The following is a 144,179-nucleotide window of genomic DNA, read 5'->3' on the forward strand; positions in this document are numbered from 1 at the left end:
AACCAAAGTGTTATTTGGCTAGGTGACATAAGATGGGAGAGAAGGATTACAATCTTTGGAGGGAGATCCAGAAGAAGCTAATGGGGAAAAACCATCAGGACGCGGGGAGCCATCACAGATGTCGAATGGTGGTTGAGGTGAAACATACCTATGCTTCCTAGGTTTTTTAGAACCAAAAAAGAAATGAAAATGCTTAAAAGGAGTCTTTGGGTGATCAACAGGATGAGGACCCAGAATGCCCTGAAATATTAATGCCTTGGGAACAGAATATTTATAATAAGAATGTGAAAGTTTTGGAACAGAATTACCTGTAAATTTGCAAAAATATGACGAAACCGGTAGGAATTTGTCATAAGCCAAGTCACGCCAGCAACCATCCTTGACAACCTATTGAGGAGAATGATCAGAAGTTTGTAGTCGAGCCAAATCATGATCGTCAAATGGCACATCTGCCCATCGCATCTACCTGTTCACCATTCCTTTAATGTCTTGTCAGCTATCAGCTGGCAAATGCTAGTTATGATTGAAACTAAAAGTAGCCAAAATTGTAAGGTTTGAATGGAATGATAGGGAGAGCTGAAGCAACGACGTGGTGTTGATTATTGCTATACTTGCTGTTGAACATGCTCTGAATCCTCCGCAGACATCACATTGCATAATAAAAGTGAATAGTATAGTATGATGCTACTGCTCATGTCGATTATTGCTTGCAGAAACCGTTACAGTTCATCCTGCAAAACCCTCGATTTATTTGTGTTACTTGTGCTCAACGTTATGTTTTCCCTCGTTGTCTCTGCTTGATCAATCCTCAATGAGAAAGTGAATACAAATGCAGGAAGTCTCTAAAGCTTTTTCAATAAATCTATTTTGTTAATATTCTGTACTCAGGACATTCCACGAGACAATATTTCTTTGAGGCATTCTGCCAAACAGTTCACCTGCCTAATTCGGTCAAACAATTTTTGGAGGCATTTTGTCAAGCAGTTCGTGTGCCTTGTCTATGCGTACACTTTCTGCATACACATCTAGCAGATCAATTGTAGCTACATCTGACTAAATCCATCTATCATTTATCCTTGGATGTCCATGCCTTATTCCAAACCTCTCATTTGCGCACAGGCTAATTCGGTCAAACAATTTTTGGAGGCATTTTGTCAAGCAGATCGCGTGCCTTGTCTATGTGTACACGTTAACATTCCTCCGTAGATGATTGGCACTACGGATGGGTCTTATAATTATTAAATAAATATTAAATATTTATTTAATCACTCATAGCCGATTTTATGTGTACATTTTGCTCCTCTTTGAAATGATGTCGAGACAACATTGTTTCAAAGATTAAATCAAGTCTCGATAATGCACCTGATGGAGACTGAAAATCCTGATTGTGTGCCCCCTCAGGAGATTGATCGTGAAATTGTTGAAAAATCTGATTTGAATGATTAATCTCATGATATTTCATAAAATTTTAGTCAATTAAATTCATTTGTAAAAAACAAATTAAATTGCCCCATTGAATAGCATTAATTACACTTCCAAAGAGTAAATATAAAATTAACCAAGGTTAATTTTTATTTCATTGTTATCCTTGTCAGCTTGTGAAGAAAATATTCTTGCTGAAGTGGCGAAATGGTGATTCATGTGGAGAGCCATCGATTTGAGCGTGTTTGACGATATCAACGACCTACCGAGTATGGGTATCAGGTATGTATCTTATCCCAAGCTTTGTTTTCAACTTTTCATTTCACTTTTCATGTTTTGAGGTGCGTTTTTGAATTTTTAAATTTTTTTTGCAATTTTCGGCATTTAGGTTAGCGCATTTGTATTTTGTTTTAGCACATATGTAATTAGGTTTAGTGCATTTGCATAGATTAGCACAAATGATCTTTTTGTTAGCGCATATGTTAAGGATGTTAGCGCATATGCGTAGGATAACACAAATGTTTCGTTTGTTAGTGCTTTTGCAGCTCAAATTAGTGCTTTTGCTTGGTTTTGCGCATATGCTTTTAGAGTTAGTGCATTTTCTCAAAAAGATAGCGCAAATGTATTAGTTTAGCGCATTTGCATTTAGATTTAGCGCATATGCTCAATACGATAGCGCAAATGCTCAATAGGATAGCGCAAATGCTCAAAATTGATATTTTTGATAAGTGCAAAGGCTAAAAATCACTTTGATGATTAGATTTAACATGTGTAATACGCATTGATGATGAAATAGGGACTTGATTGAGTGATTGCATGATTGATTGATTGATTGCTTGATTGAGTGATTACTTGATTGATTGATTGAGTGATTGAGTGATTGCTTGATTGATTGATTGATTGTGTTGATTTGAAGAAACCAATTTAGTTTCTGATGCAATAGCTTATCAAAGTTTTGATTGAGCTCAGTGATTGATAGAAAACCATGATTGATAGGTTTTAAAATGATTTGATAGTGTAAATTGCTTCAATTTGATGTGATAGATAGATAGCATAGATTGCTTCAGTTTGATTTGATAGGTAGATAGCGTAGGTTGCTTTATTTTGATTTGATAGATAGATGATGATTTGATGATTGATTGATTTCTCTTGATAAATAGGAGAAACTTGATGTTCTCCAGTGTCAGGAAAAATTATCGGCAGTACGTCATTTAGTGAGGTTAGACATATAGATGCCTGTGGTTTACACCATTTGTTGTATATGCTGGAGATTGTGTATAATAGAGGGTTATTGATGGTGTTAGCCGAGAGATGGCACAGTGACCATAACAATTTCCTCTTGCCCACTGGTGAGATTCGTGTGATGCTCGAGGATGTCTATAAGATTCTGCACATCCCAGTGACTGGCGAGTTAGTGCAATATGATTTTTTAGGATCATGTTGGGACAAAGGCTTGCAGAGCCGTGTTTGTTGATGATAGCATTGCTTGAGGAGAGATCCGTTGGGAGGATATGGTGATGTATTACGAGACTCTTCATGTGATTCTTGCTGGTTTGATTGGAGGATTTATTTGTCCTGATAGGCGATCGTAAGGTTTTTCTGTTGGATGGGGTGAGATTCTCCTGAGTATGATGCAGCATCATACTCGATATGCTTGGGGTGTTCATATGTTGGCTCATTTATATCATGATCTTCATTAGGTAGTGTATGATGAGAGTACGAGTTTGTCTATAGGATGCACTTTATTGAAAATCTGGTGTTGGGAGAACATTGTTGTTACTCGGCCTATCCATCACAGAGTTCGTGGAGAGAGATAGCCATATGTATATTTTTATGCAGGTATCCTTACTTAGCATAAGCTGGGTAAGATTGAGTATTGGCGTTGGGTGCTTGATTCATTGGATAGCATTACTTGGAGACCATATGTTGATTGTGAGCCATGGATGGAAGATGCACAGACCTTACCATTTATCATGCAGAGTAGATATCTCATTGGTCGGACTCCTTACATTGTTGAGCGATAGTTGATTAGTCGCATTCTGAGATAGTTTGGTATCATTCAGCCTATGCCTACTGGTGTGATGATATATGCTCGGCGGTATAGAGATAGACAAGATTGGGGACCTTCATTATCATTTGAGATTGCTTGTGTAGAGTTTCTTGCTACTCCAAGAGTGGCTAATGATATGAGATTTCACATTCTTGATCCTGGGGTTACTACAGATTATGCTTAGTACATATTAGCTCATCCATTTCCTTGCATTACTGATCTACCAGATCCTCCTCCCAGCTCAGGAGATGAGGATGATGATTCAAATGATCCAGTTTTTAGGAGATGTAGACGGAGATGAGAGCTTAGAGATGCTCAGGAGGCTGGGGGAGGTGGAGATGAGGGTGGGGATGGAGGTGGTGGTGGTAGGAGACCTGTACGGAGAGGAGGTCGAGTGAGAGTCCATGGAGGACCGTTTGGACTGATTGGCAGGATTGGGAGACCACATCCTATGGGTGGGAGGGATGTTGGACAGACTGGAAGGGAGCATGGTAGGGCAGGTATGAGATCATCGAGAGGGTTGCCATTGACAGGAGGAGGCAGGGTGATTAACTGGATGGGGGTTGTGGGAGAGGCATTGATTTTGGACAGATTCAACCAGACCCTAGGGTTATTGCAGCGCATGGTGGAGATGATTAGGATCCTGACGATCATGTTCCCCTCATTAGACAATGGGTTTAGAGAGTTACTTGGATGGGGATTCCAGCAGTTGGACAAGTTGGTGGTGAGGAGGGGATTGGGATTCATGCACCATAGCAGGATTTGCCAGAGCAGGATGCACCAATGCATGATATGCCAGAGCAGGATGCACTAGTGCATGATATGCCAGAGCAGGATGCACCAAAGCATGATGTGCCAGAGAAGGAGACCACTAACAGTCTTAGAGCATAGATTGATTAGCTTCAAGCACAGGTGCAGACTCTAATGGCTGAGAGAGATAGAGCTATTAGGAGATAGCAGGATACTCAGGGCCTTCTTGATCACATTCAGCAGGTTGGATCAGGTACTCTCTCTGCTGACACTGTTAGAACACTATTTTGGGTCGGGAAGGAGACTTCCCACTAGCAACAATGATATGAGGAGGTAGTTGCAGAGAGCCAGAGAGCAGGTAATTATCATACCACTGTGTTGATGGATACTAGCAGTGGTGGGGTCATGGGACCTCCTCAGAGGAGTGGTGAGCATGGGAGATAGAAATCTGGAGGATCTTCTCACCCATAGCCACAAAGACGGACAGATTTAGGTGGTAGTTATATTGTTTATTTGATATCATTATATACTTGGACTTTTATTGGTTTTATGATTATCTATATGCAGACATGGACTCTATATGATGATGATCTTTATTATGCATGTTCTATTTGATGATGATCTATATGCTTTGTTTATATGGATGCAATGATTATACGCTTTGATTATATGGATGCAATGATTATATGGATGATGATATTTATGCGTGTTACTTTATGTGATGATGCAATGATAAATTATAGAGCCCCTCCCCGATCAAGCTCTGGTTAACCTAGTTGACCAAGGTTCTGATTAATTAAAAAATAGGTTTTCAGGACCCGAAACCTTTACATCATAGATAGAGAAAAAGCACCGAGAAGAACAGAACAAAAGAGTCCACAGACAAAAAGACTGGCCAAAAGACCAGCGAACAGAAAGAACAGCTTAACAAAAAAAAAATAGCAAAGAAATAGGGAATGCGCTACACAGTGATTTTCTTTAGCAGATCCTCCACCTTTGTCACCAGCTTGTCATAGGTGGCCCTAACAGCTTTCAGGTCTTCCAGATCCTTGTTTGGTTTCTTTTCCTTCCTCTTGCCTCTAGTGTGGGTTCTGGGACCTTGAGCTTCCCCTGTTCCTTCAGCTTCCAGTTCTGAGTCCTGGATTTCCTTTTCGTCATCCATCTTGCTGATGAGGGTGTGGGTGTTGTTGGCCGAGATCTTCAAAATACTTAGGCTCTGTTCAGTGATGTTCTTCAGGCACTCCTCAATTTTATCAACTTTGGTGACAGTATCCGAGAGGGTTTTTTTGCTAGTGTCTGCAAGGCATTTTCTGTCCAGCATCTCCTTTTCAATCTTCTCAAACTTGGGGTTGAAAGCATCTCTGATATCTTCATCTTTGGCGATGGTGTTTTTCAGGTCCTCAATATAGTTGACCAAGGTTGATTGTATTAATAAATGCAATAATTCAGTAGGATGAGCTATGTTAGATGGATAAATTAGCGAGAAAAGTAATTCGACCAGGTTATGGAAGCATTTTACCTTGCGGTGCATATTTCGATGTGTTATGGATTTAGATCCTATAGGATCCACCGATTTGATAATCTTGTTATGATGTATGTCAGCTATATCTAAATTTGTAGGACTTTATTATGATGTTAGAAATTAGGATGCATGCCTTATGAATGGTTGAAATTTAAGTGGATTGTGATAATTGCTTCATATGGATTGCATTGTTTTATGGTAAATTAATTTATATGATGTCCATTGTATGCAAAGTGATTGATTTGTATTCTTATTTATGTGTTTAATATTATATGAGGCTATCTGGGAATTACTAATGTGTAATTGAGATGCGCAGGAAAGTTATCCATGTGACCATGGAAACATTATAGAGAAGCAAACCTAGACCTATGTACGTTCGTAAAACTAGGGGTTGTCTATTTGGAGAGACAACACCTCGTATGTATCATATTTTATTCGTAAATGGAAATGTTTGCATGTGTGTAAATTGTATTTATTAATTGGTTTAAATCATACAAGATACAATTGCCATGTGTGTATTAGTGATGTGGAATTCTTTTGTAGTGTCACTTGACACATATGTTGTATGTTGTGTTGGCATTTTCATGTCACCTTTTTTAGAGATTTAATATTTGTTTTATTGTTATATTTCCAAATTATCCTTGAAGGTTCCAAGAAATCTAGGATAGTGAGCCATTAGGAGGGTCAACTCAGAGTTGACCCGTAGGTAAAGTTTAGGTGGACTTTCAAAGGGTTAAACCAACTCTTAGAGTCAGTTTTGGAGCATTTTTATTGGGCCTCATGGGGTACCTATGGATGAAGGCCAAATTTGGCCATGTGTCCTTCCCGTAGGACTTGTTTAACCTCCCAAAAAAGTGGGTTTTCCTAGATGGCCGAATTTCATCTTTAGGAGTGCCATCCTTGGGTAGATAACCCTCTTGGTATGTGTCATTCCTCTTCCCCATTACATTCCTCTTCTTGAGGTGCCTTGGTTAGGGAGTGTGTAAGACCTAGGGAAGACCAACCAATGGGATCCTCTCACTCTATCCAAGAGGTTGGAAAGAGTGGGAGAAGCCTTCTTAGGCAAGAGATTCAGACTTAGTGAGTTAATCACCCATTCTCCATCTTTGGAGATGAGATCTTGTAGTTTTGAAACCAGTTAGAATAGAATTTTGGCTAAGTGTTGCAGAAAAGAATGGAGGAATTGGGTTGCTCTTCTCCAAGCTATCCCTAGTGAACCCTTGGGTAGATTCAAGGTTGGTTCATTTCTTACTTCACATGTTAAAAATTTGTTTTTAAAAGATTGCTTGAATGTAGATGTTCTTTCCCTTGTATTTTATTTGTGAAAATTTTTATGTGATTCCTCTCCCATTTTATTATGCATTTTCTGTGTTTTGGGAGTATCCAAGGCCATCTTACTCTTGGGAGGTAAAAATGGTCTTGGGGGTGGAAGGTGTTTGATAGCCTTGAGTGAGAGGCTCTCTTCAAGAGAGTGATCTCAAGGGTTTGTTTATGTGAGCCTTGCTGCATAGTTTTGTTTATGCATTTGGGGGTCATAAGGGGAGAAAGTATGGCATGTATGCCTTGGAGGTCATAAGGATGTTGGGTTAAGATGGACTTATGTTGTGTTCTTGGTTGCCATGAGTTGGTTGTGATCTACTATCTTGCAGTTCTCCTCAAAGTACTTGGTCCACTTACACCGATGTAAACATCACATTTTGTGATGAAGTTCATCCTTGGGATGGGAATGTGTTTGTTGAGTTTTTCTCATGCTTGTTTGTGTTGGCTTGAATGTAACCCATCTAGGACTTGGTTCTCCAAGCTCGAGGGTGGCTTCTAGTAAGCCTAGGTTGGGAGGTGAGCACTCCATGGTCACAGCCTTAAGATTTTGTATGCAGGTGTGCTTGGAAAATAAGAAAAAGGAAACCTAGGAGTTGTTGATTCTATTTTAGTTGCAGAAAAAGAATAGGGATTAAAATATTGTACTTCAGTTGCAGAAATGAAAGAGGAGAGCTTTATTTTGTAATTACTTTAAAAAGGAAATGTACTATTCAAGAAGGCTTACCATGTAATGTAGTGTATTTACTAAAGATGTTGATTTTTTTTTCAGTAAGGAGAAAGCATTTGAATAAATTCTACAAAGTTAATGCTATTGTCTTTTATCTGAAATCTGTCATTTATTCAAAATCTGTTAATTATCTGAAATCTGTCATTTATTTGAAATCTGTCATATATTGAAATTTGTCATCTATTTATCTCTGTAATTTATACAAAAAAAGTGCAGAAAGTAAAATGGAAATATTAGGAAATAGAAAAGTAGAAATGTTAGGAAGATAAAAATAAACTATTAGTCCTATTTATTTAGTTCCAAATGCAAATATAAATAAACAAATTTTAGTATGAACATTAAATGTTGCATTCAGCTTGATGATATAGTTTTAAATGAAGTTTAGGCTATTATGTTGCTGTTGTAATTTATTTAATTCTATCATTTTTCTTTTCTTTATTATTGTAGAAAATAAATCTAGATTTAATAGTCTATCTCTAAAGTTAACTATTAGAAATTTAATATGGAAAGGAATACATTTATTTAAAACTGTTAGTTTTAAATAATCTGCTTTTATATGATTTGAAAATTTAGATTTACTATAGGGGAGAGATCTAAGTATTTTTTTTTAGATTTAACAAAGGAAAATGTAGATGGTTTTAGATGCTTGTATTTAAAAAACTAATGTAAACACCTATTTGTCTTAATGCCTTATACTCAAGAAAAGAAATATATATCAACTTTAGGTTGCTGTTGTATTTCCATAACAGTCAATATTATAGTATTATATTCTGCATATTAGAAAAGAAAAGAAAAAGACTAAATAAGATAAATCCAATATTTGCTAAATAGATTGATGTTCATTTGTATTGAAGAAATAAGCTATTTGGAATATGTAACATGCTGTTTTATTTACTATCATTATTTTAATGTTGCATATTAAAATGAAAAAAAAAGAGAATACAGTCCTTTTATCATAAATATATATATAAATGTTTATATATATATATACATGTCAAAATGTACATTTATATATATATAAATATATATATAATATGTTTAAGATGTTGCATAAAAAAATAAATAAAAAATAAAAAATGTTACCCATAGCAGACTCGGCCCCACCGTGGATAGCCACAGTGGGTGGTGCCGAGTCTGCCAATGTGGGTATCCATAGTGGACGACGCAACGTTCGCCACTGTGGGTATCCACAGTGGTCGGCGCGACGTCTGCCACTGTGGGTATCCATAGTGGGCGGTGCGGCGTCTGCCACTCTGGGTATCCATAGTGGGCGGTGCGGCGTCTGCCACTCTGGGTATCCACAGTGGTGCACGTCGGCCTCCACTGTGCTGCAGCAAGCCAACTTCACCATGCCACCCCCCTTTCCATGGCTACCTCCATCGGCCTCCTCCGCTGCCATATACCCTGCATACACACTCATAAAAAATAAAAAAAACCCTAACCCAATTTCGGGTTAGGGTAAAGGCAATGGATAGAAAGGAGATTTTGATGAGAGTTTATAGTTTTAACAATAAAAGAATAAAGCAAACCCTAGTTAGGGTTTTAAAAATGTATTATTATAAAATAATGTGAGGAGAGGAGGGAAAATGTTCCTCAAAAATTTGAAATGGAAATATCCATTTAGTTTAAGTTATTATTTAGTTTAATAGGTTAGTTTGGAGATTTAATGGAAGATGTAATGAATTATTTTATAGCATTATTATTATCATATTTGGGTAAATATATTTTAAAAATTTGTTATTGAAAAGTCTAAATAAGTATGGTGATTAGAATTTAGTTTAAGATGTATTTTTAATTATCCTTCATTGAATATTAATAACTATTTAAATTTGGGAAATTGTTTAGTTATATAGAAGTAATATACTCTTTTCGAGTAATTTTATTAAAAGGGTTTATTGATGGACCTGTTATAAAGTTTATTGATTTAATTTTAAACCTAGAGGTAACGCATATGTTGAATATTAAATATTAATATTTGTAGGATTAACATATTACGACTTGATTTAAGTTGTATAGATATTTTTTAGAAATTCTACTGATTTTTATAATTAAACAGAATAATTTAATATAGTTTATTAAATATTTAATTTAAGAGGATATTGTAGTGGCGTAATATATTTTCTCTAAAATAAATTAATGGACTAAATCCTGCGAACCTCGTTAACCCAAGTGGAGTCTTTTATCAGATAATTTAATTATCATAATAATGCTCGGCACTTTAATTTTTATTCAATTAGATAATATTAATACATTGAATTTGTATTAATGATTGAATTAATAAAAGCAAGGTTTAATTAAGTTTTAAGTGAAGAATATAATATCAATGATGGAGGGAACTTGATATTAGATAAATAAATGACATTGATTTAAGTAATTGTATTAATGTCAATTTAGTAGGAGTTGGGCTATTTTAAGTATTATAAGACACATCTAAAATGAAAGGGACATTTGAGTGGATTTATTATTGTCCTTATAAAATTAATTTGTCTCGCTTGATGATAGGAGTTGTCGTAATTGTTAAATAAGTAATATTCTAATTCTATCATCAAGGAGTTTTATTCAAACCTAAGGCCTCTAGTTAAATTATCATTCATTGCTCACTTTAGAAACCCATTTTAATATCACTTAAGATTACGTTTGGAACAACTTGTTTAGTTGTCACAACCATTTAAGCATGGTTTGCATGTAATTAAGTATTCAACAAATTTGTAGTTGTGTTTTTTGCCCAAAAGTTTGCGCACGACATAAATTCTTTTGTTAATTTTCAATTTTGATGATTCTTGGATGCAAATGAAAATGATTACTAAGTTAACTGATATGTAAATGATGCAAATGCAATGATCTATATGGAAATGCAAATGAATGATTGCTTTAATGCTTATGATGATGTAAATACAAATGATCTATATGAAATGTTTTTTATTGTATATGTAATGTTCATGAATTTAAGTGTAAAGATGCAACCAAATGATCATTAATGAACTTTTAATGATAATGCAAAATACTAATGATGACACACTACATGATGAATGAAATGCACTTAATTTGAATGCAAACTAATGCAATGATAAAATGCAACTAAATGAAATGGATAATGACTAAAATGATTCTAAAATGAATGCACCTATAATGATTAAATGCAAATTGTTTTTGTTTGTCCAAGTATACTCAATCTTTATTCATGTTCATTGATCTGTTAATGAAATGATATGCTTGCGATGCAACTGACAAATGAATGCTTATAATGCAGACAAATAATGAGCTAACTAAAAATTGTACTACCATTCTTCATATGCTATCTTTGTAACAGTGTTTGATTTCATCATTGAGCTTTAAAATGTTGTAAGAAAATACAAGCAACTTGACATAATGATTCAAGATGACATGAGTATTTCTTACATTGGTTTTGATATAGCAAGTTAATACAAGCAACTTGATATAATGGATCAAGTTAACCTAAGTATTGCTTGCAGAATAGACAAGGATTATCTCCTTTCATGCATGCCTTGGAACATCCTCCTTGATCTTTTGTCGATCATATCCTGAGACAAGTACATACCGTAGTAAAAGATAAACCACAAACAACAATCAAAGAAAATAATCATGCCTCATCATAGCTTCTCTAGTCATGGACATCCTTGAGTTGCATAGAGTACATGATTAGCAATAAAATCAAGATAGAAACACTGAATCTTGCATGTCATTCACATGTTCTAATGGTCATTAACTGATATAATCATCTTAATGAATTATCTTTGATAATCCCGTATTACTTGCTGATTGATTCTTCATTTCCTAAGTTTCACGATTCAGTTGTTATGAAATGCCTTGATTTTCATTGCTTTGTTGCTTGTTATCTATTTCAAAATCTTAGGTGTTTTTGGTTTTTCTAAGTTTTCTGAATGTTTTGGGATTTTCAAAGATTAAAAAGATCACCTTAGCAAAAGGAATTAGGATTTTACCCCCAGTGGAAACAAAAATTTATTATGAATATATGAATTGATCAAGATCCAAACCATGGCAGAATGCAAATGCAGATATGATTGCTTTTGATAAAATCTAAGACAGTGACTACGACAAGTATGTCAAAGACTGATAACTATTGGTAAGCTGTATATTTCTATTGATGGTTCAGAGCAATGGATGTGAAGGATGGAGTGGATAAGCTAAGATAGATGGAAGTGATAGATGCAGTAGGATGGAGTAGATAAGTGCGCAAAGTGATCTCATAGATGGAGGAACTTACTTCTTAGATAGCGCCCGTTTACTAGGTCTTTACCATCTAAATTTATTGCATTTTTTTGGATTTTATATGCTTTTTATTTATTTTTTCAAGACTTTATATCTCAAGCATAGAATTTCTTGAGATGGATAGAATTGATAGGTTCATCAAACCAATCACCTTCAGGGGTAGATAACTTGTATGCTCCTGATCCATATGTTGCTACTATAACAAAAGGTCCTAGCCAATTTGGTTCAAATTTTCCCTTCTTTTCCCAGTCTTGCTGATTTCTTGGATTTTCCCTTAGAAATATATCTCCAATCTGGAAAATACGTGGCTTGACTTTGTGGTTATATCTTTTTTCCATTCTTTGTTGGTATACTTTCAAATGTTCTATTGCATTTTGGTGACGTTCCTGAATTAGTTCTAATTCTTGGAGTCGAGAGACTCGTTGTTCTTCTTCCGGTATAAGACCTTGCAAGGATACTCGTAGAGAAGGTATCTCTACTTCTATAGGTAATATGGCTTCTGATCTATAGACCAAACAATATGGAGTTGCCCCCGTTGGAGTGCGGATGCTAGTTTGGTATGCCCAAAGAGCAAGATTTAACTGAATGTGCCAATCTTTTCCAGCTTCATTGATTGTTTTCTTCTATATTTTCAAGATAGTTTTGTTTGATGCCTCAGCTTGACCATTACCTTGTGGATAATATCGAGTAGAGAACCTATGTTGGATACGAAACTGTTCACATAGCTCTTTCACATCTTGATTTTTGAATGGTCTTCCATTATCAATGATAATGGTCATAGGAACTCCATAGCGACAAATTATATAATTCAAAATGAATCATGATATTTGTTTTCATGTCACTCTTGTTAAAGGCACTACTTCAATCCAATTAGTAAAATATTCAGTAGCAATCAGAATAAGCTTATGCCCATTAGAAGATGAGGGATTGAACTTTCCTACCAAATCAAGGCCCCATTGTGAAAATGGCCATGATCCTGTCATAGGATATAACTCTTGTGCTGGTGCATGAATGAGATTTCCATGGATTTTACATTGTTTACATTTTCTAGCATATGTGAATGAATCTCTTTCCATAGTAGGCCAAAAGTAACCCATACAAAGAAGTTTCTTAGCCAATGTTAAACCACTTGAGTGTGTCCCACAAATACTTGCATGAATGTCATTAAGAACTCTCTCAGATTCATCTTTTTCAAGACATCTCAACAAAGTACCATCTAGACCGCGCCTATATAAGATATTAGCAATAATAGTATAGCGAGAGGACTGACGGATAAAATTTCTTCTCTAATTACAAGATAATTCAAGAGGAAGGATATGATCTTTTAAATACTGATAAGTTTGACCGTATAAGGATTGACTGGTTCCTGATATATGGCAAATTTGATAGGTATGCTGGGATTGAATGGTAGGGGTTAAGATATCTTCCACGAGAAATTCATAATGTTGTTGATTCTACTTATTTTGCAAGAGAGATGCTATTGTATCCATTGCATCTGCTGCTTTATTCTCATTTATTGGAATCTGGGTGAATGTGATTACTTTAAAGTGTTCTTTAAATTTCTCTACCAGCTGTTTGTATGGCATAAGCTTATCATCCTTTGTTTGATATTCGTCATTTACTTGATTGATGATAAGTTGTGAATCACCATAGACATGTAGTTTTTTGACATTCCATTCAATAGCCATTTTAAACCCAATAGCCAATGCTTCTTACTTTGCAGTATTATTAGTGCATGGAAACCGCAGTCTATATGATTTCGGAATTGTGTGTCCTTGAGGTGTGATGAAAAATATTCCTATGCCTGATCCATATTGTGTATAAGAACCATCAAAGTACAATTCCCAAAAGTTTGTACTTACTTTCAAGATATCTGCATCAGGAAATTTGATGTTCAAAGGCATGTTATTTTGTAAAGGTGCATCAGCCAATTGATCGGCGATAACTTGTCCCTTGATAGCTTTCTGGTCAACGTAATCTATATCAAATTCACTCACTATCATAACCCATTTGGCTAGTCTCCTTGTTAATGTTGACTTTCTCAACAAATATTTCAGAGGATCTATCTTTGCTATTAGTTTTATAGAATGAATCAACATATAATGTCACAGTTTCTGAGTTGGAAATACAACTGCTAGACATGTCTTTTCTATTGAGGAATAATTTAATTCATAGCCAGCAAGTGTTCTACTAATATAGTAAACTGCTATTTATTTTACTTCATCATCATGTTGGGCTAGGAGGGCTCCTAATGATACATTTGTTTCTGAGATATAGAGCAATAATGGTTTCCCTTTGGTTGTTGATATCAGTATTGGAGGACTCATAAGATATTCTTTTATTTGCAAAAAAGTTTCTTCACATTTTGGATCCCATTTGAATGGAACATTTTTATGTAGAAGATGGGTAAATGGAAGACATCTATCAGCTAACTGAGAAACAAATCTCCTGATTGATTGCAATCTTCCTTGTAAAGATCGCAATTGACTTATGTTCCTAGGTGACTCCATCTCCATGATAGCTTTGACTTTTTTAGGATCTACTTCAATGCCACAAGCTGATATAATGTACCAAAGTAGCTTTCTAGAGGTTACCCCAAATGCACATTTCTTTGGATTTAATCTCAATTGATATCTTTCCAGCCTATCAAAAATCTTGCTTAAAATGTTCAAATGTTCTTGTCTTGTATGAGATTTTGCAAGTATGTCATCAACATAATCTTCCATAAATGTATGCATCATATCATGGAAAATTATCGTCATAGGCCTTTGATAAGTCGCTCCTGCATTCTTAAGCCCAAATGGCATAACATTCCAGCAATATGTTCCCCATGCACAAGTGAAAGTTGTCTTCTCTTGATCTTCAGGTGCGATTCTTATTTGATTATATCCTGAGAAGCCATCCATTAATGAAAACATCTCATGTCTTGCTAATAAGTCCACTATGATATCAATGTTTGGTAGCGGGAAATCATCTTTTGGACATGCTTTATTTAGATCTCTGAAAACTGTACAGACCCTTATACTTTTATCTGGTTTTGATACTGGTAAAATACTTGAAACCCATTCTAGATAAGCAACTGGACTTATGAAACCCACTTCTAATAGTTTCTTCAGCTTAGTTTTTACAAGAAGAGCAATGTGCGGATGCATCTTTCTTAGCTTCTTCTTAATTGGTTTTTCTTTTAAATCCACATTAAGATGATGCATGATAAGATTTGGATTAAGTCCTAGCATATCTACATAGGACCAAGAAAAATTTATTTGCCTTTGCTTAAAGAACTCCATGTATTCATTCCTCTCTTTTTCTGATAATGAGGCAGCAAAATGAAGTATTTTAGGACCCTTCGATGTACCAATGTTTACTGCTTCTGTTGGTTCTATCAGGCTAGCAGATCTCTCCTAAAAATATGCAGGAAGAATGTAAAACTTTCCATCTTCTGGCACCTCAAAGAGGTTTTCACCATCAGATACGTCCTTTGTTTTCCCTTTTGATTTATCTAGTGTTGCCATAAAATGTTTTTCAACAATAGGTATCTTTCCTTGTTTTATTTCGCTTTTGCAACTAGAAATTTTGGCATTCTCCTGACTATGAGAAACATCACTTGATTTTGCAATGGAAGATATCTTAGATGGGATGGGTTCAACATCGTTAAGGTACATGGCTAAGTCATAATCATTGGAAAAGACATTCAATTCGAGGTTGTCTAAATTATCCCAATCAATTAGTTCAGGATGAAGAAGGGGTAAATCATAATCACTGTCATCACTGGGTGTTTCAACGTTCATGACATAATGATCATAACTTGGCATGGAATAGGTACTGTCATAAATTAAATGTTTTTGAGAATTGTCTTTCTCAAGCATCTCCGAATTAGTTCTAACAAAATCAATATTAGCATTTTGTAGTTCACACTCAAGTGGTTCTTCAATTGACGTTTGTCCCTTAAATGAATGGATTATATCAACACACACATCTTAAATACTACAAATTCCTTCTTGATTGACCTCATTTGCATTTTGGAGTTGACATCCTTGTGTACATGATAACAAGGATTATTTTGCTAGATTTTGTCTCCTTTCATACTCAACTTCTTTTGGACTAATAGTCAATCCAACTTGACTATCTCTTAATTCTTCTATGGTTCTGCCATATCTGGATATATCTTGTTCCTCTTTTGATGAAAATCTTGTATTTTCAGATGCTTGATCTATCTTTGTTTGTATTTCTTGTGGCATTACTTCTTTGTCTTTGTCAATTCCTTTCCTTTTTGCATATGCCTCTTTTCTCTGAATTCTGAGTTTTTCTTGTCTTGTTTCTAACTCTATATTTTGTTTTGCAATAGACAAGTCTTGTTTTGTAATTGCTTCTTGGTCTTCATTGTGTTCTTTACTTGATGTAGTAGATAAGACATCTGGACCCCACTCATACTCATTTGAATTTGTCCCTAAATCATGATCTAGGACTACTCCACTATACCATATAGGAATGTTGACTGGTGCAAAAAGTTCCCTGATTTCTGCCATCTCTATTTTTACTACTTCTCGAATATCTTGTTTAGATTTTGCATTTGTTTGTATTTTCTGTTGACAAGATTTTTCTTCACCCTTGAAGGTAATCTCCTTGTCTTTCTTTTCATGTTCTTCGTGCTCCTTTTGTGTATTTGTTACTATTTATGTCGCCTGATGTAGCTTTTCTTGCCAATTTTCTTCTTTAGAAACTGATTTCTTCTTCCATTTGTGTTGTTCATGATTATGTCGCCTTTGATTGGATTTTAGATATCCCAGCCCAGATTTATCTTCTGTGGGTTGTGAGTGTGGACAAATAGGTTCTAAAATACCTTGATGTCACTTACCAATTGGTCCTTTTCCTTCATATCCCATTTTTTGCATGATTTCATAACCTTTGACATATTGTTTTATGGGAATATTGACTTATGTTTCTATTGCTATAGTTTTATCTTCATCCTTGTACAACCAACCAAGAATGTCTTTGTCTTCATTTTCTTCTTCAATATTTCCAGCACTAACAAATGTCCCTTTAAACATATGTTTTGATTTTTCTGATGTCTTTGATTGAATATCTGTAGGCTTTCCATATGACTTAGGGGAAAGTGGAAAATTATGCAAAGAATATTTTCCCATTCCTTCATCATTTAATTTGAGCTTTTCCTCAAAAGTTTCCCATAACTTTGCTTGAATTTCTTTGATAGGATATACTAATTCTCTGTTATGTGGAACTCTTGTATATTGTGTTGGCTTCAAAGTATTGCAATATTGACTAGAATTTGCAATTATAGTGATCTCTTTTCCTTCATGAGGAAATTTCACACATTGATGATATGTAGAAGGAACTGCTTGCATCTTGTGAATCCATGGTCGTCCTAGAAGAATGTTGTAAGAGAGGTTCAAATCTAAAACCTGACACAATGTATCCCTTTCCACAGGTCCTATTCTTATTGGTAGTACAATAGTTCCTTTAGAAGAATGTTTTGCTTCATCATAAGCCTTGATGGTTATTTTCTTTTTCGGGTCCACTGCATTTTCTGAATATCCAAATGCTTTTATCAAACTTAATGCACAAATATTTAAGCCAGCTCCTCCATCTATGAGTACATGTTTGACATGAGTTTTATTAATGGAGACTTCAACATGTAATGGAGCATTGTGAGGATGTTTCAAGGATGCGTCATCATTTTCAGAAAATGATAAGCAATGAGGAGCTACAAGGTGTCCTACCATGTTTTGGAACTGATCTACATCCAAGTCTTTTGAAACTGTTGTTTCCGCTAAAGCTTTCTCCAAAATTTCCTTGTGCATAGGTGAAACCTTGAGAAGTTCCAGAATTGATATTTGAGTGGGTATTCTTTGTAATTGCTCTACTAAATTGTATTGTTGTGAAGTGGATGTTGGGTCTTTTGCTATACCTGGAAAGGTAACCTTTGCTTTGCTTCTAGTAATAACATTGATTGGTTCTGAAGGTGGATTATCTTTAACAATGATCACATTTACCACATCATCATATGTATGTCTAATTCACTTTGTTTTTTCCTTTGTCATCTTTTAATTGGGACGTTTCACCTTTGTCATAATTCGGAAGTGGAGTTTTGAAAGCCAAGTGTGATTCGTTTGTCTTATGGTTATCCACTGTGATGGTTCTATTATCGATTAGATCTTGGATAAGGTGTTTCAATCTTTGACAATCATTCGTTAGGTGTCCTTTATTCCGATGGTAATTGCAAAAATGATTGTCATTCCACCAATTTGGCTTGACTGGTGGTTCATAATTTCTTGCTTCTGGTAAAACAATCAATTTGTTGGCAAGCAGAGTTTTTAGAACTAATTCTAAAGGTTCTCTAATGTTTGTGAATTTCCTTTGAGGATTGGAGAAAAAGGTCTTGGCTTTATTATTTTCTGGATTGTTATTGCTTGGAATTTGACTTGATAGATTAAAAATTGGTTGTTGTTGTTTTGTAGTACTATTATCGTCATTCCCTTCATTGCTGACATTGCTATTCTTTGACTAGAACTTGGGTTTGTCATTGTTGTTGTTGTTGTTATTGTATAAATTATTGTAAAGTTTTAGTTCTCCTTTCTTTACCATTGCATTCTCTATTTTCAGACCATTCTCGATCATTTTGGCAAAAGAGAGAGGACATTGCATCCTTAGTCGATAACTCATCACTGATAAGATTATCAATGAATATGTCCATTTTTTTTATCAGGTACATCTCAGGGATACCTTTTAAACATGCATTTCCATCGTTGCAAGAAAATCATAAAGGATTCACCATTCTTTTGTTTAACATTGTAGAGATCCAACATTGTTATTTCATTCCTTATATTGTAGGAGTATTGTGAAATAAATCTATTCACAAGTTCTTCAAAAGATTTGATTCCGGATGGTAATCTTGAAAACCACTCCATTGATTGTCCATTTAGACTCCTCGGAAAAAGACGCATAAGGTAAGTTTCATCATGAGAAAATTCCATGCTCATAGTACAAAACTCCCTAATGTGATCTTGAGGATCAGGTTTTCCATCATATTTGTCATATTTAGGAATCTCGCAATGTTGCGGAAATGGTATCATATTCAGATTTTTATCAAAAGGATATGGGTATATATCTTCTAATGAATACTTCTTGGACCTTGTCCCATTTTTCATGTCTTGCATCTGTTGTTGTAGAGTTTGCATTTGTTGAGTAAGTTTTGACAATGGATTATCCACATAGTTTCTCCTTGTTTCTTCATGAGTTCTCTTATCACTGTGCTCTTTTCTTTTGTCATCCCTTTCTTTCCTTATTTCTTCATTGCTTTCTTTATTAACATGTTCATTATTTGGCTCATCTATTTTTGGGTGTTACTTGCCTCCGCATCTTGTTTCAAGCTTTCTATGTTAAAGTCTTGTGGTAGTTTAGCTCTAGATTTTGCCAACATCAAGAGATATTTCTCTTTTTGCTTTGCCAACAATTTTTTCATTAGCCTATCAAATTTGAAATCTTGCTCAAGGTCTCTAATGGTGCTATTGACTGCTTCTTCGTCAACAGCGATAAATCCAAAAGTTTTGAATACAGGATTATATTCTTCCTCTATTTGTTGTTGTTTTCTAAGTTGTTCATGTTGGGCTCTAGTCCAAACTAGCATATGATTATTTCCAAGTTTTTGAAATTTCCAAAGGACAAAGTCAATAGGTGATTATTGGTTTAGGAAGATATGCCTTGTTGATTTTACCACTATTGTTTGTTCCTTGGGATAAAGCATCTCTTTGTTGAAAATCATGTCTTTGCAAAATTTCACCATCAAATTTTGTACCACAGCCACGTAAGCAGTGACGAAAACGGTGTAGGAATGTCCTATGTTTCAATAAGATCTTGCGATTGATATACAGGAATCTTATCCTTTTCTGAGTAGCTTTATAACTGGGTTTTCTTTTCTTAAGGTGATACTTAAAAGTCATATAAGCATTTGATAATTTACAAGTTTGTTTGATTCCAATTTTGGTGCAATTTTGATTTTGATATAACCTACGTTCAAAATAGGAAAGATATATCCAAGATTATGAACCTAGTATAGATTGATCAAGCTTCTGATAGAGGATTTGATTATCCTGATGAGAGACTTGACAATGGATGTTGATTTTTTTTTGCACTTAAGATGTTTGAATCAATAGCTTTTTGAATGTTGATGTTTATGGAACTTCTTGGGAATAACCTGTGGGATTAGTGCCCTAGTTTGTTGAGCTAGTTTAAAAAATACATGATGGTTTAGAGACAAACCTACTTCGAGAATTATTTTGATACTGATGTTTTGACACTCTGGTTTTGATCTAGTGCTTCAAGTATTGGAAAGCTTTTGTATTACTCTTTTGATCAAACTTTTTCAGCAATTTGTTGGATTTTCGCTCACATGTAGATGATAATTTTCTTCAATTTTTTGACCATTTGGAACATGTTACAGACATAGAAGACACAATGTTTAATAAACAAAATGCACAAGCAAGTACAAATTCTATGGTAGGCTGAGACAATAGTTGTTGAATCTCACGTGGGGTTTCCCTCGAGGCTATGCTATTCAAAGTGGATATTTAGATGCTTGACCCCAATTTCCACTCACTTCTTTGGGGCAGCCAAGAACCAATTTCCATGAAAATTCCCCATGGAAAACTTTACATCTCTACTAGGAACCGTATGTATGTGAGCTCCTTTAGAGGTCCGAGCTCCTACGCCAACAACTAGAAATATTTTGGCAACTAGTACAAGTGGTTTTTAGTAAAGGCTTCTGAGTATGTGGCCATACATGCAAAACTTTCAGCTCTATAAATACAGAAGGTTTCTAGCCTATAGAGGTTATGCTCCATAGGGTTTATGGGGAAACATAGTGTCGGTATGAACTTATCAGCACATGTTATTTGGGACTTTCATCATAAACACAATTTATTTATAGTGGATTGGAAGGACTCAGTATTAGCCCATTTCCACTTTAGGTCATTCCCCTCTCACTAGCCCCCTCAAGGAATCTCGAGAAGGCAGGCCCTCTAAAGGATTTAATTGCTTGAAAGTAAAGAAAGCATAAAAGAGTGGGTTTGGCTTTTTGGTCACCCAGTTAAGGGGAGAGCATATACCTACCACTTTCGAGACACAGAATATAAGTGTTCTTTTTAATCCTTTCAAAGCAATTGTTGGCTAAGTCCTATTTGGAGATGTTGCTCCAACAAGCATGGTGTTTATTTTAGCCTTTTTTTTTTTTTAAAGTCTATGTGCAACTATTTTAGAGAAGTTACTAAAAATGCAAGTTGCATGCTGTCAATTCATCCTTTTAGTTAAACTAAATGAATAAGATATTATATGTTACTTCCCAAAATAAGGCTTTTAATTAACTAGATGATGAAATGCATAAAATTTGCCTTAAATACCATCCTGCACATGCTTGTTAGTAGTCTGAAAATTTTGATTTCTTGGACATTCGAACCTGCAAGAAATTTTTGTTAGTTTGTAAATAGAAGCGCTAATCTAACATATGTGCTATCTTCTTGCTCAAAAGTGCTAACCTGTAGGTCAAAAGCGCTAACCTAGACTACAAAAGTGCTGCTCTATGGATACAAAAGCATGATTTCTTTCACAAATGTGCTAACCTAGGACATAAATGTGCGAACCTATGATGCAAATGCGCAGAATTTAAGACAAAAGAACTAACCTAAAATGCTTATGCGCTAACCTATGGTGCAAATGCGCTAACCTAGAATGAAAATGCACTAACCTACAGAACAAAAGCGCTATCAGAATTCACACATGCATGAATCTGCATTACAAATGTGTTAATTGAGATTTTTAAAGGTATATGCGAGGTCCATGAGCCCCACGGTGGGCGCCCAAATTTGTCAACTTGAATTTCATCCTCAGAATGTTACCTGCAATAAGTTAGTTTCACAAAATACAAATGGAAATACTACAAGAAATCCAAACTCAACCAATGAAACTACATGAAATACATATGAAATAAAATACTAATATTACCTTCATGGTTTATGTCTCATTGTGTCCTAACTCCACTATTCCTGGTTGCAGATGGTGTGCTCTCAGACAATGCACTAATGGCTTCCAAGATGGCATATGAAAAATGGACTGATAACTTGTAGTTAACTGATACTATGATATGCAATACTACATAATTATGCTAAAATGATTATGTTATTACTATTTGCTTGTGCTATTACTATTCGCTATTTGCTTCAAGATTGAAACTCACGGATGCATATGATTAGCTTGAAAATGCACTTGAAGTCTCTTGAAGTCTCTTGAAGTCTCTTGATTTCTTGAAGTCTAACTCTCTCTCAACTGAAGCTCTTGATTTTATAGACTTTGAGAGGATTAGATGATGTGTCTTAGATCAACAGTCCTGATCAGATCTACAGATTTGGATGGTTGTGAGAAAAAGTGAAGGTTGAGAGAAAGGGCGAAGGAGAAGACAAGTATCACTCATCTCACCTTGACTGGGTTGCTGATTGACAGAACCTAGGGATGGTTGGAGAAGATTTAGGCATGATAGGACAAGTGGACTCAAGTCCTTTCTAAGATGTAGGGGGTGTTGGAGAGAATATAGGAGATGGTTATGAAATATGTGTACGTACACAATATTCATTAAATTTGGAGGTTGAAGATAAATGATGAGTTAATATTTAACAAATATTAATTTCCTTAGCCACATGTTTGATGAGTTGGAAAAGGGAAGATGAAGTGGAGATGGAGGGTGAGCTAGAAAAGGGATTTAAATAATTTAGAAATTATTTAATATTTGAGACTATAGGATAGGAGAATAATTATTAAATATTAGATATTTCATTGATTGAAGGAGATAATTAAATATTAGATATTTAATTAATTAGAAGAATAGAATAGATGAATTAATTAATAAAATATTAATTAATAGAAAGACACAAAAATGAATTAAATAAATTAATCTTTTCAAATTAACTATTTAATAGAAGAATAATTATTAAATAAATATAATATATTTATTTAATCACTCATAGCCAATTTTATATGTATACAATATGCTAAATTGCTAAATTGCTTCAAGATAAAAACTCACGGATGCATAAGTTTTCTCAAATTTTTAACTTGAAGACTAACTCTTTCTCAACTCAAACTCCTACTTTTATAGACTTTTGAGAGGATAAGATGATGTGTCCTGGATCAATAGTCATGATCAAATCTGCAAATTTGGATGAATGTGAGAAAAGGTTAAGGTTAAGAGAAAGGGGGAAGGAGAAGACAAGTGTCACTCATCTCACCTTGACTAGGTTGCTAGAGAGGGAATCTAGGGATGGTTGGAGAAGATTAAGGCATGAGAGGACAAGTGGATTCAAGTGATAGGATTGACCTAGCCTGCTCAGCACTTCACTAAGTTGATGTTGCTCAATTCCACCAACTCACCAGGCCTAGTTTCTTTCTAGACCTCCAAGTCCCTCTCACTCTCTTATAGGGCTTGATTCTTGTCCTTACTAGGGTGTTTTCTTTAGGTGTTTTGGTTAGGAACCCTATCAATTCACTGTGCTGCTCAAGTGCTCAATTCTGGCCTCTTAGCCTCAACTTGTCATAATGACCTCCAATTGTTGTGAGATGTTGCAGAGGTGTAGTGAGGTATTCTAACATGTTTTTAGTGCATATTGATTCCATTGGTGGGTTCAAACCTTTAGATTTCACCATCCTGCCCGGGAAAGGGCTGCAAGGAATTAGGCTTAATTAGGCCTCCAAGATTGGTTTTCTAGGGATTGGAGGAAAATGACTCAAAGAACCCCCAAACAAGTTTATCTTTTCTTCAATGATACACCCATGTCTAATAGATTTTTATGTTTTTAGGCCCTGGTCTGACCGTACAAGGTATGAACCCCAAATTGAGAGTTTGTAGGGTTTTAAAGGCCTTTAACCGACAGTGAGTAGGCAAATTGGGGTTTCGTTATCAAATGGATTTTTCAAGGCTCCTCCTTGTACATACAAGTCTTTCCCAACCCCATGGACCCCTCCAAACTTAGAAATGGTGATCTTGCATTCACCCATGCACTCTTCACCACTTTTTCACCTCTTCTTCTCTAGTAGGATTGCTCCTGGACTTGCCTAGAATGAGGTCACCGTCATATCCAAACACTTCTCCAGCACTTGAACCTACATATTTACAATGTATAGGAGGTTTCCAACCATACCCCAACTAGTTGTGATGGCAGCACGTGTGGGACTCATGGGGCAACCATATTTACAAGCAAATTGCTATTTACAAGCCAAAACTGGCTACTTGTGAATCAAATCACTTAAACAGTAGTAAATGCTAAATAAAAACCTGGAAAATGAAAATCCTACCCTTAAAAACACTACTAAACCTCAATCCATCATTGGATTCATGTATTCAATCCATTAAACCCTCAAAGAATGCAAAAAAAGGTGACAAAAACAACGAAAAATGCAGTCCAAAATATTGTATTTTGATTATTTCTTCCAAAATCCAAGTACAACAACTTTGATAAATGTGCAAGAGGGGTTTTATATAACTTTACCACATGTGGAATCCTTCCATAGCATTGGTAAATCCCTAAATCCACCACTAACCAATTTCAGGAAAAAAATTGTCATGACAACTTTTTGCAATTTTATATTTTTTGCACTTTTGATCTCTCCAACCTGACAGACCTATGTCCAGTCATCACATATGACATTTAAAACATTTCTAAGACCTATTTAACCATCTCTAATGCTTTTTCCAACTTTTAGCACTTTCGACCAACAAAAAGGCCAAATACCTACTCAAACTCACTATTTACACAAAAATGCAAACCTAGGTAAAATGAACTCCACCTAGGCCTACATTGACAAAATACTCACTCTTGGACCCTCCTAGAGTCCTTATTCACTACTAACTTGGCTAGGGTGAGTACAAGCCAAAATTTGTAAAAACAAGAAAACTAGGACCTAGGTGCTCTTGCACCATTCTCCCTAACAAAAAGAGATCATGTCACCTCTTGAGGAATCAGTGTTGGATCAATTCCAAGCTTCTGGAACTCTGACTCCATCGCCCATGTAGCCTCAACATCATCCATTCCCTTCCATTTAATGAGGTGCTGCCAATTGGCTTGATGCCTAGTCTTCTTGGCAATTCTTGAACTTAATACCTTCTCGACCTTAGGATTAGGCTTGGTTGGTAACTAAAGGTTATGCACATCATCTGAAACCTCTGAGTGACTACATTATGCACCTTGGACTAGCCCCTTTTATGCAACCAAGTCTACTATGTTAAAAACCGGTAACAAGCCTATGTCACTAGGAAGATCCACTTTGAATGCATTTTCACCATACTTAGGTAGAATGGCTCATGGACCTATCCTCCTCATCTGCAACTTTTTTGGCACTCCTTGTTGTAGCCTTGCTTTGTTCAAGTGCACCATAACAAGATCCCCCACTTGAAATTGTAGATTTCTCCTCTTTTCATCAACTTTGTGTTTGATTTTTCTTGTGTTCTCCTTCAAAGCTTGCCTAACTGATTCATGGACCTCCTTCATGGACTGAGAAAAGTCCTCTGCATATCCACTTCTGATTGTTGCAATTCCTACATCCCTCAACTCAAAAATTCCTCTTGGGTGCACACCATAGACTACTTCAAAAGGACTTTTACCGGTAGTCCTATTTATGGTGTCATTGTATGCATATTCAAATTGAATAAGTACTTGATCCCACATCTTCCCATACTCCTTAGCAAGGCACCTCAATAAGTTTCCCAAAATTCTATTCACCACCTCAGTCTGCCCATTTGTTTGAGGATGGTAGGATGATCCAAAAGCGAGGTTTGTGCCAAGCTTTTGCCATAATGTTTTCCAAAAATGACTCATAAATTTGGAGTCCCTATCTGAAACTATGCTCAATGGTAAACCATGTAACCTTACTATTTCCTTAAAGAACAACTGAGCTACGTGGCATCCATCATGAGTGGTCTTGTTGTTCTCAAATTTTGATTCCCTCCTATTCCTCCCTGTAAAAAAATTTAATAACTCTGTTTCCATATGAATTGGACACCAAGAAAATAGAATTCCAGACTAACATATAACAAGGTTTCAAAAAAACCTTCTACACTTCAAACTTATCCAAAGCTCAGGTGGGTATACCTTTTGTGAATACTTTCACACTTTTAAATTGAGATCCATAGTAAACCAATGCTAAAAAACTATAGACTTCATCACCTCAATAAAACTGAAACATTAAAGAAAACTTATGCTCATTTTCAGTATTTGATCCCAAGAAAGATAGAAAGAATTCCATAACTGATATCAGTGCCTTATCCAGGCTACAGAGTCACCTAAATCAAGCAAGAGTTTCAAAAATTGAACATTCTCATATATTTCATCATTTCGGCTTTCATGAAACCCATACATGCCTAACATATATATAGGTTCTTTCCCTTTAAACTAAAATTGTTTATCAAATTCAAAGCAACAAACAATTGATCTACTGACAAAAATATTTCACACATATTTAATCCTTCTCCTAAAGAGAAAAGCCAAAAATATATCTATAAGATTGCCTCACAATCCATGCTCAATCGAATAACCCTAAATTATCCAAATGAAACCAGAAAACTAATGAATGCACACCAAAAGACAAAGAAGATTTAGGCCTGAAACTTTGATCTGTATATTTATATTCATTTTGAAAATTTTACATGACTCAAGGTAATTCCTAAGAGAACCAGAAAAACCCTAGATATAATTCAGCAGAGTTTCTTTACAAATTCTTGTGATGATTTTTTCTAAGTCCTGGTATCCATTTATAACAATATGGATGCAAACAAGCTTCGAACTTTTCTAGGAAAAGTTTGTTACAACCATGATTCCCGCTGAAAAGGAAAGAAAAATACAATTATTTCATTTTCTACCAGCCTTTCAAGTTTGTTGTTCTATTGCAGCACCTTCTAACTATTTTGGGACTTCCTCTTCTTGTACTGCATATTTTGTTTTCCACTCTTGGAACACGTCATCACTTGGCCAGGAGAAGATAACAATCTTCTTTTTCATCTTATTTAGCCTCTTCCATGTGATTCTCAATTGCCCAACCTATGTCTCCAGAAAACCATTATGTGACTTTACTTTCTCAATCTCCTCAATTGTCTTAATAAATAAAGACATGTCATCTGTATTAATGACCTCATTTACCCTTTGAGACAAGCTATACCCCAACTCATCAAGCCATGCCTTTTCTTCTTTTAGCTGACTTGGACCAACAAAACCCCCGAGAAACAACTCATATTTATGATCAGAATATTCTTTTCTATATAAGTGGGCTTTTCTCTTCACACCTTCCCTTTCTTCTGCTAATCCAGTCATCCCTTTTACTAACTCAAAAGTAAATTTGATATTGGCATCAGCCTCTGCCTCTACATGAGATGAACACATAAGTTCCAACTCCACTTCCCTAGGCATCCACTTATTCAGAATTGGCTCCAAAGTGGCCTTATCTTCTTTCAGATCAGTCAAAATATTCAAAATTATTTTCATGTAAATGTATACAATAGAGGCTCTAACTGAGAAGGAAAATTTCAAAATTGTATCTCTGACCTTTTCTTCATATTTTCTTGCAAATAATGCCTGAGCCTGTTTAAACTTTTCCATCTCATCTTGTATGGTTTTAGTTGCTTGGAAACCAAAGGTCATAGGAGAAGGGGGAAACTCAATGATAGGACTGGTGGGTGGGGGTCTTGATGGAGAAGATGCAATCATTAGAGTGGAGGACTCACCCTTCTGGTGTTGCCCTACCAATTGACTTTGTAATCTAGCAATGATACTATCCATGTTGGCTATCTCTCCTTTGGCTTCATTATAAGCCCTTAGAACTTTTTCTAATCTCACCTAGATATCAACCCTCTCCTTCGCTTCCTTCTCAGCCACTGCAACACTGAATTTTGTAGTTTATAGAACTATGCTGGAAGCTTCTACCACCCCTGTGTCCTAGACTCTCTTCAGTTTCATACCTCCTAGGTAACTGGATTCAGAGGTGTCCTTCCTCCTTCTGCTTTCATCCCTCTTTAGGGACCACACAACCAAAGCAAAATTATCCTTACTAAATGTCACTCCTTCTAGGGGCTTGGTTTCTTTCCTTACTGCTTCAAGCACTAAGGCATCTGCTATGTCCCATTCAGGAAGGATTAAAATACCAGTCATGGACACCATTTCTCTCCCCTTTTCAGGAGTAATGGCTTTGAATTCTACCATCATTTCTTGCTTCACCTCTTCCTCCACTGTATTTACATCTTTGTGGGGTTTCTCATTCATTTTCTTCTCACATCTTGCCTTAAATTGCTCAATGTTTTGTTTCCAAACAAATTGCATAAAGGACCCTGTTGTAACAAAATTACTATCAGCCAGGAACTCCTCACTGGCTTGTTTGATAGTAGGGTCTAGCTCTTTTCCTTTGAACTCATCTGCAGTCAAGTTCATCTCAGCACTTGGTGGCTCTTTTAAGAATTCCCTCTTGTGTTTCCTCATAAGTGTAGGCAATCTCCCTGAGACTTCCTAACTGCAACAATTGCTCTGTCCTTGCCTTTTCATCTCCCACATGGATAGGGGATTGGGATGGAGAGTACAGAGGTTCACCTCTTTGCACTTCGTTGCCTACCCTTTTCCTTTTAGGGGAGTTTTGGATGTCAATGAAATCTTCTATTGGTCTCTTTCCTTTTGAAGTAGAGGGCTCACTAGTTACCGGCACTAGCACGCTATACCTTGGCTTCTTATGCATCACATAATCACCTGGAGGGATGGCCTTTGCAAAGGCAGGCTTGGCTAAAACCAAGTTAGCCCTTTCAGGATCATTCCTCATTATAACCTCCCTCTTCTCCTTCAATGTCTGCATTATGTCTTCAAAATAAAGAATTAAGAATTGAATTTTCTCCTCAAAGGGAGTAAAACTAGACAGAGGATCATAACCACCATCAAATTGGTGAATAAAACCAAGAGCCTTCATTTATGCTACCCATTTTTCTTTTCTCAATTCTTGCTCATCTAGATTGAATTCATTTCTAATTAGATCCTTAGGAAAATGTAACTAATGTGGTCTACCTTTACATACTGCTCTGTTTCTTAACATGCCATTGAAGAAATCTTCAGGGTCAGCAAATCTTGATACTACAGTAGACAACCTATATGGTTGAAAGAAATCACCAAAGTGTTTCTAGCCACCCTTGGTGATTACAAATTGATGAGCCATGGTGATGGTTGGGAAAAAGGTCCCTTTTCCCCTATTTGTTAACTCTGCCTCTTGCACACCCCTGATTTGCCTTAGGATCTCTACAATTCATATCTTCAATGGGACTTGATAGGGAAGCAAATATGGAGTTCCTCTGAATCCATAAACTCTAAACACGGTAGTGACAGGGTATAAATATACATCACCCTAGTTGTGCACAATCTTGATACCTTCAACAAATTCTTTAGGTCTAAGGAATTCTAAAAGAGCCTTAGGGATCCTAGGGTTTTGTTGGCACAAGAGAATCCTAAGTCTAGATGCAAAGCATCTGTCAAACTTCAAGTAACTGGCATCCTCTTTATCACAAGACAAAATTGTGCTCCATAACTGCACAGGCATCTCTTCACCATCTTTCTCCTTAACCAGATCCATTTAATTAGTGAATTAATCAGCACCTTTAAACAAAAACATATGCATGAGAAGAGAGTACCACCCAAAAGGTCTATCTACCTTACCATTTTTAATCCCTATCAGCCTTGCATAAATTGCATGAGTGAGATAAAGTGCATAATCAAAAGTTACTGCCAGAGAGGGCTTTAGAATCTGTGCTATCATTAACATGTAGTGAGTTGGCATGGTTGTTTCGGCATCTTCTCCAAAAATCTGACAAAGTGACCAATACATCCCTTTAGCCCTCAAAGTAAAAAGATTCAGAGAGAAAGGCTCCATGGTACTAGGGCCTACAACAGTTCACCCTCCTATTTTGACAAAAAATTATTTCAAAGGGCTGCTCCCGAGGTGATCTCTCTGCACATTATAGACCTATGCAAGTGTTTCAAAATTGATAGGCTCCAAGTAATTTGATACCTCACTAAGATTAAACACCTTCCTAAACTCATCATCATTTATCTCAATTAAAGATCCCCCATTTACATTTCTAACACATTTAGCAACAGGGTCATAGTTATTTGCAATCTGGGTTAATAAATCTACATCCATAAAAACCCCAGGGACTATGAGCTTTCCCACATCTAACTCCAATATACTGTTCATTGGAGCAAAGGAATTTCTTTGGCCAAATCCTTCTTTAAAGAGTCCCAAACCTAGTATCCATATCTATGGATCCCTCAACCAGTTCCCTTTGTCATACAGGTCGTCACTAATTCTCAAACGGGGAGCCTTGGGCACTAATTCTTTAATCTTAGCAGTGATATTTGTAGACATGGTTAATTGTTCTAAGAAATCATCACATATAGCTCTATCCTAATAATTTACCTTCCCTGTGAAATCTCTTCGAGGTTCCATCTTTGAATTACACCTATTTCAACTTAAACTTCAAACAGACCTTTGAGAATTTAAGCACCCAATGATACTAATTCGAACTGTAACTTTTAAATAGTGTGTGGAACTTACTTGTTGCCTGAAGAAACTCGCTTTGCACAATGGTTCCTCTGAAAAACTCTTTGAAATGGCATTACAATTTAGTTGATTTGAGGCTTAATATGGTAATAGAGTAATGAATTGAAGCATTAATCTGCATGCTTCGGCAATCAATTCGCAATTGAATTTGAAAAAAACAAGGCTCCAATGGACCAGAAAGAAATTCTCATTGTCCCGGCTTTTCATTGTTTCACAAAGATTAAAAACCTCGCATCTTAGTCATGTGAAACAATGACATCCATCATATCCTTTAGAACTTGCACGTCTCTTACCTTACCTAGGTCATCCTGCTTAAAAATGGGCCCCACCTTCCTTTTGCTACTTCATGAAGGATAAACCTCGCACATCTTTTTCATGCAAAATAGAATTGGCCATTGGATTTTGTACCATTCGCTCAATCCCTACTCTCTATGATGACCGCTAATCCTTTTCACTAACCGCATGAAGTCCTCACCGCTATTGGTTTTCACTTTTTGCAAAGTTTAAAAAACCTTGCATCTTCGGGCTGCGAAACAGTGCTCATCATTGGATCTCTTTCGAGATGTGCAACCTTTAACATTCTTTATCCTTTGAAGTGGGCCCTATGCATGGAATCCACTTGCCCTATTGATTTCTAGTAGATACCTATTATGTGTCAGTCATTTATTCATTCAAGAACTCTAACGGACTCCATATCTGAACCGCCACGTGTTTTACTTAACCATGAATTTCATCACCATCGCCACTCAATCAAAGTGGGGCCTTTACTATCCTTTGGAGCCATGTGTCCTACCGACAGGTCATCCTTTTTTACCTAGCTCGACATCCAACTATACTACCACATGATCCACCATATAACCGCCAGCTCATTTTGCCTCTTTGTGAAAGGTAAATTTTGTGTTGCTTCTGGCTACAAAACAACACGGTTCATTCGATCAACTCCAAGTTGATCGGTCTTTAATAACTGGAAACTAGTCTATCTGTCGAGCCCATCTTCCTTTTGCTACTTCATGAAAGATAAACTCCATGCTATTTCGCCCAGCGAAATAACGCAGACCATCAGATCTATCTCAAGATGCATCTTCTTTATTTTCCACGTCACCTTTACACTGGGGCCACTTCCCTTTCGCAACTTTGCGAAAGATAAACTCCTAGCATCTTTCCTTTATGAAACAATGCGGGTCGTTGGATCAACCAGAACATATCATCCTTTAACCTTCATTCTTTAACCCACCAGCCAGGCCCATCACTCTTTTCGCTGCTTCGTGAAGGATAAAGTTTGGGCTATTTTCCTTTGCGAATTCAAGTGCACCGTCGGATCAACCAAAACTTGCATGGTTTTTACAGGGCTCGACAAAGAAATAAAAACTTAGGAAAAGGGTGAAAAATAAAACATTAATAGAGACCCGCCTAAGGCAAAACGTAAAGGGGGGACCCCTTCATGACGGACCGACCCTTCCACTTAAGTGGAATAAGTAACATAGAAATAGAACATGGGGATTCCAAGACATAAAAAGGGGTAAATTTCAAAAACCCTAAACCTTTAGACCAATAACTCAAAGGCAAGATGAAGTGCTAAGCACAATTTTGAAGATTCTAGCAGACTATGGAACAAAATCACCCAAAAATCAAAACAGTGATAACAGCGGCTCTAAGTGGGGATGGTTGATCGCAAGATCAACACAAGAATACAGAAAACTCTGGAGAACAAACCAAAACAAAACCACAAACAACCAACTGAAAAAAACCTAAAAATATACAGACTAGGACCTACTATGCATGGACTTAAGAGAAGTAATGCTTCAGGAATTGTCCATGCACTGGAAATTCATGTACCTCACCATTCATTGTTTGCAAAAAATATGAATCTTTTCCATTCAAATCACAAACAATAGAAGGGCCAACCCATAGTGACTCAAATTTTTTATGTTTTCCTTTATCTTTCCCTCTTGCATTCCATTGAAGAACCATGTCACCAATTTGAAACTTCCTCAGTGTGGTTCTTTTGTTAAACAAATACTTGGATTACAACTGGATCTTCAAATTTCTTTTATGGGCCAAAGTCTTGATTTCCTCCACTTCCACCATTTGAATTATTCTGTCTTCCATAGGTTCTGACAACTCCATATCCTCAACTTGTAGGAACTTGTATATAGGAAGAAGGTTGTTGACTAGCACCCTAGATTGCATGCCATAAACCAGTTCAAACGGTGATACACCAATTGCTTTCTTGACAGTAACCCTATCTGTCCATAGGGCCAATTTCAATTTATGATCCCAAGATGTTTTGTTCTCCTCAAGGATTTTCTTAATAATATTCAGAAGGCTCTTATTGTTGTATTTTGCTTGTCCATTACCCTCAGGATGATATGATGAAGAATAAGACATAATTATTCCATGAGTGGTGCAAAATTCAGTGAACTCCTCTGATCTAAAGCTCATGGCATTATCCATTACCAGTTTCACAGGAACACCAAATCTAATTATAACATTATCCATCATGAAATCAATAACAACTTTACTAGTGGCTTTTCTAGTGGGTATATCTTAAATCCACTTAGTGAAGTAATCAATGGCCACTATGATCCACCTGTGACCTCTTCCTGATTTCTCAACTATTTCCCCAATAAAATCAATGCCCCACTGAACAAAAGGGGCTTCCATTGTAACTGGGTTGAGGGGCAAATCTCCTTCATACTTTAACTTGGAGTAAAATTTCTAGCATGGATCACACCTCCGGACATGCTCATGGTCCTCTTTGAACAATGTAGGCAAATAGTATCTAGCCTGGACTATCTTACCAGTTGTAGTTTTAGTAGAGTAGTGGCCTCCACATACTCCATCATGCATTTCAATTAACATCCTTTTAGCTTGGGATTTGTCTAAGCACATCAACAATTGCCCATCTCTATTTCACCAATATAGATCACCTCGAATAAGGACATACTTTTGAGATTTTAGTCTCAATGTCCTTCTCTGGTTTGGAGTCATTCCCTCTAAATATGTTGCATCCCTTAAAAAATGTACAATCTCTAAGTACCAAGGTTGTGTCTCAATACTTATGACCAGGATGTTCTTAATTTCAACATTATTCACTTCAACATCAAGAAGGTTTGATTCAGCCATTAGCTTAGCAAGACCTAGACCTCTTACCAATTTAGTAATCTTAATCTCTAGATCAAACTCTTGAATTCTGGTTATCCATCTGCACCTTTTACCAGTGACCTCGAACTGAGACAAGATATCCTTGGCAGCTGCATGTGGGACGTAAGCAATTACTTGTGCATTCACAAGATATGGCCTAAATGATTTTACAACTTTAACCAAAGCATATGCTTGCTTCTCCATGATTTCATATTTTAGTTCTACAGCTTGTAGAGATTTACTATAAAAAGCAATAGGGTGTTCATGTCCTTCATTGTCCTTTTGAAGAAGAACAGTGGCCATTGTATGATAAGAAGCAAAAGAAAACAATGAAAAGGGCTTACTATAATCAGGGGACTTCAACACCGGTGCCTCCTGGATAGCCCTTTTAATTTGACCAAAGGCCTTTGAAGCTTCTTCATCCCAATAAAACTTTATATCTTTCTTAAGCAATCTAACAATAGGCTTGACTATTTCTACAAAATTAGCAATGAACCTTCTAACAAAATTTACCTTGCCCAAGAAATACTGGATACCTTTGACACTCTTTAGCTCAGGTACATTATTTATAGCTTCAATTCTTTTAGGGTCGATCCTAACCCCTTCCTTGGAGACAATATGCCCAAGCAGCTTTCCTTTAGTGACAACAAAATGACACTTTTTTGGATTTAAAGAGACACCAAAATCCTGAGCTTTATTGAAAACCTTTTCCAAGTGCCCGCAGTGGTCATCTACCCTTTTGGAGAAACATGTTAAATCTTCTTGGTATACAACCATGATAATGTTAATTAATTCCTTGAAAGCTACATCGATTGCTCTCTGGAAAGTAGCTCCAACATTTTTTAAACCAAAAGGCATTCTTACATATACATATGCTCCCCAAGGGGTGGTAAAAGCAGTCTTGAACTATTCGGATTCTTTCACTAACACCTGGTTATATCTTGAGAACCCATCCAGCATAGACAACAGGTCACAACCAATTACTCTCTACAACATTGCTTCCATATTAGGAGAAGAATAATTGTCTTTTAAAGAAGCAACATTTAAATTCTTGAAATCAACACAGAGCCTTATGTCTCCATTTTTCTTTTTAACTAGGACCAAATTAGACACCCATGATGAATGCCTTATGGGCTTAATGATCCCCCCTTCCCTCAACTTGGTTAACTCATGTTGCATTTTAATTTCCAAAAGGGGGTTGATGGATCTTTGTTTCTATCGAAAAGGATTAGCATCTGGAAGCAAAGGGAATTCATGCTGAAATAGATCTTGTCTATATGCCTTCAGGTCTTCATAACACCAAGCAAAAACATGCTTATACTTTTTCAATAAATTAATAAGGTTAACTCTAATGTGAGGAGATAAGTTTTTTCCAATATATACCAACTTAGGGGATGATTGTGTCCCTAAGTTCACCTCCTCCAATTCATCTAACTTGGTGGTTGATTGCTGATGCAAATGACTGTCACTGTGACTGAACATACCTTCCAATTCTACTAATCCTTTGGGTATTTCATTAGTTTCCAGCTGGACCATGTCATTTCTAAACATTGTTTCTCTATCTTCCACCACTTCTACCAATGCATTGCAATCAATTTTTTGTCAAACATAGTCATCAATACACTATATGAATCTGAGAATATCTTCATCATCCGCAAACACTTGCCAATTATACACATTATCAGGAATAGCAAGCCTAGATTTTATCTCAACTATAGACACACCAGTTAGTGTTACATCATCATTTTTTAACGCAACATTAGCTAAGAAATCAGCCATGATGTTCTTTGATCTTTCTATCCAGTTAATAGAGAATGCACAAAATAGTTCAATCACATCCCAAACAGCATGTTTATATCATTTTAAATGATCATTCTTGGATGCATATTTAGATCTAACCTGAGACACAACCAACTTTGAATCCCCCAATACTCTTAACAACTAGATCCCATGCTTATTTGCAACCTCAAGCCCCAATAACAAGGCTTCATATTTAGTAGTTTTATTTGTACACTAAAAAGCTAACAGAAAAGAGTATTTGAAGGTTATACCTGATGGGGACACAAAAACAACTCCTACTCTAGACCCTTCCTTATAGGAAGCTCCATCAAAATACATGTGCCAAAAACCTTTTTGCTGAGATTTCAATTCAGTCACAATAGAATCGGTATTTCTCAACAAAGGTAAAATTGGTTGCATTCTGAAATTATCAAGGTCTACATCAATCATGCATTTTAACATACTAGGGCCTATTTTCTCAATTACCCTAGGGGCATGTGGTTCTCTATACAACTTAACCTAGCTTCCATTGATTGGGATTGTAGCATATGAAAGATCTAACTAAACATTTCCACCTACTATTGCAGCCCACTGTCTAGATAATAGCATGCCATAATGAGGTTTTGTATTAGTTACTATGACATCCATCTTATATTTTGCTTCAGGAAATGATGCTACCTTTACCTCCACATCTTTCATTGTACCTATCACAGGTACTTCTCTATTATCCATAGCATAGCACTTCCCATTAATAGTGTTTACTGATAACCCCAATTCTTTCATGACACCATATGGCATCACATTTGCAGCTGCACCAGAGTCTATCATATAGTTCTTGATTAATCTATTGTTTACTAACAAAGTTACATAGAAAGGATCAACCTGTGAAGGTTCTGTGGGTAATGGTTGTTCCCACATATATCTCTGGAGTCTGCAAGTCATGATCCTTTTCATCCTTCATGGTAGTTGTAGGCAAAGCTACACCATTATCAGATATTTTAGAAAATAAAGACAAAGAAGCTTCTCTATGTTCCTTTATTTTCAATAATTCTACCAATGGAACTGTAACCTTCATTTCGGTCAGAGCCTGAGTCATATCAAAAGTGGAACTATTGATTAACTTGGTATTAATTTTGGCTTTCTCTACTTTAGGCTGACCTGCCTTGTTAACTGTAGTAGTCCCTTGTAGTTCACCAGTAGTATTATCATCCACACTCTTGGCCACCTCTTTAAATCGGTCACTCCATGCCTGACCATATTGAGGCAAAGCACTACTACTTGTCATCTTCTTCTAAGATACCTCTTTCATAAACAAGGAGCCAGGTTCACCTTGATCTTTGTCCTTTTTACTACTTCTCAAGTTGTAGTTATGCTTAGCTTTGGCTATGGAAGCTTTAGTAAGATTTCTTACCTCTTCATCACTGGGTCTTCTGAGATGAACCTCTTCATCTTCAATGGTTACCACATTTAAAGTGGGATGCCAATCAAGTGTCAGCTGCCCTTGGTAACATCTATTATGATTTAGCACATCACACTCACTAGATTCACTCTGTGAAGACTCATCATCACTGTCAATAACAGTTTTAAGCATGTTAATAACAAGCTCACCCTCTTTTCTCATGGATTCTCCAAGGGCTTGAGTTACAACGCACTGATGAGGAGAATGTGGTCCATCATAAGCCATGCACCAAGGAGTATTTTCCATATTATGAACATTTCCTCCTTTCAAAGGATCTAGGGTATCTTGGCTTTGAGTAATTTTTGGCTTATCATTCTGAGGTTTTCCATCCTTCCAAGTAGTATTGTAAGGCATGCCATGTAATCTAGGAGGCCTATTTGGCCAATTGTAATGAGGCTTATCAATTTTACTTACCTTAGCAATAATATCTTTCATGGCAGTCATCAACTTCTCTATTTTGTCATCCTCCTTGGTAGCTTTATTTGGCTGCTATTTGGATTCTTACCACAACCTTCCATCAGTCCTCCTTCCTACCTTTCTAGATGCTTTCCTATTACTCTCCACATTAATGGCAATCCTAAAAGCATCCCTTAGATTATGCAGGTTCTTATCCCTCATAATATAGGCCATTTTAGAATCAAAAGCATTATAATATGTGTTCAGACACATGTTATCATCTAATCTCATTACTTGATAGAGCCTATGCATTGCTTTCTGAAATCTAGCATTGAAATCTATGACAATTTCATTAGCAGACTTCCTAATGTTATTGAACTCATTGAGCATGAAGCTTACATTTGTTTATCACTATATTGTTCTTGGAAACAACTCTTAAAATCCCCCCAAGAACCAATGCTATTCATAGCCAGACCTCTATACCAATCCCTTGCATCATCTACACAAGACTGTACGAATAGTTTCATGATGACATCTTCATCTACAATTTCATAATCATTTATTAAGTCACCAAAAGATTTTATATGCTCTTCTCCACTGATTGCATTATTTCCAGCAAACTTGTGAAGTGTATCTCTCAATTCAGTAGGAACATGGTTAGGATACCCTAGGATTCCTTCAAAGAAAAGCTATCTATATAATTCCAAGTTAATAGGTCTTCTCTAGAACTGATTAGCAGTAGGGTTATTACCCATATTCATTCTCACACTGGAAAAATGAGTCGGGGGGATTTGGTTACCTTGATTAGTAATACGGACACGATTAATTGGAACAGTAGTTACAGGTAAGGTTGACTGAATCTTTACTAGAGCGAGTGGGGCTTGCTAAGGTAAAGGTTTACTTAAGTTTGTTTAATGAAAAATTATAGGAGGAGCCTTTAGATAATTAATTTTCTGTTTAACCTCTTGATTGGCTGCTTCTAATTTAGCTTTCTCCAATTCCCTTTGTAGGTCCTCTTTATCTTTTATCATTCTGTCTATTTCTCTCTCATGTGTAGACAGCATATGAGAAAATTCTACTCTAGTCTTAGACCCAGACCCATCTTCACACATTTTTGTTTTCCTTTGTCAACATTATTCCTAACAGGATGTGGGTCACTAAGGACCTCCCTACTTGGTTTCACAACAAATTTGTGTGCAGGGTTGATCTTGACAGTCAGATTCTCTTTGATAACTGGACCTTCATCCTCACTCTTAGGTTCTTCTTGGGTGAATAGTTCAAGATCAACAATCTGTCTTAAAATCCTATCCCTCTCAATCAATTTAGCTTTCACTCCCTTTTCCTTATTTGCTTCCTTTTGTGTCCTTAGGGAGATCAAATGATGAACTCTTCTGTTGAGAGCCTCAATTTCTTGGGACACCTTATCTTCATCAGGGAACATTTCCTTAGAATCTGACACATTGACTTGGTCGATATCAATTAAACTAATATTCCCATCTATAGTTCTTGGTATAGAGTCCATCTTCATATTAGAGCTATTCCTCTCCTTCCCAGAGATACTAGTATGAGAAATCTTTTGATTCAAAACTTGGACATCCTCATTATTACCAAACAAACCAAAATGGAAACCCAAAATGTCCTACTTAGATTCACGGGAAGAAGAATTTCAATTTGCATATATGGGTCTATCAGATGACTTACCCATATGAATGCTCTTTTGTACCTAGGCAGCACTAGATGGCTCATGTGCAACTGATCTTTTCTGGCCACTCTGTGCCTATTCGGTAATCCTTGTTGCAACGTCTCTTGAGGATGTTTCCTCATGAATGACCTGGTGTTTCTTCCTCTCTGCATTATACTTATTTTTTATAAAAGAGTTATACTTATTCAAGAGCACTGGTTATACTTGCCAAAGTCGCCACCCACAAAATTATGGGAGAATAAGAAAACAAGTTTTGACAAATCACTTGCAGGGGGATTAGATAACAAGAAGATTTTTAGAGAAAGAGAAATAGCACAGATGAGGGATAACACAATCTGCTGCAAACACACAGAAACTCAAATAATCTTTATAACTAATACAAGCACCAATCTATAGCATAGATTCACACTATGACTCTCCACAGCAGAGTCACCACTTTTGTTGTTCTCAAATTTTGATTCCCTCTTATTCCTCCCTGTAAGAAAATTTAATAACTCTGTTTGCATATGAATTGGACACCAAGAAAATAGAATTCCAGACTAACATATAACAAGGTTTCAACAAAACCTTCTACACTTTGAACTTATCCAAAGCTCAGGTGGGTATACCTTTTGTGAATACTTTCACACTTTTAAATTGAGGTACGCAGTAAACCAATGCTAAAAACCTATGGACTTCATCACCTCAATAAAACTAAAACATTAAAGACAAATTATGCTCATTTTTAGTATTTGATCCCAAGAAAGATAGAAAGAATTCCATAACTGATATCAGTACCTTATCTAGGCTACAGAGTCACCTAAATCAAGCAAGACTTTCAAAACTGAAAATTCTCATACATTTCATCACTTCGGCTTTCATGAACCCCATACATGTCTGACATAAATATAGGTTCTTTCCGTTTAAACTAAAATTGTTTATCAAATTCAAAGCAACAAACAATTGATCTACTGACATAAATATTTCATGCATATTTCATCCCTCTCCTGAAGAGAAAAGCCGGAAATATATCTATAAGATTGCCTCACAATCCATGCTCAATCAAATAACCCTAAATTATCCAAATGAAACTAGCAAACTAATGAATGCACAACAGAAGACAAAGAATATTTAGGGCTGAAACTTTGATCTGTATATTTATATTCATTTTGTAAATTTTACATGACTCAAGGTAATTCTTGAGAGAACCAGAAAAACCCTAGATATATATCAACAAAGTTTCTTTACAAATTCTTGTGATGATTTTTTCTAAGTCCTGGTATCCATTTATAACAATATGGATGCAAACAAGCTTCGGACTTTCTTAGGAAAAGTTTGTTACAACCATGATTCCCGCTGAAACGGAAAGAAAAATACAATCATTTCATTTTCTAATGGCCTTTTAAGTTTGTTGTTCTGCTGCAGCATCTTCTAACTGTTCTGGGACTTCCTCTTCTTGTACTGCATATTTTTTTTTCCACTCTTGGAACACGTCATCACTTGGCCAGGAGAAGATAACAATCTTCTTTTTCATCTCATTTAGCCTCTTCCATGTGATTCTCAATTGCCCAACCTCTGTCTCTAGAAAACCATAATGTGACTTTACTTTCTCAATCTCCTCAATTGTCTTAATAAATAAAGACGTATCATCTGTATTAATGATCACTTTTACCCTCTGAGACAAGTTATACCCCAGCTCATCAAGCGATGCCTTTTCTTCTTTCAGCTGACTTGGACCAACAAAAGCCTTGGGAAACAACTCATACTTATGATCAGAATATTCTTTTCTATATAAGTGGGCTTTTCTCTTCACACCTGCCCTTTTGTTCTGCTAATCCAGTCATCCCTTTTACTAACTCACAAGTGGATTTGATTTTGGCATCAGCCTCTACCTCTACATGAGATGAACACATAAGTTCCAACTCCACTTCCCTAGGCATCCACTTATTCAGAATTGGCTCCAAAGTGGCGTTATCTTCTTTCAGATCAGTCAAAATATTCAAAATTATTTTCATGTAAATGTATACAATAGAGGCTCTAACTGAGTCGGCAAATTTCAAAATTGTATCTCTGACCTTTTCTTCATATTTTCTTGCAAATAACGCCTAAGCCTGTTTACACTTTTCCATCTCATCTTGTATGGTTTCAGTTGCTTGGAAACCAAAGGTCATAGGAGAAGGAGGAAATTCAATGATAGGACTGGTGGGTGGGGGTCTTGATGGATAAGATGCAATCATTAGAGTGGAGGACTCACCCTTCTGGTGTTGCCCTGCCAATTGACTTTGTAATCTAGCAATGATACTATCCATGTTGGCTATCTCTCCTTTGGCTTCATTATAAGCCCTTAGAACTTTTTCTAATCTCACCTAGATATCAACCCTCTCCTTTGCTTCCTTCTCAGCCACTGCAACACTGAATTTTGCAGTTTATAGAACTATGCTGGAAGCTTCTACCACCCTTGTGTCCTAGACTCTCTTCAGTTTCATACCTCCTAGGTAACTGGATTCGGAGGTGTCCTTCCTCCTTCTGCTCTCATCCCTCTTTAGGGACCACACAACCAAAGCAGAATTATCCTTACTAAATGTCACTCCTTCTAGGGGTTTGGTTTCTTTTGTTACTACTTCAAGCACTAAGGCATCTGCTATGTCCCATTCAGGAAGGATTAAAACACCAGCCTTTGACACCATTTCTCTCCCCTTTTTAGGAGTAATGGCTTTGAATTCTACCATCATTTCTTGCTTCACCTCTTCATCCATTGTATTTACATCTTTGTGGGGTTTCGCATTCTTTTTCTTCTCACATCTTGCCTTAAATTGCTCAATGTTTTCTTTCCAAACAAATTGCATAAAGGACCCTATTGTAACAAAATTACTATCAGCTAGGAACTCCTCACTGGCTTGTTCAATAGTAGGGTCTAGCGCTTTTCCTTTGAACTCATCTACAGTCAAGTTCATCTCAGCACTCAGTGACTCTTCAAGCATTCCCTTTTTTTTTTCTCATAAGTGTAGGCAATCTCCCTGAGACTACCTAATTGCAACAATTGCTCTACCGCTACCTGTTCATCTCCCACATGGATAGGGGATTGGCATGGAGAGTACAGAGGTTCACCTATTTGCACCTCTTTGCCTACCCTTTTCCTTTTAGGGGAGTTTTGGATATCAGTGACATCTTCTATTGCTCTCTTTCTTTTTGAAGTAGAGGGCTCACCAATTACTGACACTAGCACACTATACCTTGGCTTCTTATGCATCACATAATCACCCGGAGGGATGGCCTTTGCAAAGGCAGACTTGGCTAAAACCAACTTAGCCCTTTCAGGATTGTTCCTCACTATAACCTCCCTCTTTTCCTTCAATGTTTGCATTAGGTCTTCAAAATAAAGTATTAAGAATTTAATTTTCTCCTCAAAGGGAGTAAAACTAGACAGACGATCATAACCATCATCAAATTAGTGAATAAAATCAAGATCCTTCTTGTATGGTACCCATTTTTCTTTTCTCAATTCTTGCTCATCTAGATTGAATTCATTTCTGATCAGATCATCAGGAAAATGGAACTAATGTGGTCTACCTTTACATACTGCTCTCTTTCTGAACATGCCATTGAAGAAATCTTTAGGGTCAGCAAATCTTGATACTACAGTAGACAACCTATATGGTTGAAATAAATCATCAAAGTGTTTCTAGCCACCCTTGGTGATTAAAAATTGATGAGCCATGGTGATGGTTGGTAAAATGGTCCATTTTTCCCTATTTGTTAACTCTGCCTCTTGCAAACCCCCGATTTGCCTTAGGATCTCTGCAATTCCTATCTTCAATGGGACTTGATAGGGAAGCAAATATTGAGTTCCTCTTAATCCATAAACTCTAAACACCATAGAGACGGGGTATAAATATACATCACCCCAGTTGTGCACAATCTTGATACCTTCAACAAATTCTTTAGGTCTAAGGAATTCTAAAAGAGCCTTAGGGATCCTAGGGTTTTTTTTGCACAAGCAAATCCTAAGTCTAGATGCAAAGAATCTATCAAACTTCAAGTAACTGGCATCCTCTCTATCCCAAGACAAAATTTTGCTGCATAATTGTACAGTCATCTCTTCACCATCTTTCTCCTTAACCAGATCCATTTCATTAGTGAAGTAATCAGCACCTTTAAACAAAAATATATGAATGAGAAGAGAGTACCACCCAAAAGGTCTGTCTACCTTACCATTTTTTATCCCTATCATCCCTACATGAATTATATCAGTGAGATAAGGTGCATAATCAAAAGTTACTGCCAGAGAGGGCTTCAGAATCTGTGCTATCATTAACATGTAGTGAGATGGCATGGTTTTTTCAGCATCTTCTCCAAAAATCTGACAAAGTGACCAATACATCCCTTTAGCCCTCAGAGTAAAAAGATTTAGAGAGAAAGACTCCATGGTACTAGGGCCTATAGTAGTTAACCCTCCTATTTTGACAAAAAATTCTTTCAAAGGGTCGCTCCTGAGGTGATCTCTCTGCACATTGTAGACCTGTGCAAGTGTTTCAAAATTGATAGGCTCTAATTAATTTGATACCTCACTGAGCTTAAACCACTTCCTAAACTCATCATCATTTATCTCAATTAAAGCTCCCCCATTTACATTTCTAACGCATTTAGCAACAGGATCATAGTTATTTGCAATCTGGGCCAATAAATCTACATCGATAAAAACCCCAGGGACTATGAGCTTTCCCACATCTAACTCCCATATACTATTCATTGGAGCAGAGGAATGTCTTTGGCCAAATCCTAATTTAAAGAGTCCCAGACCTAATATCCCTATCTGTGGATCCCTCAACCAGTTTCCTTTGTCATACAGGCCATCATTAATTCTCAAACAAGGAGCCTTGGGCAATAATTCTTTAATCTTAGCAGCGACATTTGTAGACATGGTTAATTGTTCTAAGAAATCATCACATATAGCTCTATCCTGATAATTTAACTTCCCTATGAAATCTCTTCGAGGTGCCATCTTTTAATTATAGCTATTTCAACTTAAACTTCAAACATACCTTTTTGAATTTAAGCACCCAATGATACTAATTTGAACTGTAACTTTTAAAATGTGTGCAGAACTTACTTGTTTCCATAAGAAACTTGCTCTGTGCAATAGTTCCTCTGCAAAAGTCTTTGAAATAACATTACAATTTAGTTGACGTGAGGCTTAATATGGCAACAGAGTAATGAATTGAAGCATTAATCCACATGCTTCGTCAATCAATTCGCAATTGAATTTGAAAAAAACAAGGCTCCAACAGACCATAAAGAAATTCTCAGTGTCTCGGCTTTTCGCTGTTTCGCGAAGATTAAAAACCTCGCATCTTTTCCATGCGAAACAATGTCGTCTGTCAGATCCTTTAGAACTTGCATGTCTCTTACGTTACCTAGGTCATCCTGCTTAAAAGCTGGCCCCACCTTCCTTTCGCTGATTCGCGAAGGATAAACCTCAGGCATCTTTTTCATGTGAAATAGCGCTACCCATTGTATTTTCTACCATTTTCTCAATCTTTACTCTCCAGAGTGACCGCTAATCCTTTTCACTAACCGTATGAAGTCCTCACTGCTAATGGTTTTCGTTGTTTCGCGAAGTTTAAAAAACCTTGCATCTTTGGGCTGCGAAATAGAGCTCATCATTGGATCTCTTTCAAGATGTGCAACCTTTAACATTCTTTATCCTTTGAAGTGGGCCCTCTAAACGAAATCCACTTTCCATATTGATTGCCAGTAGATAGCTCTTACATGTCAGCCATTTATTCGTTCAAAAACTCCAACGGACTCCACATCTGAACCGATACGTGTTTTACTTAACCATGAATTTCATCACCGTCACCACTGAATCAAAGTGGGCCCTTTATGATCCTTTGGCGCCACATGTCCTACCGATAGGTCATCCTTTTTGCCCTAGCTGGACATCCAGCTATACCGCCACATCATCCACCATATAACCACCAGCTCATTTCACCACTTCGCAAAAGGTAAATTTTGTGTTGCTTCTGGTTGCAAAAAAATGCAGGCCGTCCGATGAACTCCAAGCTGATCAGTCTTTAATAACTGGGAACTAGTCTATCTGTTGGGCCCACCTTCCTTTCTCTCCTTCACGAAAGATAAACTCCATGCTATTTCTCCTAGTGAAATAATGCAGACCGTCAAATCTATCTCAAGATGCATCTTCTTTATTTTCCAGGTCACCCTTACACTAGGCCCACTTCCCTTTCGCAACTTAATGAAAGGTAAACTCCTAGCATCTTTCCTTTGTGAAACAACACGGACCATTGGATCAACCGGAAGATATCATCCTTTAACCTTCATTCTTTAACCCACTAGCCGGGCCTGCCACTCTTTTCATTGCTTCGCGAAGGATAAAGTTTGGGCTATTTTCCTTTGTGAATTCACGTGCACTGTCAGATCAACCAAAACTTGCATGGTTTTTACAGGGCCCAATAAAGAACTAAAAAATTAGGAAAAGGGCGCAAAATAAAACATTAATAGAGACCCGCCTAAGGCAAAATGTAAAGGGAGGACCCCTTCACGATGAATGACCCCTTCCACTTAAGTGGAAAAATTAACATAGAAGTAGAATGCGGGGATTCCAAGACATAAAAAGGGGTGAATTTTAAAAAATCTAAACCTTCAAACCAATAACTCAGAGGCAAGATGAAGTACTAAGCACAATTTTGCAGATTTTAGCAAGTATGGAACAAAATCACCCAAAAGTCAAAACAGTGATAACAGGTCTTACAAGGCACAAAGTGAGCCATTTTGCTAAATCTATCCATAATGACATAAATGTTGTCATATCCTTGCTTTGTCTTTGGAAAACCTACCACAAAGTCCATGCTAATGCATTCCTAAGGTCTACCTGGTATGGGAAGTGGTTGATACAAACCGGCATTTGTTGAAGTACCCTTGGCGTTTTGACAAACTATGCAAGTCTCCACATGCCTCTTCACATCTTGATTCATCCTTGGCCAATAATAGAACCTCTGAACCAACTCTTAAGTCTTATTACCTCCAAAATGACCACTAAGGCTGCCATTGTGTTTCTCTTGTATAATATTTTCCCTCATTGAGCCTTTAGGCACACAAATCTATCCACCCTTCAACAATAGCCCATTTTGTAAAGTGAAATCTGAGAATTCACTATGGAAATGATTTTGATACTCCTTGCATACTTGGTAGGCACTTGAGAAGTCTTCATCCTCTACATACAAGTCTTTAAAACTGTCCACACCTATGCTTGGACTATCAAGAGCCTCCTACTTAGTGCATCAGCTACCCAGTTTAGCTACCCTTTCTTGTGCTTAATGGTGAATGCATAGGCCTACATATACTTTACCTATTTCATGTGTTTGTGATTGAGTTTGTCTTGGGAATTCAGAAAACTCAATGCTTGGTTATCGGTGTGCACCACAAATTATTTGGGTAGGAGATAGTGTCTCCATTTTCTCAATCCTTGCACCAAAGCATACAACTCAAGGTCATAAGAGGAGTATTTCCTCTTGGCATCACTTATCTTCTCACTATGGAAGGCTAATAGTCTTTCCTCTTGGCTTAGGACAACACCTACTGCAACATTGCTTGCATCACACTCTACAATAAAAAGTTTCTCAAAACTAGGCAACACTAGTACCGGTTGGGTAGCTATCTTCTCCTTCAAGGTTTCAAAACCTTTGTTTGTTGCTTCACCCCACTAAAACTTGGGCATCATACCACCTCTAATGGTGTCTAGCATTAGGGCACATATAGCACTGAATTGCCTAATAAACTTCCTGTAGTACTGGGCTAATCCTTGGAAGCTTCTCACCTTTGTTGTTGATCTAGGAGTAGGCCAATTTACAATGGCTTCCACCTTTCTTGGGTCCATCTTGAGGTTTCCTTGAGACAACACAAACCCAAGATAAACCAACTCCTTCTTGACAAACTCACACTTATCCAAATTCATGGTTAGCTTTTCATCATACAATCTTTGTAATACATCTTGCAAATGACTAATATGTGTTGCTCTATCCTTAATGAAAATGAGAATATCATCAAGATATACTATGACAAAATTTACCTATGATTTCCTTCATCACCTCATTCATGAGTCTCATGAAGGTTCTTGGAGCATTGGATAAGCCAAATGGCATTACAAGCCACTCATAAAGACCTTCAGTAGTCTTAAATGCAGTCTTCCATTCATCACCCTCCTTAATACTGTAGCATCCTAAAATTGCGACACTTGCAATTTTGACTGCATTTGGGTCTTCACGATGGCGACGTAACGTTGAACCTGAATGGAGACCCCGAAACCTGCTTGCGACATCAAAAACTGCATATTTTTGCACCTTGGCCTGATCCTTCCTTGCACCCTGTTGTCTTGGGAGGTGGGACCATGGCGCCCAGTGCCCTGGTCCTTCAGGACCATGGCGTCTAGCGCCCTGGTCCCTGGCCCTATTTTGGGCCCGGTCTCTTGTTGGGCATTGGTTCTTTAAGTTTGCAATTCGGAAAATAATGTTTCTAGGTCGGCCTAAGGTCGGAAAAATCAGTCTCTCAACCCTAATTGACAAGTATATAAACTACTTTTCCTCTCCTAGAAAGGGAGGAGAAAAGAGGAAGAAAATAAGCAAGAGCAAGACGCGGAAGCGATAGTCAAACATTCAAACATTCAAGCATTCAAGCATTCCTTCAAGCAATTGAGTATTCTAAGTCTCCATTCAAGGCTAGGTGTTGCATTCAAGACAAGGATTCAACCATTGAAGAGGAGATCACTTACAACATACAAAATACAACATTCATTACACCTTCGCATGTAAGAATACAAACATTCTTACAACAAGGTATCAGTACTTGTTTACATTACAAACATTTACATTTACAGCATTCTCATTTCTTGGTTAATTCCGAAACCGGGGTTTGACCTAAAGGCAAACCCCTAATCCCTAACCCCCCAATCGTCCTCTCTTTTCTGTGTGTAGGTTGCAGGTATGCGGCTGTAATTGAAGATCTGGAATCCTTGTGCAGAGATGAACAGATCCCCCTTCATTTTGCGGATTTTTCGGAGGACCGTGTGCACTCCGGGGGCCATCGTCCCGTCAACTTTCGTTCAAATTTATAGAATAGCATCGTCTCAACATTTTACTGCTAATTCCCGGTCCGTAGCTTCATCCTATATCCCTATCTCTGTTTATAAGCGAATCTTTCTTACTTTACATGCATTCCTAGTTCAATCTCCATATCTACATTCTTTACAAAAGAGGGTATCCTTGATGTCTTAACCCTTGAAACTCATTTAAAATCTAGTCTTTCATTGCGTGGGATTGGATCTTGTGGGTTTCAACCCCTCTTTTGAATGTAAAGTCTCTCCTAAGTGAAAACCGTCAACCCTAGTGACCCTCCTTTCTCTCTCCTTGGAGTGGAGTGGGAGGAACAACTAGGGTTTGATTTTTCCGCTTTACATTTTGGTGAACCCGATGTGAACATCCTAATTCTGATTATTCATGGTTAGATCTGAAAAATTTGCTTCCTTAATTACATTTCCATGTTTGATCTTTTGCAAATTTTAGAGGTTAATTGCATAAAAACCCTAAAATTTTCTTTTTTAGTAATTGAGCTTGTGAAATGTTTAATTGTTAATGCTTGTTTCAGATCTACCCTTCTATTGCAAATTGTCAATTCATATTTGTGCTTTAATTCTGAAAATTAAGTGGTTAAGTGTCAAAACCCTACTTTTTAAAACCTTCTTGATTCAACCTTTGACTGATAATATCACTAATCAAAACACCTCCAAATCGGCTGTAACTTTGGATTCCGCAACAAAATCATAATATCTCTCATTCCTGAAAATTTTGAAAAAAGTTGCGAGGACCGTGTGCACCCCGAGCGCCATCGTCCCCGACATTTTTTCCAAAATTTTGAGAGCTAGATCTTACTGTATTTTTCTGCTAAAATCCAGAATTTTGGCTGATTTTATCAATTCTAACACTTTCAAAATTAAAGTCAAAGTTGGTCTAGTGATTGCTTGGATAAAGGCTTATAATCATTCAAAAATTGTTGAAATTGAAATTTTTGTTAAAATTGTGTTTCTTACAGTCCTAAATCTGAAAAGTGTGTTGGCATTCATTCGAAATTTCAATGCTTTGTTCAAATTTTTGCGGTTTGTGACTTTTGAAATTAAGTGTTTAATTGCATCAACCTTGATTTCCACTTTCAGAATTGAATTTTGCATGAAATTGAGTCAACTTTTAAATTTCAAAACCTGCATTACTTTCAGTATTCCCTCTAAATTCATAAAATTCAAAATTTCAGTTTCCCTCTCTTTTTCAAAATTCAAATTTTGCATTTTTTTTCAACAATCTTGGTAGGGTTCAACTTTGAGATTACAACTTTATTTTGAACTACCTACAGATCGTAAAATCACTCAATTTTTTCAGATTAGCTTTAAAATCATCATAACTTTCATCCCTGAAAATTTCAAAAAAAATTGCGAGGACCGTGTGCACTCTGTTCGCCACGGTCCCTGACATTTTTTCCGAAATTTCAGGGGATTGTCCTGATTGCATTTAACAGCTTAAATCTAGGAGATTGGCTGATTTTATTGAAATTTGCTACCTCTAAAATTCAGAATCTTCTCTCTCTCTTTAGTGCATGAGTTTTACAACAATAAGCCCTACTTACACCATTCCCGTTAGATGAAGCCTTAGAATTAAGTCCTTCCAAGGTTTAATTACCGAGGAGATGGAACCTAATTTGAATGGCCTTTTTAACGAGGACATGGGTAATTCCTCTAATCCTCTTAATGATGAAGAAGCTCTCCATGAGGTTCCTGTAGAACAACTTTCGAAATTGGATAACCAATTTGATGATTTTCAGCGATGGATGTCTCAAGAATATCCCGATAGTCAAGCTCTTTCATTAATTGAGGGTCTAAAACGTATTGTTCAAAGTGATAAGAATGGAATTGATATTTTGCATGGTATTGCACACATTGTGGATTCGAATGTGATGCCGATGAAAAGTTGTGCCGAAACTTTAGGTTATACACAACCTCCTACTCAAGTCAATCATTCTATTCCTTTGACGACTTCTATTGCTAGTATACCTACTTTTACATCAAACATAATGACTACTTCAATACAAGACATTCCACCTATGATCACCAGTCATGGCAGCAATCCTTCCTCTTCAATCAACCCTCTTCCTTCATTCAATCCAACTTCTTCATTCATTCCTTCAATGAGTGTTCCTATTATATCTCCACAAATGAACATGACGCAAGGGGGCAATTCATTTAACCATTCCATTCCTCCTTGTAGTGTTCCTCCTTTCCAATCATCTCCTATGACTAACTATCATAGTGTCCCACCACCTTACTCTCAATCAATACCTTCTTTCAACAACAAAATACCTCCATCACAATCTAACACGTCTAATATGAACTCTTCGACTGAAGTGACCATTAACAATCTTGCACAAACTGTCTCTTCTTTACAGCAACAAATTGCCTCTATGAATCAATCTAAGTTTAGTATGCCAACATTTGATGTTGCGAGCCCACTTTCTCTTGACATTGTTAGAGCTATCCCCCCTAACCATGTTGAAATCCCGCAATTGAAATCCCGCAATTGGAGCTTTATAATGGTAAGGGCAATCCTCTAACACATGTTAGGACCTTTCAAACGATATGTACGGATTTTTCTTATGACCAAAGGTTGCTTGCAAAACTGTTTACTAGAACATTAAGAGATAAAGCCCTACAATGGTATTGCTCGTTGCCTTCTTATTCTATTACTTCTTTCGAACAACTTGCAAATGCTTTTATTCAACAATTTCAAAACAATATAAGTCCTAAAGTTACTTTGATTGATTTAATGCATTGTAAACAAGGTGTTAAAGAAAGAGTGACTGATTTCATTGGTAGATATAAGCATTTGTATGCTCAGATTTCTTTTCCAGTACCTAACAATGATATTCAAAGAATCTTTATTTCTAATTTACAAAAAGATATTAGAGAAAAACTTCTGTTTTCTGAGTTTACTTCTTTCCAACAGTTGTGCGCAACTCTTCACAATTATCAACTGACTGTGAGTCAAATGGAACAAGCAAATCCTATGGCTCCTAGTGATAAGGGTGATAGTAGTCAAAAACCATTTGGGAAGTTTAAACCGAACAGAGAGGTCATTAAGTTCAATGAAAACATCATCAACAACAATATGTGAATGCAGCATCAGGTGTGCCTCCTATTTCTAAGTTTTTCAAGAAAGAAAGAAAGTTTACTCCTTTGAATGAATCATTGCATAGTATTATGAATAAGTTATTGGAACAAAATGTGCTTACTCTCCCTCCTATAAGGCAAATAGATCCTCCAAAAATTAATTCACCCTATTTTGATAACAAATCTTTTTGTCAATTTCATCGTCAACCTGGGCATGATACTGAAAAATGTTTTGCTTTAAAGGGTAAAATTCAAGATTTGATTGATAATAATACTATCTCTGTTTCTGGTGTGAATGATAAAGGCAACACATTTGCGGCTCCTCCTAACCAAAATCTTAATATTTTTACTGATCCATTGCCTTCTCATACCTCTAATGTGATTGATACTAATGATTCCTCTATCTCACCTGATGATCTTGTGTCTATGACTCCGAATGTGATTAACTTTGTAGAGCAGCAGAAAATCCCTAAAGATCCTTCCATCACATTTCATTCCAGTGAAACTATCAGGGCACCTGATGGTCCTTTATATATAGTTGCAAAAGTCAAGAATACACCTTGCCGTGGAGTTCTTATTGATCCTTCTTGTATGGTTAATGTCATTACTGAAGAATTTCTTTACTTTGCAATTGAATCAAGTTATCTATGACGAAACAAATGTGGTTGTGAAACTATTTGATGCATTTTCTTCTCCTGCAATTGGTTCTATTACATTACCTATTGAGGTCCATAACAAACCCCTTGATGTGGACTTTGCTATTATTCCATCATCCGAACAATTTCGTGTGAAGCTAGGTTATCCTTGGCTATCTTCCATGAAAGCTATTGCTTCTCCTATTCACAAGTGTTTGAAATTTCCCCATAATGGTGAAATTGTTACTATCAATCATAGCCTCTTTAAACCAGTTGAAAGAACTTCTAGCGTTCCTATTGATTATTTTTGGCCTAAACAATTCCAATCCCTTCCACCGCGGAGTGATCATCTTTTCAAATCTTATCAAAAGTGGAAAAAAGATATGATCCTATCTCTAAGTGAACCTAGAACACCCAAACTTGATATTCCTATCATTCTTGAGAAGGAAGTCCTTCCTTTGAAAGATAAAACTAATGCCTTTCCTCAAGAAAATTCCCAACCCATCCCTATGAATGTGACTACGTCTATGACTAATAAATTTTCTAAAGGTAGACCTATACCTCCTCGTCATGAAGGACTTGGTCTCCTTCCTAAACCAAATATTCCTCCTTTATATGGAGCAGTTCCTCCTCCTTCCTCTTATAGAGAGAAGAGACCTTCCTCTTCTCCTATTGTTCAACCTAAGAGACCACAACCTAAACACCCAAGTGATAAGGATGAGAACATTCCTCCTCCTCACTCTTTTCAACTTCCTACTAAGACTAGACGAAATCATTCTGCATGTGAACGTCGACGAAAGCATCATCTTAGAGCTCAGGTAGCTACTTCTCAAACTTTGCAATCCCCAAAAACACCTTCAGCTAGTATTATTCCATTTTCTCCTCAGCCGAAAATTGAGCCAAAATCTCCTAAACAGAAGATGCATGATGGTCTTGATATTGTACGAGTTAAAGATCCTATTTTTATAAATCTTGATGATGATATAGATGAAAATGTTATTCATGATAAAAATGTTACTCCTATTCATTCTGATAGTGAATATGAATACATTGATGTTGATAACCATTTATCTAATGAGTTTTCTAAAGCACTTATCCTAGCTCCTAGACAAGAACAACGTGGCTTGGAAAATGAACATAGCCCTTGCTTGGATCTTGTGATAGCTCCATCTGCTGTGTTGGATGTTCCTCCTCTAGCGTGTTTCCTACCTTCCTGAAATATTGATCAGCAAGATCGGGGGGTGGATGACGTGCTAGACTAGTTTCATTAGCATAGCATACTCTCTCCTCCTCTCTTGGTCTCTTTTGTTACTTCTTCTATGTGTTATTCTCATTCTTCTATTTGTGTTCCTTAGTGTTGTCTACTTGAGGATGATGCAAAGCATTGAGATCTCTTTTGGTCTCTCTCATGTTGACTCAAAAGACACATGTGTTCCCTTCTTCTAGGTGACCTTCCTTGATTTGGGAATGAAGAACAATTATGCATACATACATATGTTATACATGAATTATCATACAGCATACTGACCCCGAGGACAGCGAAGTCATCTTGTGCTTTGTGTGTTGTGTTTATTATCCTTGGGCTTATCTCACACTTGGGGGCTAAATCCTTGTGATAACGTGCTCCTTTCCCTTCTCATTTCTTATATCTATCACTACCTTAAAGAAATCACCCCCGATGAGGCATGTGCGATCACTTTAATGTAGGGGGGCATACACCCTGTCCATATCTATTCAAGATATTTGAAAGTTTCTTGGCGAACTTAGCTTTGCCTTCAAAATTTTTGGTATTTTTCTTGCGTGACTCATAGTGAGGGAACCTTACTACTGACAGTCATGGTTCTCCCTTGCGATCTTCCCTTTTACTTTGTCAATCGAAGTCGTAACATCCTTAGTCCACTGGGGGCTTGGTGTACCTTGCCTCCTTGACGTGGTGAAAGTCTTTCAACATTGTTTCCTTGTACTTTACCGGAAGTATGGGCGTACGCTTATACTCCCGCTAAAGTGGGGGCTAAATGTAGCGTCCTAAAATTGCGACACTTGCAATTTTGACTGCATTTGGGTCTTCACGATGGCGGTGCAATGTTGAACCTGAATGGAGACCCCGAAACTTGCTTGCGACATCAAAAACTACATATTTTTGCACCTTGGCCTGATCCTTCCTTGCACCCTGCTGTCCCGGGAGGTGGGACCATGGCGCCCAGCGCCCTAGTCCCTGGCCCTATTTTGGGCCCGGTCTCTTTTTGGGCATCGGGTCTTTAAGTTTGCAATTCGGAAAATAATGTTTCTAGGTCGGCCTAAGGTCGGAAAAATCAGTCTCTCAACCCTAATTGACAAGTATATAAACTAATTTTCCTCTCCTAGAAAGGGAGGAGAAAAGAGGAAGAAAATAAGCAAGAGCAAGACGCGGAAGCGATATTCAAACATTCAAACATTCAAGTATTCAAGCATTCCTTCAAGCAATTGAGTATTCTAAGTCTCCATTCAAGGCTAGGTGTTGCATTCAAGACAAGGATTCAACCATTGAAGAGGAGATCACTTACAACATACAAAATACAACATTCATTACACCTTCGCATGTAAGAATACAAACATTCTTACAACAAGGTATCAGTACTTGTTTACATTACAAACATTTGCATTTACAGCATTCTCATTTCTTGGTTAATTCCAAAACCGGGGTTTGACCTAAAGGCAAACCACTAATCCCTAACCCCCCAATCATCCTCTCTTTTCTGTGTGTAGGTTGCAGGTACGTGGCTGTAATTGAAGATCTGGAATCCTTGTGCAGAGACGAACAGATCCCCCTTCGTTTCACGGATTTTTCGGAGGACCGTGTGCACTCCGGGTGCCATCGTCCCGTCAACTTTCGCTCAAATTTGCAGAACAACATCGTCTCAACATTTTACTGCTAATTCCAGGTCCATAGCTTCATCCTATATCCCTATCTCTGTTTATAAGCGAATCTTTCTTACTTTACATGCATTCCTAGTTCAATCTCCCTATCTACATTCTTTACAAAAGAGGGTATCCTTGATGTCTTAACCCTTGAAACTCATTTAAAATCTAGTCTTGCATTGCGTGGGATCAGATCTTGTGGGTTTCAACCCCTCTTTTGAATGTAAAGTCTCTCCTAAATGAAAACCATCAACCCTAGTGACCCTCCTTTCTCTCTCCTTGGAGTGGAGTGGGAGGAACAACTAGGGTTCAATTTTTCCGCTTTACAAATACTAATTTGATGATAGCCACTCTTAAGGTCAATCTTGGTAAAGTACTCGGCTTCCCCTAAACAATCCATTAGGTCTTCTATTATAGAAATAGGGAACCTATATCTGATGGTGATCCTATTTATGGCTCTAGAATTAGTACACAATCTCCAAGTACCACCTTTTTTTGGTGCCAACACGGTAGGGATAGCACAAGGGCTAATAATCTTCCTAATTAGGCCTTGGTCTAAGACCTCTTGGATTTACTTGGCAATTTCAATGTTTTGTTGAGGATTCATTTTATAGGCTGCCTTATTAGGCAAGGATGCTCTGAGAATGAAGTCTATTTAATGGCTTATGGTTCTTTTAGGAGGTAAGGTGGTTGGTTGTCCTTCACTTACTATACCTTTGAATTTCTTCAACAATTCTTGCACCTCTAATGGTAAATATTATTGCTCTGTCTTGTCTTCCTCTTTAGGCTTCATCACTAGTGCAAACCCTATACCTTCACCTTCCTAAAGTGTCTTTAAGAACTGCTTTTCACTCACCAAAAGAACATTAGGACCTGTTGCCCTTTTTTCACCTTCCTCAAGGATAGATTGAATATTGAATGTGACTCCGTCCTTCTTGAATGAATATGCACTCTTGGCTCCATCATGGATAGCTTGTCTATCAAATTGCCATGGTCTTCCTAATAGAAGATGGCATGCATCCATGGGTAAGACATCACATAACACCTTGTCCTTATACCTTCCAATGGTAAAATCCACCCATGCTTGCTCATTAACAAGAACATGTTGTCCTTTGTTCAACCAAGTGACTCTATAAGGGTTGTTGTGAGGTATCCTTTGCAATTTGAGCTTTCTCACTGCCTCTTCTGACACAATGTTGTCTGTAGACCCTGAATCAATGATCACTTTGCACACTTTATCCAAAATCTTGCATTTGATCCTAAATAAGGACCTTCTTTGGCTAGGCTCTTCTCTAACCGGTTCTTTGATCAAAGTTATACTTATCATCAAGTTGTCACCTACTTCTGACTCTTAAGGAAACTCTTGAAGTCTTGCTGCTTGAAGACTCTTCTTGAAGATAGCTCACTCTTCTTTCACCACCATGTGATGATGATCCCCTTTGGACACCTATATGTTGGGTGACCATGTTGGTTACAATGGTAACACTCCATTGTTGCAAAGTATGAGGAACCTCTACCTTGGCTACTAGATCTTCCTCCATAACCACTATTTGATCCCCTTCCTCTATTGAATCCTCCTCTACTGCTGCCACTATCTTGTTGCTTAGTGAGTTTAGACTCTCCTTGTGTTCTTTGTTCAGAACTCCTTCCACCAAAATTTCCTCTATGGCCTCTATTATCTTTTCCCCTACCTTTGCCCCTATTGTTTCTTGATTCAAGTCTTCTTTTCATTTTTTCCTCAACCTTAAGGGTAATTTCAAAAGTTTGATGGACTGTTTTTGGGCTCATCAAACTGATTTCCTCTTGGATGTTCCACTGTAGGCCATTTAGGTACCTAGCAACCTTGAGACTCTCCTCTTCTACCACATGAGATCTAAGGCTAAGTTTGTGAAAGTCTTCCATGTAGATACTGACATCAACATCCTTCTGCCTTAATTTTTGCCTCTTCCTATGAATTTGCACTTCATAGTCATCAGGGAGATGGACTTATTTGATTTTGACTAACATCCCTTTCCAAGAACAGATGGGTGATTTGCCCATTTTCTTCCTCTCATCTTGTACAAACTGCCACCATGTGAGAGCAACTCCTCTCATCCTTTACTTGGCTACCCTAACTCTCTGGGCTTCAATTATGCATTCACACTCAAAGTGGTTCTCCATACCTTCTATCTATTCTAGGACCACTTCTGCCTCCATCTTACCAATGAAAAATGGCAATCCTTCCAGTGACTTCCCACTCAAGGCCTCCAATGCCTTCAAGAAAGGTTCTTTCTCTAAGATAGGATCAGGTTCAGGTGTCTTGTCTATCTCTACCACTTCTTTACCCTTCACTTCCACTCCTTCCACCTTTATCAACACTTAATCCTCCTTGGTTTCAATTGCACCAAGCTTACTCTCCAACTCAATCAATTTCTCTTTTAGGAGTCTATTCTCTTCCTCCTAATCATCCACTTTCCTGGACAACTCTACATTGGTCACCATTTTGTCTTCAACTGAATCTCCTGACAACAAGGACATCAACCTTACTAACCCAAATCTTGTAGGCTCTGATACCAATTTGATAGGGTTGACCTAGCCTGCTCAACACTTCACTAAGTTGATGTTGCTCAATTCCACCAACTCATCAAGCCTAGTTGCTTTCTAGACCTCCAAGTCCCTCTCACTCTCTTCTAGGGCTTGATTATTGTCCTTACTAGGGTGTTTTCTTCAGGTGTTTTGGTTAGGAACCCTATCAATTCACTATGCTTATCAGGTGCTCAATTCTGGCCTCTTAGCCTCAACTTGTCATAATGACCTCCAATTGTTGTGAGATGTTGTAGAGGTGTAGTGAGGTCTTCTAACATGTTTTTAGTGCATATGAATTCCATTGGTGGGTTTCAACCTTTAGATTTCTTACCGGTTTCACAATCTTGCTTGGGAAAGGGCTACAAGGAATTAGGCCTAATTAGGCCTCCAACACCGGTTTTCTAGGGCTTGGAGGAAAATGACTCAAAGAACCCCCAAATAAGTTTATCTTTTCTTCAATGATACACCCACACCTAATATATTTTTTGTGGTTTTAGGCCCTGGTCTGACCGTACAAGGTATGAACCCCAAAATGAGGGTTTCTAGGGTTTTAAAGGCCTTTAACCGCCAATGAGTAGGCAAATTGGGGTTTTTCTATCAAATGGATTTTTCAAGGCTCCTCCTTGTACATACAAGTCTTCCCCAACCCCGTGGACCCCTCCAAACTTAGAAATGGTGATCTTGCATTCACCCCTGCACTCTTCACCACTTTTTCACCTCTTCTTCTCTAGCCGAGTTGCTCCTGGACTCGCCTAGAATGAGGTCACAGTCATATCCAAACACTTATCCAGAACTTGAACCTACATATTTACAATTTATAGGAGGTTTCCAACCATACCCCAACTAGTTGTGATGGCAGCATGTGTGGGACTCATGGGGCAACCATATTTACAAGGAAATTGCTATTTACAAGCCAAAACTGGCTACTAGTGAATCAAATCACTTAAACAGTAGTAAATGCTAAATACAAAGCTGGAAAATGAAAAGCCTTCCCTAAAACACACTGTTAAACCTCATTACATCATTGGATTCATGGATTCATTCCATTAAACCTTCAAAGAATGCAAAAAAAAGTGACAAAAACAATGAAAAATGCAGTCCAAAATCTTGAATTTTGATTATTGCTTCCAAAATCCAAGTACACCAACCTTGATAAATGTGAAAGAGGGTTTTTATATAGATTTCCCATGTTTGGAGTCCTTCCATGGCATTGGGAAATCCCTAAATCTACCCCTAACGAATTTCAGGACAAAAATTGTCATGACAACTTTTTACAGCTTTATGATTTTTGCACTTTTGATCTCTCCGACCTAAGAGACCTATGTCCAGTCATCACATATGATGTTTCAAACATGTCTAAGACCTATTTAACCCTCTCTAATGCATTTTCTAACTTTTAGCACTTTTGACCAACAAAAAGGCCAAATACCTACTCAAACTCACTATTTACACAAAAATGCAAACCTAGGTAAAATGAACTCCACCTAGGCCTACATTGAAAAAATACTCACTCTTGGACCCTCCTGGATTCCTTATTCACTACTAACTTGGCTAGGGTCAGTACAACCCAAAATTTGTAAAAACAAGAAAACTAGGACCTAGGTGCTCCTGCACCATCAAGTCCTTCCTAAGATGTATGGATGTTGGAGAGAATATAGAAGAAGGTTAAGAAATATGTGTACGTACACAATATTTCATTTATTTTTGAAGTTGGAGATAAGTGGCTAATAAATGTTTTATTTATTTTAATTTTGTTGAATTAATTTAGCCACATGATGGATGAGTTAGCAAAGTAAAGATGAAGTGGAGATGGAAGATGAGTTGGGAATGAATTAAATAATTTAAGAAATCATTTAATATTTGAGACTATAGGATAGAAGAATAATCATTAAATATTAGATATTTAATTAATTGATTTGAAGAAAAGGATAAATGAATTAATTAATAAAATATTTCAATTAAATTAATTAATAGAAAGACATGAAATGAGTTAAATAAATTAATCTTTTCAAATTAACTATTTAATAGAAGAATAATTATTAAATATTTATTTAATTGCTCATTGCCATTTTTATGTGTATACAACTCGTATTGTTGCATAAGATAGATCTAACTGGACATTTCCTCCTACTACAGTCATCCATTATCTAAAAAGGAGCATCCAAAAGTATGGAGGAGTATCAACCATTGTAACATCAGTTTAATACGAGGCTTTAAGGTATGATTCTAGTCTGAGTTCCACATCCCACATTACTCCAATGACTGGGACAAACCAGTTCTTTGTAGCATAACATTTCCCATAGGTAGTATCTACCCATAACCCTAACTACTTCATTACTACAAATGGCATAATATTTATTGTAACTCCTGAATCTATCATAAATTTTTTAAGCAATTTGTTATTTATTAGCAAGGTAGTATAAAGAAGATCAAGTTGTGAAGGAATCCTTGTTAGAGTGTCTCCTAGATACACTTTTTGGGTTTTGATTACCTCCTCACTTTTATGCCTACTATCTGCCTCATCCACATGGGTCTTTGATTTGTGGGATACACTTGAGATTAATCTCATTGCAATATCTTTGTATTCTTCAATTTTCATCATTTCCAAAGTGGGACTGACATTTTGATTTGTGACAAATCTTGAGCTATATCAAATGATCATAAACTTACATTTTGATTAGATTTACTCATCTCAGGCTCCATTGTCTTTTGTTTTTCCATACTTTGTTGCTTTAGTGGCATTTTATTATTATCCTCTATTGTTCCTTTTGGAACATATTTTTGGGATATATTTGGGTGCAATTGTTTACCTTTATTCTATTTAGTAATCTGGGTATTTGGGCCTACAACGGTTTTGTTTTTCATAAACATCCCAGCGGGCATAGCTTGATTAGGGTTAATATTTCTATTTATGAGATTGTAATTACTTCTTGCATGGGCTTCTACTGCAACTGTTAATGCCTTAATTTCTTCTTTTATCGGCCTTCTAAAATATGTTTGGTTTTCTTGATATTTGGCCATATGTATCTGGTTATCAATCTTGTTTTCATTCTCCTGTTCAAAGAATATTTGTTGATCCATATGCTTGTTGTATCTTTTTCTATATCTACATCATATTCTGGTCCATCATCTTCTTAAGAGAAATAGTCCATACTTACCCTATTTGGTCTAAATGATAACATATTGACCATGTGATCTCCCATTTCCTTCTCATAGGTCACTTCATCTTCCAATGATTCAGATATCACACAAAAGTTAGGAGCATGAGACAAATTACAAGATATAAACCAAGGATTATCTTCTACCATATTTTCCCCATGCTTCTTTAGTGGATCAGGAGTCTCTTTGTTACTATTTAGTTTTTCCTCAATAGGTTTTCCATCTTTCCAATTGGTTATATAAGGCATATCATGCAACCTAGGTCAATGGAAATCAGGTCTATCATATATATCTTTGTCACCTTTTGTCACTTTATTAGATAAGTCTTTTATAGCATTCCAGACCTTTTCTAAGTTGTCTTCTTCTTTTATTTTTTTGTTATGATTATTCTGTGGGTTCTACAATATTCCGATTCCCTCTCTTTCCCACTTTCTCTGAAGCTTTTCTAACATTTTCTATTTTTAAGGCCCATCTTCATGCTTCATTTAGATCATTTAGATTTTTCATTCTCAATTCATATCCCATTTTAGGGTCAAATGCATTCATATAAAACTCTACTCATAGGGTCAGTTGGCTTTAAATGTGGTGGAATTTTGTTCAATGATTCAATAAACCTCAAATTAAATTTTGAGATAGATTCATTAATATTTTTTTGAATATTTGTGATTTCATGTAAGGAAAACTTTGGATCTGAATGATCATCATATTTCTCCTAAAGATCCTCCTAAACTCATTCCATGAGCTTATTGTTGCATCAGGCAAGTTGTTGAACCAATATATTGCATCTTCTATAAGGGACTACATAAAGAACTTCATATATACATCCTCACACTGAACATCAAAGTTATCCATTACTATTTCAAATGCCTTGATATGATCTTCTGCTGATATAGCATGATTTCTTGAAAACTTGGGTACTCTATTTCTCACTTCATTTTCGATTGGGTTTGCATACCCAAGGGTCCCAGAAAAATCCAACTCTCTGAACCTAGTTATATTCATGGGTCTCCTAGCAAATAGATTTTGCCTTTGATTTGTTTGATATCGTGCTTGATAATTTTGCATTTGTGTTTCTTGCTGGTATTGTTGATATTGTTGGTATTGTTGGTTTGCAAAATTCAGTACACCTTGTTGGTACTGTTAAAAATTGTGTATCTTCTAATTCAGACCAGCATGGTTATATTGAGGCACTTCATATCCATATGGATTATAACCATATTTTAAATGACCCCAACCTCCTTGGGAAACACTAAATCTAGGTGGTATGGAAGTGCTAACAGATGTTTGTGGAGCACTTATTTGAGTAGTTCCTGATATTGTAGTCATTTGGGTACTGCAAATAGATGGGTTGGGAATGGATGTATTTATTTGGGATGAAGGATGGATAGTCATGGTGCTTTTTAGACTTCATGGGCATGCTTAGCTATATTTGAGTAGATGCATGGGGAACACACTATGTGGTCATGTTGGAAACTTCTTGAGCTATCATGTCACTTTTTTGTATTAACATTAATCTTGTACTTTCCTACTCAAGAATGTGAATTTCATCTTGCAAGTCCTTTTCTAAAGATCCTTGTGTCTGGGTGCTTGAAGAGGATGATATGTTGCTAGTGTTTCTAGATGATGAGAATCTTGGGAGGGTGGGGTGCCAAAAGGCCCGTGGTGTATCAAGGCTCTCTCTGCATGATTCAGTATCATTGCATTATATTGATTTTGGATGTTTCTTTTAGAAAGTCTTCCTCATTTGCAAGTGGATTATATATTGACTAAAATACCTTCCATCCTTGTCTCTTTGACATTCCATTTGATTTTGATTCTTTTTTTTTCTTCTATTATTTCTTCTTGGTCCTAGTATGTGATCAACTGGATGGTTCTTATGTAATGATCTCCTACCAAATATTAAAGGTTTTATTTGGGCTTGATTTATAAGTTTTTAATTAACTAATTTAGAGTCATCACCTCATTAAAGAGGAATAATTTTTTCTTCCCCTAAGTTCTTTCCCTCAATAAAGTCACTTTCAATAAAGTCTTGTGACTCACCCAATGAAATTCATTTTGTATTTTGTCCCTACTAGAGTTGCCAATATGTTGGTTCCCAAATCAATAGATTGCAAAACCATAAGAGTGTGCTAGGTTCTATGATCGGGTTTAGCAACTGACTTGTCCAATGAGCAAGATTCTTCTGCAGGAAGATATATTCTACTCTTTAGGCTCTATAAAACCTCAGCGGGTATACCTTAAATATTGCCTCCTTCTAGGTTATAGATTTACACAATCCAGTTCCTGATAATTATACAAGTTACTTGGCATTTAAAAGTATTTATATCTTATATAAAAATGCAAGAATGTGATATTATATAGTTCTTGTTAATCCAATTACTCCCCCAAAACTGTTGTAATTTAATCAAATAGAATTTAATTTTATCTTACAAAATCCAATCAACTAAATCACACAAAACAGAGAAAGTTGCTTTGATAAATCGGAATTATCGTTGATACTTTTATTTTAAAAAATAAGAAAGAAAACAGATTGGAGAAAACCACACAACACTCGATCATCCACAAACAACAAAATAACTGAGCACAGGATTCTGATATTTTTGTATTATATTTCACCATAAAGAGAGGGTACAGGTTCCTTTTCAATCCTTTCTACTACTTTTTTGCTATATCTATTTCATTTCTTTTTGTTGGTATGGGCCTCTCCCTTATATACAAAATGGGGAGAAGAAGACCAGCTTGAGATCATTACATCACATCCCTTCATAACTAATTGTAAGATTAAAGAAAATAAATTAAAACATTTAAATCTTTTAAGCCAACTTTTTACAACATGAATTAAATAAAACATAATGATAAAACATGAGAATAACCGGTGGATGCAAGTAAGCCCATTATCTTGACATTTTGAATAGAAACCCATGACCCTTGGGTCTGGCAAGGTTCTACTTTAAGTCAAGCGTCCTTCACATCCACCAGTTGATTTCTTGTGCTTCAATCTCCAAAGGTCTTCAATTATGTGGCTTCCCATTGGTAGACCTCATAGTAGCTCAACCACTTTTAATTTTGGATGATAGACGTATTCACAAGATTATCCTTCCATTTTTTTTAGTTACTGTCCTTACCTATACAATAAATTTTGCATAGTTGGTATCTAGTGTGATGATCTCATCCTGAAATAAATTAAAACATTGAATGCTCATATCCTTTTCTTCTTTCATATGTGAAATAGTTTTCTGCACCATTTGGCAAAAATCAGTTATCCAGTCACTGAAATCCTTCATGTGATTATCCTTGTTGATGATAGGAGGTATGGTCCAGTGTTCAAATGTATTGAAAGATTCAATATTGGCTCTTACATTGTGTTCTTCACTAGTAACATATTTGAGTCCTCAATAATTGTATGCAATGTTCTCTCAGTCTCCTTTATTGTGGAGGAGCATCAGAATCCCTTTGAGTTACCCTACTCAGAGTGACCAAAGTAATATACACTAGCTGCCATCTCTTTGATAGAACCTCAAGTTTAGGCCTTTTTTTGGCAAAAACCTCTATCATTCTTAACAAAGATTCATAGCTTTTGTATACTTCCTCCAACCCGTCAATTATGAACTTCACTCTTTGTGCTAAAATTTTCTCAAAAGCATTGTGAATTTGCTTGGGCACCCTCTATAAAGTTTCTTCATTGGCTACCCTTACGTCATGAATCTCTTTCTCATATTTTTTCCTTTCTTTATCCCATCCATGTTTGTCTTCAATGTTGTTAATTGGTTTGGGAGGAGCATGCTTATGCAAGACAATGGGTTTACTCTGACCATCAGTTTGTCCCTTCACCTTTTCTTTCAAAAAAGCATTTTCAATATACAACCTATTAATTTCATCATTCATTTCTTTGTGACCCTATTCAAGCTCAATTATCCTTTGCTGCATGTTCTTTATAGCATCTCTTCTAAACATGGCATAGTGCATAGTCAATCTGGCCACTTCGAATAGGGAGGTATCTTTCATTGTTTTCAGAATCGTTGCTCCTTTTATTTCCTTCACTAGGTCTACTAGTTTCGGCTTATTAGTGATTTTAAAATTCACCCATGCAGCTAGTACTTTGATTTTGGGGCTATATATTGTATCGCTTACCCCTTCATCAAAATAAAACTCTACAACTTGCATAGGATCCTCTTGTTGTTTCACCTTATCTACTAGGAACATTTGTTTCAGGGTTAACCCTTAGACAATTAACATATTACTTTTCCAAACTGCTTCTCTTGCATCTGTTGGAGTAATATGAACATCATCAAATTTTATTTCTCTGAAGGTTTGAGCAATAACCTCCTCATGTTTGGATTCATCCACTCTCATGAGGTTCATTTGTTTAATTTCCTCAAATTGATTCATTATTTTTAACCAAAAATCATTAAATTTAGGAGTATGGATGAATTCATCATCATCCAAGAATCTCATAGACATGGTCACTCCTTCATTAACATTATTTGCAAGCTCTACTCCTTATGTCATCTAGGATTCATAGCCATGGGTTTCCTCTTCATATCTTGGTGGATCAACTTGTGATTGTTTAGTTGCTTCATCTCCTTTTAGAGCCCTTAGTGCGCTGACAACTTTAGCAATGTCACCCTCTCGATATGATTCTTCAGAAGGTACAAGAGGATCTAGATCATTTATCTTTTGTTTTTTAGTTGGGGGAGGAATGAGAGAAACTTCCTATTCAAATTCATCATCAGATACATTATGGAAAACAACCTCTTGGGGTTTCTTCAATGGAAATGTGGCCTTTTTTGGTGGAGATCCACCGCCTATTTATGGCCATAAATTCCTTCAAAGTTTCTTAGACACAAATCAATTATTTTTAATTCATTTGTTTCCGCACTAAAAAATCCTAGGAAAGTGGAGTCTTTCTTCTCTTCTTCTCTTCTTTTATTCTCATAATAATGTGCCACTTTTTGCTTCTCTATACAATATCTTGAAATCGGGTATTATTTCTAATCAAGTCTTTCTTTATTAATACTTCATGTGAAATAGTTTTAACAAAAGAACCAATATGATACTCAAGATCACACACTCTCTCTTTGTCAAACCTCAATGAATGGTTGGTCTTCATATAGTTCTACAATTTTTCTTACATATTTGATCCAATGAAAAAGTTTGCAAATGTAACATGATGGGGCAAGAATGTCCCCTTCTTCCTTCTCTCTATCTCCTGCCTCTCTAGCCACAACATCTACCACATAAATTCTAGAAAAACAATTCTATCTGACACAAACAAGGGTAAGAAATGAGTATTCTAGGGGCACCCATATACCCTAATTATGGTGTGCTCTCCCATGTAAAACTAGACAACAAAGTTGTGAGTGTGACCCTTTTTAGGATCATAACCTAGTGGCCTCAAACCCTCCTTACATCCAGTGATAATCTTTCAAATTGATGATTAATGGAACCAAAAATAACAATGAAAAAGTAGTCACAAAAGACCTTGTAATCAACATCCTTGCATATCTTATGCCATAAGTAAGACTAGAACTATACCGGTAATTTGTTGCCATTCTCATCCACTATTCCCAATTTTAATCGTTGGGTGAAAACTTGTCTATTTTGGTATAAGATCATATAACACGATAAAGAATAGTGGCACAAATCACAACTCTTCTTTTCTTTCAATGCCACAATTGATCACAAATTTTCTTTTCCAATTGAGATGCAAAATCAAATTCAAGATTTACCTCATAATTTTGTATTCTCATGGCCATGTACATCAATGATACTAGTGTTAGGCCCAATATGGAAAGCTAATGTACTAAGAGGGGAGGGGTTAATCAGTACTTCAAATCTTTTCTTCAACAATAACTTTACTGTTAAGCATAAACCGAATATTGCTGAAACATAATATAATGCTAAAACAAATAAATAACAATCATACATGATTTATTCCATAACACATATATTTTGGTTATGCAGAAACTCCTTGTTAGAGAGAAAAACTACAGTGGGGATGGTACCCACAACTTCACTACTGCAATAATAAAGGTTGCTCGGTTAGAGCTACAAGTTTAGCTATTTCTGATAGCTTACCCTATTAGGAGTATCAAGATCTTTAGATCTACCTTGCTAAAGGATTTTACAACACTTATAGTAAAATGCTGCACCTAGTTAAAGGCTTTAGAATTTATAGACTTTGTTTGAGTCTTTTACCCTGTTAAAGGTTTCTCTTACAACTCAAGATATTACAATCAAAATCTTACAAAATATCTGCAACTTCACATCTGAAATGTTATAGCAGATTCTATGTGCTCAAAAATTAAATTACCTTGCTTATAGCATACCTCGGTAACCCATAAAATAACTTGGTAAACCTTTCTGTTTACTCTGTTCCTTGACTGTTCTATGAAATCCTTCTCGGTGACCTTTGTGTAGTTGTAATAGTCATAACACTCAGTGCTTTCCCACGATTTTGCTTTTCACATATGTCTTGCTTCACACTCATTTGATCCTTAATTCATGTTGTATAAATAGATCTCTTATGACAGTGATCTTGTTCATGCTTCGATCTTACAAACATGATTCATCGAATGAATAACCATACAAAATATTTCATTGGATAGATGTCCTCAAAATCATACAAAATCTTAAGTGCAATTTCCAATGTGTTAACGGTTCCTTGTTTCTCGATCTTTGTAACACGTTTCCCATATGTGTCTAGGTTCAAAGAATCTGGTAACATGTTCCACTCGGTGTGTATCAACTCGGTATACCATCTTTGTTGCTCGGTAGTCATAGAATGTTACTCAGTAGACAGCTCGGTGTATACTAAACTCTGTGACTTGTAACCTCTGTAACTGACTGCTCTGTGCTTACCGACTAAATATTTCGGTAGTAATAACCAACTAGAGTATATAGAATGACTTTGGACATAAAACTAATGACAACTTAGTAAATAGTAACAATCTCCCCTTTTGACATTAGTTTTGAAATGTTTGACAAAACTTCTTTCAAAGTCATAACTCAAAAAATCTATATACTTACAAAATTTGATTGAACTGACAGTATATACAATTGTTAATAAAATAGTATACTCAAATATACTCCCCTTATCAATATATTGTACATAACTCTGATTATGCATGCGCAGTGATCAATATTCTGTATTCCCTGCTTGGTTCACTACTCGGTGATCACTGCTCCCCCTGTCAAAATTATCTGTATACTCGAATATGTTGAACTACTCAGTATACTCCTCTTGTATACACTATACTCCCCCTTTTTGACAAACATCAAAACTAGTTACCATTCGGTGGAGACAACTGGTCAAAAATGGATTTATACTTTGTTCTTGCATCGGTGAGAGCGGCAGAGAGTGCATCCTTTACACTATCCATGAGTGAATTATGAGTTGTAATATCAGCTAACAGTGAAACTAGTCCATCTAAAGTGCTTCCCTCTCGCTGAGTATATAAGGGGGTAGCCTTGTTGATCTGTTCTTGGATGGAGGACAAGTGTGGAATGAATAAAGTTGAAGAGTCATAATGTCCATCCTTATTTTGTGCTCCTCATTCCTAAGTTCCAGTTGTTGAGCCATGAGCATTTGTAACTTGGTATAGAAATTCTAAATAGAATTTGGCTCAGTGGTCAATTTAATGGAGAGATCGGTGATCTCTTTCTCAATCACTTTTGTTTTATTCTTGACATCTTTAATGAATAAAGAGAATGTACAGAGTTTCTGAAATAAATAAAGAATGTGTTTGAGTTGAGGGGACAACTTATCAATAAATTTGACTAGTTTTACTTTACCGATAGCAATGGCTTTCTATACCTCTTCAATCATTTTTGCAGTGAGCTCTTTGTCCTTCAATTTGCTCAAGTATTCAGATGCATCTACTCCAGATGTCTCGATCTGATTAAGGAGTTAATCCAGTTGAATATGGATGGCTGTATCTTTTGTCATTGTAGCTTCAGGTAGCATATCTAGTAATAGTGCTTTGACCTTCTAAAGTACTCTATTTTTCTTTTGTATAGCCATTTGTCTCTCTTGTTTTTCTTTGGCTTTGCATAGTTCACCAAATTCAATAAGTGCTTGCCCTTTTAATTTGGATATGTCTACATTCGGCAACACAATTGGTTTTGACAAATCTAACTTGAAACTATGCTTTTTCATTTTCTTTTCTTTAGAAGAGGAGGCTTTCACCGGTTGAACTAATACAATGGCTTGCGAGGCTTGTTTACCCTCGGTAGGTTGCTCGGTAGAGACAACACTTTTATCAATTTCTTTAGTCTTAGAGGTATCCTTCAGTGAATCCTTTCTCAGGGTCTCAGTTGTAACATTTTCAGTACTTGAAGGGGCTTGAGAAGTATGTTCCTCGGTGGCCTGAGAAGTAACTCTCCTTTGGTAGACTGTTGACCCTCTTTACCTTGTTCAGTATCCTGAGGTGTCTTGGTTTAAACATGTTGACTTACCAGAGGATAGGACTTGACTTGTTCCAGAACTGACTCACTTGATACCAGTTTGGCATAAGCATTCCCTTCTATCATTTCCTGTTCCTATTCCTCGATATCCATGACATCCTCATCAAGTTGTATAGTTTCAGTGGGATCTTGCTTGGTGATATCCACTATTTCAACTTCACCTTGCTCATCAGTACTCTTGATTCGAAATATTTCTTGTCATTTTTCTTTTGTCTCGTTCTCTACATCAAGATAAAGGCCATTCATTAGTTTCAAGGCTCTTTGCTTGATTAGGAAGTTTGTGTAGTAGTTTTTTAGATGTTCACTTATCTCATCTACCGACATGTCTGGAAAGTGATGTACCAGACCTCTTTCTCTCATCTGCTTTTCTGAGTCCATGGCATATTTCCACCTATTATCAATATGTAAATACAATGCTTTTGGAAGAGAATTATTTACTTCCAATGGGACCAGTCAGAATTTCAAAAGAGTGCAAATGACAACTTCTTCAATTTGTCTCTTTTCTGCATCAGATCTGGAGTCATATTTTACATATCTGAATGCTCCAAATCCACCATATTGCTTCAGATTGGCACAAAAATTATCAACACTATGTACATCTTCCTTTTTACTCTTAACAATCTGAAATTTTTTTTGTCTTCAGATTCAGTGTCACTGGACTCTTTGTTCAAGATGAGTCTCCGAGTAGACTTCTTGTAAGTTTTTGTTACCTTTGGAACTGCAACACTTTTCTATTTCTTGCTCGGTGACACTGTAGATGATCTAGTGTTTGGGCGCTTCACTGGAGGAGTCGGTGATACCAGTGATGTATCCTATTTCTTCCTTTTCAAAATTTTCCCTTTTGGCAACTCGGTGCTCAATGTAATAGCTGCTTCTTGGGCTTCAGATTCCTCCTCGGTGATGACTTGAACACTCTTGATAGGAGTGGAGGAAGATCCTTCTCCAAATTTCTTCGTTAATGCTTTAATCATTTTTGTTGCTTTCCTTGTAGCCTTAGGTACTACAATTCTCATTTTGACTTTTTTTTTAACTTCTTCATATGTAGCATATCTAATCTTGGTAGCATGCCTTGATAGTGCAAGAAAAGCATCTATCTGCTGCTGTGTAATGTCAAAATCAATCTCATAACCCATAGGTGGCAAAGATTGAATTCTTGGTTCTACAACATTGACATAGCAGTAGTCAGTTTCCACTTCAAAACATATACTATCCTTGTATTAATCCACTAACTGGGGTGGTATTCTATGCCTATTATGCATCTTTTCTTGAAACTTGCTAAAATAATCATCTATAATCTCATTGAAGTTATCACCTAGCTATTTGATGAAGTCATTGATTTGATGGGTGATTGGTCGGTGTAGCTCCCAAACTACATTACCGACTAATGGAAATAATTTCTCAAAATAGAAAAACATGCATACCAAGAGTGATCCAAACTTTAGTGTGTTTGCCGAGTTGTTCTTCTTCAGCTTCCTTATGGTGTTGAGATTTCCAAACAGATTTTTCAACAACACTTTGCATAGATCAATCTTCATGCCTTTCTTCACAATTTTATAAGCTAAATCAACAGTTGCATAGGGTACACTATTTTCCCTTGCCGATTGAAAGAAGCAATAACCTATGACTCTAATTTCAAACTTCAGCTCTGCATCTGTGACATTGTTCAGTTTTAGACCTCTGCAATCAGATTCAACTCCGGCTAAAGTGATCAATTCTTTCTGTGAAATCATTTTCTGAGCTTGGGCATGGTCGAAAATAGGGTAACCGGTGATCAAGTGGATGATTTCCTTGGTGATCTTGAATGGTTGCTCCTCTAACCACATAAAGTCATCATGAACTCTGCTCAAAACAAATTTAACCCATTGGGTTTTGAAGACTCATGGGTAGGTTAGGGCTTCGGTCAATCCCTTGATTTTGATGTGTTCAAACTTGCTATCCAGTTTTCCATCGATACACAATTCATCATATGTGTCCTTGATCTCAGTGTGACCTAGTTCCTCAACATGACACTTAGTGAAGAATCTAACATCCTCAACTAATAAAACCCTATCTGGAATGAGTGAAAATGCAGTTTTATCATCCAGTTAAGATGCTACTTTGGGAGGTAGTGAATATTTTAGTACGGGCTTCTCAATGTTCTCAACAACAATGGGTTTCTGAATCTTAGGAGCCATCTCAAACTTTGGATAATCACTAATGAATGAGCCTTAGGTTTTCAAAACTTTTAACCAACAGACGCTTTCCACTTAGTAAATATACAACAACTGATATGATCGGTTAACTTGCTTGACAATGCGTTGTGATTGATGTAAATACCTTGAATTTCACTTCGGTAGAGATTTGATCGCCTTTGAATCGCTTCGCTCTGCTTTCTAAAAACTTGGTAAGTGTAAAATGACAGTGTAAAATCTTTTAAGTACACATTATACCTTATCGAGCTCTATGCAGTTAGGTTAGAAAACATTAAATGCACTCGGTTCCACTAAACCGATTTACCTCTCTTTTTGTGCTTCTACAGAGTAGCCAGACTTCCTGTATTTACTGACTTGACAGGCTTCCTGCATTTACTGACTTGAATAGTGCTCCAAAAGACTTGATAGAATTTCAAACTTGCTAATGCATCTTATTTATGCAAATTTTGAATTAAGTGCATGATAAAATAGGAACTGTTAAGATTTTAACCTTGAGAGAATGCAGTCCCTTCATACCTTTATTGATTAATTTGGAATAGATGCACCTAACTCGGTAGGTAAGGTGCTTTCTTCATTTGACACAATTTCCTTCTTTTTCCAAATCATCCGTAATTTTCTTTTTATTTCTTCAATATCTCCTCTAGGTTGATCTCTGCAATCTCTAGCCAAGTGTCCAACTTTGTGACTATGAAAACATGCCATACCAGGATTTCTCCATGATCTTCGGTTATTCATTCCAAACCTTATAAAGCAGTTGGCACTTATATGTCCATATCTTCCACAGCATTCACACCATTCCCTTGTATTGTAATCCCATGATACTACAATATACTATCAGTTAAGATCTGTGTGGGTTCGATAACCTCTAGCATTTTCTCGGTGCGTAGACCACATATAGTTCTTCTGCTTAAACCAACACTTCTCGGTACTGTGTCCATATCTATTGCAGTTTTTACAAAACCCTTTGAATTTTTCCTTCTGATAATTGCTAATAGACTTTGTCCTACATTGATTAGATGTGTGACCATACTTATTGCAATTGTTACAATAACCATTAGACCTAATGACATTCAGTTGCTTACCTTTTCTGATTTGGCACAAGTTGGTAGTGTGTCCTTGTTTTCCACAGTAGTTGCAAATAGGCTTCTTTCCTTTGATATTTTTCTTGTTTCCAGCTTGCTTTGATGATTCTCCTCTCTTGGTAGTGTGGATTCCCTTCTCGGTAGAGTCTTTTCCTTTGTAACTATGTCCTGCATCTTTGTTGGGTCTTCTTGTATTCAGTTGCTCATCCAACATCTTTGATGCTTCATAACTCCTTCAGTGTTTCTTTGGATTACTTCTTTGCTTCAAGTTCATCGGTCAATCTTGATAGTTCAAGTTTCAATGCTTGATTCTCATCATCTTTCAAATTTGCTTCATGATGTGCATAACCCAATTGATCTGACAGATTACTTTGAATTCTAGTCATCCCTGTGATTTCATCATTCTTTTTAGACACTAATGCTTCAAGATGTTGTTTTTCTCTTTCCATATCTCTTATGTTATCCTCGGTTGTCCTCAATGCATCAAGATTTTTAGTCATCTGTGTGCTGAAATGTTCATGTTCTCTTTTCATTTCTTTTAGCTGATCTGTCAGTGCTCTGTTCTTTTCTTTCAATGCTCCAATCATCTCTTCAGTCTCTTCAGATATACTATTCTCAGATGATGTCTCAATTTGTTCCACCAGCTCTTGAGAGTCCTGCAAATCATCAAACAATCTTCTCCTAACTTTCAGTGATCTTTGCATTTGTTTCTGCATGTCAGCAATCACTTGATTAGCATGATCCAATTCATTTTGAAGATTCACAATTCTCCGAGATTGTTTGTAGCCTTCCATTGATAAGATCTTTCTCTTTAGGCAGTTAAACCCTTTTCCAAGATTCAAGCTCTGATACCAATTGTTAGACCCAATATGGAAAGCTAATGTACTGAGAGGGGAGGGGTGAATCAGTACTTCAAATCTTTTCTTCAACAATAACTTTACTGTTAAGCATAAACCGAATATTGTTGAAACATAATATAATGCTAAAACAAATAAATAACAATCATACATGATTCACTCCATAACACATATTTTGGTTACATAGAAACTCCTTGTTAGAGAGAAAAACTGCGGTGGGGATGGCACCCACAACATCACTACTGCAATAATAAAGGTTTCTCGATTAGAGCTACAAGTTTAGCTATTTCTGATAGCTTACCCTGTTAGGAGTATCAAGATCTTTAGATCTACCTTGCTAAAGGATTTTACAACACTTATACTAAAATGTTGCACCTAGTTAAAGGCTTTACAATTTATAGACTTTGTTAGAGTCTTTTACCCCGTTAAAGGTTTCTCTTACAACTCAAGATATTACAATCAAAATCTTACAAAATATCTGCAACTTCACATCTGAAATGTTATAGCAGATTCTATGTGCTCAAAAATTAAATTACCTTTCTTATAGCATACCTCGGTAACCCATAAAATAACTTGGTAAACCTTTCTGTTTACTCTGTTCCTTGACTATTCTTTGAAATCCTTCTTGGTGACCTTTGTGTATCTGTAACAGTCATAACACTCAGTGCTTTCCCATGACTTTTCTTTTCACATATGTCTTGCTTCACACTCATTTGATCCTTAATTCATGTTGTATAAATAGATCTCTTATGACGGTGATCTTGTTCATGCTTCAATCTTACAAACATGATTCATTGAATGAATAACCATACAAAATATTTCATTGGATAGATGTCCTCAAAATCATACAAAATCTTAAGTGCAATTTCCAATGTGTTAGCGGTTCCTTGTTCCTCAATCTTTGTAGCACGTTTCCCATATGTGTTTAGGTTCAATGAATTTGGTAACACATTCCACTTGGTGTGTATCAACTCGGTATACCATCTTTGCTACTCAGTAGTCATAGAACGTTACTCGATAGACAGCTCGGTGTATACTAAACTTTGTGACTTGTAACTTCTGTAACCGACTGTTCTGTGCTTACCTACTAAATATTTCGGTAGTAATAACCGACTAGAGTATAAAGAATGACTTTGGACATAAAACTAATGACAACTTAGTAAATAGTAACAACTAGAATTTTGGCCTTGGAATCCTCCCCTAACACTTGACATAAGGAAAAGTATTTTCTTTGGAAGTAGACAAGAAAACCATCCACATGGAAGGATTCACTTGTTCTAATCATCATGGACTTATTATTTATACCCCCTTGTAAATGGGAGCTCATCCTTCCTGAATGTTTTATGAAGTCTATTATATTCCATTTCAAATTGTTTAAGGTCAACCTTGGTGAGGGATTTATTTTTCATGATGCAGGAGAATCCTCGGTCGATGAGAAATCTTGCATCAACTAGAAAAATATATTTGTTTTTCAGTTGTTCTTGTTCTATGCTTCTTCTGGAGCTCTCTCGTGGTTGTTCCTTTTCAATTACGGATTAGATTTTTGGTTTCCAGACTGATTTGTGTTCCTTTTCAATTATGGATTAGATTTTTGGCTTCCAAACTAGTTCATGTTCCTTTTCCAGTATTTTTAGTTCATTTGGATTCTTTTCTGACAAGTTATCACTTCCGGATTGTTTGTTTATTGGTTCCAGAGAAGTTTTGAGCTTATTGTCTATGTTGGAGATCTCTTCTCTTGCGAAGCAATTTCTTGGCTTATGGATCAATTTGATACCACACATGATGTTCTTAGGCCCTTGGTCATACTTTCTTTATAGTTTTTACTTCATGTTTGTCTTGGCGGATAAGATCTTTATGTTTTGGAGCTGACCTATTTTCCACGTTTCATTTTCATGTTTTGGAGAATGTGATCTTTCGTGGCTGACCCAGATGTGTTTTGGATGCTATATATATTATTTTATTCAATCCTTTGGTAGACAAGAAAAGATAGATGATGATCTCAATTCATGATTTATAATTCATATACCTCTTGGCTATTCGGATGAATTGTAAATTGGAATAAATGTTGCTCTAGGCCTGTAAGCCTGTGTATACGAGACATTGTTGACTACTTTATGAGGAATCTATGATGTTGTAGATGTCTCTGAATGCATTTTCTCAATGTTTTATTGTTGCTTCTGTTGTGTTACTCTTTTTGCATGATCTATATTGTTCTCTTTGAGGATCCTCAAGATCATAGCTATGTTAGACGGTATCAGAGCTAGTTGTGAGCCTTGAGGCATTACTTTGGGTGAACAAATTACCAATTTCAAGTAGGCTGCTTGTGTTCTCAATAGATCGCTAACAAAGAGGCAATTGAAACATTGTATTCAGTTTGCCAATTTGAGGCAGTTGCACTAGACCAAAGGAGGAGATGCCACCAAGAAGGATGAACCCTCAAAGGGTAGAACAGATGATGGAGAATTTCAAGAATGAGATGAAGAATGAGATCCAAAATGCATTGGTTGGTTTGCGATGGAATCTAGAATTGAAGGATGAATATGAAGAGGTAGGAGAAGATCTTGAGGCCAAACAAGCTAAAGGACTGGTTAATGAGGGTGAAGAAAGATTTCTTAGAGTGGTGGCGCAAGTAAGCAAAGTTCATAAAGTTGAGGTTTCTAACTTATTGCGTTCGATGAATACGAAAGACCTGATAGACTGAATCGGAGAGTTAGAGGACTACTTTGAGTTTGAAGATGTTAAGGACCCATAGAGAGTCTGGTTAGCATAAACTAAGTTGAAGGGGCATATTTCTCTATGGTGGAAAGAGTTGCACAAAGATAGAGTGGAGAATGGTGAGATGAAAAACACCCGATGGAGACAGATGGTTGCAAGATTTAAGGTTAAATTCATTTCGGGAGACTATGAGTTTGAAGTGTTAAAAATTTTACAAAACTTGAACTAGGACATGAGTGTGAAGGAGTATACTGAAGAATTATACAAGGTGATGATCAAATCCAGACTTCAAGAGATGGATAGGGAGAAGGTAGCTAGATACATAAATGGACTTCAATTTAACATTCAGGATGAGATGAGTATGCTAAATATTTCTATAGTTGAGGAGGCTTATCAATATGCATTGAAGGGAGAAGATAAATTGAACAGAAGATAGAAAAATAACCTTAAGGGAAGAGAAAGATATACAATGAATAGAGGGCAAATGAGTGGCAGTATGGAGAAGCAAACTATTGAAGAACCAAAATCTAAATGGAGTAAAGCACCAGAGTAGAAGATAAAAAGAAAAGGAAATGGCAGTAGTAGTAAGGAGTTCTTGGGTACATGTTTTAAGTGTGGAGAAACTGGACATATAGCTTATGAGTGTCCTCAGGGTAACAAAGGAAAAGAAAGAAATTTCGTAGGATGTGAACATCTAGAAACTGGAGTTGTAGGTGAGAGCATGATAGCATCAAAGCAATGAGAATCCCTTATGTTCAGAAGAGTCTTGGTGGAGAAAAGAAATGAGGATACCAGATCTACTTAGAGAAAGAATCTATTCCAGACTATATGCAAATCAGGAGGTAAGTGTTGTAAGATTATTGTAGATAGTGGAAGTACTGAAAATTTGGTATCAAAGGAGATGGTAGAGAAGCTTGGTTTGGAGAGGCTTGAGAACCCTTGTCCTTAAAAGGTAAGCTAGTTGCAAGATCATCATTTTGTAGAGGTGAGAGATAAATGCTTGGTGAATTTTAATATTGGGCCTTATAAAGATGAAGTCTTGTGTTATGTTTTGCCTATGAGTGCTTATCATGTTTTCTTGGGTAGACCCTAGCAGTTTGATAGGGAGCTATCTATGATTATACAAACAACCTGGTCACTATTGAGAAGCATGGGCAAAAGTTCACTTTGGTTTATTTGAAGGAGAAAGAGAAGGAAGTGAAGAATTTGAGTCTTGTGAAGAGTTGTTGTGCTAAGAAGCAGGTTGCAGAGGTTATACTGAATGATGGTATAGATCTGAAGAAGGATCTTGCGGATGGAACTATTTGTAAAGTGTCACTAGAAGACAGTAAGGTTAGAGTTATGATAGAAAACAACATGAATTATAGTGGAATAACTAGAAAAAATTTGTAGAAGAAGAGGGTGGTAATAGGAGACAGCGTGCAGATATGAAGCAAGGAAAAAGAAGAAAAGTGGAAAAGAAGTTGGAGAATTCAACTGAGTTATCCGAAGGGGTAAGGAGGAAGAATTTTGTAGATAAAGAGGACATTTGGATCAAAAATGAGCATGGGGTCTATATTCCAAATACTTTTCGATGTTCATGAGTTGCCACTCATATAACATATTTTTCTATGTGGGGTGTCTAATGCAAGAGCATCCCCGGTCGATGAGAAATCTTGCATCAACCAAAAATTATATTTGCTTTTCAATTGTTCTTATTTTGTGCTACAGTTTCTATGTTTTTTTTGAGCTCTCTAGTGGTTGTTCCTTTTTTGTTTCGGATCATATTTTTGGCTTCTAGACTGGTTCTCATTTCATGTCCATGATTTTTAGTTCATTTGGATTATTTTCTAGTAAGTTATTGCTTCTAGATTGTTTGTTTCTTGGTTCTGGAGCAGTTTTGAGCTTATCGTCTATGTTGGAGATTTCTTCTTGTGCGGAGCAATTTCTTGGCTTACAAATAAATTTGGAACCACACACGATGTTCATAGGCCCTTGGTCAACCCTCCTTTGTGGTCTTCACTTCATGTTTGTCTTGGCGGATGAGATCTTCATGTTTTGGGGCCAACATATTTTACACATTTCATTTTCCTATTTCGAAGAACGTGATCTTTTGTGGCCAAACCGGATGTGTTTTGGATGCTATATATATTTTTGTAATCAATCCTTTGGTAGACAAGTGAAGATATATGATGATCTCAATTCATGATTTGTAATTCAAATACCTCTTGGAGGTCCAGATGGATTATAAACTGGAATGTATGTTGTTCTAGGCCTGTAAGCCTGTGTGTATACCGGATGTTGTTGGCTAGTTTATGATGAATCTATGATGTTGCGGATGTCTCTGAATGCATTTTCTCAATGTGCTTTTGTTTCTTCCATTGTGTTACTCTTGATACATGATCTGAATTATTCTCTTTAAGGATCCCCTGGGTCATGGTTGTGTTAGATAGTATCAAAGCTATTTGTGAATCTTGAGGCATTCCTTTGGGTGAACAGATCGTCGATTTGAGGCAAGCTACTTGTGTGTTCAATAGAATGCTGACAAAGAGGCAATTGAAACCTTGTATTCAGATTGTCAATTTCAGGCAGTTGCACAGGAATAAAGGAGGAGATGCCGCCAAAAAGGATGAACTCTTGAAGGGTAGAGAAGATGATAGAGGATTTCAAGAATAAGATGAGGAATGAGATCCGAAACGCATTGGCTTGTTTGGGGAGGAATCCATAATCAAAGGATGAATATGAAGAGGCAAGAGAAGACCTTGAGGTTGAAGAAGCTAAAGGACTAGCGGATGAGGGTGAAGAAATATTTCTTAGAGTGGTGGCGCAAGTAAGAAAAGTTCATAAAGTTGAGGTTTTTAACTTCTCGAGTTCGCCAAATCCGGAAGACCTAATAGACTAGATCGGAGAGTTGGAGGACTACTTTGAGTTTGAATATGTTAAGGGACCATGGAGAGTTCAATTAGCACAAACTAAGTTGAAGGAGTATGATGCTTTATGGTGGAAAGAGTTGCAGAAAGATAGAGTGGAGAACGGTGAGATGAAAATCACCCGGTGGAGATAGATGTTTGCAAGATTGAAGGCTAAATTCATTTAGGGAGACTATGAGTTGGAATTATTCAAAAAGTTGTAGAACTTGAAGTAGAAGGACATGAGTGTGAAGGAGTATACTAAATAATTATACAAGGTGATGATCAGATCTAGACATTGAGATATGGATTGGGAGAAGGTGGCTAGATACATAAATGTAATTTGATTTAACATTCAGGATGAGATGAGTATGTCAAAGATTTCTATAGTTGAGGAGGATTATCAATATGCATTGAAGGAAGAAGATAAATTGAAGAGAAGACAACAAAATAACATTAAGGGAAGAGAAAGATATGCACCGAATAGAGGGAAAATGAGTGGCAGTATGGAGAAGCAGACTATTGAAGAACCAGAATGTAAATGGAGTAAACAACCAAGGAAAAAGATACAAAGAAAAGGAAATGGCAATAGCATTAAGTAGTTCTTAGGTACACATTTCAATTGTGGAGAAACCAAACATAGAGCTTATGAGTGTCCTCAAGGTAACAAAGGAAAAGTAAGAAATTTCCTAGTATGTGAAGATCTGGAAGCTGGAGTTGTAGGTGAGAGCATGATAGCACCAGAGCAAGGAGAATCCCTTATGTTCAAAAGAGTCTTAATGGAGAAGAGAAATGAGGATAATAGACCTACTAAAAGAAAGAATATATTCTAGACTATTTGCAAATCAGGAGGTAAGTGTTGTAAGGTTATTATAGATAGTGGAAGTACTAAAAATTTGGTATCAGAGGAGATGGTAGAGAAGCTTGGTTTGGAGAGGCTTGAGCACCCTTGTCCTTACAAGGTAAGTTGGTTGCAAGATGATCATTTGGTAGAGGTAAGAGAGAAGTTCTTGGTGAATTTTAATATTGGGCCTTACAAAGATGAAGTCTTGTGAGATGTTTTGCCTATGAGTGCTTGCCCTATTTTGTTGGGTAGACCTTGGCAGTTTGATAGGGAGCTATTTATCATTGTAGAAAGAACCTGATCACTATTGAGAAGGATGGGAAGAAATTCACTTTGGTTTCTTTGAAAGAGACAGAAGGAAGTGAAGGATTTGAGTCTTGTGAAGAGTTGTTGTGCTAAGAAGAAGGTTGCAAAGGTTATACTGGATGATGGTATGGATTTGAAGAAGGATCTTGCAGATGGAACTATTAGCAGGGTGTCACAAAAAGACAGAAAGGTTAGAGTTATTGTAGCAGACAAGATGAATTCTAGTGGAAGAACTAGATCAGATTTGTAGAAGAAAGAGGGTGGTAATAAGAGATAGTGTGCAGATATGAAGAAAGAAAAAAGAAGAGAAGTGGAAAATAAGTTGGAGAATTCAGCTGAGTTACCGGAAGGGGTAAGGAGGAAGAATTTTGCAGATAAATAGGGCATTTGGATCATAAATGAGCATGGGGTCTATATTCTGAATCCATTTCAATTTTCATGAGTTTCCACTCATGAAACATGTTTTTCTACCTGGGGTGTTTGATGCAAGAGCATCCCCAGTCGATGAGCAATCTTGCATCAACCAAAAAATATATTTGTTTTTCAATTGTTCTTGTTTTGTGTTGCAGTTTCTGTGTTTTTTTCTGAAGCTCTTTGGTGGTTGTTCCTTTTTCATTGCGAATCACATTTTTGGCTTCTAGACTGGTTCTTGTTCCTTGTCTACGTTTTTTAGTTCATTTGGATTCATTTTTGGCATGTTATCGCTTCTAGATTGTTTGTTTCTTGGTTCTGGAGCAGTTTTGAGCTTATCGTCTATGTTGGAGATTTCTTCTTGTGCAGAGTGATTTCTTGGCTTATGGATCAATTTGGCACCACACACGACATTCTTAGGCCCTTGGCCAACCCTCCTTTGTGCTCTGCACTTCATGTTTGTCTTGTCGATAAAATCTTCACGTTTTGCAGCCGACCTATTTTACAAATTTTATTTTCCTGTTTTGGAGAATGTGATCTTTTGTGGCCAATCCAGATGTGTTTCAAATGCTATATATATTGTTGTATTTGATCCTTTGGTATACAAGCCAAGGTAGATGATGATCTCAATTCATGATTTTTAATTCAAATACCTCTTGGAGGTCCTAATGGATTGTAAAATAGAATGTATGTTGTTTTAGGCCTCTAAGCCTGTGTGTGTATCGGATGTTGTTGGCTAGTTTATGATAAGTCTACGATGTTGTAGATTTCTTTGAATGCATTTTATCAATGTGTTGTTGTTTCTGCTAGTCCCAAATGGTGCTGAGAGGGGAGGGGGTGAATTAGCACTTAATCAATTTTTCACAATTAAAACTTTTAACTATAATCTACATTTATTTAATATTCATCAATGTACTTAATAACTGAAGTAGAGTATTCATGCATAAAAATTTGACTATGACACCAAGATTTATCTCGTGGAAACCCAAATGGGAGAAAACCACGGTGTGAGTAGGAGCTCAAAAAAATTGTACTCTTCAGGAGTACACCCAGTGAGGAGCCATCCCTATTAGGAGATTACAAAGACATTGTTAGGTGCCACCCAGTTAAGGGATTTTCTTTAAGGCTGGTTAGTACCTTTACCTTGTTAAAGGTAGCTTGATTAAAGAACTTAAGAACATGAATTAAGATGTCACCCGGTTAAGAGATTTTACAAAAGGGACCTTTTAAAGTCCACCCACTTAAGGGATTTAAGTTGTAATGGTTAGAAAGCAACAAATCGATGATCTGCTAATTAGCTACTGATAGCTTGATCAGATCACAATGAGAATCACACTCTATCCACACCAGTTGTGTATACTCTGCACAACACCGGTTTTCTTCTTACACCTTCAGCTCTGCACTCAACCGGTCCTTTGTCCCTCGGCTCTACACTCTGTCGGTCCTCTGACTTTTGGCTCTGCACTTTGTTGGTCCTCTGACCTTCAACTTTACACTTAGTCGGTCCTTTGTCTCTTGGCTCTATACTCATCCAGTCTACCTCAAACACTCTCTGCTTTGCTAAATCCTTTTAGCACTTCCTCTCACTCTGCTCTTCACTTTGGATCGCCTTCTACCAGATTTGCCTTTTGCAAATTTTACAATCAAGAATTTATGAATGAACTCAAGAATACTTTATACATTTTTTGCCATCGCCTTCTGGTGTTCCCTCAATCAAAGCAATCACGGATTTCAAAATATTTCAAATTCAAAATCTCCCACTCTTTCTTTGTGCACCCTACAACAATTCTCCCAAGTGTTCAATGAATTCTACCACCGCAACTCCAAAAAATAGTAACTTCTGGGTCGAGTTCAGTCATTTAAGTGCAAACCAGAAAATCCACAAGTAATCATGGCTTGACTACATGATAACTAAAGTTGACCTTACCAACTTGTGATTTGGCGTAGACACGGGCTCACCAACTCACCTTTTGCCACCACAACTTAATAACCGATCACCACTCTAAGATTTATGGTGATCACCTATCTTCCTTCTATCATACCGATGTACCAGTGTACCACTGCCCTTCTATATTACCGATTCATCCTTACATTGTCAGTTTGTTGTGCTAGCATGAAGTCTCATTCCCTATTTTCCAATGAGGTTCCGGTTTGCATACAACCTCAATTCTTCTTGCCTGAGTCATCTTTTGTGACTTCATCATCATCAGAATTACTGATCTTCTTAAATGACAGACTGGTTGGCTTAGTCTATCTTCCCTTGAGCTGATTGAAATTTTGGTCATATGTTTCCAATGTTGTTTCCATGTGTTTGCAAGTTATCACCTTAGCTTACTGAAATACACCACTCTACCAATACCACTTCACCGGTCAGTGTTAGACATCAATGACAAATCTTAGCTCATATATCAGTTCTCTGAATTGACTAGTTTTGTCAATACCAATAGTTTATTCCATTGTGTTACTCTTGCTAGATGATCCAGCTCTTTAAGGATCCTCCAGGTCATGGCTATGTCAGTTCAACATAAAACAATCAATGATGGCCAATTTTTTGACTACCAACAAAGGATTCCCACTAGGCATCCTGAAGGTTCTGGTTACAGGGTGCTAATGGTCTTCCAGTAGCTAAATTAACTCAACATCTTTGAAAAAATTAGGCATAATTAATTTACCAATGTCAAGGGTCTAGGGGTTTGATACAGGGATCTTTCAATCTTTATTTTTGTACAAATACCATAATAAATCCCTCCCTGAGATGGGATTTATGGCGTCCCTACAACCCTTCATTTTACCTTTAAATACATTTTTAGCTCTCATGTCTGTCAAGTCAGGTAATGCATCTAACAGTGATTTTTGCATTGGTCTTTTAGCAAGGTTGGGCATTCTAAGTTTTCTTTCAGAAGTTTCTTCCCTTTTGAACTTTCACTTTCCCTAGGTTCTTCCTTCTTCCTAGATATTTTATCCTATTCTCTTTACTAAAAACTCAAATGTCTTACAATTTTTGCAACTGGATAGGTAACTAAGTACTTACTTGTGACTGTTACACACAATTCTGGCTCATTCTTCCTAAGCACAGAGCTCACATCACACAATTCCTCAGCTTGAAATGAGAAAATTGAGCTATAAATCACTTATTAATGGTGACCTTTTGAGGTCTTTTCTGTATTAAATTAATGTGTGTCATTAATAGCTCTGCCACCCTTTTCAAAATTTGATTTATCACATTGTTGACATTACACTCAACTTGCCTCGGCTCACTGTTTTCACAATATCGCAAACCTTTAAAATAAATCTAGTTTTGTTTTTGTGAAATAGCTATAACATGTATTACTATATTGCAACACTCATTTTCCCTTTATTTTAGCTCCTTGTGATATGGAGATACCAATTTTGACCATTATCACTACATCGCAACATGGTTTTTCATTACCTACATCCTCCTTGCAATATAGTGATAATTCAGTAAGCTATCACTAAATCACATCCTCTTGGACCCCTTAGTAACATTGTTCAGCGAAATAGAAATACATTTATGTTTTGGGATGATCACAAATCATTGTGCCTTTTCTTTATTATAAATCATCCCTTGCGATATGATGATATTATGTGGGCTTAAATCCTCTCATCGTTATTATGTGGATTGCCCAACACAATAGGATATGAATTCTGTGAAATAGCAATAACACTTCATATGCTCTGTCTCCTTTATCACTCTTTTGAAACTTGTTGAATGTGATAGGATGTGGCTCCCGGGAAATAGCGATACGTTTATGAACTATTTTCCCCCTTGTCACTACTTTGTGGGATATCCAATTTGATGAAACATGAATTATGTGAAATGGCAATATCATAGTATGCTTTGTACCCTTCATCGTTGTTTCGTTGGGTGCTTAATATATTAAGATGTTAGTCTTGTGAAATAGCAATAATTGTGTAGACTTCATTTTCTTTGTCGCTATTTCGCAAGATGTTCAATATAACAGAATAACCATTTTGTGAAATAGCGATAATTGACAATTTTGCTTTATGGTGGTCCACATAAGATGATAAGTGGGTCATGTAGGCATTTTCAAAGCAATGGAGCAGGTTATGAATGTATTAGATGATGAATAAGGTATCCATTAAGGATATGATTTTTGTAGAGGGTCTATTTGTAGCTCAAAATTTGACTTATGTACAAGGATTTCAATATTTATGTTTTGAGATCTTAAGCTAGAAAACACATTGAATTATTTATTTATAATCACGTAACTCAGCTTGTGCATAGATTTATCTCTATTTTATTTGTGGAGAGTAGTGGGAAAATAATTTAGGACATCATGATTATTTAGGAAACTCACTATTTCTTTAGGTTCCAACAACACCTTTACGTAACAACTATTGGAATGGTTAACTTTATAATTCTATTTGAGCAACAAATTTTCTAATAGACTATATTTTTCCTTATAGACTATGTAACTAAGACAGATTGGTAGGAGGAGGCATTTCTATGGTTTCTTTAACTTTCACGAGTTTAACTTTTATTCCTCTGCATGAAACAATGTACCCAAGTACGTTTCCTTGCGTAACACCAAAGACACACTTTTTGGTATTCAATTTGACTTTGCGGTGTTCTAACTAGGTAAATATTTTGTTTAGCACATCAAGATAATCTCCTCTTGTAAGGAATTTTCCCAACAGGTCATCAACATAATCCTCCATAAGATTATGCATCATATCATGAAAGATTGTAGTCATAGCTCTCTAAAAAGGATCTTTGGTATTGTTAAGACCAAAAGGCATCACATTCTAATAGCAAGTTCCCCAAGGACAAGAAAAAACTATTTTATGTTGATCATCAGGTGCAATTTTGATTTGGTTGTAACTAGAGAAGTTATCCATCAAATATAGCATCTCATGTCCAACTATGAGATCTGCATTCATATCAATATTCAGCAATGGAAAACCATCTTTAAGACAAGCTTTGTTTAGATCTCTGAAATCAATACACACATGAATGCCCCCATCTAGTTTAGTAACTAGAACTATATTTGAGATCCACTTTGCATAATGAATAGACCTGATGAATTTGATGTCCAATAGCTTTTGAAGTTCCACTTTGACTAATAAAGCAATCTGGGGATGCATTTTCCTTAGTTTTTTCTGTTAGAGTAATCAGGTCTTTACTTGATTAATTAAACAATATTTGTTTAATTCTTTAAGTTCCCTATTATCTCTTTTTACACTTAAGCTAACATTAGGTGCACAATAATTAATTCTTTTATTAATTATTATGTGTAAGCCTAGGTTTTCCCTTTTAGGGTTTCTTGATCTATTAGAGTTTTTTCTTTTCCTTTATCATTATCACATTACACATTTTGTGAATATTGAGCTCTCATCTTTTTGAGCATATTTTCTATGTATTGTTTTTTTGTTATTTGCTTCCTTGCTTCTCCTTGTAATAGGTTATTCAGCTTGTAGAAATCTTTAGTCTCTTGTGGTGTTGTATTTCTCAAATCTCACATGGTATCAGAGCTTTAGATCTGCAGCTATTTGTTCTTGTTTTGAGAATTTTTGCATTGGAAGCAGATCTGGGGTTTTAGGAAGTTTTTTTATGTACTTAGGGACAGGCCTTTTTTTTTAGTACTTAGCACCTAAATGAACCTCACCATAGTGCTCAGAAGGCCCAGAAACCCCTATAGTCATATAAAAATTTCCTAGTTTTGACTCCTGAGCATTTGGGGGTAATTTTTCTTCAATACCAGGTCGTACAACCCTGGCACACAGTTCAAGAAAAAATTTCAAAAAAAAAAAATTTTGCCTTTTTACGGCATGTAGGCTGAATTTTTTATTTTTTGAAAAAAAAAGTAAAATCAAAAGTTTTTGGCAGAAGGCGAAAGAAAAAAAGTTTTTTGAAAAATCATTTTTTTTGTAGTGGGTTTCGGAGGGTACTCCGTACCCCTGACAGTCCGGCTGCTGGCTGTCAGCCCAGCCGACCAGACCTGTCAGTGCGGGCCCCCTGTCATCCCTTTGGCCCCTGCCAACCCTTGTCGGCCCCTACCCCCACCGGTAACTACCCCTACCGTCGGCTTCCCCTTCTAGCGTCGGCGCCCACTTCCCTGCCACCGCCGCTGCCAGTGAATGCTTCCTTGCTACCACCGCTGCTGGCGACCACTTCCCTACCCATCGGAGCCCTCATCTCCACCGTTGGCTGCCTTGTTTTCTCTCGCCGCCGCCGCTCCCTCTCCACCCCTCTACTACTCCTCCCCGAAGCACCGCCCGAGCGCCACAACTACCAAGCCCCTACCACCGGACCTCCACCCTCTTGTCTTTTTAAGGCGGGGTTCAATTTTTGGCCATATCTTTAGCATACGGAGTCATTTTTTTGAAAACAAATAGGCGTCAGAAATCAGTTTTGAGACGGACCTCGAGGTGTTGGATTTTTTTCTTGATATTTCTGTTTGACTGTACTTTTTTCCAATCAAAGTCGGGACTCTTTTTTGCACTTCCGGGGCCGTAGAATGGGCAAACAGACTCCCTTTTTCGAAAATGAATAGGCATTGGAAATATCTCAGCATGCTATATTTATATATGTGATCTTGTTTCTCATAATTTTCATCAGGTACATTTGATTTCAGTTTGAAGTTTTTTTGCTTATGCACTACTTCCTTCTCATCAGTATGTACTAGGGTTTGGGTTTATCTATTGTGGGGGGGTGTTTTTTTCTTGCTTTCTATCATTTATATCAGAAATCAAGAAAACCAAAACTCTCCAAACAAACAAACCCTTCTGCATCTTCTATCTATTATGAAATATCACATAATAATAAAAAACTAACAAGCAGGTGCAAGTGCAGAGTTTTCATGGCAGATCCTTTAATTGAGTTGTTGACATCACACAACTATCACACCTGGAAACCCCACATCACGAGGCTTCTCTGGGCATGAGGGTTGTGGTCTTGTTTGGATGAGGTTCAGCCTCTATTATAGTGTCCTTATGAGCTTCTTCAGCACAAAAACAAGATGGATGAGGCCATGGGTTTTCTCTCTTTGCATGTCTCCGACAGTCTTTTGTTCCACCTTGATGAGTTGCTCACTCCTCGCACTATGTGGTTGAAGTTTGAGTCTCTCTTCAGGAGGGTTAATGAGATTCATGCATTACAGATTGAGGCAGAGTTGGTTTCCTTGTCACCTGATTCCTTTCCCATCATTGAGGATTTTTTGAACAAGTTCAAGACTACCAGATCTATTCTTCAGGGATGTGGCAAGATCAAGACAGACACAGAGTACATTCACTTGATTCTTTCGAAGCTTCGAGGTCATTTTCAATTTTTTGCCTCTGCTTTCTACTCCACCATGGATGGCTTGGGTTCTCATTTCACCATGCCTACCTTTGATGTATTTTGTGAGAAATTGTCTCATGAGCAGTCTCATCTTTCTCAGCTCAATATGCTCTAAGGGTCCAAGAACAAACCATTGATTGCTCAGTCCTCTAAGGAGAAGCAAAAGCAGAAACTGAAGCCAAAGAAGAATTTTGTAGGTAGTGAGCATTCCTCCAAGCCTCCTCCTAAGTCTGATTCTAATTTTCCATTTCCTTTGAAACATGAGAAATCTTCATAGTCTGGTGAGTCTTCCTCCAAGACTAAGAAGAAATCAGGAGACACTTGCAGTTTTTGTGGCAAGGAAGGACATCCAGTTTCCAGGTGTTGGAAATGCTTAGAGGCTTTAGAGGAAGCCATGCAGCAGCATCACATCTCCTCACCTCAGGTGTCTTCTCATTCCATAGGGAAAGGTCATGCTCTCATGGCCCGAGCTTTGACCTATGGGTCCACATGGATACTAGATTCTAGTGCTTCTCACCATATGACTCACACTCAGCAGTTGGTTACTTCTCTTGCCTCTTGTGGTACTTCATAGATTGTAGTGGGTGACCCAATTCAACTTTCAGTCTTGGGTTTAGGTTTTGTCTCTTTGAATGGGGGTGCTCTGCAGGATGTTCTAGTTGTCCCTGACATCTCAACGAACCTCCTATCCATTTATCAGATTTGCCATGCTGGCTCTTGTAAGATAGTTGAGTTCTCACCACATGATGTGGTTATTTGGGACCTCGATGACTCTAATTTGGTTGTGGCTACTGGAAGTGTTGATATTGCATCTCATTTGTATAGATTTGATGGATTTGAGCCCTCAACGGGTGCAGGTTCATCTCTTATAGCACATGCAGATTCAATGAGTAAGCTTTGGCATGAGCGCTTGGGCCATGTCAGTTATAGATTTCTTCAGTAGATGAGTACACAGGCACTTGTTCTTGGGCTCCCACAGATTTCTTGCAATGATGGTGTTTATCATGGTTGTGTGCTTGGCAAGCCTCACAAAGATCCCTTTCCGAAGGGAAGAGCCCTTCGTGCTTTGGCACCCTTGGAGTTGATTCACAGTGATCTCATGTCATTTCCCACTCCTTTTTCTGGGGTCAAGTATGTACTAACTTTTATTGATGACTTCTCCAGAGGCACATGGGTGTACTTTCTTAAGTACAAGTCTGATGTCTTTGATTCATTTCGAATCTTTAAGACATTTGTAGAGAAGCAGTCTAGTTGTTATATTCGGTGAATACGTACAGATAATGGGGGGGACTATGTGAATCAGACTTTCAGAGATTTTTGCACTGGGCATGGTTTGCAGCATCAATTTACTATTCCCTACACCCCTCAGCAGAATGGTGTCGTTGAACACAAGAATAGAACTTTATGAGAGATGGTGAATTGTATGATTCAGTCCAGGTCCATGGATTCATCTTTTTGGGCTGAGGCAGTCAATTGTGCCAACTATATTCAGAATAAGATGCCTCACAAGGCGATTCGACATATGACTCCTGAGGAGGCTTGGTCTCATGACAAGCCTGATGTTTCTTTTTTATGAGTGTTTGGCAGTGAGGCATGGGCTTTTATTTTTTATGCTCAAAGGAAATCCATGGAGCGGAAGAGCCAACCCCTCATTTTTGTTGGCTACTGTAAGGATGTTAAGGCGTACAGGTTGTTTGATCTTGATTCCAGAGAGGTCCTATTTCGATGGGATGTTCAGTTTGATGAGCACCTTCCCATAGTGGATACCCTAACTCTAGTGTCTACTCCTCTTCCTACTCCTCCCACTGCATCTCTTCAAGATTATTTTGAGGATGATTTTGATGATGGTGTTGATGATCCACCATCCCCACCTCCACCTACTCCACCTCAAATGCCCAAGTGGACTCACTTTACTATTGAGGTGGTAGGTTCTATGGCCAATGATCCTTCAGATACTCATCGCACTCTTTCTCATACTATGGGTTCTAGTCTTTTGAGTCATGCCATTTTAGATGATCCTCAGAAGTTTTCAGAGGCTACAGGACACCCTGAGTTGGATTGTGCTATGGAGGAGGAGTATTCTTCTTTGATGAGGAATCATACTTCGGATCTATGTCCTCTTCCTAAGGTAAGAAAGATGGTTAGGTTTCACTGGTTGTATCGCACTAAGTATGTTGTTGATGGTTCAATTGATAAGTACAAAGCAAATCTTGTTGCAAAGGGTTTCTCACAAGTTGAGGGTATTGATTACTCCAAGACCTTTTCCCCTGTCACCAAGATGAACTCTATTTGCTTTGTAATATCTCTTGTAGCTTCTCAAGGATGGCCCATTTTTCAGATGGATGTGAAGAGTGCCTTCTTGCATGGGGACCTATAGGAGGAAATCTACATGGAGCAGCCTTAGGGATTTGTGCAGTTCAGTTCTTTGGTTTGCAGACTTCGACGTTCATTGTATGGTCTCAAACAGGCCCCTCGAGCTTGGTATGAGAAGATGGATTCTTTCTTTCTCTCCACTGGTTTCACCCGTAGTCATTCTAATCACATAGTGTATATTCAGCTTCTTGTGTTAGGATTCCCAAAGATACTGAGAGGGGGGGTGAATCAGTATCTAACTGGTAATAGGAATTTCTTAACTTATAACATGAAAAGCATATTAAAACTATGTATGGGTAAACCAGAAATAATGTTGTAAATAAGAATAACAACCACAAAATGAAAAACACACCATAACATGATATTTTAATGAGGAAACCCTGCGTGGGAAAAACCTCGGTGGGATTTGTGACCCACAATATTTAGTTACTAGCAAATAAGGGAATATTACTACTACAACAAGGGCCTGCACATGCAGGAAGGCCAAGTGCCTAGAGCTCACTTCTCAATTACAAAAGAAGTCACACTGACTTACAAAAATGGATTATACTAATCCAATGTCTTGTACTGCTTCAGATTAGCATCTGCTATGCCAGATTCCATACCGGTTTAAGCTCTACTACATACATAAACCATTATCCAATAATTCACATAATAGGTCTGCTACCTTCTATTCATATTTTGCATCCTACCTCTTTTTCTTTCTTAAAATGATCTACAATGATCTCATACATATATGAGTCATATTACAATCTGCCATGTCCGCTTACAAAAGATTTTACAATTAATTACAAAATATATTAACAAAAAATTGTTGTCAGCCAGGGTGTCGGTAATCTTCCTTTTCGATGCCGGTGTTTTGTATGCCAATGTAGAGTCTGTCAGTGTCGGTGTCTACCTGTCGGTATCACATGATTGCAAGGTTTCCATCAATGACAATACCTTCAATCACCTACAATTTCTCATTAGAGTGTACATTTGCCAACAATCTCCCCCTTTGGCATTGATGGCAACACTCATGAGAAAAATTCAAGAATGTATCCAAAAATAGAAGTCCAAAAAATTTTGCAAAAAACTTAATGTCCACAAATGTGTACTCCCCCTGAGTAGATAATCTCTACTTCCTTCTGACCATTTTTCTCATCACACTACTCCCCCTTTGACATCAATGACAAAGGGTGTCATTCGCTATCAGTGGAGTCCTGCCTGGATTCTTGTAATCAGTGGGTTACAATCTGAAAAATGTCTGTCAAAATTGAATTTAAACCATTACTAAATGATTTGTTGTCTTTTAGTGCCTCTTGAGTTCTCTGCATTGTACCGGTGAGTATGTGCATTTGCTCTTCCGATGTCTTAAGTCCGGGAACTAGAGCCTCAGATATTTCTTTTCTCAAAGAAATGAGGTAATCTAGTTTGGGACCAAGTCTACATTTCAAGTCCTTTTCTTTATCTTGTATTCTTTCTTTGTCCTTCTCTAACTACTTGATTTTCTCTTCTTTCTCTGCAATCTTCTTCTCTATCTCCAAAAATGAATCTGATGTACCTATCAGATTGTCAGCAATATTGTTAATCTTATCTTGTGCTTTGTTGATTTCCATGTCTAGATCCTCTATTAGAATGTTTGTTTTACAATTGTCTTTGTACAGTTTCTTGAAGTCAAGAATTATCTCTCCAAGTTCTGGTAATAGGGTATCCATTTTCTCTTTGTTCTTCTTCACAATTTCCTTAAGGAATTTCTCTTTTTCTTTAATCATTCTCTCTTTAAATGTATCCTCATTTATTTGATCAACAGTCAATATGTTGTCGGTGATGAACTTAGACAATGTGTCTAGTTGACCTAAAGAATCTTTGTTATCTATAATGCACTTTGGTGCTATCAATTTAAGAATGGGAATTGTATCATCAATAGCCTTATAGGCTTGTGCATTACATTTTGTGATCTTCTTTATTGAATCCAATAAGACCTCTATTACATTTGTAGGTCTGAATTCTGCCATAGATGTACCAGATGTTTGTCCAACTGCATTCACAATAGCCATGCTAATGGTGGTTGTAATCACCTTGCTTGATTTGACCTCTAGTAGATCAATCTGTGTTTGCATTTCTACAAACAAAGGTTTAGGCTTTTCAGTTTGGGCTGGTGGCATTGTCTCTGTCTCAACCTGTACCTATTTTGGTTTCTATATTTATGTCTCGGAAGGTTTCTTTAAGCTTTCAACTATTGGTTTCTCAGATGTAGTCTTAGTTTGTACCTTTGTACTTTCCTTAGCCAATTCTTCTGATGGTTTTTCAGTTGTATCTACCAGTTTCTCAGTGGTATCTATTGTCGGTTACTCTATAGGTGTAGGTTTTTCAATGATTATCTTAACTTCTGCAGCCGGTGACTCAATAGTCACATCTATCCTCTTGTCCTCAGTGGTTTCTCTATCCACCACAACATTTACTTCTTGAGTATCAATATTTATAGTATATAAAACTTCAGACTCAAGATATGTATCCTCTAATGGAGTCTCCATACTCTCGGTAGTTGGTTGACTATCAGTAGTATCTACCGGTGGAGTATCTAAAGGAGGTGGGGGTACATTGTTAGTTATCTTAAGGCTTGGAGGACCACCTACCTTACCTTTCCCCTTATCCCTGTCATTTTGATATACTTTAATAGTCTTTGGTCTGAGTAATTCTTCCTGTTTTTCGTTTTCCACAAAGAATATATCCCATGGCTCAGTTGTTTCCTCAGAGACTTCATTTACTCTACCTGCCATCAGTGCTACATGCCGGTGAGCAGTGGAGAATACTGTCTGGTTTGCTTCACTGATTAGTTTATCTATTTCATCAGTTGAGTTGACTGGATGTACTGCAAGTAATTTTTTGATTTTTATTTTCTTGTCCAGCTCAATGATTGCTAACCTTCTAGCTTCTAATCTCCTATATAGATCATTTGGTATTTCATCAACAACTTCCAACAAAAATTTCTTATAAATATCTAAGTATAAGATTACACTATTCTCTATGCTTTCCTTGTCATCAGCTGATAGTGTATTGTATATTTTGCTGAAGTTCTTCAGCTTACCATCCTCTGTGATTTCACTCAAGAGTTTATCCAATGGAGCAATATTTTGTTTTACCTTCTTTTTCTTAGGAGTCATTTTCTTTACTGGAGGCCTAACTACCTGTTGTTTTTGTCTGGTTCTCCTCGTGTAGGTGAGGGTACCGGTGAGGGTTTTCTTTTCCTTTATACCCTTTTAAATACTATCGGTATGTCACTCTCAGAAGAAGTTCCAACCGGTGAAAGATGAGTTTCTGGTTGAAGTGTTTCCAACTCACTTTCACTTATACTAGTTTGCTTCAAAACATCTTCTTTAATTGCTTTAGCCTGTCGGGTTCCTTTTCTTACTGTTGCTTCAACTTTCTTAACCCTTTTACTGGAATAAATTCCACTTTCTATTGTTTCAACATTTCCAAAAAATTTCTCAGTAGGTTCCTTGGGTGCTTCAAGGAGGGCTTTTGCATAAGTTTCAATAATATTGTCATCTGTCTCATAGCCCATTTCATTTACCCAGATAGTTCTAGGGACAACTACCTCCATCCAGATTTCATCCCTTTTTATTAGAAAACAAATTTCTTTCTAATACTTGTCCACAATAGTTTGTGATAGTCTTACTCTAGTTTTCATTCGAGCCTTTAATTCTTGAAAGTGTTCATTTAAGTTATTCTCCTGGTTTTCTCCCATGTTGCTCAATAGATCCAACAGTTGTTTTCCTACTGGAATGTCAAAACCAAAATCCCTTGCACCAATACTAGGTACTTGTTTAGTTATGTACAACATCAGACAAACAAGTAAGTTTCCAAATCTGAATGTTCCTTTCTTATCTCCTTTAATTTTCCCCAGATTGTCTATTAATTCATCTTTGAGCCATTCACATACATCTATTCTTGCATTGTTGTTGACCATGTCATATGTACTTTTGATACATAGGCTAGAAACTGAGTTTAACCTATTTGAATGTGTAGCTTTATAACCTAAAATCATATTGATAAATCTGACATTGATGTCTTTTACATCGTTTACCCTTAGAGACCTTTTGTCGAAAGTTGCACCGGTTAAATCCATCATTGTGTCATTTGAGACTCTCTTTGTTTTGTTAGGTCTGCTACCAATGGAAGGTAACCTTGTTACTACCTTAATGACTTCCTTTGTGATTTTATGAATTGTATCCAACCAGAAGAATTCACCATGAACTCTTCTTAACACAATCCTTACAATATCCTTGGGAAAATCCGGGACACTAAGGATTTCAGTAAAACCTAGGGTTTCTACTATCTTATGTCAGGCTTGATATTTCCAGATTCATCACAAATCACAGTGCTATACATATTTTTTATTTCATCATCACCTAATTCCTCTATATGATAATGTATATACATCCTAGGGTCTTCAGCATATACTACTCCTTTAGGAATTTGAGAAAATGCACCTATGCTATCATCTTTCTTTGCTATTTCAGGAACTAGTTTGAATACAGGTCTAGGGAGCTTAATTACTTCAACAACAGTAGGGTTTGCAATAAATTCAGGAGTGGATGAAGATGTCATGATTATAAATACCTCAATCTACCTTTAAGAAGAATGCTTTGATCAACTGCTTCACTTATTCACTAAGAATGCCTTCGCTTGGGAATTTTCACGCTCTCGAAGATTTGAATGCTCGGTGAATGAAAAAGGAGCCAAAACACTTGCTTTATAATGTTATTTTCTCCAACTACCACATTAAATTCTCATCGGTTAAGTCACAACTTAACTCATCTGTCGGTATAGAAGTAATTTCAACTTCTCACCATCAACCAAGGGAATAATAGCATATTTTTCATTTTGTTGCTAAACCCCCAAAGGATTTTCCTTCAGTTAGATGAAGAGTCTCCTGTCAGTGGAGTGATATTTTGTTCTACCAGTGGAGGGGTATTCCCTTCAACATTCTGATCTGACTTTCTAATCCATTGTTTTGAGAATTCTTTCTTTGCCTCTTCAACTTTTTCTTTACCTTTCAAACTAGGACCTTTGTTATTTGTTGGTGGGGACTTGCTTCTACAAAATTTTGCAATATGTCCAATTTTGTTACAAGCATAACAAGTCACATTGTTTTTCTGAATATCTTTCCCATATCCTATGCCGGTATGTGTTCTGCATTGATTAGATAAGTGTCCAAATCTTCCACAAACATAACATCTTACATTCATTCTACGATTTTCTGAGTTATGACCAACTTTGTTGCATTTAGAACATTGACCGGTGGGTGTATTAGTGTTCTGATAATTTCTAGATCTACACTGATTTGCTCTATGACCATACTTGTTATAGTTAAAGCATTTCCCATTGAATTTGTAAGCATTAGGTTGTCTTACCGGTTTTCTATGATCATGATTGTTTGCAGTACCGGAGCTTTCACCAGTTTCAAAGCCAAGGCCATTTGTGTCACCATTAGGTTTTTGATTCTTCAGCATGTCAACAAGTTCTTCTGAACTTTTCTTGAATTTCTCCTTATGTTGATTTGCAGCAGTCAGTTCATTCTTCAAGATTCCTTTCTGTCTCATGAGTTCAATTCTGTAATTTTGTGTATGCATCAGATCTGTCTTCAACATATCATTTTCATGACTGAGTCTTGTGTTTTCATTTCCAGCATCATTTAGTCTTCTAACCAAGCCTTCTTCATTCTTCTTTCTATCTTCAATTTCTTTATAGAATCTCATAGTCATATCTTGCATCTCATTCTTTGTTGTATTGATTTCTTGTCTTAGCTTGTTTACCAGATCATTAAGAGTTTCATTTTCATCTTCCTCTTTCTGCATCTTCTCACAAAATTCTCTTCTTTTATTCCCTGCTATAGTGTAATTTTCTTGAAGTGCTTGAATGATATCCTAATCAGCCTTTAGATAATCCTCAAGTTTGATATTCTTCACCTTTTCTGCATCATAGTCTGAAAGAGTTGTTTCCAATTCCTTTCTCAAGTTTTCCATCTCTACCGGTGTCAAGATCTTTCTCAAGGTGTTAGGCTTCTGAAAATAGAGGACCAAGCTCTAATACCAATTATTAGGATTCCCAAAGATACTAAGAGGGGGGGTGAATTAGTATCTGACCAGTAATAGGAATTTCTTAACTTGTAACATGAAAAGCATATTAAAATTGTGTACCGGTAAACCAAAAAAAATGCAACAAATAAGAATAACAACCACAACATGAAAAACACACCATAACACAATGTTTTAACGAGGAAACATGGTGTGGGAAAAACCTCAGTGGGATTTGTGACCCACAATATTCACTTACTAGCCAATAAGGGAATATTATTGCTATAACAGGGGCCTGCACATGCAGGAAGGCCAAGTGCCTAGAGCTCACTTCTCAATTACAAAAGAAGTCACACTGACTTACAAAAATGGATTATACTAATCCAATGTCTTGTACTACTTCAGATTAGCATCTGTTATGCTAGATTCAGTACCAGTTTAAGCTTTGCTACATACATAAACCCTTATCCAATAATTCGCATAATAGGTCTGCTACCTTCTATTCATATTTTGCATCCTACCTCTTTTTCTTTTTTAAAATGATCTACAATGATCTCATACATATATGAGTCATATTACAATCTTCCATGTCAGCTTACAAAAGATTTTACAATTAATTACAAAATACATTAACACAAAATTATTGTCGGCCAGGGTGCCGATAATCTTCCTTTTCGGTGTCTGTGTTCTGTATGTCGGTGTAGAGTCTATCAGTGCCGGTGTTGGTGTCTTCCTGTCGGTATCACATGATTGCAAGATTGCCATCAATGACAATACCTTCAATCACCTACAATTTCTCATTGGAGTGTGCATTTGCCAACATCTTGAAGGTGAGATCTTGATTCTTGTGTTATATGTTGATGATCTCCTCATCACAGGTAGCTCATCCTCTATGATTCAACATATTCAGCGAGCCTTGATGGACCAGTTTGAGATGACAGATCTCGGTCTTCTACACTATTTCCTTGGTCTTCAAGTGATTCAGTCTTCTAATGGGATCTACATTTACTAGCGGAAGTATTCTCTTGAGATGCTTAGGCACTTTGGTATGCTTGATTGCAAGCCTTCTCCCACTCCTTTTTAGTCAGGGGTTGTTTTGATTACTACTTGACCCACTCCTTCAGTAGATTCTACACTTTACAAGCAGTTGGTTGGAAGTTTGTTGTACCTAACTCACACCCATCCTGATCTTTCCTTTGCGGTTGGCCTTGTCTCTCAATTCTCCCATGATCCTCATGAGAGTCATTGGAAAGCTGCCAAACATATTTTGTAGTACATTCAGGGCTCTAGTTCTCATGGCATTCACTACACATCAGGGGAACCTCACATTGTTGGCTACACTGACTCAAATTAGGTTGGTGATGTCACTGATCAGAAGTCTACTTCTGGCTTTGTCTTTTGTCTTGGCTCTGGTCCTATCACATGGTCTTGCAAGAAGCAGACTTCTCATGCATTATCATCTAGAGAGGCTAAGTACCAAGTTGTTGTGCTCGCTAGTCATGAGATCTTATGGCTTTGACAGTTGATGATTGAGTTTGGTTTTCCTCCTGATAGTCCCACCATTCTTTGGTGTGACAATCAGAGTACTATTCATATTTCCAGCAACCTGGTAGAGCATCAGCAAATGAAGCACATTGAGCTTCACATGCATTTTATCCACCAGTTGATTCAGGATGGTTCTCTCATTCTAGAGTACATTTCCACTACCGAGCAGGTTGCAGACATCTTCACAAAACCTTTTGCATCACCGCGCTATCTTCAGTTGTGCTCTATGCTTGGGGTGAAGGAAGTTGCCCTTGGGGGTTTTTTATGAGGCCTTCCTTCCTTCTTCTTCTTTCATCATGTTCTTTTATCTCTTTTTGGAGAGGAGTTTTTTCCCACTGGGTTTTCTCCTTTTTCTTCGTTTCATAGAGATTTCATTGTATTTGGGTACCTGATCATGCCTTGTTGTCGGGACCCATCTTTCCTCCTTTTAGTAGTTGTTCTAGGTTTTATCTTCTCCCTAAGTCTAGCTTAAGGGGGGGTGTTAGAGTAATCGGGTCTTTACTTGATTAATTAAACAATATTTGTTTAATTCTTTAAGTTCCCTATTATCTCTTTTTACACTTAAGCTAACATTAGGTGCACAATAATTAATTCTTTTATTAATTATTATGTGAAAGCCTAGGTTTTCCCTTTTAGGGTTTCTTGACCTATTAGAGATTATTTTTCTTTTCCTTGTATCATTATCACATTACACATTTTGTGAATATTGAGCTCTCATCTTTTTGAGCATATTTTCTCTGTATTGTTTTTTTGTTATTTGCTTCCTTGGTTCTCCTTATAACAGGTTATTCAGCTTGCAAAGATCTTTAGGCTCCTGTGGTGTTGTATTTCTCAACACTCACATTTTCTTGACTGGCTTAGATCTTAGAGAAACTACAAGTTTATGTAATACTAATTCATGATCAATTGTAGGCATGTTGACATATGACCACATGAAATTATTTTTTCTCTATGCAAGGAGTGCTAGAAATCATTTGGTGACAAAGACTCTGCAAAGTGTATGATTTTAGGATTTTTTAGTATGCTGAAATTAATCTTCTATGCCTTCTCCATGAGAATTGGTGATCTCTCTTTATTTATGGGGAGTGGGTCAATCCTTCCATCCTTGGGTAACTCAGAGAGGTTTTCACCTTTGGATACATCCTTTATTTTTACTTTTTTAGAGTCTAAAAGTGTCTTTTGATTTTCATTAGAATACTTGTTTTTAATTTTATTTTTAAAACTAGAAGGGTCACCACACTCTCCAAAGTATTGTGTGGCATCAATATTTATATTAAAGCATTCTTTATGATCTCCTAGTCATATGCACTATTGAAGTCCTAGAAACTCGGCGATCGCCTCATAATTTTCAAACAAATCTAAACTTGCGGGTCCTTGTTGGTCCCAATCAATAAACTTCGGGTAGACTAAAGGGAAGTTATCATTTATTTCTACAAATTCTAGGGATATAGTGATTAAGGTAAATTCAAATGAATGATCGAGATTCGAAAAGGAATCAATCCAAGTATGGTCAATGGTATGTTTATCTTTGCAAACTGAATCAAAGTTTGATATTATACCCTTACTAGAAGTCTCAACTTTGTCATAAGTGTTAACATCCTTATTAAAAGGTTACATAGTATGACAAGCAAGAACTATCAATGGTCCACACCCTAATCCTTTATTTCCATACCTAGGTTTGAGCTGAAGAGGCTCTTTGATACCTTATTTGTGAGGTTTGAGGCCCTGTGACTATCATATCCTTTTTGTTCCATGATAATACAATTATTTACCATATTTTTCAATAGGTAGTATAAAAGTCTCTTGGTCTCCCTCATCTTTATAGAGCCATTTAAAGACATCATCATTGATGTCTTCTACATAGGTCACCCCATTTTGTGAATGTGGTAGGTTTGCATTACATGACAACTTTGGGATCAAGTTTTATTAGTTGTGGTTAGCCATAGGATTCAGGTGATAGAAACAATTTCTCAATGAAAAAAGAGTCACTTATATCATATTCACCACAACCCCTATCACAAACATGGACCTTGATTTTAGATTTAAATTTGAATCAACTAAAGACTTACTAGAAGATATGGAGGATGAAGCTTCAACATTGATAGAGACTTGACATGCAAGTATTCCTCTTAGGTTGTTGCAATATTTAAAGGGGTCAAGATTACTAAAAAATTTAATTTTAGTTGCATTAATTGGAAATTTCAAGCATTCATAGAAAGTAGAAGGAACAACTTGCATAACATGAATCTATGAGCGATCAAGGAGAAGATTTTAACCAAGCTCAAGGTCCAAAACATGATATAGATTTTCTTGGAATTTAAGACCAACTTGGATAGGAAAAACAATAGGCTCAACATCATCATAGGCTTTGATAACAATTCTCCTTGAGATATCAATGACATACTCAAAATATCCTAAAATTTTGACCAATTTTAAAGTAGAGATTATCAAGACCACTCCTCCATCTATCAAGACTTGTCCAATCTTATGTTTGTTCATGAAGACTTACAGGTAGAGGGGATAATTATGTCATGAATTATGAGCAGGGATGTCAATTTTAGTGAATGTAACATTGTGGGAGGTGGCAAGGTGTCCTACCATGGCCTAAAATTGTTCAAAATTTATGTCAGTAGGTACAGATGCATCCTAAAGTGCTTTATCAAGGATAAATTTATTTTTAAGAAAGATACATAGAAGCTCAAGAATAGATATTTGTGATGGTGTCTTTCCTAGGTGGTCTAGGAGGTTGCACTAACTAGAGGGCTCCCTAAAAGGGAACTATAGGTAATGTCTGAACCTTCAAGATTTTTGTTCTTGATAGTAATGGTTGAAACATGATCATCAACTTGGTTAACTTTATTGACTATGTACTCATAACCCACACTGGCATAATTATCACTATTATTGTTTCCTTCATTAGGGGTACCCCCGTTTCCATGATCGTCTAAGGAATCCTTAAAAACCACATGGTTATATTCCTGGGGTTTCAATCATGACATCACCTTGGTCAATAAGGTCTTGAATGATGTTTTTCAATCTGAAATAATTGGAAGTGTTGTGCCCTTTTGTCCTATGGTAATCATAAAATTCAATATATTTTCATGATGTAGGTTTGACTTGAAGTTCATATTACATGATTTTGAGGAGTGTGATCACATTAGATTATATCAATTTTTGAAGGGCTAATTCAACGGACTCACCCAATGGTGTGTATTTATGCATTGGAAACTTTAGTTTAGATCTCTTTTATGAATTTGTTTTTGGACAACATTTGATGATTGAACATTGTTTAATGTTTGAACATTGTTAAACCCTTGAGAATGAGGTGTGGAAGCTCCTTGAATGGTAATTGTGGGTTGAGAATTATTGACAATTTTTGCATCAACCACACCATCACTAACAATGCTCTTGTTCTTATTCTAGATTTTAGCTTTGTCATTAGATGAATGATCTCTATTGTCTTTGAATATTTTGATAGCTCATTTGTTGATAAGGGTCCTTTGAACCCTAATTCCTTTGTCAGAAACTTGTTTGAATGTGTCAAGGCCTTGGACTTCTAACCAGAACATCATTTTAAAAGTCAAATTCTAGATGAAGATATTGACCTTTCATTTTTCAGGTATGTCAAAAGGGAATTTACTAGAAAGGCTCCTCTTATTTTTCAAGGAGGCAAAGGATTCCCTATATTTTTTCTTTATGTTATAAAGTCACCCAAACATACTTTGTGGTCAATGTTGTAGGAAAAATGTGCAATGAATTTTTCAACAAGTTCTCAAAATGTTTTTATATCATGTAGAAGATGAGAGAACCATTCCATTTCTTGAACACCTAAACTTCATGGAAATAGGTGCATTAAATAAATATCATTATAGGAATTTTATAGGCATGCTATATAAAATTTCCTGACATGTTCAATTGGATCGCTTTTTCCCTTATATTTTTCAAATTTGGCATCTAAAGGTTTTGAGGAAAAGGAGGCATAGGTATGCTTCTATAAAAAGGATAGGGACAAGTATCTTCAAATAAGCATGTTATTTTATTTTGTCCCATTGCATATTCATGATTTATTGTTGAAGATTCTACAATTTTTGAGCCAATATATCTATTAGTTAAAGAGGAGGATTAGCATTGTGATTTTGGAATTGATAAATATTGGTGTTTGATATTGTCATAAGTGAAGAACCAAGAGGATTGATTCCAAAATTCATGTTATGTTATATTGATGAAAACGGTCTTTGATACTAGTTGTATGTCAAGTTCTGATTAGGGGGTGAAAGATAGGTCATATTTTGATTTGGCCCCAAGTTTTGATAATGTACCTATGGGTATTGATTTTGTTTATGTTGGATGTGGGTTATGTGAGAGATTGTTGTTATGAAGTGCAAGACAATCCATAATATTATTCATGGGGATTATTAGGATTTTTATTCATGAATGAACAACAAATGTACCAAAGGCGTGACATTATTGAAGGAAAATCATTTGAACAAAGCCAAAACCATAAGAAGATTTGAGTAACAATATTTTCAAGGATTTTAAGCCTTAAGTCATAGCTCAATTGTAGACCTATGCATAAAGAAACTATGTGAGAAGATGGTCACAAGATTTTGGCAAGTGATAGAGAGCAATTTTAAAAAGGTTGTCTAGCCATTATAATGAGATAGTTAAGTGAAAATAGTTGATGGTAGCAAGTGACAAAGGATCTCGACCTCATGATATTGTCAAAACATATACACCATTGCTGTCTAAAATTTGTGGCAATTGGGTGATATGATAAATCATAAGAGTGATAAATCATAAGAGGATTTCCCATTAGATGATGTAATGTCAAAACCCTGCCCAAGTGTCAATACCCCTACCAAGAGTGTTGAATCCCATCGATGTTGTTACTACTATCAATTTTAAAAACATTCTATAAGCCTCTAATATTGATTGATATGTTTATTACACATATTTTCTATAGTTTAATGTCTTCATAGAATAAGGAAAAGAGTGAAGAAAGTTTCATTTGGTGAGATTTCACAAAAGGCAATCAACACTGCCGAGAGGTCATCAACACTAGATCCAAAAGAGTCATCAAGAACATGAAGCATGTTAATCATGATGAAAACAAAGTCAACAAGTATTTTAAAAGATAATCTTATTAAAAATATATAAAGTGCATAAAGAAAATATCAACAATGTGGAGGTGTTCCCATGTGTCAACATCTAGCTAAGTTAAAAGCTTAAATAGGGTGCAACTTTATTGATAACAATACTTTGAAAATAATGTTGGCATTTGATCATTTGTACTAAACCGGTAATGTGTGTTTATTTAATACAATCGGTATATGTTTGTTGTGCATAGAGATTAGATTTATATATGATGACTATTTTGTATGTTGTCATTGATGGCAACTATGTTTCTTTAATTTATCTAAGTCCTACAGTTCAACTGGCTAGACTTAACCAGTAAAGCAGAAACAGTTTTATTAGAACCAGTAATTAGGACTTGAACCGATAAATGATAGACAATGTTACATTTTGACAACCGGTACATGAAATCCATGAAGGATGAAGGTATGCAGTTTTGCAGTAGCATTGAAGATTATCAGATGAGGATATGTTCTTGACCGCACGAGTAGATTTAATCAGATGAGTGAGTTTTTATCAACAAGGAAGAGATCAAGATACACAGTTAATCGGTAGTGATGAAAATCACTCAGATCAGTGAAACAACACAGAATTGGATTTGTTATGTCGGTGGCCAACATAACTAAAGCATACAATGCAAGATTGTCTAGATGCGTTGAATCTAGGGAATTGTAATAAGGTTCTAGATGACCTTATGATAATTTTAATTGTGTGATGAGGTATGAAAGGATATATATGCATTAAGCTTGATAGTGTGATATGTGATGAGCGAATTTTGTATTTCTGATAGTGCAAAGATCAGAGGAGTTGAGAGATGAAGTCTTTGTGATGTTCTAATGTTCTGAAAGGGATCTTATCAGACATGGAAGGTGTTATACTGAGATCATTTGTACTTGTTGTCTTCCTAACAGTTGCAGCAAGAAAATCCTATTACAAGGTCACTCCTAACAAGGTGCAGTCAGATCCTAACAGTTCTGATCATTAAATCCTCTAACCAGGTGATACATTAACTTGTGTTTTCAAATCCCAGTTACTTGGGTAGCTCATAGCAGGGTTGGTCCTCACAGGCCCTTTTGTAAAGCTCTTAGTTGGGCTTAGACACTTCTAACATGGTGTGCTCCTAACCGGGTGTTGTAGACCTTAACCGATCAGATCTCTATACTACATATAGTGGATCTTGTGGGTACTAACTCTCACCGTGGTTTTTCCCATTTAAGTTTTCCACGTATAAACTCTTGTGTCATCTAGTTTATGCTTTATGTGTTGATTTCATACTTGGTGTTATTTGTTACATGTCTATTGAGTTTTAAGTTGGTGAAATTGATATTCAAATTTATATTCTTTTTACTATCACTTATTCACTCCCCCCCTATTAGTGCCTTATACATTCATCAAACAACATTATTTTTTTGTATCCTTGAGGCACTTGCATCCATTATAGTATCCTTATAAGTATGTTTTATTACTACAAAAACTATTTTTGTAGCTTCTTGTGAGCTACTTGTATCCAATTATTACTATATTTAATTAACTAGGTGAATTTCTCAAACATAGAGAATAATCAACAAATTAAAAATATCATAAGTGAACAAATAGTTCACATAATAAACAAATTGATAAATCAATCCATCTCAAAACATTTATTCAGTTCATCAAGTAAATTTTCTTAGTCAAATAGGTTATTGTTGAGAATTCTCATTTTTAGGATTTCTCTTATGTACCCATTGGGAATTGATATTGATTAAATTATTATTTTAGATATCAAGTGTTTCCTAGTGGCTTGCTCTATAATGACCCCAAGAAGCCACGTATGCCTTATTTGGTGTTGTTTGTCAATTTAAGCTTCATAGGAGATTAATATTCTTAGTTATAAAAATATTTTGGTAGCATAACCTTACAAAAAAATGAATATTTAATCTTTATCCTAAGTGCTATATATAGGCAAAGAAGATCCAAACAAACAAGAGTTGTTTTTAAAAAAGGTCCATGGGCTCATACATGACCCAAAGATAGTCAAGATGGTACATATTTAATCCATAAACCCCATATCCAAGTGTATCCACTCCATAAATGGAGTGTACTTCTTCTAATTGCTAGGTTTGACTCTCAATACCAAGTTGTGTCAATGTAGAACCTTTCTATTGGTATTACTATTAGCACCTACACACCTCTTACATAGACTAAAAAAAAATGTTTAAATTTGTCATACATAGCCAACCTAGTAATCCCCATACTCAGTGGATTATTACAGCTATCATAAGACCAACGACACATTACAAAGAGTGTTGGGTATAATGTATCTATATTCTATCAAACTGAAAATCCCTTTACATTATTTAAGATATTTTATAATTAAATATTTGTCATGGGCCCAAGACTTTCGAGATGTACGAATCATATAATATCTTAATATTAATAGTATCCAACATGTTATGTATATTGTAAGTATCATAAGGGGTGATAAAAATAGTGAAATAAATGATATGGGTTGATTCCCATAGCCATTCATCACCAACTATACTTATTAATGCTCATGGAATTCATCAAACCATCTCTAATAGTCATTGACATATATAATTTCTTAACCATAACTATCTAATCCTCCACCACATCATGGATAAAGTGATGTTGTAATGCCTTGCCAAGAAACCCTTGAGGATATGAGCTACAAACACATAATAATACATGGAAATATAATTTTTAAAAGTATTTAAGATAAACATATGCAGCACAAGGAATAATAATATCCCAAACCCTAATTGTATAGTGATTTGTTTACTTACTGTTAGAATCAATGGCAGTCCCAAAGACACTGAGAGGGGGGGGTGAATCAGTGTCTAACCGGTTAACAGAATATTTAAACTTATTAAGAACTTTGTATCCCAAAATAGTGTACCGGTAAATAAGAATTAATGTAGTAAATAAGAATAACAGATACAGCATAGAGAACACACCATAACACAAGATATTTAACAAGAAAAGCCGATGTGGGAAAAATCTCGATGGGATTTTTGACCCACAATATTCACTCACTTGCCAATGAATAAATATTACTTAATATGAGGGGCCTGCACATGCAGGAAGGCTAGCAACCTAGAGCTCACTGCTCAATTACAAAATAGAAGTCTCACTGAATTACAAATGGATTATCAAAATCCAATACAATGTACTACTTTAGATCAGCATCAACTATGTCAGGTTCAGTACCGGTTTAAGCTCAGTCTATTACCAAAACCTTCGCTATCAACTATATCACCTTATACAAAAATCTCATCTATATCATATCTTCTTATCTATCTTCTCTCTAAATGAACTATAAGATCTCACACATATATATGAGTCTTTTACAATATGCCATGTCAGATTTTACGAAAGATAATTACAATATAAAACAATAAACAAAGTTTATTCCATGTCGGCTTGAGTGTTGGTATGCATTATTGTCATTGTCGGTGAAGTGTCTATCGGTGTATGTAGAAGTCTATTGTTGGTGTCGATAACTATCGGTGGGTAGCCAAATGATTTCCAGTTGGTTTCCATCAATGACAACATCAACTATTCTCATAAGAGTGTAGAATGCCAACAATCTCCCCCTTTGGCATTGATGGCAACACTCATGAGAAAATCCAAAAACTGTTTGAAAAACTGAAGTCCAAAAATTTTCCAAAAAGATATGCTCCCCCTAAGCAAATGATCTCCTCTGAATAAGCATTTTTCTCTCCACTACTCCCCCTTTGACATCAATGACAAAGGTTGTCAAAAATTGTCAAATGAGTGAAAAATTTTCACCTCAAAGTTTGTAATCGGTTGGTTACAATCTGAAAGATATCTGCTAAAACCAAATTTAGACTCTACATAAACCTTTTGTTGTCATTCAAGGTTTCCTCAGTCTGTTGGATCATGTCGGTGAGATTATGCATGTGATCTTCTGGTGATCGTTCTCCCTGAAGTAATGCCTTAGTTATTTCAATTCTCTGAGAAATAAGATTTTCCAACTTAGGACCAAGTTTATCCTTAAGCTCTCTGGCATTAGACCTTATCCTTGTCTCTCAAGTTTCTCTAATTTTTCCTCAAAACCTGGCATCTCTTGTTCAAAAACTAATATGTGACCAGATGAACCTATTATGTTATTAGCTATGTCATCAATTTCTTTTTGTATTTCATTGATCTCCTTGTCTATGTCCGCTATCAGAAGTTGAGGTTTGCATGTTTCCCTGTATAGCTCTTTGTACTTCAAAATAGTAGAGTTCGGTGCAAGTAATAATGTATTCAAGTGTTCAGAACTTCTTTATGGTGTCATCAAAGAATTTGTTCTTCTCTTTTTCAACTCTCTCCTTTATTGTATCCTCATTCACTTTATCAACCGTTATTACATTGTCAGCAAATAATTTGGACAATGTGTCCAATTTACTTAAAGAATCCTTAATATAATCTATGTTAAATTTTGGTGCAATCAATTTAAGAATTGGTACAGTGTTATCAATTGCCTTGTAGGCCAAAGCATTGCAATCCATTATCTTTTTGATTGAATCTAAAAGTACCTATGTAACATTGGTAGGTCTAAATTCACTTGTTGATGTGTCAGATGTCTGACCAATTCCCTTAATTATCTTTGTTCTTCCATGAGTTGTAACCATTTTACTTGTGTTTACCTCCGGTGGATCAGTCTGTGTTTGCATCTCAACTAGCAAGGGTTTCTCAGACTGCTTTGATGTCACAGTGATTGTCGGTTTCTCTACCTCAGTATGTACCTCAGTAAGTCCAACTATCGGTATCTCAGTCTCTGACGGCCTTGTGCCAGCATCTATTCCTTCAATAGTTTTCTTTGTTTCTAATGGTTTCTCTATTTGGGTTGGGATCTCAACCTCAACAGTCTCTACCAGTTTCTCAGCCATGTTGCCACTGTCAACATTGTCTTCCTTAACCTCTGCACTATCCTTATCTACAACAATATTCACTTCCTGAGTATCCACATTCATGGTGAAGAGTATCTCAGATTTAGGATTTGCGTCATCATGTGTAATACCTTCAGTGTCAATAACCGATGGATCATCTGTATGTACCGGTGCAGTATCCAAAGGTGGCGGTAAATTGTCAGTGATATTGATGCTTGGAATACCACCAATTTTACTTTTGCCCTTGTCCTTATCCTTCTGATATACTTTAAATGTCTTCTTTGGTCGGTTCATTTCCTCTTGTTTTTCCTTCTCCACAAAAATTATATCCCAGTTATTAGCAGTTTCATCTGCAATCTCTTTTACTCTTCCTTCCATTAAACTTACTTGTCGGTGTCCACTAGCAAAAACAGATCGGTTAGCCTCAGAAATTAACTCATCAATTTCCTCTTTTGAATTTTCAGGATGTACAGCGAGAAGTTTTTCAACTTTTAGTTTCTTATGTAATTCCATCACTGCAATCCTTTTTGTTTCCAATCTCCTATACAAATCATTGGGTAATTCATCCACAACTTCAATTAAAACCTTTTTATATATGTCCAAATGTAAAATTATACTGTTCTCAATGCTTTCCCTGTCAGAATTATTAAATGTGTTATACAGTTGGTCTACATTGGCCAAATTTCCATCATTAGTTATCTCATTCAATAAGTCATTCAAAGAAGGGGTAAAATGTTGTTGTTTCTTCTTTGGTGTCAGTTTCTTTGGTGGTCCCCTTACTGCTTGTTGTTTCTTCCTCAAAGTCCTTGTTCTCTTAGGTGAAGGAGAGGGTACTGGTAAATTTTTTCTCTTCCTCCTTTCAACTCTTTTAAACTTTGTTGCCTTGTCACTATTGGTTCCAGAAGATGTGCCAACCGGTGAAATGTGTGCCTCCAGTTGCAGTCCTTCAAGTTCACTAGCCGATATGCCACTGATGTTCATTACATTTTCCTTGATTTCATTCACTTTCTTAGAAGCATCTCTAATAATTTTTCCTCTTTTCTTCCTTTGCTTTAATGTTTTTACATCACTTTCAATAGTCTCAGCACTACCAAAAACTTGTTCTGATGGTTCTCTCGGTGCATCTAGTAAAGCTTTAGCATATGTCTCAAGAATGTTAAAATCTACCTCATATCCCATTTCAGTCACCCATATAGTCCTAGGGAGTACAGCTTCCATCCATGTCTCATCTTTCTTGATAACAAAATAGATTTCTTTGTTATATTTGTCCACTACACTCTGTGGTAGCCTTTCTGTAGTTTTCATTTTAGCTTGGAAGGTTTTGAAGTATTCAATTATGTTGTTGTCCTTTGCAGTTCCCATGCCAGTAAAAGCTTCCTGTAATTGTTTTCCTACCGGTATGTCATATCCAAAGTATTTAGGTCCTATACCAGGGATTTCCTTAATGAAATGTAGCATTAAACATACCAAAAGATTTCCAAAGCGGAATGTCCCTTTCTTATCTCCTTTAATCTTTTTCAAATTGTCAATAAGTTCATCTTTCAACCATTCACACACATCTATTATTGCATTGTTGTTAACCATCTCATAAGCACTATTAATACAAAGACTAGAAACTGAATTTAGCCTATTTGCATGTGTAGTCTTGTATCCTAACACCATACTTACAAATCTTGCATTGATGTCTTTGATATCATTCACTCTTAGTGATCTATTGTCAGATGTTGCTCATGTTAGAGTCATCACTTTGTTGTTGGGAATATTTTTTGTTTTATCAGGTCTATTGTCGGTTGAGGGTAAACTAGTTACTACCCTAATTGCTTGTCGGGTTATTTTGCAGACAAAATCCAACCATAAGAATTCTCCATGTGCTCTACTCAAAACAATTCTTACTACTTCCTCTGAAAATTGGGGAATGTTCAATATCTCCACAAAACCTAGAGTTCCTAAAATCTTATGTTTAGGCTTGACAGCACCATTTTCATCACAAATCACTTTAGTAAACATTTTCATCAATTCTTCGGAACCTAGTTCTTCTATATTGCAATGTATATAAATCCTAGGGTCTTCTGCAAAAGCTACACCTTTAGGAATTTTCAAAAATGCTGCTATAGAGTCATCTTGCTTAGCTACTTCAAGAATTATCCTAAATACAAGCCTAGGGTGTTTCACATTTTCCACAATAGTAGGGTTCTGAACAAACTGGGGAGCAAAAGAAGAAGCCATTGAAAAATGACTTTAGCTGCCTGAAAATATTTTGAATGCCTGAAGAAATCACTCTGCACCTTCTCCTTGAATGCCTTCACTTGTTTTCACGCTCTCTTCTAATTTGAATGCTCGGTGAATCAAAAATGAGGAAAATTAGTTGATTTATAATGACATTTTTCTCACCAACCGCATTAAATACTCACCGGTTAAGTGAAAAATTAACACATCTTCCGGTAAGGAAGAAATCTATCTTCTCACCATCGACCAAGGGTAATCTGCATGATTTTCAATTTACTGCAATACCACCAAAGGGTTACTTCTTAGTTGGATGAAGAATCTCCTGCCAGTGAAGGATTACTCTGTTCTACTGGTATAGAGATAGTTTCATCAACATTCTAATCTCTCTTCCTAATCCATTGTTTTGAAAATTCTTGTTTTACCTCATCTACCTTTTCTTTGCCTTTCAAACTGGATCCTTTATTGTTTGTCAGTGAAGTCTTGCTTCTACAAAATTTAGCAATATGTCCAATTTTGTTACAAGCATAACAAGTCACATTATTCCTATGAATAGCCTTTCCATAGCCAATGTCAGTTTGTGTTCTGCATTGATTAGATAGGTGTCCATATCTTCCACAAATATAGCATTTTACATTCATTATGCAGTTTTTTGAATTATGACCAACTTTGTTGCATTTAGAACATTGACCGGTGGGTGCATTAATATTTTGAATGTTTCTAAATCTACACTGATTCTCTCTATGACCATATTTGTTGCAATTGAAACATTTTCCATTAAACTTATAAGCATTAGGTTGTCTTACCAGTTTGTTCTAATCTAGATTGTTTGTAGTACCGGAACTTTCTCCAACTTCAAATCCAAGTCCATTAGTATCTCCATTAGGTTTCTGACTTTTTAGCATATCATCAATCTCCTCTAAACTTTTCTTGAATTTCTCTTTGTGTTGATTTGCAATAGCCAATTCATTTTCCAGAATTCCCTTTTGTCTCATAAGCTCAGTTTTATCATGTTGCATGTGAATCAGATTTGTCTTTATCATATCATTTTCATGCCTAAGTCTTAGATTTTCATTTCCAGCATCATTGACTCTTCTAGTCAAGTCTTCTTCATTATTTTTCCTGTCTTCAATGTCTTTACATAACCTCATAGTCATATCTTGCATTTCATTCTTCGTAGTGTTGTTTTCCTGTCTCAACTTGTTTGCAAGTTCATTAAGAGTTTTTTTTTCCTCATCATCTTTCTACATCTTCTCATGAAGTTCTTTTCTTTTATTTTGTGCTATAGCAAGGTTCTCCTAAAGTCCTTTAATGAATTCATGTATAGTCCTTCAATACGTTGGTGTAGTCTAACTATGTGGAAATCACATGAGGATAGAGAAAATGATAAAAAGGTGTGGATATGGAGTATTGAACTACACTTCAAGTCACTAGGTGACACCTAAAAGCATAAGTGAAGGTAGGGTTGACCCTAATCCTATCCAATCCATCCTAAAATTATCATATTCAATTCCAAAAATCTCATACAAGGCCTAAATACACTTAAACCTCATTACAAGGTTTAATAATGCTTTTTGGATTGTCCCAAACAAGCGTGGATTGACTCTAAACCACTCTAAAGTTCACAAAATTGGTCAAGGCATATCAACAACAATAAGAGGGGACTAAATCACCCTCCAAAACAACACTAGATACATCTAGATTCATTTTATGTATCAATATAAGTGATCCCATGAACTTTACCAAGATACATCATGAAAAGGTTAAGATAGAATACCATACATCGTGTTCAATAGCAACACCAACACACATAAAGCTACTCTAATTCACTGCAATAGTTTTAAATTGCTTCAATATCCATATGGATTGTTCAATATACAAGTGATAAATATTGCAATGCTTTTTTTATACAAGTGTTTACATTTTGCATGGAATGAAGAATTAGAAGTGTGAATATGAAAGGAGAGATGAACAACTCTCGATGCCACCCTCAATGTCAATTCCTATGGTCCCCAATGGTGATTTGAAACACAACCTGACCATGTGGAACCCTTAGCTCCACCTCACCATGCTTGTGGAGATAGTTACACAACCAATCATATAAGAACATACATGGTGATATGTAAGCTTACATATGTGCCATAAATGATGCATACATGACATACAATATCAGAGTGCAATATCAACAATGTAGAGTACAATGTCCATATAACCATATTAGGGATCTACTCAAGTATACATAAGAGGTTGGATATTAATGATCATGAAACGAGAGTGCCATCGCATACTCAAAGTGATGGCTCACATGGAACTGAGTGGTCCTCTCATCAAAATGAGGAGACTCATTCATGGCAGATCGATGCCCCTTAGATGGCTAGACCTTACCATTACATCCTTTGCCTCACCAAGCACTCAAGGCATGCAAGGGAATCCAAATTATCTAATTAAGTATTTTCGCCCAATGTTTTAGTTATGTTTTCACTTGATTTACTCTCACTCTCCAATAGGTTATCCTAGTGGCCACTTTGTGCCTCAAACCCATTAAGAGCCACAACCTTAACCAACTCTAATATCCACACCCCAAGCTCAGCCCATTCATCACAAATGAGGAAACCAAATAAAACCTAATGCATTAACACATAGAATGTCATTATTCACCATTTTATGCATTATGCCCAAATGGCCAAAACATCATCAAAATGTAACCAATTTGACCCCAAAATGAAATTGTGTGTGTGTGTGTGTAGGGGTAAAAGTGAAACTAAGTAAGCAAAAACTAATCCCACTCTCGTATACACACTCATGGAATACAAAAGAGCCTAGGGAGGAAACACACTTTCGCTACTTCTTGTGAGGAAGAAAGAGCCAAGGATTACCTCTTAGGGTTTCTATTCCCTTGTTGTAAATGAGAGATAGGAGAAATGCAAAGTGCAAATTTGAATGATTAAACTAGAATGCAAGTATACACAAGCAACCCTAATCTAGAAATGCGAAACTAAGAATAATTGATATACTACTGAAAAGTATAGATTAGGAGATAAATTCAGAGGTGTACTTGTGTTAGAAATATGAGCCAAAATTTTTTGGGATAGAAGTGCTATGCCCCTGTCCGGATTCTGTAGACTGGAAGCTCTAACTGATAGACTAGGACCTAATGACTGCAAATTGTTGTTCTGCCAAAATATGGGAGGACCAGGGCACCACGCTCTTGTCCCAATGTTTTTGCTAATATTTGGTCACTGGAACTGAGATTGTGTGCTCTGTCGGTCCTGAAATTTGCAGCGACTCTCGGATCTTGAATCTGCTCCTGTAGCTGAAAATAGGGTTTTGGGTGGCTATATAGGGTTTTGCCTTAGTCAAACCCCTATTTCGGTGATTTCCACCTCAACAAATAGCTAATTTGTATAGTAAAATAGTGTGTACAAGAATCTTGTGTGTGTGCAAGATCCTAAGATGAATGCAAACAGTCTAGAGAAACCCTAAATGTTTGTAATTGACAAATTAAATGCTCTAAATTAATGATGCAAAGTGATCTAAAGCATGAATTTAAATCAAATTGATGTAATGTAGCTCATACAAAGACATGGAAACAACATGAAACCATACCCAACCCCAAGGGAGAGGTACAAGTCAATCTTCAGTCTGTTAGTTCTAATACTTAATGTAAAGTATAGATGCCAATAGCCAACAAGATGAGAGGGGGGGTGAATCATACAAACTTAATCTTCCATAAAAACAACAGATTCAACCTCGGTAACATATACTTCAGCAACTTAACCAAAACTGCTAAACATGCAAACTCATAAACACATAATCATAACAACACTCATAACACCAGATTTAACATGGAAACCCAAATAGGGAAAAACCACTATGGGATTTTGGACCCACTAAGAAATATACTCTTCTAGAGTATGGTCGGTTAAAAGAAAATCCTATTAAAGATTACAAACACATTGCTAGATGTGACCCAGTTAAGGGATTTCCCTCAGGTTTGTTAGGATCTTCACTTTGTTAGAAGTGACCTTGTCAAAGGATTTCAAACACTCATTTATAATGTTACCTTGCTAGAGGGTTTACATATAAGACTGTTAAGTCCACTCGGTTAAGAGATTTTCTGTCACTTACAAAATAACAGTAATAAAAATCTATCTATAACTTCACATCTAAAATGCTAAAGCAGATTCTTATTTGCTCAAAACAATCTAGTCATAGGACTTATCTTGTCCCTCTGTTGGGCTCTCTACTCTATTATTCAAACAGGTCTTCAAGCTTCTGTGCTCGGTAATCACTATGTAGCATCCATGTGCATACACTTGCCTTGCATACATTGTTTATCAATAATTCCTTATTTATAAACAATTGCTAACTGCTTAATCTCCTTGATCACATTTCCTATGATCAATCTTAGCCATTAGATCTTCAAACTTTACTAGGTTCAATGTATCCTTCCGATTTGAAAATGTTTTACCTTGCCTCGAGACTTGCAGTCCTTTCTTGAAACTTGCACAAGGTTATTGCGGTTCAATCTACACTGTAGATCTTCCTGTCGATTTTCCTTTGCCATAGATCCTTAACAAACTTCATGCATGGCATTCCAATCATTTATACATCTCCAGCTAATTAGTGTCCTTCATTAAATAATGCTTTTATCCATCCCATGCGCACTGCCATAACTCGGTTACAACTCGGTAAATACTAAACTTTACTCGGTAGACATTCTGCCTTCATTAACCAATATCGATAACCTTAGGGTTTACCGACTAGGTTCCTTAGGGTTTGCCGACTAGGTTCTTTGCTCGGTGACATAGTATAGTATTAACCTTACATTCAACAACATATGTAGAATATCAAAACAATCTAAACATCATGATCTCATCATTGTCTAACTCGATAATAGTTGCCCATTGAATAACTTATTCCTCCCTTTATTCATCACATTCTTTCTGTGTCTTTTACCGACATCTTAATTCTCTTCAAATCAATCTTCTCAAGATATGGCATCATACTGAATCAGATAATCAATTCCATAACATCAATGAAAAAATAATGTTATAAAGATAGTTATCATCCTTCTTCAGTTATATCAATAATCTTCAACAACCTTCTCAATATCCTTACTGAATATCAACAATCTCCTGATATTAAAATGCCAACATGCAAGATCCTAAGATGAATGCAAACAGTCTAGAGCAACCCTAAATGTTTGTAATTGACAAAGTAAATGGTCTAAATTAATTATGAAAAGTGATCTAAAGCATGAATTTAAACCAAATTGATGTAATGAAGCTCATACAAAGACATGGAAACAACATGAAACCATACCCAACCCCAGGGGAGAGGACAAGTCAATCTTCAGTCGGTGATCTCCTATTCCATTCCTACATCTTCAAAAGCCCCCAATTGATGATAGAATGCTTGATGAATGCTTGATAGGTGTTGTTGAATGTTTTTAAAGACTTCAAAATACCTTCTCTGTCACTACATAGAAGGCTCCTTGTGATTGCTTTGCTTCCAACTTCTCTAGATCTTAGATCCTCACCCTAAAATGAAGAAAGAGAGATCTTATGTATGAAACCATAGATCTTAATTTCTCTTTTAGGCTGACCTATGATTTGAATTTCCCACCAATTTCTTGGGATTAATCATTATAATATCATAGAATTATGCTCTCTAAATTTCGATAAAAATTTCGGGGACTAGGTGCAACTTGTGCCCGGTCCAACCAACTTTTCACCAAATTTTCAAAGTCGTTAGATATGATGTTATTATACCAAATCCCAAAATTACAGTTGATTCTGAGATGTTTTGATATGCGAAATTGGTCCTTAAACATCAAAATAAGATATAATTAGGGTTTATGATTTAATGATTTATTAAAGGAATAAAATGAAAAGGGGCACACTTAGGGTAAAGGGCCCAACTTTACAATGTGTGAAGTGATGAAATAAGAATTCAGATTTAATTAAATTAATTAATTAAATGCTTAAAGGAGATTAGAAATGCAAAATGCAAAACACACTTAGGTGGGTGCTAACCCAAGCATGGAATTGTACCACCCTAGCAAGGGTGTACAATTTACAATGCTATATTTAGCCCCCACTTTAGCGATCATATGACACTACGTGCATATGCAAGCTAAATTACATAAAAGAAAATATTATTTGAAAAAGGATATATCCATAAGTTGTCGGATGAAGCCCCCAGCGGTATCTGCAGTACACAGTTAGCAACTGCACCCTACAAAACCACATTTTATATCATAAAATCACCTAATGCTTACTAAGGAAAGTGATTAAATTTGTGGGTAGCTATATGACCCCCCTTGTTTCAACTTTCTTATTAGTGAGGTGAAACGGGGTATCATGTTTACCACAATGTATTGTGATAAAGATCTTAATGAGACATGTTCACGAGAAGGCTTGATTGTACATCAAAGCACTTTATGGAACAAATATGGAGCTAGAGAGCGAATTCATGATTCTGACACCACTGACAGCGTGAAAAGCATAGCTCCCTAGCTCAAGTTATGATAGATTAAGTGAAAAGAGAAAAATTAGGGTTTTTTAACTTAAAATTAAAAAGTGCATACCACATAAATATGAAAGCGACACTTTCATTTGTCACTTTTTGACTTTGTGGACCATTCACTACAGAGGAGCCCATGCATCAACCATCATGCCTCAAAAATGACCTGAGTGACCTACGCGGATGGATATCCTACACCAAGTTATGCTGACTGACAGACCACTCAACGAGGTGAGTTGACCTTCTATTGACTTTTTTTTTACTTCGATTTTTGTGTTGATGATGTCAGCATTGAGATCATGCACATGCCCCCTATCTGAGCACCATGGTCTCCTACGGTGCCTTGGTCCTCCCTAGGTGCCCTGGTCCCATAGGGGCGCCCTGGTCCTCCCAGGGTGCTCTAGTCCTAGAGGGCACCCTAGTCCTCCTAGGGCGCCTTGGTCCCTGCTCGGAGTGACCAAGGGTTGCAAGAGATCAAGCATCTGATATATAGAATAGACAATGATTTTTTTGATTAGATGATGATGATCGATGAGTGATTACTGATGATTGGATTGTTTTGTTTTGCAGATTCTTCCCTACATACGAGAGCACAGTTCCGGCCATACCTTTTGGAGCCTTCGGAGTCAAATTCTGAGGCTTTCACAAAAGGACATAGAGTTGCTACATGCAGTAGGTCTATGGTATGTGATGACCATGCCCTCCATCAAGTTCCACCCTGTGATGTTGATGGCCTTGATGGAGAGATGGGATGTAGATACCTCCACCTTTCTCTTACTTGTGGGAGAGATGACATTCGCTCTAGAGGATGTGTACTACATACTTCATCTGCCTATCAGAGGAGAGACGATGAGATATCGAGTTGATTGCATAGCTACCGACTACAAGAGGGAGTAGATATACTGCATTGCGAGAGAGATGCTCGATGAGACGAAAGGCCACATTATGATCAGTTGGCTTTTACATCCCACTGGTGATTATCCACTAGTGAGATAGTTGATGATTTCTACCACTGCATGAGTCATGTGCCCAAATGGGCGTGACACACACATGAACAAAGGTCTCACTTATGTAGCGAGATCTATGGAGAGACATAGGAGGATATTCTCCTGGGGGCAAAGCATGTTAGCCCACCTCTATCATGACCTAGGAGAGTACATTTTTGGATAGGGATGTAGCCTGATGACCTGCACACTACTAGAGATTTGGATACTTGAGCACATCACATGCAATAGACCTGTTGGGGTTCCTATTAATTTGGTTCTAGAGTAGCCTAGGGTGTTTGCATATCCTCTTACCCGTGAGTGATAGTTTAGAGACTTACTGCATTGGAGGGTGACCTTTGACAAATTGACAACAAAGGTTATCAGATGGACACCCTACCTCAGGATGTACATGTGGGCTGGTATACATAGGCATTTGTTTTCCATGCAGAGGAACTGTCTTCTGGAGGGACGGTATAGCCACACTATAGTCCCATTCTACTTCGACCAAGTTCGGCGATAGTTTGGGTTCAAGCAGTATGTCCCTACAAATGTTCCTATTTACATTCGATACTCACACGTGATCTCTAGGCTACAAGCCATTGTGAGACCTACCAGTGATGAGATTGATATCACATATTTAGATGGGTCAGATTGGGATATTGCATCCGACTATAGAAATGATATGGGCGCACACCGGCAGTACATCACATGGTGGGGTAGGACATACCCTGGAGCTATCTTTCTTGTAGACTTCCTTAGAGGGAACCATGGACCATAGAGACATGCAAGTGATGAGGAGGACCCTAATACATCAAAGAACCTTGGTGAGGAGGACACAGATGATCAGGATGATGATGCAGGAGAGCAGGAGGCTAGTGGTGAGGGAGATGATCCTAATGTAGGAGAGGGAGATCGGGATGGTGATGATGAGGGGGATAGAGAGGAGGAGGAATATGAGGAGGATGAGGAGGGGGAGGATAACGAGTCAGATGCAATTCCACATCACTTTGGAGATGACATTATATCCCTAGATCCACCGAGAATTCCATCCTGAGGGGAGAAGGACCCTATAACGTGTCCTAATTCCAGTCCCCACCATCTCTCGCCCATTGTACAGAGACATTATGAGTGCAGAGAGTCGAGTGGGTCCTTGTCACAAGAGGTCTCTTTTCATGACCCCTATTGGAGGGAAGGAGATCCAAGTAAGGTGTTTTATGATTGTTCAATTTATGCATCTTAAATATTTAGATTTGATGATATAGAATGTTACTGATGAAAAACCTCTTTCTATCTCTACAGGTTGCATTCAAGAGTGGCACTCCCTTATCCAGAATGCAGTGACATACATCATCACTCTCACACACATTCCTATCTCCTCACAGATAGTGCATCGGCCTTAAAGGAGTACTGGGTGGCATGAGGACTCGTTCACCCTGTTGGCATTGCATGAAGATTGCATTAATGAATTATAAGTGTTGTCATTGATGTCAATTTTAACTGGTAATGGAGTTGTATTACAACTGGTAATTGAGCAAGTGAAGGAAACCAATATAACTATTGAAGCAATGAGATCAACTGGTAACCCTAACCTATTGATATGTTGAACCCTAACCAATGGAGCTTGGTGAATCGGTTGTGTTGATCTATGATTGAATGGTGATCAGAGATGATTATGCCATGTACGCATGATGCACGTGATGAGTTTCAAAGTGGTTTTGGCACATAGAGATAACCATTTTATCTTGGAATGAGCAAGTGCATTGCATGAAGTGGAAACCACGTGATGAGTTACAGGATCCTATGTGCGGTTATCCACGAGTAGTCGAGGTTATCTTGGACAATGTGCAGATGATTGCTATGTAATCCAATGGCCATGTTTGAACCGATTTGTTTGTAATCTCTATGAAATCTTAGGTTTTGTGATGTATTACCGACCTATTGTTTTGCTTATAAGGTTGATGAGTTATTTTGTAGTAGTGTTGGAAATTTTGTTTAAGTGTCAATGTGATTGATTTACAAACCAGAAGGAGTATCTGCAGAATGTGTGAAGGCATATAGGAGCATAAAAAGGATCTGATCAAGTAGAGTAGTGCTATTACCAAATCAGCAAAAACCATGTTGTTCTCTAACAATTACAACAGTTAAATCCCTTAACCAAGTAAGATTTAATAGGCTTATTGTTTTCTAAATCCTCTAACCAGGTGATCCATTAGCTTGGATTTGAAATCCTCTATCGAGGTTACTCCTAACAGGGTATTTCCTTTAATAGGGTATTGTAGTCAATCCCTTAATCGAGTGGTCCTTAACCAGATTTGTTCCTAACAGGACATTTTTGTAAATCTTCTAACGAGGATTTGCTCCTAATAGGGTGAACTTCAGAAGAGTTCAGAATACTTATGGGTATTCATCCCCACTGTGGTTTTTCCCATTTGGGTTTCCACATCAAAAATCATTGTGTAAAGTGGTAAATGGTTTTTGTGGTTATGTTTTGATATGTTTAATTTGTTTAACTGGTAAAGCCACTTAGATGTGTTAAGATGACCGGAAGTGATCTGAAATGTGCTATTACTAATGTTAGTAAATTGGTTTGATGTTTTGGTTAAATGATATATGTATTCCATATCTGTTACACTGTTATATTGGTATTCTTGTTAACCGGTAAACTTGACAGTGTAGTTGTAGTTTATAGTACATTGTTTAAGTCGGTTAGTTCAGTATTGATTTATGAGTTGGGATTGAGTTTGGTGAAAGTTTTTTTTTTTTTCTATCTATTGGCTCACCCCCCCCCCCCCCCGCTCTCAGTAGTTGTCCAGATCCTTATTGATTCATCATATCATCACACCCCCTTCCTAGTGGAGTTAGAGGTCTGGAGAGTACCTTGTTAGAGAGGTTGCAGCAGACGGAGAGTGATCTAGTAGTGGCTCAGGCAAAGGCAACCACATATCATGGGATCATGATGGATAGAGAGCGTAGGAGCTCCTCGCAAAATCACTCACGCTCAACATCACAATATACACCCATGGGCCCACCCCCATGGCCAGATCAGGAGGGGACGTCCAATCACCACCCTCCAACAGCTAGTCCTAGGGATAGGAGATGACTATGTTGTAGTATGTGATACTTTTTGATGTACAATGATATATATGTTATGACATTCATCAATATATATATTTATTTATTCTCATATTTTATCTCAAACATGTTATTTTAATTCTTGAAACAATGTATGCATTGCTTTGATTAAAGTTAACATATTTGGTAATGAACATGTATGTCTAATTTAATTTTCATGTGATTGATTTCTCAATGCTTCGTGATTAAATTGATACATGTGTGATTTAATTAAATAACTAAGTATTTAATTAAATGCTACCTTGGTGATGTAGAAGAAGAATGTGTTAAGCTTAAGAACTATATAACTAATGTGATTAAATTAACTCTAATTAAACACAACATGATATAATCCTACTTAACACATAAGAAATCGTATAACATGCTAGCACATATAAAATGTAAATCCGTTACATTTTACATAAATGAATCCAAGAAAAACCATAAAGTGAAGAAACATGCTTGTCAAGAATGAAGTAATGTAGACTAAACAATGCTATATCATTTAATACCACATACTTTAATGAAGATATGCTAACATATTGTCCATTTTTAAGAAAGAAATGGCACAAGGGAGAGAGAGAGAAATTAGGCATAGTATCTACGAAGGTGCATAACATTTATAGGTTCTTTGAGAGGTGTACCTTCCGCATCTACTATCTTGTAAGCACTTGATCCATAGACTTCGACAATGATGTATGGTCCAAGCCAATTAGGGCTGAATTTTCCTTTTTCCTTAGGTAAAGCATTCACATTGTGTTGATTCTCATAAAGTACTAAATCACCTACTCAGAAGGAATGTTGAATGACTTTATCATTGTAGCTTCATTGTAAAGTTTTATGATAGGCTTGAATATGCTTAAGAGCGTTTATGCACCGTTTGTCAAGCATATCACGTTATTGGAGCTTTTGTTCTCTATAGGAATCATCATCCACTATACCTTTAAGAGAAACCCTTAAAGATGGGATTTCTAACTCCAAAGGGATAATAGCATCAAAACCATAAAAAAGATTATAAGGACTACAACCCATAGCAATATGTACATGTGTTCAATAAGCCCAAATAGCGTACATTAACTGAGTGTGCCAATCCTTACCATGCTTGTTCACAATTTTACGAAGAATTTATTCAATTATTCTATTTGAAGATTTGGCTTGACCATTTGATTGAGGATAGTAGGGTGTAGAAAATTTATGTTGAATATGATATTTCTCGAGAAACTTCTTCACATATTTGTTTTTAAATAATGTTCCATTATCTGAAACCAAAGTGGAAGGTATCCCAAATTGGGAAATGATGTTATCTAAGATGAATTGACAGATTACTTCAGTGGTAGTAAATCAAAGAGGAATTGCTTCTATCCACTTCGTAAAGTAATCAGTAGCGGTTATGATGAAAGTATGTCCTTGAGATGAGGGAGGAGATATTCTACCAATGAGATCCAAACCCCATGTAGAAAAGGGCCAAGACACTATGTGAGATCAAATTTCTTGGGCGAGAACATGGATCAAATTGCTATGTTAATGAAACAAATGACATTTCTTAATAAATGCAAAGGAGTCCTTTTCCATGGTCTGCCAATAATATCCCATTCAGAGCAGTCTTTGAACTAAGGATCTACCCCCACAAGCACCTGAATGTGCTTCCTCAAGAGCAATAAGGATTTCAGATTTCTTAAGACATCAAAGGAGGAGACCATTATAACCCATCCTATAAAGAAAATTAGAAAGGATAATGTATCTAGCGGCCAACTTGCGAATCATATCCCTAGTATTCTTGTTCATAGAGATGGGAAAGGTACCATCACTCAAATATCTCACGAAATGCGAGTACCACTCATCAGAATCTATAATGCAACAATATGCCACATCACTAGGATTGTCGGCAATAGCTGGGGTAGTAAGGTTGTGAATAGTGAATTTGAGATCTACCAAGGGGTCCTCTAAAGACACAAGAGAGGCCACACATGCCATGGCATCAGCATGGACCGATTATCTTTTCGACGAACAAGCTCCATGATATAAGAATAAAACTTTTGCAACAAGGATATAGCTAAATCTTTATATTGTGATAATTTATCTTTCTTAGGTTGGTAAATTCTTGTCACTTGTCTTATGATTAATTCAGAATCTCTATAGATATGTATATGTTTCACATTTAATGCTAGAGTTTCTTTAATTCCAACTATAAGAGCCTCATATTCAGCAATGTTATTGGTACACAAGAAATTGAGACGATGTGATAAAGGGATAGGTTTCTTTTTATGAGAGATTAAGACAACCCTTACCCCTGATCCTGTACGACACCTAGAGACATCGAAATATAATTCCAAATTTTCATCAACCTCAATAGAGACAATACATTCATCAAGAAAAGACTCTTGATTAGGTATGGAGAAGGGCGAAGGAGCCTCAACTAAGTGGTCACTCAACACTTGACCTTTTATTGCCTTCTGCGAAACAAACTTAAGGTCAAACTTGGTCAACATCATAACCCACTTGGCTAAGCATTCTGAAAGATCATTTTTGGAGAAAATATTCTTTAGAGGGTCAAATTTAATGATAACATGGACTTCAGCATTCAAAAGGTATTGCCTTAATTTTTGGGTTGCAAAAACTAAAGCAAGGCATTGTATTTCTATTGCAGAATATCGGACTTTGTAATTGATTAGAGTGTGACTTATATAGTAAACCAGAAATTCTCTACCATCCTTATCATGTTGTGCCAATAAGGCTGCAAGAGCATGAAGGGAAGCAGTTGTGTATAAAAGAAAGGGCTTGGAAGGGTCAGCGGGTTGAAGAATAGGAGGATTGGCCAAATATGTTTTTAAGTCTTCAAATGCTTGATGACAATCCTCATTCCATTGAAAGGTGATATTCTTTTTAAGCAATTGAGTAAAAGGAAAGGTACGATCCGCAAGTTTTAGGAAAAAACATACGAATAGCTTGAATCTTTCCTTGCAAAATTTTTAGTTGGGAAACATTTTTAGGAGGTGGCATGTTAACAATAGCATCTAGCTTCTTCGTATCCACCTCAATTCCATGATGCGAGACTATGAACCCTAATAGTTTTCCAATATCCACACTGAAAACACACTTTCGGGGATTCAAGCACATGTTGTACTTACGAATTCTTTCAAAGACTTGATGAAGGATCTTAAAATGATTTATATGAAGAATGGACTTAGCTAAGATGTCATCAATGTAATCTTCTAAGATTTTATGCATGCAATCTTGGAAGATGAGGGTCATAACATGTTGATAGGTAGCGCCTACATTTTTTAATCCAAAGGGCATTATAACCCAACAAAACGTGCCCCAAGGGGTGGTGAAAGCAGTTTTGAATTGATCTTGAGTATTAATGAAGATTTGATTATAGCCTGAGAAACCATCCATGAAGGATAATAAAGCATGGCCTGCTATACAATCCACTATCATATCGATATTTGGGAGAGGGAAATCATCCTTCAAAGAAGCCTTATTGAGATCTCAAAATTCCATACACATCCTAATCTTGTTATCAGATTTAGCCATGGATACAATGTTTGAAATCCATGGGGAGTAATCGATAGGATGAATGAATCCAGCATCCAATAAATTTTGAATCTCAGCCTTAACAAGCAATGCTACTTCAGGGTTCATCTTTTGAATCTTTTGTTTCACAGGTTTAGCATCAGGAACTAAGACAATGTTATGAGTGACGATCTTAGGATCAATGCCAGGCATGTCAGAGTATATCCAAGCAAAGATTTTGGGGAATCCATGTAAAAATTCAAAATATTTTTTTTGTTCTTCTCCATCCAAGCATTTCCCTATCGTAATGACTTTGTCTTCAATAGAGGGATCCATTCTAATATAAATGGTGTCACTTATGAGGTGATTTCTTTGTTGAGGAGTGTCTTTCCGATGAGGAAATTCTTTAACTATCTCATCGCTATTTATTTATTTCCTAAAGTAAGCTTTTGTATTTAAAAAATTGGGAAAACCACAATTATGGTGATAACGAGGAAGGTTGTCATAAACTCCTAGGAATTCAACTAAGGAATCATCGGTGGTAAAACCATCTAAAGCAAAGACACAAGAAGAGTCACAGTCAATATACTCTGGATGTTTTATTGAGAGGGAAGTAGAAATGATATTAACACTAATAAATGGTCTCATAGAAGCTTTACTATGCTCAAAAGGATCATAACCAAGTCCAAATGTTGTATCACGGAAGTTATTTTCCAAAGGAACTTTTATCCCTTGTTCTTGGGCACCACATCCATTACCATTATATCCACACCTAGCTAGGATGTGAAAGTGAGGACCATAAAGGTTAGCCATTTCTAAAAGAGAAGGAGGATTTTCATAAAGTAAAGGATCAAAATCCTCTATATTAGAAACCAAAGGAGACAAAGTCCGAGAAGCCACCACAAAGTTATTACTCAATGGCTTGGGTAATGTGCATTGATTTTTAGGTTCTCCTTCTTCTTTCTTCTTTTCAACCTTGGGTTCTCTAGGGGGAATTTTATATTCTCCTATGAAAGTAGGATTAAAGTCAAGGGATCCCCAATCATCCTCTATAAGAGTCTTTTCAAGACAGAAGGTATCTTCAGTGGTAGAATCAAGTTGAGAAGGCTTTTCCTCAAGAACCTTAGGTTCATTTGAGGAATCATTGGGAGATGAACTAGAGGTAGGAGATAGACTCGAGGAGATAGACACACTAGTAGGAGAAGATTTTTTGGAAGAATCATCTAAGATGGTTGGGGAAGAACCAGTTGAAGAGGATTTGGATGTTGATGTTTGTAGACAAGCCTAGAGATTAGTATCACCTAGCAAGGTATATGTCTTATTCTTGTAAATGAATTTAACTTGCCTATCCAATGTAGAGGGGACAACTTGCATGCTATGAATCCAAGGTCTCCCTGATAACAAATTATATGTCAGATTTCCAGGCATGACATGAATCGGTCTGGTTAAAGTAACATGACCTACCTTAACAGGCAAGGTGATGATACCTAATGAAGATTTAGCAAAATTGTCGAAGCCTCACATAGTAAGAGAATCAGGCTTAATGAAAGATGTATTGATATGATAGTTTTGATACTTAATGTAAGTATAGATCCAATAGCCAACAAGATGAGAGGGGGGGGTGAATCATACAAACTTAATCTTCCAGAAAAACATCAGATTCAACCTCGGTAACATATACTTCAGTAATATAACCAAAACTGCTAAACATGCAAACTCAAAAGCATATAAACATCATAAATCTCATAACACCAGATTTAACGTGGAAGCCCAAATAGGGAAAAACCACTGTGGGATTTTGGACCCACTAAGAAATATACTCTTCTAGAGTATGCTCGGTTAAAAGCAAATCCTGTTAAATATTACAAACACATTGCTAGATGTGACCCGGTTAAGGGAATTTCCTCAGATCTGTTAGGAACTTCACCTTGTTAGAGGCGACCTTGTTAAAGGATTTCAAAAACTCAATCAGCATGTCACCTTGCTAGAGGGTTTTACAAATAAGACTGTTAAGTCCACTCGGTTAAGAGATTTTCTATCACTTTCACAAAATAACAGTAATAAAAATCTATCTGCAACTTCACATCTAAAATGCTAAAGGAAATTCTTATTTGCTCAATACAATCTAGACATAGAACTAATATTGTCCATCTGCTAGGCTTCTATACTCTGTTATTCAAACAGGTCTTCAAGCTTTTGTGCTTGGTAATCACTATGTAGCATCCCTATGCATACACTTGCCCGCATGCATTGTTTATCAATAGCTCCCTATTTATAAACAATTAGCTAACCGCTTAATCTCCTTGATCACATTTCCCATGATCAATCATAGCCATAAGATCTTCAAACTTGTCCAGGTTCAATGTATCCTTCGATCTGAAAAATGTTTTACCCCGCCTAGGAACTTGCATATATTTCTTGGAACTTGTGCTAGGGTAATGTGGTTCAATCTACATTGTAGATCTTCATGCTGATTTTCCTTTGCCATAGATTCATTAACAAACTTCATGCACGGCATACCAATCATTTAATTAGTTCTAGCTCATCAGCTTCCTTCATTAAATAACGCATGTAATCATTTAATGCATTCTATTACAGCTCGGTTACAACTTGGTAAATACTAAACTTCACTCGGTAGACATTCCGCCTTCATTAACTAATAGAGATAACCTTAGGGTTTACAGACTAGGTTCTTTGCTCGGTAACATAGTATAGTATTAACCTTACAATTTACAACATATGTATGATGTCAAAACAATCTAAACATCATGATCTCATCATTGTCTGACTCAGTAATAGTTGCCCATTGAATAACTTATTCATCCCCTTATTCATCATATTCTTTTTGTGTCTTTTACCGACATCTTTATACTCATCAAATCATACTTCTCAAGATATGGCAACATCATACTGAATTAGAAAATTAATTTCTTACATCAATGACAAAAAAATAATATCAAGATAGTAAATCATCCTTAATTAGTTATATCCATAATCATCAACAACCTTCTCAATATCCTTATTGAAATACCAACAATCTCCCATTGTCTGTTATAATGCCAACAATCTCCCCCTTTGGCATTGATGGAAAAACCAATTGATTTGACCTAATTGATTCGGATTGCTGAAATGCTCTCTTCCTATCATCAGACTTCTCCCCCATACATTAGACTTCTCCTCTTTTCTCCAGTCTTCTCCAGTCTTTTTTCTTCAATCTTCTCCCCCTTTGACAACAATGCCAAAAAGTAAAGAACAAAAACATAATTTCTTCCTATATGAACTGATTTCCTGTTGTTGTGTATCAACTAAGTCTCAATCAGAGCATTTTGTCTTCAATTCCTGTTTCCTGTATTGTATCCTGCATTATTTCCTGCACACCTTTAGAAAACATCCTAAAGTGTGTAAATCAGCATCAACTCCTAAAAGATATTCTATAGAGTCATCGAATTGATGCTTTCATCGAACTCAGTCAGTGAGTAGAAGATAGGGGTAGGACCCCTAACTTACTTCTGAGATACTCAAAAGTGTCCCTTGGTAGTGGTTTGGTGAAGATATCTGCTATTTGTTCCTTTGTGCTAACATACTCCAACACCACTTTCTTCTCTTGAGCTTCTTCTCTAAGATAATGATATTTGATAGAGATGTGCTTTGTCTTAGAGTGCATAATAGGATTCTTTGAAATGTTAATGGCACTAGTATTGTCACAGAATATAGTTACTGGCTCGGTAACTTTCTCATTTATACCTTCCAACAGTTGTTTGATCCATGCTATGTTAGTACAATTCAATGCTGCAGCAATGTATTCAGCTTCTGTTGTTGACTGTGAAACACATCCTTGTTTCTTGCTAAGCTAACTCACTAGTCTTTCTCCTAAAAAGAAAGCTCCTCCACTTGTGCTTTTCCTGTCATCAATTTTGCCTGCCCAATCAGCATCAGTATAAACTTTTAAATCAAAATCATTTCTTTTCTGATATACTAAGCCATAATCCTCAGTGTCTTTCAAGTATCTAAAAATTCTTTTGATTGTTGTCATGTGTGTTTCCTTAGGATCTGCAGAGAATCTTGCAACTATACCTACTGCATGTGCTATGTCTGGTCTGTTGTGAACAACATACTGTAGCTTTCCAATCATGGATTGGTAAAGTGTCTCACCAACAGATGTAGATTCATCATTCTTTGATAGTTTACAGTTGGTAGTCATAGGAGTACTTACTGGTTTTGAATCCTCCATTCCAAATTTCTTCAAGATTTCCTTTATGTACTTGGATTGAGTAATGAAAATCTCATTTTTCATTTGTAGTATCTGTGAACCTATAAAATAATTTATCTCACTGATTAATGACATCTCAAATTCTTTGCTCATTTCATTTCCAAAGTTCTTGCATAAAGAGTCATTTCCACAAAATATAATATCATCAACAAATATGGCTGAGATCAGTATTCCATTTTCATCATTCTACATGTACATATTGTTGTTCTCACTTGTCCTTACAAAACCAATCTTAATCAAAAAAGAGTGCAATCTTTCATACCATGCTCTAGGTGCTTGTTTCAAACCATATAATGCTTTGTTCAATTTACATACCTGATCTTTATTCTTGTCTTCAACAAATCCTTTAGGTTGTTCAATAAAAACTTCTTCTTCTAACATTCCATTCAGAAATGTAGATTTGACATCCATTTGATATACCTTGAAGTTTTTGTGAGCAGCATATGCCAACAATGTTCTTACTCCTTCAAGTCTAGCCATAGGTGCAAAAGTTTCACCATAATCAATTCCTTCTTCTTGAGCATAACCTTTGCATACTAGTCTTGCTTTATTTTGAATGACTCTCCTTTTTCATTTAGCTTGCTTCTGAAAATCCACTTTGTACCGATTACATTTTTGTCCTTCGATCTTGGAATTAGTGTCCATGTGTCATTCTTCTTGATTTGATCAATCTCTTCTATCATAGCATTTATCCAATCTTCACTGTTAAATGCCTCTTTCACTATTCTCGGTTCAAATTCAGATATCAGACATGTGTTATGTCTCAGTTTGTTCCTTGTCATCACTGGATCATCCTTATCTCCTATAATCTGACATACTTGGCTCATACAGGCTCGGTAGGCTCTGTATGATCTTCTTCATCACTTGGTAACTGGATATTCACTTCATTTTCTTCAACAATTTTCTCGGTAAGACTTGTCAGTTGAACATAGACAAATTCATCATAGTTTTCTGGTTCCTTGGAATTTCCTTCATCATTTCTTTCTGCAAAGTCATCAATTTTCACATTTGCACTTTCTACTATTTTGTTAGATGATTTGACCAGACATTTAAATGCTTTGCTTCTAGAAGAATAACCTAGAAATGTTCCTTCTTCACTTTTTTGATCAAACTTGCCATTTCTATCATCTTTGTGTACATAGCATCTACTTCCAAAGATTTTAAAATAACTTACATTAGGTTTCTTGTCATACCAGATTTCATATGGTGTCTTCAAAGTACCTTTCTTCAGTTGCACTCGGTTCAGGGTGTAAACTGTTGTGCTTATTGCTTCTCTCCAAAATGTTTGTGGCACTTTATTTTCAATCATCAGTGTTCTATCACAATCCACAATAGATCTATTTCTTCTCTCAGCTATTCCATTTTGTTGTGGAGTTCTTGATGCAGAGACTTGTCTTTTAATACCATGATCATTGCAGAATAAGTTGAACTCATCAGATGTGAACTCTCCTCCTCTATCTGATCTAAGACATTTTAGTTGTCTTCATGTTTCATTTTCAACTCTTGCCTTGTACCATTTAAACATTTGAAAAGCTTCTGATTTTTCTTTTAAAAACATTACTGACATCATCCTTGAGTAATCATCCACAAATAATATGAAATATTTATCACCATAATAACTTTGAACTTTCATAGGACCACAAAGATCAGTGTGCACAAGATCTAAAATTCCCTTAGAAGTGTAAGACTTACTTGTAAAGCTTGATCTTGTCATCTTACCCATCTGGCATCCTCGACACATAGCATTCTCAGGCTTTTCAAGACTCGGTAGACCTCTTACTCGGTGCTTCTTACTTATTTTGATCAGATTATCAAAATTTACATGACAAAACCTTTTATGCCATAACCAGGTATCATCTATCTTTGCATACAGACACTTGTTCTGAGTTGAGTCAAGGTGAAATGTATTACCTTTTGTTTGTGTCTTGGTAGCAGCTAACTTTCCATGCTTGTCATGAACTTTGACAATTCCTTTCTGAAATTCTATTCGGTAACCTGTATTGTTTAGTTGTGCTACACTTAACAAATTGTATTTCAGACCTTCAAACCAATAAACATCATTGCATCTTGCATTGTCAATAAGTGTTATAGATCCTTTACCTCTTACTAGACATGGTGCATCATTACCAAATCTTACATAGCCTCCATCATAATCTTCTAACATAACAAACTTGTGTTTATCACCTGTCATATGATGTGAGCATCCACTATCTATGATCCAAGAACCATTAGTATTTATGTAAGATATTAGGGCTTTTTCTTCATACCTTTCTTCATCTGATCCATCTTTGATAGCCACATAAACTACTTCCTCTGTATCAATTTCATCTGATTTATCATCATTGGATTCCTCATCGGCTATTAAGCATATCTTTCTATCTCTTCTTCTGAAGTCTCGGTGTCCTCTATAATGATTATCTTTCTGTCTATCATCTCGGTAATCTCTTTTTTCAGTAGATTCTTTGTCAAGATAGTTAGAAGCCATATTTCCTATCTTATCACAATTGAAACATTTCGAAGGTAGTTTTCCTCTATACTTACCTTTGCCTCTCGATAACCTTCTGCCTAATAGCGCTTCAAATTCTTCTTGCTTTCTCGATTTCCTCATACAATTTGTGTACTTCCTCCATGTTCTTACGAAATCTTTCACTTGCTCCACTATGATCTCCTTCAAAGTACTTATACTTTCTTTCATTGTAATCATTAGATTCATCAAGATGAAAAGAACTAAATGCAGATTCAGCTTTATTTACCGAAGATCCACTGTTATCAAAGTTACTTAACTCAAATGCATGTAGCTTACCAATAGTAGCATCTAAAGAAATTGGCATATTAGGTACAGACCTCAATTCATTGATTGCAGAGACTTGGATTGCATAAGCCGGTAGAAGGGTTCTTAACAACTAACTTGTTATATCCTTTTCTTCAATAGTTCCACCTGCTCCTTTGATTTGATTGACAATCTCCTTTAGTCTTGTACTATACTGGGTTATGTTCTCACCTTCATTCATCCTCAGAGATTCAAGTTGTCCTCTTAGACTGTCTACTTTTTCTCTTTGAACATGTTCATCACCACCATATATAGATACGAGCTTGTCCCACATTGCCTTTGCATCATTGTAGCCTTCTAGATCATTAAACTCTGAATTGGTCAATGCAGAAGTTATTTCAATCATTGCTTGGATATGTTCTTGCTTTTCCTTTATTTCTTCCATGGTCAATGGATAGGTGCTCGGTGTGATGAAATCATTCTCTAGATAACATATAGCATATTCTTCAACTCTTGATAGGTGCAACTTCATCCTTTTCTGCCATGTAGAGAAAATTGATTTGTTCAGCTTCGGTGCATCCCTCTTATACATCTTTGGATATTTGCCTCAAGTACCTTTAAACTTTTCTTCCGGAGTCCAAAGCTCTGATACCAATTGATAGTTCTGATACTTAATGTAAGTACAGATCCAATAGCCAACAAGATGAGAGGGGGGGTGAATCATACAAACTTAATCTTCCATAAAAACATTAGATTCAACCTCAGTAACATATACTTTAGTAATATAACCAAAACTGCTAAACATGTAAACTCAAAAGCATATAAACATCATAAACCTCATAACACCAGATTTAACGTGGAAACCCAAATAGGGAAAAACCACTGTGGGATTTCGGACCCACTAAGAAATATACTCTTCTAGAGTATGCTCAGTTAAAAGAAAATCCTGTTAAAGATTACAAACACATTGCTAGATGTGACCCGGTTAAGGGATTTCCCTCAGATCTGTTAGGATCTTCACCTTGTTAGAGGCGACCTTGTTAAAGGATTTCAAACACTCAATCAGAATGTCATCTTGCTAGAGGGTTTTACAAATAAGACTGTTAAGTCCACTCGGTTAAGATATTTTCTATCACTTTCACAAAATAACAGTAATAAAAATCTATTTGCAACTTCACATCTAAAATGCTAAAGCAGATTCTTATTTGCTCAATACAATCTAGACATAGAACTAATCTTGTCCATCTGCTGGGCTTCTATACTCTGTTATTCAAACAGGTCTTCAAGCTTCTATGCTCGGTAATCACTATGTAGCATCCCTGTGCATACACTTGCCCGCATGCATTGTTTATCAACAGTTCCCTATTTATAAACAATTAGCTAACCGCTTAATCTCCTTGATCACATTTCCCATGATCAATCATAGCCATTAGATCTTCAAACTTGTCCAGGTTCAATGTATCCTTCGATCTGAAAAATGTTTTACCCCGCCTAGGAACTTGCATACATTTCTTGGAACTTGTGCTAGGGTAATGTGGTTCAATCTGAGTTGTAGATCTTCATGCCGATTTTCCTTTGCTATAGATTCATTAACAAACTTCATGCACGACATACCAATCATTTAATCAATTCTAGCTCATCAACTTCCTTCATTAAATAATGCATGTAATCCTTTAATGCATTCTATTACAGCTCGGTTACAACTCAGTTACAACTTGGTAAATACTAAACTTCGCTTGGTAGACATTCCGCCTTCATTAACCAATAGCAATAACCTTAGGGTTTACCGACTAGGTTCTTTGCTCGGTAACATAGTATAGTATTAACCTTACAATTTACAACATATGTATGATGTCAAAACAATCTAAACATCATGATCTCATCATTGTTTGACTCGGTAATAGTTGCCCATTGAATAACTTATTCATCTCCTTATTCATCATATTGTTTCTATGTCTTTTACCAGCATCTTTATACTCATCAAATCATACTTCTCAAGATATGGCAACATCATACTAAATTAGAAAATCAATTGCTTGACATCAATGACAAAATAATAATATCAAGACAGTAAATCATCCTTAATCAGTTATATCCATAATCATCAACAACCTTCTCAATATCCTTATTGAAATGCCAACAATCTCCCATTGTCTGTTATAATGCCAACATGATATTGATTTTATGCAATAAATTAATGCTAAAAACATTAAGACCAGAACCATTGTCCCCTAGTGTTCCTCTTACCTCACTACCATTTATGATAACCACAATCACTAAAGGATCATATTGATGTTGGATCTCACTAGTGGTTAACTCATCTTGTGTAAACGCAATTTGAGCCTTAGGAGATGTGATAGATTCAATCAAGGAAGCCTTGTTGTTAGATGTTACTATAGCTGGGACATTCAAAGTTTTCAAGGCATCTTGTAACATTTCATGATGGGTTGAAGAAGATTGAATCAAATCCCAAAGGGATATGTTGGTAGGAGTAGCTTTGAGTTGTTCAATAAGATCATATTCCTTAGCAAGATTTTGTGAAATGTGAGGTTCTTGAGGAAGAATAGGTTGAGGATCAAGAAGAGAAGTAGGGATAACCAAAGAACAGTTAGGTTGCCTATTGTTTCTTGTGTTGTAAGTGTGGGAAACTGCATGATGACTTTCCTTAGTTAGTTGTCTAGCATAACTATAAGGACTCTTAGTGGGATTTCCTCCTTGCACAGTAATGATGGGTTTGTTAGGAGTACTAGGGAATCATGACTATATCCACCTTGAACAGTGAAAAGGGCTTGGTTGGGAAGTTGTGAAGTTGAAGAAGGATAAGCACCTTGGACTACAAAAAGAATCTTTCTATACTCATTCACATTTATCATATTGATAAATCTTTTAGATGTATTGTTTTTGTTTGAAGATTTGGAAAGAGACATAAATTCATAAAGGGCATCATCCAACAAGGCATGATCATGTCGATTGAAAGGTTTATCTTTTGATTCAAAAGGATGCATCTCCTCATAGAGGGACTTTTTGTAAGCAACCATGTTGCTAGCTCTAGTGGAGGAGTTTATAGGAATGTACTGTTGGGATCCAAGAACACTAGGAGGGGGGGTGAATCAGTGTTCTGTCAGAATTAACAATTTTTAACTTTCTAGACCATGCATATATATATATATATATATATATATATATATATATATATATATATATATATATATATATATATATATATATATATATATATATATATATATATATATATCGGTAAATAGATAAACATAAAACAAGAAGCAAATGAACCATCCACATAAATGAATGCCATAACACAGAGAATTTATACGTGGAAAACCTCAATGAGGAAAAACCATGGTGGGATTTGTGACCCAAAATATCAGTTCACTGGCTATATGAAAAGATATTACACATAATAGGGGCCTGCACTTGTAGGAAGGCATACTGTTTAGAGCATATTGTTCATCACTAAAGAGTCTCACTGACTACAATCTTTCTGCCAAAGTAAATTAGTAAAAAATGAACTCAAGAATGCATCTGCTATGCCAAACAAAGTTCTGGTTTTGGTTCTGCTCTGTACCGGTTCATAAACTCTGAACTGCTACTAGTATCTCTTCTCCTCCAAGAATGATTTCCAAGCTATCTACAAATCATTGCATGATATATAATTTTCATACAAAATGATCTCCATACATATATTTTGCATCATACAGTTCTTCTATATTCTCTTATATCCACATATATTATATGTATCATTTTCCATTTTAAAAATAACCTAACAGACTGACCTATATACCTATTACAAATGATATGTCTTATGTCGGCTTACAATACATTTACAAAAATGTCGGCCTTGGCAATAATTATTATAAAATAATTTAAGTAAATCCTCCTTAATGTTGACTTCCAAAGAACTATTGATGTCGGTGTCAATGCCGATGTAGCCCTGAATGCTCCAAAGTTGGTATCTGCCAGCATGTGCTTCCTTGTGCCAATTTATGAATTCCATCATATCTTGTTGCCATCAATGACAAAAAAATGAATCCAATCGGTGTCAATTTCCAACAATATCCCCCTTTGGCATTGATGGAAACACTCATGTGAAAAATGGATTCCTTGCTGATATGCTCCCCCTGAGCTATATACTCCATCTGAAATGTGTTCCCTGATATTTTTCACATATGAACATACTCCCCCTTTGACATTAATGCAAAAGACCAGTGAAAGAATAAAAGAATACTGTTAGTTTCACTGGAGCTTAGTCATCTTCAAGATTTTCAGGTACGCCTTTTGCAATAATTGAAGATATGTATCCTAACTAGATTTACAGGTATCAGAAATAGATGCAAGTCCACTTAGTAAGTGGGCAAGTGTTTCTTTCTCTTGGATATCTGTCAGTGTGGGTTTAGCTATCATATCCATGCACTCTTTATTGTAAACACCCAATGAATCTAGTCTAGGACATACCAATCCTCTTAGATTTCTTGATCTCCTCGTTATTTTATCTCTCTCTTTCTCAATAGAAAAAATTTGGTTCTCCAAGGACAAAATTTTTCCATCAACAGATGTGGTTAGTGAAGTCAATCCATCAAAAGAGTTAGCAATTTTAGCCATATTATCATATAACTCCTTCAATCTGCTATCTACATTAGTTGTAAGAATTTCTATGTTACAACACACTCTGTAGATATTTGTACATTGTTTTAAACAAACCTCAATAGGGTAAGTTTTTCCTCAATTTTCTTCTTCCCTGTTTCTATAAGCTGATCTAAAGTTGTTCTTTTTGCTACTGTGAAATTGTCCAAAGCCTGTCGGTCTGCTATCTGCCTCAGAGATTGAAAATTGTTGGATATGTGCTCTATTAGAGTCTTGAGCTTATCAGAAGGGCTTGCTCCATATTCAATCTGACAGTCAGGTAATAATATATGCAATACAGAGACTGATTGATCAATTAATCATTTATCTACAGTACCTTCCTTCAGTAATTTTTGAGTAGCCATCATCATTAATTTAGTTGGACTCAACTCAGAGACTGATTTCTTCTCAACCTGAGAAGTGTCAATTGCCAAAACCTTTGTCAGGGAATCAGTTTTACCTGTCGATATGGACTCAGTGGCTTTTACCTTGTCCATCTCAACCTCTATCTCACCAATGGCTTCGCCACTTGGTGCAGTGTTGGTTACTGTCGGTGGAGTATTATCCAAAGAATTTCCAGTGCCTTGTACATTGCCTTGTTCAAAAATGGTATATGTCGGTATAGACTGTACAGTCTCCTTAGTTGTCGGTTATGTTTGAGTATCTATAGTTACTGTCGGTTGTGTCAAAATTGGAGTTGAACTGCCCAAAATACCTTTCCCTTTTGATTTGTAAGGAATGGTGGAAGATGTTGCCCTTGCAAATTCTTCTTGAGATGTGAGAAAGTTTGGGTTTTTCTAAAAGAATTTGGTCCATCCCTTACTTGTCTCATTTACCACCTAATTTAATCCCCCCATCATAAGGCTTATCTGTCGGGATTTACTACTGAAGATTGTCCTATTTATAGTGTCAATACATCTTTTCATTTCCTCATTAGTTATAGTACCACACAATTCCAAAAGTGCAACTTCTTTGATTTCCCTATCTCTCTTGACAGCATCAAGTCTCCTAGCCTCAAGTTTATTATACAAGGATAAAGGTATCTCCTTCAAAATTTCAATTAAGGCTTTCTTATAGATGTCTATATACAACAAAATAGCCTCTTCTAATTCATTTCTCTCATTCTCTTCTAAATCTTCATAATACTAAGATATATTTTTCAATATTCCATCTTTTGTAATTTCATCAATAAGCTCAGCACAGGTCATTTTGGTCTTACCGGTTCCAGTATCATCACTTTTCTGCTTTTTGCTTGTGGTTGCCAGTGTGACTAGTTTCCTCTTCTACATAGGCTTTCTTGCCAGTGGTGGAGGTGCAGTAGGCTTAGGTGCATTTCTAACAAGTCTCCTCCTAGGCTTTTCCTTCTTCTACTCTACCAATGGTTTTACCACATTCTTTCTTTGTACCCTTCTGAAAGCCAGAGGTTCATTATCTGCAGGATCAGAGTCAGAAATGATAGGGGAAATGTGAACTTGTGGCTTCTTCACTTCTGCAGTACCAACCTTTGTCAGTTTAGCAGCCTGTTTAGATTTAGAGCCCATCTAAGTGTCTATCTTATAAATCATATCTTGTACATATGCAGACATCTTTTCTATTTTCTTCTCTCTTCTCTTCTTGTTAAAAGTGGTTTTTACTTCAAGAGCCTTCTCTCCTGATGTACCAAAATGTTATGTCTTATCATCTAATGGGGCATCTAACAGCATCTTTGCATACATTTCAAAAATGCTATCATCCACCTCATATCCAAGCTCAGTAACCCAGATTTGCCTAGGTTCAACTACTTCCATAAGAGTTTTATCAATTTTTACCATGAAACAGATATCAGTAGAATACTTCTCCATAATTTTCTTTGAAATTCTCTCCCTTTTCCTCATGTTTTCTTGAAAAGTCTTAAAATACACCCAAAGTTTCTCATCTCTGTCGATATCAAGACCGGTGATAGCTTCCTTGATCTGCATACCTACCGGTATATCATGAGCCCAATGCTTCTTCCCTATACAGGGTAGCTCATTTAGGAAGTAAAGCATTAAATAAACAATCAAGTTTCCATATCTAAAGGTGTCGTTCTTGATTCCTTTGATCTTTCCAAGGTTTAGCATTAACTCACTCCTCATCCACTCACATAAATCATATTTCACATTATTCCTCGGCATTTGATGTGCGGCATGAATACATGAACTAGAAACATAATTCAATCGGTTGGATTGAGTTACCTTGTAACCTATGATCATGCTTGCAAACTTTATATCTGTGTCAGTGATTGTGCTTATCCTCATTTATCTGCTATCAGGTGTAGCACCAGTGAGTTTTTTGACCTCTGTGTTGGAAATTTTCATACCAGGTTCTTGTCTGACCTTGGGTAAGTCACTGACAACTTGAATTGCCTCCTTCATGATCATGTAAGGCCTATCTAGCCAAATAAATTTGTTGTGAACCCTACTTAGAATGTATCTGATCACTTCATCCTTGAATTCTGGTATGTACAGAATACCGATTAACCCTAGATCCTCAATTGCTTTGAATTCTAGTTTGATGGTTCTTGAGTCTCCCAGTATCATGGATTGATACATGCTTTTAATGTCTTCAGTGCCCAAATCCTCAAGGGTGCAGTGAATGTATGTCCTCACATCTTCAACATGCATTACGCCGTCAGGAACCCTAGAGAATGCTCCCATAGAGTCTTCCTTTTTGGTAATTTTGAGAACCTCCTTAAATACTAGTCTTAACCTATCCTTGACTTTGACAACGGTGGGATTTGCAATAAAAGTAGGAGCTGAAGATCCAGATGCCATGTCAAAAAATACCTTAAAGTAAATGTCGGTGGAAGGTTGATAACTGCTCGAAAGCTTTTCACAATGCTTCTACTCACTTTTGACTCACCTTTACTTTTCTCTAAATGCTTGAATGCTCGATGAGTGAAAATGAATTCACTTACCCTCTTTTATCAACGAATGAAACCCTATTTTTTTAATAGTAAATGCTTCACCAACAACCCTACGGATGTCGGTTTCATAGTTATGTGTCAGGTGAACCTTCATCGATGATGAAAATAATTCTCCAGATCTTCTTAGATCTCTTTAGGGGTAATATGCAAAATTTAGCAATGACTATGCCAACCCCTAAGGCTTATGCCTCAGATACCGGTGGAATTTCCTGTCGGTGGAGGAATACTTTGTTCTATCGGTGGAGTTACCGGTATAGATCCATCTCCACTTGGTTCTTTAGATTTTATAACCAATCTCTTGGTGTGATCTTTTTGTATTTCATCTACCTTTTGCTTTCCTTTCTCATTATCTTTATCTTTATTAACCGGTTGATTCTTGCTTCTACAATACTTAGCAATATGACCTATTTTGTTGCATGCATAACATGTAACATTATTCTTTTGAATTGCTTTGACATATCCAGTATCATTTATTGACCTGCAATGATTAGAAAAATGTCCAAACTTTCCACATGCATGACATTTAACATTCATTCTGCAGTCTTCTAATCTATGACCATATTTCTTGCAGTTTGTGCATTGATCAGGAACAAAATTGTAGTTTTGATTTAGCTTATTTCTACATTGTTTAGCCATATACCCAATTTATTGCAAACAAAACATCTACCATTGAATTTATAAGAATTAGATTGCCTTATCAGTTTCCTCTATTCTGATGAGTTCTACATATTGGTTGTCTGATCTTCATTTGCAGTACCGGAGCTTTCACCTTGTACAAATCCAAGTCCTCTAGAATCATCAATCTGTCTTTGTCTTTTCAATAAGTCATCCACCTGTGCAGCACTGATCCTAAACTTTTCTCTTATACTCTCTTGCAGTAGTTAGATCATCTCTTAGAGTGGTTCCTTTTCTTTCAAGTTCTTGTTCATTGTTCTGGGAGTCTGCCAAATCAGTTATCAACAAATTATTCTCATGAGTCAATCTACCACATTCATCAAAAAATTTCTTCAGAGATATAACAAGATTATCTTCCTTCTTCTTTCTATCCTCAATATATTTTGATAACCTCATAATCAAATCTTGTATTTCATTCTTCATGAGCATGTTTGCTTGACTTAGTTTCTGACATTGTTCCTTAAGAGCATTCTTCTCCTCATCATCCAGTTGTTGCAAAAGTTCTTTTTTCTTGGCTTGAGCAGATGATAACCTTTCTTGTAGGATAAGAATGAATTCATTTGCAGAATTCAATTCTTCTTGCAATTTCAAGTTCTTCATCCTTTCAGCATCATAATCCTCAAGAGCCATCTCAAGTTGCTTCTCCATAGCCATGTTCAAAAATTCCAGTTTTAGGATCTTCCTCAAGCTGTTAAACTTCTTCCAAGGTACCAAGCTCTGATAGAAATTGTTGGGATCCAAGAACACTAAGAGGGGGGGTGAATCAGTGATCTATCAGGATGAACATTTTTTAACTTTCTAGACCATGCATATATATACCGGTAAATAGATAAATATATAACAAGAAGCAAATGAACCATCCACATAAATGAACACCACAACAAACAAAATTTATAAGTGGAAAACCTCAATGAGGAAAACCATGGTGGGATTTGTGACCCACAATATCAGTTCACTGGCCATATGAAAAGATATTACACATAATAGGGGTCTACACTTGTAGGAAGGCACACTACCTAGAGCATACTGCTCATTAGTAAAGAGCCTCACTGACTACAAGTTTTTTGCCAAAGTAAATTACTGAAAAATGAACTCAAGAATGCATTTGCTATGCCAAATAGAGTTCTGGTTTTGGTTTTCCTCTATACGGGTTCATAAACTCTAAACTGCTACTGCTATCTCTTCTCCTCCAAGAATTCTTTCCAAGCTATCTACAGATCATTGTATGATATAGAATTCGCATGCAAAATGATCTCCATACATATATTTCGCATCATACGGTTCTGCTATATTCTCCTATATCCACATATATCATATGTCTCATTTTCTATTTTAAAAATAACCTAGCAGACTGACCTATATACCTATTACAAATGATATGCCTTATGTCGGCTTACAATACATTTACAAAAAATTTGGCCTTGACAATATTAATTACAAAATGATTTAAGTAAATCCTCCTTGATGTCGACTTCCAAAGAACTATTGATGTCGGTGTCGGTGTCAGTGTAGCCCTGAATGCTCCAAAGTCGGTATCTACCGGTATATGCTTCCTAGTGTCGGTTTATGATTTCCATCATATCTTGTTGCCATCAATGACAACAAAATGAATCCAATGAGTGTTAATTGCCAACATGTACCCATGAGAGGAATCATTCAACTTATCTTTCTCATCACCACGAAATGGCATAGTAACAAGGTTGATTAGCATTTGGCAAAATGAGGGTTCAGAAGACTTAGGGTTCACAAAATCATCTAGAGCTTCATCTAATTCATCCTTAATAAAATCATAATCAACATAATTGCATACATCGTCAAAAGTATGAACATCTTGCAAATAAAAATCTGACATTTTTGAAATGGAAATTGAGTGAAATTTAAACACACAATGCAAGCAAATAAAAGAAAGTGAAGAGTTAGAGAGAGTATGAATTTGTAGAAGACTGAAGTAATGATGTAATGCATTAATATCAAGCTATCAAGGATCTAACCAAGCAATCTATGCTATTTGCTAGATCACTTACTTGTTGATTACTCACATCTTCGACAAGTCTATAGCCCTTAACCAGGTAGGCCCAAAAGCCTCTTGTAAATCCTCTAACAAGGTGGTTCACATCTGTGGATTTTGGAATTTTCCTGATTATAAAGCAAATGAAAGATACTAAATCTAAATCTAACAATGCAAAAATGAGATTGAATTAACGTTAGGTTCATCAAAGATGTGTAGGGGGAAAAGTGAGACTAAGTAAGCAAACCTTAATCCCACTCTCGTGTACATACTCGTGGAATACAAAAGAGCCTAGGGAGATAACGCACTTTGGCTACTTCTTGTGAGGAAGAGAGAGCCAAGGATTACCTCTTAGGGTTTCTATTCCCTTGTTGTAAATGAGAGATAGGAGAAATGCAAAGTGCAGATTTAAATGATTAACCTAGAATGCAAGTATACACAAGCAACCCTAATCTAGAAATGCAGAACTGAGAATAACTGATATACTGCTAAAAAGTATAGATTAGGAGACAAATTCAAAGGTGTATCTATGTCATAAATCTGAGCCAAAATGTTCAGGATAGGAGTGCTACGTCCTTGTCCTAATTCTACAGACTGGAAGCTATAACTGACAGACTATAACCTGATGAATACAAACTATTGTTCTGCCAAAAGCTGGGAGGACCAGGGTGCCATGCCCCTGCCTTGGGTAGGACCAGGACATCACGCCCTTGTCCTAGTGATTTTTGCTAAGATTTGGTCCCTGGAACTGAGTCTGTGTGCTCTATAGGTCCTGAAATTTGCAGTGACATTCGGATCCCGAATCTGCACCTGTAGCTGAAAATAAGGTTTTGGGTGGCTATATAGGGTTTTGCCTTAGTCAGCCCCTTGTTTTGGTGATTCCACCTCAACTAATAGCTGATTTGTATAGTAAAATAGTGTGTGCAAGATCCTAAGATGAATGCAAATAGTCTAGAGGAACCCTAAAGAGTAAACCCTAAATGCTTTTAATTGACAAAGTAAATGCTCTAAATCAATTATGCAACGTGATATAAAGCATGAATGTAAATCAAATTGATGTAATGAAGCTCATACAAAGACATGGAAACAACATGAAACCATACCCAACCCTAAGAGAGAGGTACAAGCCAATCTTCAGTCGGTGATCTCCTATTCCTTTCCTACATCTTCAAAAGCCTCCAATTGATGAAAGAATGCTTGACATGAAAACTTGATAGGTGTTGTTGAATTTTGTTGAAGATTTCAAAAGACCTTCTCTTTCGCTACATAAAAGGCTCCTTGTGATTGCTTCACTTCCAACTTCTCTAGATCTTAGATCCTCTCCCTAAAATGAAGAAAGAGAGCTCTTATGTTTGAAATCCTAGATCTTATTTTATCCTTTAGGCTGACCTATGATTTGAATTTCCCACCAATTTCTCAGGGTTAAGCATTATAATATCATAGAATTATACTCCCAAAATTTTGGGAAAAATGTCAGGGACCAGGTGCAACTTGCACCCTGTCCGACCAACTTTTCACCAAATTTTCAAGGCTGTTAGATATGATGATATTAGAGTGAATCCCAAAATTACAGCTGATTCAGAGATGTTTTAATATGCGAAATCGGGCCTTAAAGGTCAAAATAGGACATAATTAGGGTTTATGATTTAATGATTTATTGAAGGAATAAAATGAAAAGAGGCATGCTTAGGGGTAAGGGCCCAACTTTACAATGTGTGAAGTGATGAAATATGAATTTAGATTTAATTTAATTAATTAATTAAATGCTTAAAGGAGATCAGAAATGCAAAATGCAAAACACACTAAGGTGGGTGCTAAACCAAGCGTGGAATTGTACCACCCTGGCAAGGGTGTACAATTTACGATGCTACAATATATATGTATATGTATATATATGTATATGTATATGTATATGTATATGTATATGTATATGTATATGTATATGTACACACACACACACACACACACACACACACACACACACACACACACACACACAGATATATATATATATATATACATATATACATATATGTGTATATACATATATGTATAGATATATGTATATACATATACATATATGTATAGATATATGTATATACATATACATATACATATACATATATACACATATATATATACATATATATACATACATATATATACATATATATACATATGTATATATATATATATGCATATATACATATATATATATATATATGTATATACATATATATGTACATACATATATACATATATGTGTGTGTGTGTGTGTGTATCATCCCACATTAGAATATCACATCAAATTCATCAAAATCCACTTTTGGTTCATATCATAAAATTTCCCAATAACTAAGTTTTTAGCCTTTTCACTATGAATGGACCTTAAAAAAACCTCCAAAATTCAAAGTGCCAAAATAAAAAAATGTAAAATACCATTTTGGATCCCATATGCCTGTTGGCAATTTTTGTGCCAACCTTAGCAAAGCTCAGATCCAGGATTTCAGTGTGGCTAACATTTCATGTTAGTCAATACTGATAACATGTCGTGTTATCAGTCTCAGTAGAGTTAGCTTCTTCTTCATAGTTTTGCAGTCATATAACATGAGGGTTATATGATGTGTCAATAACATGAGTGTTATTGACCTCCATGCCTCATATGTTACATCAAAATCTCATGTCATTAGCATGTCATGTTATTGAACGGGTTATGTTATTGACTACCTCAGTTTCCAACGTGTTATTTGGCACCGAGGCGGGCCCCAGTCGACATCAAAGAAAAACATGGAGATAAAAGGGT

The sequence above is a fragment of the Cryptomeria japonica genome, chromosome 3 (genome assembly GCF_030272615.1).
Source record: "Cryptomeria japonica chromosome 3, Sugi_1.0, whole genome shotgun sequence".
Taxonomy (NCBI): domain Eukaryota; kingdom Viridiplantae; phylum Streptophyta; class Pinopsida; order Cupressales; family Cupressaceae; genus Cryptomeria; species Cryptomeria japonica.